The sequence below is a fragment of the Phascolarctos cinereus genome, unplaced genomic scaffold (assembly GCF_003287225.1).
Source record: "Phascolarctos cinereus isolate Bilbo 61053 unplaced genomic scaffold, phaCin_HiC Scaffold_2;HRSCAF=192, whole genome shotgun sequence".
Classification (NCBI taxonomy): Eukaryota; Metazoa; Chordata; class Mammalia; order Diprotodontia; family Phascolarctidae; genus Phascolarctos; species Phascolarctos cinereus.
In genome coordinates, this window is record NW_027555625.1 from 105,349,795 (window position 1) to 105,493,973 (window position 144,179).

The following is a 144,179-nucleotide window of genomic DNA, read 5'->3' on the forward strand; positions in this document are numbered from 1 at the left end:
CCCTGATAGTTTGGTGTATTGTTATATTATTATTATGATCATTATCATTATCATTATTATCATAATTATATTACAGATAAGCAAACTGAGTCAGAGGTTTAATAACTTGCTCAGTGTCACATAGCTGGTAATTGGGTTTTGGACCAGTTCTTCCCAACTCCAGGTATAACGTTTTACCACCTAGGTCTACTTGGTCTATAGATAGTGTTGATTACTGGCTGAAATTTCTTCTGCCCAGTTCTCTCCACTTTTATATTTTATATCAGTGCATTTCACATGATATCTCTGAAGACAATGAGTAACTACCATCTGTCACTACAATTTAAGTCAATTACATTTTTCAGGTATCCATTACATAAAGTAATGGGGGTATTCCCATGTAAAGGATAGCTAAATAGAAATTAAATTTGGTGCTTTAACCATCTGTCAATGATTACCAAGTTCCATCAGTCCTTACTGGAAATATGTAAGGTATTACAATCCATCTTGTTAATTGCTGGATGTGCTTTATACTCTATTAAAAAAGTTATGTTTCTGACACAATTTCATATAGTATCTTTGGCAGTCCTCATTCAAAAGTTTTTTGCTGTTTCCCTTATTGACTTTATGAGATTGATGACTCAGGAGGAATTGGTGTGATAAAGAGCAACATTCTTTAAAACAAAGAGGCTGAGTGGTCTTCCTGAGTATATGCTGGGGACTCAAGCCTATTAGGCATGTTGCTATATTTATATATTTATAAAATTGAAAGGGACTTTAGGAATAATCTTAGACCAGATCATTTCCATTTTACAAATAAGGATATTAAGACAAACAGTTTAAATAAGTTGCATGTAGTCACACAGCAAATTAGGGACAGCGCTGGGATTTGAATCTTGAATCTTTTGATTCTTGGTGTAGTATTCTTTCTACTACATCAGGCATTTTTGTCATAATGATTTTCTGGAATAAAAAAATACTTATGCCTTGAACTTGTATACAGATAAATTTTAGGTGTTTTGATCCACAGGTTAGATTCCAATATAAAGACCTTTTTATCAATATAGAATCCTAAAGGTGAAAATAGGGAAGAATTTGCTTTAATTAAATCTGACAGGATGGTCATGTTCCCATAATTGAATGAGTTACTATAACTTATAAAGGGAAAGGACTAGTTTTATTTAAGCAAAAAATGAAGAATGAGGGAAAATTGAAGCAATATAAAGTTTCACAGTCACAGAATTGTGAAATGTCAAAGATTTAAGGGAAACACAGATGCCATCAGGACTTCAAGTGAAGGTGTGAACCTCTACTTTTCTAGGTAGCCCATTCCATTTCTGAATACAGAAGTTAGAAAGTTTCTCCTTCTCCTAATCAGACTCTTTGTGTTTTCATGCCATTGCTCCTACTTGTGCCCTTTAGGCCTAGGTAGAAAAAACAAAAACAAACAAACAAAAAAAACCAAAAAGGAATCCCAAATCTACTTGTTTTGTTACATTTATCTGGTTACATGCAAGGAGACAAAGAGACAGAGACTCTAGAAATGTCCAATTAGGTCTATGTGAGTGAACTTAACCAGGGCTATAGATTTTTGAACAGTGTAATTTCAAATCTCTTTAAAATATTTAAATGACTTCTTTTAGTGCTCTGCCATTGGCCAGAATATAGAAAGTGTAGGGCAAGAAAAAAGTGATAATGACTTATACCTGAATTTTTCAAAACTTCCAAGGATCTTAAGGACCACAGACATACATACTTTCTATAGCACTCCTCCCATTACCAATCTATTCATCTTTCTGCCCCAGTGCATATACGTACATTATAAATTACATTATGAAAGTCAGAACTAATTAACACAACGGAGTACTACTGAGTAAAGAAGTCATTTGGCAATGTAAAATAATATCTTTCTTGCGTATTAGTGAATAACTCATTTTGGAACTAATATGTTTTAATGAAACGTATTTTTCAGTGAGTAGACTTTTTTTTTGAATAAATAAGATTAGCTGGCACTTAGAGGCTGAATATGGACTTCAAGTCTTAAAATATGTTACTTATTTTTACTTATTACTATCTCTCCTTATGTGGCATCTGATACTAGCCATTGCCTAGAATATAAAATTAAATATTGTAGTTTAAAAAGCATATCTGAGAGCGTGTGTTATAAGAGGTATAAGAAGGTACTGCACACAATGCCAACCCTAATATATCTAAGCTATAAGGCTAGGACTTGTTTTCTTCAGATATTTCCTTTGCCCACATGGGCAATAATCATAAAAGAAAGCAATATGCTATGAATTTATACATACATATAACTTCTGAAAACAGAATAAAAACCTATGATGTTCTTACCGAGCTGTAGCAAAATACATTTTACAGTGTATTACTATTTTTACAAATGACCTACATCTGGAGAGTATAGTTTATAGTAGGGAGAGCAAGGAATATTTCTAAATAACAGCCATGTGTTTCATTTGAACAAATAAGCAAACAAATAGATAAGCTGAAATGCCATGGGTTTAAGTTCTGAAGAGAAGGAAATTAATCAATAATGATATTTGTTCAAGGTTATTAGAAAGTAGAATGTGAAAATAAATAATTTTATTTTTTATACCTAGTGTGTCCATGTGTTTGTATATGTGTGTGTTTTTAGTTACTAATAGTTGATCTCAAAGAAGTTAATGTTGTCTCTAAACAAAATCAGTTAACCAACAAACGTTTTAATCAGTAACTAGTTCTATTATGTTCAAATTAACTGGGATAAAGTAACTTAAATTAAATCAAACAATAAACTTTAAATATATCTTTGGAAACTTTTTTTTTAAATTAATAAAAATATTTTTCTGTATTTATTCTGAAGGTTATAGTATTGAATTTATTTTTTTATTAATTAATTAATTTATTTTTGGTCTTCAACATTGCCTTCCATAAAATTTTGAGTTCTAAATTTTCTCTTCCTTTCTTCCTTCCTCCTCCCCAAGACAGCATGCAATCTGTTATAGACAGTACATATACATTTATATTAAACATTTTTCACATTAGTAATGTTGCAAAGAAGACATAGAACCAACGGGAGAAACCATGAGAAAGAGGAAAAAACAAAACAAAATAAAAGGGCAAATAGTATGCTTCGATCTGCATTCAGACTCCATAGTTCTTTCTCTGGATGTGGATAGCATTTTCCAACATGAGTCTTTTGGAATTGCAGTAGACCATTGCATTGCTGGGAAGAACTAAGTCTATCAAGGTTGGTGTTATTCAATGTTGCTGTTACTGTGAACAACGTTCTGGTTCTGCTCACTTCACTCAGCATCAGTTCATATAAGTCTTTCCAGGTTTTTCTGAAGTCCTCTTATTCATCATTTCTTATAGCCCAATAGTATTCCATTACATTCATATACTACAACTTGTTCAGCTGTTCCCTAATTGATGGACATCCTATGAATTTCCAATTCTTGGCCACCACAAAAAAAAAAGCTACTATGAATATTTTTGTACATGTGCGTCCTTTCCCCATTTTTATGATCTCTTTAGAATACAGACCTAGAAGTGATATTTCTGGGTCAAAGGGTATGCACAGTTTTATAGCCTTTTAGACATAGTTCCAAATTGCTCTCCTGAATGGTTGGATCAGTTCACAACTCCACTAACACTGCATTAGTGTTCCAATTTTCCCATATCTTCTCCAACATTTATCTTTTTCTTGTTTTTCATGTTAACTATTCTGATAGGTGTGATGTAGTACCTTAGAGTTGTTTTGGTTTGTATTTCTCTAATCAATAGTGATTTAGAGAATTTTTTTTTCAGATGAGTATAGATAGATTTAATTTCTTCAACTGAAAACTGTTCATATCCTTTGACCATTTATCAATTGCAGAATGACTTGTATTCTTATTAATTTGACTCAGTTCTCTATACATTTAGAAAGCAGACCTTTATCAGAGACACTGGCTGCAAAAATTGTGGAAACTTTTAATATTGATTATGACCCCTGTTTGTTGTAACCATTTTTTTTTCATGATTTGGTACTGATTACACAAATTTTTTGACATAGGGACCAGTGATGGAATAATTTATGTGAAGAACACGAAGGTGGAACTGAGGTACAAGAAAAGGAATAATGTGAAATAACAAGTTTGGAAAGTTATGTTTGAATCAAGTTGCAAAGACCTTTAAATTCTGAAAGGAGAGGATTGTTTTCTTTCATAGCAGTGATAATGGGAGGGAATGGTAGCTAGATGGCACAGTGGAGAATGCTGAATTAAAATCATGCTTCAGGAACTTACTAGCTGTGTGACCCTGGACAAGTCATTTAATCCCATTTGCCTCCATTTCTTCATCTGTAAAATGAGCTGGAAAAAGAAATGGCAAGCCACTCTAGTATATTTGCTAAGAAAACCCTAAATGAGGTGATGAAGAGTTAGATAAGACTGAAAATGACTCAACAATAACTAAAGTGGATGAATTATTTTTGTGCAGACAGATCATTGAAAAATCTAATTAGAAATACTCCCTGTTTTCTTCACTATAATATTTTTGCTTTGTTTTGTTTTATTCCTGATACCAAAATGATCTGAAGAAACATATTCACATAAACTCTGGAATCAGTTATCCTGTTTTTAGGGCACCAAATTAACATAAAAAAACTGAAAGAATTAATTTGAGAGTTAAACTGGTTTGATTATTTATTCTGATCTTTATTTCCCAACTCAGGATCCTATTTTGCTGCAATATGAGTTTGCATCTGAAATAGATAGGTGGAACAAATTAAAACCACATACAAGTTGTCTTCAGACACATTGTATAAATTTTATGCTGCTTTAAGAACAAAATGATTCAGTAGTCATTTAAATGTCCCTCTAATAAATACTATATTTATATAACTATAGCACGGCCCTGTGAAGAGAGAGAAAGACTTAGAGTCAAGAAAAAACTGAGGTCAAATACTACCTCTGATATCTACTAGCTATATGAACAGAGGTCACTGAACTCCTCCAAATCTCAGTTCCTTGTTTAGAAAGGAAAGACAACCATACTGTTTTGTAAAGCTCAAAGGAACTGTTATGTGCCAAGCATTTCACAAACATTGAATGTGGCTGTAAGCTTCCTCTGACACTCACTGCCTGAGACCAGGTGCATCAAATTTCACCTCTTCTTCAGGGTTCTTTGGAATCATAAGGGGCTTTGGTTGCCTTCATATGTATCATTTACTCAAACCTCCACTGATTGTTCCTTCAATTTAGGGGTTCAAACAACAGAGTTCTGTTTAATGACTGAAAGTTCAGATAAGCTTTTACAAAGGCATATTTACTTTAAAGATAGTAGCCAGAACAAACCTACAACCATTTCCCACAACATCTTGAGGATGTCACCCCACCTATACCATCTCAATATGTAGGGATCAGAGGTAGATTAAATTCATAGATTAGCTCAGTTTTTTACATAGAATTATTTTTACTGGTTTCAAAAACAAAATAATTTCCTTAGCTTGTATCTCAAAACCCTTGCTTCTCAGGGCTTTGTTCCATACATTCCACTGTATATTTTGGAATCCTGAATTCCAAAGTCCAAATAGTTTCAGCTCCACTTTCTGTACCTATAACTGGTAAGAACAAAATCAAATCAGACTAAATTCCATGCTCATTTCCTGAGGCCACATGGTATAAAGGAAGGGGAAGGTACTTCTGGGGCCCTTTCCCCTTAATGCACGATATCTATGTAGTGCCTGGTAGAATAAAGAAATCTTTCATCCTGGATGCCTCAGTCAAGATACTGATCTAGGCAAGTAGATCTAAAGACAAAAGCAGTTCAGGCCATGTAGACAATAGAAAGAGAATGTTCCCAATCACACAAAAAACCAGAATGTGTAAGCATGTGCCTGGTTCCTATATCAAAGAAGGTTTCTGGTATCTCCTATATGAGTGTTTTCATTTTAGGTGGTCGATTATGAACCAATTACCTGTTACATTATTTATAAGAATTTCCTTGGGACTATTCACTCAGAACCTCAAAGGAAAGAAAGGGCAGATTCATTTGTCTTTGACTTTAGGTATTTTGATAACTAAATTTGGGTGTTTTGAAAACTGAGTTGGGTGTTTTGCATGTTTATAAAACAGTTCATTTGTCCCTGAAAGTGTTTCTTGCTGTAGAGACAGTTTTTGACCAGAGTATTTTATTTGACAGCTCTGTAGGATGATCATAACATTTGATTTACTTAGTTTATAAATAAAGAGAACTTCTGCGGAAAAGAGCATGTATTAAAAGACCATGTCATTTGTGGTACATTTCAAAGATTCTTCTTCAGATTTTGACTCAAAGTGCACTTACTAACATGAGATGGAAAAAAAACCCAACAATAATAACAGGAAACTCTCAAAATTAAGAGAACTCTTTAGATTTATCAAGTAGAGTAACAGTTTGTTTCTTTCCAGAATTGAGAAAGAAAAAGGTCTTTCAAAAGCTCCTGGAAACTAAAAGGGCTCTCTACTGAAGCCATATAACTAAGGACAGGTAATTGAAGCTTCTTCCTATGGTAGTGGAATTTACAAAGTGCTAATAGCACTTTCATGTTTTAAAGAGATAGAAAACAACTGAATTCAGGACCAAGTTAGCAACAATACTAATAAAGGAACCTACCAGGTAGTGAGTTTAAAGACAGCCTGTTGCAGCTTACCCCCACCTTGTTCCCTGTGCTTTATGTGAATTACCTTAGTTACCAAAATTACAAGTTAAAATTCTCTGCCATAACGTTATACCACACTGAGCATTTCAGGAAGAAAGACTTTCTCTATAGAAAGTTAGTATTTTAAAACTTAGAGGGGTTTTCAGTTCATTTGGTATAATTCACTCAAGAAGTAGAAAAGTTACATAACACAGCTAGTTAGTGTCAGTATTAGGACAAACATAAAGGTGTACTCTCCCCACAATTAGGGGCTATTTCCATTACATGGCCTACTAATCTTCCTAGTCCCAATAAGTGTTGACTTTCTGGGAAATATTTGGATAGTTTATTTTTATTAATTATACCTTTTGTAGTTTTAAGTCAGTTTTCACACTAGTTTTATTCAGGCAAGTTGCCAGCTATCTACAAAGAAAATAGTAGTTTCTTGGGAATCCAAAAAACATAAAAGAGAAATAATAATGACGTGAGTTTCACTTGAGCAGCCCCCTCACACTCATACAAAAATATAGATATACATACATACACACTATATACTGTCTCCAAATTGTGTTTTAGTGTTTCTCAGGGAAATATTTCTTCACACTAGTGAGTAAAGGTTTTGCTGAATTAAAAAAAATTCATATTTTGAAGGTTAGTGGTAATGCATATGCTGTTGTGTACTTAATGTTAAAGAATCTATCTTTACATTTGAAGAATATTACTTCTATGCAATAACCAACTTTCTCCACAGAGAGGATTCTTTATTTAAGAAACTCAGAGGAATTTCAAAGGAATTAATTGGAAATATTTGGATGAAATGAAAATAGAAAGACATCTAGAGTCAGATGATCTGAAATTTGAATTTGGTTCTACTATTTTCTACCATGAACTTGGGCAGAAATTGAAGTCAAGTTCATTGGTACATTACTTATTTCCATTCTCTTCTTTTTTGAAATTCAGGAGACTATTAATTCTTCTCCAATCCTGAATCACCTCTTTTATTGTCACAAGTTCATCAGTCATGCCTACTAATATATACTTTTAGTACTCTAGGAAGTAATTAATTTGAACTAAATGATGAACTTATCAAGAAAAACAAAAGTTGTTCCCTTACGTTCTTCTTACTCATCAGCAGAGCTACTCAGTGGTGGTGGATGTAGGAGATTTGTATTCAGGAAGTCCTAACTTTGAATATGACTGAATATACTTATTAGCATTATGACACACAGCAAGTAACATAACCTCAGTTTGTCTCAGTTTCCTTATCTGTTGAATGGGGAAAATAATAGCACCTACCTCCTAGGATTGTTTTAAAGAGAAGATGAGATAATATTTGAAAGGCTCTTTGTAAGCCTTAAAACACTATAGAAAAGCTAGTGATGATGATGATGATGATTCTGGTTCAAGCTCTTACTACCTCTTGTCTGGATTATTCCAATAACTTTCTATTTGATTTGCCTACCTGAAGTGTCTCCCCACTCCTATCCACTTTCTGCATGAGTATCAAAGTGATTTTGTTACAGCAAAGTTGAGATCATGTTGCTCCCTTTCTCAATAAACTCATGTGTTTTCTTATTACATCTATGATTAAATACAAACTGCTCTGTTTTGCAGCTAAATCCTTTGCAATCTTGCCCCAAGCTACCTGCCTAGCCATATCATACAATATTCTACACAAAAACACACACACAAGCTATGATCAGATTGGACCTCTCTCCCATTCCTCATACATGACCCTCCATTTCTTTGATCCATGCCTTTGCAATGGCTAACCTCCCTGCTTAGAATGCGCTATGTCCTCACCTTTTGCCTCCTTAAGGCTCCAGTCAAATCAGTCGAAGCAAGTCAACAAACATTTAGTAAGCCCCTCCAACGTCTTAGGTACTGTACTGCCATGAGGGCTACAAAATGGCAAAAGACAGTCCCAAGGGACTCACAATATAATGGGGAAGTTAACATGCAAACAATTATGTACAAATAAGATATATACAGCATGTATTGGAAATAGTAATAAATGGAAGGCACTAACATTAAGGGGGATCAAGAAAATCTTCTCGCAGAATGTTATATTTTATCTGATACCTGAAGGAGGCTAGGAAAACTGGGAGAAAAAAAAAATGAGGAGAAAGAAAATACTAGACATATAGAACAACCAATAGTTTCAGGAGCTGAGAAATTGTATGTCTTCTATGAGGAACGGCAAGAAGACCAGTGGAACTAGATTGTAGAGAACATGTGGGAGGATAGGTATAAATTGGGGGCAATAAATGAAGAGTTTTAAGAACCAAGCAAAAGATTTTATATTTGATCCCAGAGGTAATAGAGAACCACTAGAGTTTATCCAATATGAAAACACATATGTATTCAGACTTGTACATTAAGAAGATATCTTTGACAGCTGAGTGGAGGATGGAGTAGAATGGCAAGAGTCCTAAAGTATGAAGACTGAGAAAGATTAAAATTGGTTCTATATGACTTATTTATTGATCCTAGTTGCAATTAATTGCTTTTGTCCTATAACTGCTTAAGTCATGGCTCTTTGCCTCTGAACTTCGTTTAGAATTTAGCTGATCTATAATGGGTTAAGTTTAAAAATCCACCTACTCTCATCATTCTACTCTTGCCTCAAGGAATTAACTTACCTTCAGGGATGCATGGTAACATAAGGGACTTGGGTCTAGTATTTTTACACTACTAAGCTATCATGCAAAGATGTCTGGTCTGCTGTTCAAAAAGTCTGGATGACTATCTTGCAGGTGGACCCAAACAATGAACACTTCTTGTTCTCAGGAGAGATGGAAGTCATTGCTAGCCCCTCATTACCAACTTTCAACTAATCTTTTATCGTTCCCTGAACCTCAGCTCTATAAGCAGGCATGTTGCCCTCAACCCCATGATGTCACCTGTCCTATTCTGTTCTTTATTTTGTACTCCCTTAAATAAATAAAAAGGGAGCTGTTGTTTTGCTTTGGGTCTTTGGCCAGAGGTAGATCTATTAACCCTTTTATTGGTAGGTGGCATGCCCCTCCTAGTAAACGTTATCTTGCATGGAGAAATATGTCTCAGTTTACATTTTTGTTAATTTTAATCTGTAGCAAGATCAGCTAGCAAGCTATTGAAATCGCTAATGTGAAGTTCAATTGAAAATTAATCACTACTCAGTTACAAAGGACTTATGAAGAAACATGCTATCTCTTTCCAGAGAGGCAACTGATGGAGTCTCAGTGCAGATTGAAGCATAACTTTTTTGCTCTCCTTATTTTTCTTCTTCTTCTTTTTTTTTTTAGTAATCGAATGTGGAAATGTTTTACATGCATTCACATGTATAATTGATATCACCTTTCTTGCCTTCTCAATGGGTGAGGGAGGGGCAAAAGGGAAGGAGAGAATTCAGAACTCAAGTTTTAAAAAGCTAATGATTTTATACACACACACACACACACACACACACACACACACACACATACATATATATGGCTAGGCAATGGGGTGATGTGACTTGCCCAGGGTCACACAGCTGTTAAGTGTCATATGTCTGAGACTGGATTTGAACTCAGGTCCTCCTGAATCCAAGGCCAGTGCTCTATCCACTGCACCACCTAGCTGCAAATGATAATTTTTTTTTAAGTTAGTCAACACATACTGAAGAAATAAAGGAAAATGTCTTGGAGGAGAAAGCATTTCAGTTGGGTTTCATAGTATCAATGGAATATAGGGAGAGTCAAGGTGGGATTCTAGATAGAGTAAGAAGTCAATTAATCAATAGTAATTTATTGTTTCTAGTATGTGCCAGGCACTCTGTTAAGTGCTACAGATACAAAAAGAAGCAAGAGAGTCCCTGCCCTCAAGAAGCTTACAATTTAATGGGTGACACAACACACAAACAAATATACACAAAGCAAACTATATATAGGAAGGCTTCCACTAAAAGATGAGATTTTATTTAAGATTTAAAAGAAGCCTGTATGAGCCAAGATGGTGGAGTAAAAGCAAGGACTTGCTTCAGCTTTCACCTAAACCCCTCCAAATACCTGTAAAAATGGCTCTAGACAAATTCTAAAGCAGAAGAACCCACAAAAAGACAGAGTGAAACAAATTTCCATCCCAAGACAACCTGGATGGTTGATTGGAAAGATATATCAGACCAGGCTGAGAAAGGAATGCAGTTTGGCATGGTCATGCAGGCCTCAGTGAACCTGGAGCAGGCCTCAGAGGACAGAATCACTGGCAGCTGTGATGGTTTCCAGACTTCTCAACCCACAAACACCAAAGACAACTTAGATGGTCAGTAGGAAAAGTCTGTGCCTGCAGTGAGAGAGATGCACGTGGTTCCATCCCAAGTCCACACGACCGACCCAGGGGCAGCAGCTGCTTCCAGAGCTTCTGGCTCACAGACTGAGGGGGAATTGAGTGGCTGATCAGAGGGGGATTGCAGGGATCTCTTTGCTGGTACAGAATTCTCTTTCTTTGCCCATGTTTGGATCTGGCTTACAGTTCTGGGTGGCAGTCCTGGGGTGAGGAGGAGTGCTGGTATGGAGGAGCTCGTTGTAATGGTAAGGAGGAAATTATCTTCACCACTCCAAGGCAGAAAAGAGTGCTTGTGGTCACTCATAGACCAGAGCACAGGCCAGGAAAGGAGTAAACACCTCACCCCTTATCATTCCACCTTGGAAGAAATGAAAATTTACAGGTCCCTAGAAGTGTCTCTGAAAACAACTACACAAAACCTCCGAAGCTTGGGACAGTAAATTCTCTACCTGGAAGCAGGACCCTACCTTAACAAAGAGTTTATAACTCAAGTAATTAACTGGGATCATGAGCAAGTAGTGCAAAAAGGGCTAGACCATAGAATCTTACTTTGGTGACAAATATCAAAACATACAACCAGAAGAACACAACAAAGTCAAACCTCCTACATCCAAAGCCTCCAAGAAAAATATTGGCCCCAGGCCATGGAAGAGCTCAAAAAAGATTTTGAGAAGCAAGTAAGAGAAGTAGAGGAAAAACTGAGAGGATGCAAGAAAATCATGAAAAACAAGCCAAGAGCTTGCTAAAGGAGACCCAAAAAATACTGAAGAAAATAACACCTTAAAAATAGCCTAACTCAAAGGGGAAAAGAGGTCCAAAAGCCAATGAGGAGAAGAATGCCTTGAAAAGCAAAATTGGCCAAATGGAAAAGGAAGTCTGAAAGCTTACTGAAGAAAATACTTCCTTAAAAATTAGAATGGAACAATTGGAAGCTAGTGACTTTATGAGAAATCAAGACACTTTAAAACAAATTCAAAAGAATGAAAAAAATAGAAAACAAACTGAAATATCTCATTGGAAAAACAACTGACCCAGGAGAGATAACTTTAAAATCATTGGACTACCTGAAAGCCATGGTCAAAAACAAAGCCTAGACATAATCTTTCAAGAAATTATCAAGGAAAGCTGTCCTGATATTTTAGAAGCAGAGGGCAAAATAGAAATTGATAGGATTCACCAATCACTTCCTGAGATCTCCAAAGGAAAACTCCTAGGAATATTGTAGCCAAATTCCAGAGTTCCCAGGTCAAGGAGAAAATATTGCAATTGGCCAGAAGAAACAATTCAAGTATTGTGGAAATGCAATCAGGATAACACAAGATTTAGCAGCTTCTACCTTAAGGGACCACAGAGCTTGGAATATAATATTCTGGAGGGCAAAGGAGATAGGATTACAACCAAGAATCACCTACCCAGCAAAACTGAGCATAATTCTTCAGGGGAGAAAAATGACATTCAGTGAAATAGAGGACTTTCTTGATGAAAAGACCAGAGCTGCATAGAAAATTTGACTTTCAGATACAAGACTCAAGAGAATCGTTAAGAGATAAACAGGAAAGAGAAAACATAAAAGACTTACCAAGATTGAACTGTTTATATTCTGCATGGAAAGATGATTTTGTAACTCATGAGTCCTTTGTCAGTATTAGAGCGGTTGGAGGGAAAAATTATATATATATATATATATATATATATATATATATATATATAATATATATATATACATATGTATGTATATATATACATACATATGTATATATATATAAATATTAATATATTATATGTTATGTATTATTATATAATTATGTTACAATATGAATGTATAATATCAATATTATATTATGTATAATATAAATATATTTTTATATATAGAGAATATATATATTACATTTACATATATGGAGAGAGAGAGAGATAAATAAGAGTGAGAGAGGATTATACAGAGAGAAGGAGAAAGGGAGAGGTAGAATGGGGTAAATTGTCTCACATAAAACATACAAGAAAAGGCTTTTACAGTGGAAGGGAAATGGAAGGTGAGAGGGAATGTTAGAATCTTATTCCTGTTGGGTTTGGCTTAAGGAGAGAATAACATATGCACTCAATTGGGTGTGGAAATCTATCTTACCTTAAAGAAAATAGGGGGTGAAGGGGACAAGAGAGCAGGAAGATGATAGAGAGGAGGGTAGATTGGGGGAGGGTGTAATCAGAACCAAACACTTCTAAGGAGGGACAGGTTCAAAAGAGAGAATAGAATGAATTGGGGGCAGGATAGGATTAAGGGAAATAGAGTTAGTTTTTCACAACATGGCTTCCATGAAAGTGTTTTGCATGACTACAGATGTATAACCTGTATCGAGTTGCTTACCTTATCAATGAGGGTAGGTGAGGAGGGAGGAAGGGAGAAAATTTGAAACCCAAAGTTTTAAAAACAAAAGTTTAAAAAAAAAGTTTTCTCATCCAACTGGGGAATAAGATATACAGGAAATGGCACATAGACATCTATTCTACCCTACAGAAAAATTGAAAGAGAAGTGGATAAGAGAAGGGGGGGAGAGATAAAAGGGAGCTCAGATTAGGAGGAGGGGTATTCAGAATGCATGCTTTCTTGGGGCGGGAGGAGGATGGAGAGAAAATTTGGAACTCAAAATCTTGTGGAAGTGAATGTTGAAAACTAAAAATAAATTAATTAATTAATAAACATAAAAGAAGCCAGGGAAGGTAATAGATGGAATTGGGGGGAGAATGTTCCAGGTCTTTGGGTTGGGCAGAGAAAATTTCTGGAGCAAGAGACTGACTGTCCTCTTCATGGAACTATCAGGAGGTCAGTGTCCCTGGGTAGAAGTGTATAAGTCAAGGAGTAAGGTGTAAGAAGATTGAAAAGGTGGGAGGGGACCATGTTGTGGATGGCTTTAAATGACAAACAGAACCTTTGTATTTGATCCTATAGATAATAAGGAGCCGCTGGAGTTTATTGAGTAATTGGGCTGACATGATTAGACATGTGCTTTAGTAGAATCACTTTACTGACTGAATGGAGAATGGATTGGGGAAGCAAAATATATGGAGTTTTATATGGAATAGTGACTTTTTAAATCTGTCAGGCTTGAAGGGTATATGTAGGATATTAATATAATAAAGAGTGGAAATGTAGCATGGTGCTAGGTTGTTAAGTTTTGAATACCAGATTGACTTTAATCTCTACTTTGTAGGCAATAGGAAATCATTGTCATATTCTTTCAGTAAAGAAGGAACATGGTCACATTTGTAAAACAGGGTGATTAATCTTGCTAATAGTAGTGTGGAAAATAGGTTTGAAGAGGAAACAAGTGGTGGTGAGTAGATGGTCTGAGGTTATTAAAACAATGTAGTAAGTGATGATGATGCCCCTCCTGAGGGTTTTGCTGGTTAAAAAAATAGATATGTAACTATTGAGTAGATAGAATTTATAGGATTTGTGAACTAGCTGTATATAAGAAATAAGAATAGAATGAGTAGAAGATAAAATTAAAGTTTTGCAGAATTACAATTGTAGGAGTGCCGCTGAATTCTTGTAAAAGTGAAATCAGAAGGAAAAGCAAGTTTTGGGGAAAAGACAAGAAGCCTACTTTGGGAAGTGTTGTTTTTAGTATATGGAAATATCAAGACAAAGATAATCAGATCTAGGATAAAGAACTCAAAGTAACTTTAGAGAACATATAGTCCAATCTTCTCATTTTACAGATGAGCAAATAATGTACAGGGAAGACTTACATAGGATCTTATAGCCAGTTTGTGTCAGAGGTAGGATTTGAACATATGTTATCTTGATTCTAACAGCAATTCTGTCTCTATTATGATGATGATCTGTGTTCACTTAGAAATGAGAATCTAGAAAACCATTTGGAGAGAGATCATGATTGGAAATATGCCTTTGACAGTCATTTACAGAGAAATCTTAGTTGAAATCATGAAATTGCTATCACTACTAATGAAGAGAAGTGTACACAGAAGAAATAATGGGCAAGGATAGAATCCAGGTAATCATGAAAAGGAAGAGTAACTAGTGAAGGAGATGAAGAAGGAATGCCTAAATTAAAAGATAATAGAATTTTGGAACCATGGTTGAAAGAAGGATCAAGGAAAAATATATGTAAAATGTTTTACAAACTTCAAAGAGTTATAAAAATGTTGTTGTTGTTAATACTATGGGGTAGTCCATAGTTTCAAATGTTAAGAATGGTAAAAAGTGAAGGTTGAAAAAAGTCACTGGATTTAGTGTTAAGCAAGTTATTAACATTTAAGAGAATCATTTAATTAGATTGGTGAGAGTAGAATTAGGACTTCAAGAAGTTGTAGAGAAAGTGGGTTTAGTGATGAAATGAAGGTATATGTTCATTTTTCAAGATGTTTGCTTGTAAAAGGGAGGGAAAAAAGGTAGGACAATAACTATGTGGTGTGTATCAGATTGGTTAATATGACAAGAAAGGGAAATTATAGATGTTGGAGAAGATATGGAAAAATTGGAACACTAATGCACTGTTGGTAAAGTTGTGAACTGATAAAAGCATTTTAGAGAACAATTTGGAACTATGCCCAAAGATGTATAAAAATGCATACTCTTTGATCTAGCAATATCATCATTAGGTCTGTATCCTGAAGAGATCATAAAAAAGGGTATAGGACCAACATATACAAAATTATTCATAGCAGCTCTTTTTGTGGTGAAAAAGAATTGGAAACTGAGAGGATGCCCATCAATTGGGGAATAGCTGAAAAAGTTGTGGTATATGAATGTAATGGAGTAATATTGTGCTATAAGAAATGATGAAGGGGCAGCTAGGTGGCACAGTGGATAGAGCACTGGCCCTGAAGTCAGGAGGACCTGAGTTCAAATCTGGCCTCAGACCAAACACTTCATACTTAATAGCTGTGTGACCCGGGCAAGTCACTTAACCCCAATTGCCTAAAAAAAAAAAAAATGATGAGCACGAAGATTTCAGAAAAACCTGGAAAGGCTTATATGAACTGATGCTGAGTGAAATGGGCAGAACCAGGAGAACATTTTACACAGTAAGAGCAACACTGATCAATGATCAACTTTGATAGACTTGGCTTTTCTCAGCAATACTATGATCTGAGACAGTTCCAAGAGACTCATGGTGGAAAATGCTATCCACATCTAACGAAAGAACTATGGAGCCTGAATGAAAATCAAAGTATATTTTTTTCTCCTTTAATTGTTTATTTTTTTCTTTCTCATTGTTTTCTCTTTTGTTCTGATTCTTCCTTCACAACATGACAAATGTGGAAATGTGTTAAATATGATTATACATGTATAGCCTGTATTACATTGTTTGCCATCTTAGGGAGAGGGGAGAGGAGAAAGGGGGAGAAGGAGGAGGGGAGAAAAAAATTTGGAACTCAAAATCTTATAAAAGTGAATGTTGAAAACTATCTTTACATGTAGTTGGAAAAAATAAAATACTAGTAAGTGGGAAAAAAAGAAAGCCCCAAATGGGGGTTTCATGACTGAAATGACTCAACAATAACAACATTGTTTTATTGAGTTCTATAAAGTATCCCTTTTATAGTTTGATATAGATTAAATAGTGCAAATTTAAAAAAAAATAAGTATGTGTTGTAGAAGTATCTGAGTTGATTTTTAAAAATTTGTTTTGCAATATGAGCACTTTTGCAGGTAATAATAATAAGAATAGTTAATATTCACATTATCTTGTTTGAGAAAATAACTTTGTAATATAGTTGCTATTTTCATGGCTATTTTAAAATGAGGAAATTGAGTCACTTAAAGTCTCATTTGAGGAAGATAAGGAAACTTGCACCAGATCACATAACTAGTTAGTATCTGAGGCAGGAATTGAATCCTTTTTTCACATTGGTACTTCCATAGGATACTGCCTTTGAGGAGAGATCATACGTGCATAAAAAGGGGGTTATGTTTGCCAGACCAAGGTTCTAAAATAGGTGGGAAGGGTTAGAATCAAAGGAAGATGTAGAATCATTAGACTTATGCAGGTATAAAGATGTCTCTTCCTCTGAGACAAGTGCGAAGAAAAGGAAAACAGGTCATCATAGAATCGTAGATTTAGAAATTGAAGGATTCTAAATAGATTTATAGCTGGTTTTAGGATATTAGGTTTAGGTAAGGAAATGATAGCATTTGCTATATTGAATCTACTACTTTCTGTTGATGTTGATGCATGAGAATTGTTTGACTTATAGAGCTATTTAATAAGATTTCATTTCTGTTCTTTTTCTAATTATACTTTATAGAGATTTTAAGGAAAACAAAAACAAGCTACCTTGCAATAAATATTATACCCATTTTATGCATATGACTGATACAATATTTTTAATATCCCTTTCTCTCAAATAAATTAGACATAAGTTAGGATTTAAGGAATTCAGATCTAGGAGACATGACTCTTTCGAAACACTTTAAAATAATTCCTTTTCTTTTTGAAACTTTCTCAAAATGAACAAGATTGACAGAACCTCTTGCGTTTTATTGCCCTTTTATTTTTTTTAATTCATTTTAGTCATGTCCAGAGACATAACTTGGGTTAACAATAAGATCCACCCACAAAACCCCAATATGGGAGATGGGAGTTCTTCCTCTAGTAAATCTCCCACTTACGCTCCTGATCTTACAGTCCTCTGAATGTCCCATACTATCTGAAAACAACTACCAGTGCTTTTCACTGGGCCTTTGGCCATTCCTCTGGGTAGCACTGAAATTCTAGGACTTACTCTTCTCAACTGTTTCTTCCCACACCTGCTGTCCTGGGGTCTGGCGTAGGTAACACCATGCCACTGGCCAAACTGTCTAAACAATAACCATTCCTCTTCAAGAATTTGCCTAGGGTAGAATTCTCACTCCCATGTCTGTCCCTATCCACTGAATTTACTCCAAAAGTATTTCTAGTTGCATTCTGATTATGGGAAGATACTTTTATATTCTAAACCAGATGTGTCAAAGACTGTTGTGCAACTCTTTACACAATGCTGAAATTCATTGCCCTAAATGTCCTCAATTTTTACAGCACTATACTTTTTTTATTTCTTTAACTCTATATAGGATAGACATTTTCCCCCTTTATAGCTAGCATGAGTGTTATCTAAACTGCTAAGAAGATTGTATAAGGGGAATTTTGTGAGCTTGAACATGGTTTCCATGGCTACACAAACCACTTTGCTGGTATGGCATCAACATAATCTCGAAATCTTTAATTTTTTTTCTCTGTCTGCCACATAGGCAACATATATTTTTCTTGAAGCTCTTGGGGAAAAGAAAAATATTTCATTTTTAAAGGCTGTGCGTGACAAAATTGAATACTGGTTTGGTCTGTAACCAAAACAAAAAGCTATTGGTCACTGTTTAGGGTACAAAAACATATCAATTTGTAGTATGTCTTGAAAAAATGGAAATATCATAGTATGATAACTCTACATGATTGTTGATTTAGATTTTGAAAGGATCTTTGATATCAATGCCCTAATTCTATACATAAGGAAACAAAGATCAAGACAAGCTATATGACTTGCTGAAAGTCCCATAGTTGGTAGGTGAAGAAGCCTCAGTTTAAACCCTTGGTGTCTGACTACAACACCCATGGCTGTGGAGTGATGTTTCAGAAGTCTAGCACTTGAACTTGTAGGATATACCTAGCAGTTATCCTCCACAAACTATGGTGCAGAGGTTTGTTCTGAATTCCATCAAACTAGAGGATAGAGAGCTGTGAGAGATGGCTTGAGTTCAAGTAGTCCAATTTAATCACAACATAGAGTATGCGAAGAGAGTGATAGGGATGAAAATGTAGGTTGGAGCTGTATTGCAATGCTTAAATACCAGGATGAAGAGTTCACATTTTACCCAAAATCAATCGACATTCTCTGAAGTCTTTTTAAAAGAGTAGTGAAATGGCCAGTCCTTAGTAAGATAACTTAGACATTGTGGAGGATTTATTGGAAAGGAGAGAAATGGGAGAAGAGAAGATCAATTAGAGGATCTGATAGTGGTCCAGATTAGACCAATGCTCTCATATCCCTTCCCTTGTCCTACTCTTCCCAATTCTGTAAATTTTATGTACTTCATCCACCAATAATATGATTTAACTTAGAGGAAAGGCTTTCTCAGGAAGGCAGCATATGGCTATCAGAAACCTAACCTTTTTTAATACCTTGGGCCAATTCAGAGAGCCCTTAGGGTGATGAGGACCCATGAAGGGAAGTGCCTTATCTATGCTCACATGGCAAGATATTGACGCAGAGAAGAAGAAATAATCCCTAGGTCACATTTGACTATGAAGGTTTCACATGAATGTTAAGAAAGCTTATAAAAAACTGCAGAGCCAGGACAAACCTTAGAGATCATCTAGTTCTATGTATATAGAAGCAGATGATATATACATACATACCTTTGTGTGTGTATATTAAATAAATGTTTATATTATATATGTATTATTGCATGTATACATATACATATGTACATCTATATACACACAAACATATAAATGTAACGATATATGCAAATAAATACATGCATATATACCTATAGGACATATATTTTTATATGTGTTATATGTGATGTTAATATATATGTCACTTAGATATACAAATACCTTTTAAAGGATGGAATAAAAGGAGAACTTTTACAAATTACATGCATTTTCCCCTCCTAAGAGTCCATTTCATCCTTCTTCGAGCCCAACAATACACCCTTTGTTCAGAATGGCCTCTGAAGCTTTTAGGGGGGTTTGCTGCTGGCTATCAAATGTCAGGCCCATGAATGTACTGATCAAAGTTCTGTATCCAAATGTTAGCTAGTATTTAAAGGGACCAATTCGCCTCCTTCTTATTACAAAGGATGTTCCTTCCACAGCATTTTTAATTTCTCTATTTCAACAATCCCATACACTGGATTATTCCTTTTTTAGCCCAGTTTCAAGAAGAAAAAAACCCACAATTGTCTACTCCCTTAAACTCTCATTCAGAGAGAGTATCATTAAAGTGTTTCTGCTAGGGGACTGTGTGGAATCCATGTAATTTATAAAACCTCCATATCTTTGGGACCAAAGTTTAACTTCTTTTTAGGACTGCAAGACTATGGAAATCTATGAGCAAGGGGAGATCATACCTGAGTCTATAGAGGGTCTAATGGTCACATATATAAGAATTTATTTTCCTGTCCTTTTAGAGAAATCATCAGTATGTTCCTGGCACAGGACAGATGACTGGATATTCATTTGACCTCTTCATATAGCTACTTTTTATACTTCAACATGAGAAAATTTTAAAGTTAATTCCTGACAGTCTTTTCACTTATTTCATTGAATGAATAACTAATGTTTACAAGTACATTAATGTTAATGAAGGGCTTAAATATATTATTAATTTGAGCCTCACATCAACCTATTGAGGTCACAGTTATTGTTATCCTCATTTTACAGATGAGGAAATTCAGTCTTAGGGAGGCTATGACTTAATCGTTCTGTCCTTCAGAGCAACTTCACTTCCCATAATCATTTAGTCCCTCTTCTGGCTAGAAAGAAGTTGCTTTCCCCACAGGCCTACAGGCTGATAAGAGGTTACATTAGAAATTTGTTGATAAATGCTATGGAACCATACAACATAGTCCACTTAAAAAATGAGAAAAAAGTATCTTGAAAATGAGTTTTATTTGTTTGTGCCTCTGGCTAAGAAGCTGGCAGTGACAAAGAACCTTGTCAGTATTAATAGGAGACAGTGTAGTAATGGAAGAAAGAACACAGGATCTACAATTGGAATCTTGGGATTCATATCTTCACTTGAGTAAGTTATCTAACCTCCCTGAGCCTCATTTTCCCAAATGACAAAATGAAGGGAGGTAGGTTTCTGAGTTTTTATCTAGTTCTAAACCTCTGATTCTATGACTAACATAGTCAGGCACTTTTAGAGCCCTTGGATAACAGATTGTGATGAAATAAAGCAGAATTAGGATTGTGCCATTAAGTCTCTCTGGGTTCTTGGAAAGAAGGATTTTGTATGAAAAACTCCCTTATTGCAAGAAATAATGTTATTGAAATAAACCTCTAGAATTTTACAAAGAGAAAAGAATAAAAGAAGAATAGATTTTTTAAAAATTATGTATTTAGCATTTATTTTCTCCAATTACATATAAAACAATTTTTACACTTGTTTTAAAATTTTGAGTTCCAAATTCTCTTTATCACTCCCCCCCCATTGAGAAGGCAAGGGATTTGACATAAGTTACACACACACACACACACACACACACACACACACACACACACACAGAGTCATATAAACATATTTCTATATTAATCATCTTGTAAAAGAAAACATAGAACAACAACAAAAAAAAGAAAAATAAAGAAAGTTTTAAAAAAGTATGCTTCAATCTGCATTCAGACTCCATTAGTTCTTTCTCTTGATAGGGATTGGATTTTTCATCATGTCCTTCAGAGTTATCTTGGATTATTGTATTATCATTGTATTGCTGAGGATAGCTAAGCTATTCATAGCTGATCATCTTACAGTCTTGCTATTACTGCGCACAATATTCACCTGGTCTTAATCCTTTCACTTTGCATCAGTTCATGCAAGTCTTTCTAGGCTTTTCTGAAAGCATCCTGCTCTTCATTTCTTATAGCACACTAATATTACATCACAATCATATGCCATAACTTGTTCAGCCATCTGCCAATTGATGGGCATCTCCTCAATTTCCAATTACTTGCCACTATAAAAGAAATGCTATAAATATTTTTGTATATATAGATGTTTTTCCTTTTTGATTTTTATCTCTTTTGGGGTAGAGACCTAGTAGTGTCAATGCTGGATCAAAGGGTGTGCACGCTTTTATAACCCTTTGGGGATAGTTCCAAATTGCTCTACATAATGGTTGAATCAATTCACAACTCCACTAACAGTGCGTTAGTGCCTCAACTTTCCCACAACCCGTCCAACATTTGTCATTTTCCTTTTCTATCCTATTAGCCAATCTAATAGAAGTCAGTCAATCAAGTGGAATTATCTTAATTTTCAATTCTCCAATGAATAGTAATTTATAGCAGTTTTTTTCATATGGCTATACATAGCTTTAATTACTTCTTGTGAAAACTGATGGTTCGTATCTGTTGACTTTTCATCAATTGGGGAATGGCTCTTACTTTTATAAATTTAATTAATTTCTCTATATATTTGAGAGATGAGGCCCTTATCAGAGAAACTTGCTTGAAAAATTTCTTCACCATCATAGTCGTTAACTTATTTCCCACCATCCTATTTCCTTCCAGTTTATTCTATTCTCTCTCTCTTTTCTTTTTTATATTTTAAGAATTAATTTAAATTTTCTATTTCTATTTTAAGCTTTTATTTAGCATTTAATTTTTCCCAAGTTTTATATATATATATGTATATATATACACACACATACATACATGCATATATATATATATATAATTAACATTCATTTTTAAAAATTTCACTTCCAAATTCTCTACCTTCCTCCCTCTCCAATCCCAACATTGAGAAAGCAAGCAATTATACATAGGTTATATATGTGTAGTCATGCAAAACATATCTATAATAGTCATGTTGTGAAAGAAAATAGACAAGAAAAAAACTCAAGAAAAAGAAAGTTTAAAAAATACGCTTCAATCTGCATTCAGACACCATCAGTTCTTTCTCTGGGGATGGATAGCATTTTTCATCATAAGTCCTTTAGAGTTCTCTTGGATTATTATATTGCTGAGGATAGCTAAGTCATTCATGGATGATCACATTACAATATCACTGTGACTTTGTACTAGATATGTTTCACTTTATATTAACCCATGCAAGTCCCTCCAGATTTTTCTGATAGCATCCTACTCATCATTTCTTATACTACAATAGTATTCCATTATAAGCCCATACCACAATTTGTTTAGCCATTCTCCAATTGAGGGGCATCCCCTCAACTTCTAATTTTTACCCCCTGAAAAGAGCTGCTTTAAATACTTTTGCTCATAAGGTCCTTTTCATTTTCTATTTTAAATATATTTTGGGATATAGACCTAGTAGTGATATTGCTAGGTCAAAAGGTGTTCATGATTTTATAGCTCTTTGGGCATAGTTCCAAATTGCTCTTATAGAATGGTTGAATCAGTTCACAACTCCAACAGTGCATTAAAGTTTCATTTTTCCCACACTCCCTCCAACATTTGTCATTTACTTTTTTCTGTCCTATTAGTCAATCTAATAGGTATGAGGCAGTACCTGAGAATTGTTTTAATTTGTATTTCTCCAGTCACTAGTGAATTAGAATGTTTTTTTGTTTGGCTGATTAATTCATCTGAAAACATCATTTTTCATCAAATTTGATCATTTATGAATTGGGAAATGGCTCTTATTTTTTACAAATTTGACTTGGTTCTCTATATATTTGAGAAATGAGGCCTTTATCAGAGAAACTTACTTCAAATGCTTTAAAATTTTTTTCAGTTTCTATTGCTATCCATATTTCCCTCCATCCTATTCCCCACAATTTATTCTATTCTATCTCTCCTTTCCATTTTTAATAGTGCTTTTCTTCCGACTACTCCTTCCTCAATCTGTTCTCCCTTCTGTCACCCTCCCCTTTTATCCTTTTCCTCTCCTACTTTCCTGTAGGGCAAGTAAGATAGATTTCTATACCCAATTCAGTTTGCATATTATTCCTTCTTTGAGGCAATTGTGATGAGAGTAAGGTTCCCTCACTCCCTCTCACTTCACCCCTCTTCCCTTCTATTGCAAAAGTTTTTTCTTGCCTCTTTTATTTGAAATAATTTACCCCATTCTACCTCTCCCTTTCCCTCTCTCCCAGTACCTTCCTCTCTCACCTCTTACCTTTGTTTTTAGATATAGTTCCTTCATATTCAACTCACATCTGTGCCCTCTGCCTATATATGTACCTTCTAAATACCCAAATAACTACAAATATTATTTTTCCTTGTAGGAATGTAAACAGTTTAACCTTACTAAGTCCCTTATAATTTCCCTTTCCTGTTTGCCTCTTTATATTTACCTTCAGTCTTGTATTTAAAAATCAAATTTTCTGTTCAGCTCTGATCTTTTCATCAAGAATGCTTGAAAGTCCTCTATGTCATTGAACTTCCTTTTTTTTCCCCTGAAGGATTATGCTCAGTTTTGTTGGGTACGTGATTTTTTGTTGTAATCCTAACTACCTTGCCCTCTGGAATATCGTATTCCAAGCCCTATGGACCCTAAATGTAGAAGCTGCTAAATTTTTTGTTATCCTGACTGTTGTTCTACCATACTTGAATTGTTTCTTTCTAGCTACTTGCCATATTTCCTTCTTGACCTGGAAACTGTGGAATTTGGCTAAATATTCTTAGCAGTTTTCATTTTGGGATTTCTTTGAGGAGGTGGTTGGTGAATTCTTTAAATTTCTATTTTACCCTCTGGTTCCATAATTTTAAGGCAGTTTTCCTTGATAATTTCTTGAAAGATGATTATATATTGGCTTTGTTGATCATGGCTTTCAGATAGTTCATAATTTTCATTCTCTCTCTTGGATCAATTTTCTAGGTCAGTTATTTTTCCGGTGAGATATTTCACATTGTCTTCTATTTTTTTTCATTCTTCTGGTTTTGTTTTATTGTTTCCTGATTTCTCATTAGCTTCCATGTATTCTTTTCTAACTTTTAAGGAATTATTTTCTTCAGTGAGCTTTTGAACCCCCTTTTCCACTTGGCCAGTTCTGCTTTTAAGACCTTCTTCTCTTCATTGGCTTTTTGGCTGACTTTTATCATTTGGCCTCATCTGTTTTTAAGGTGTTATTTTCTTTAGTATATTTTTTTTGCATATCCTTTACTAAGCTGTTGACTCATTTTTCATGATTGTCTTGCATCACTTTTGTTTCTTTTCCCAATTTTTCCTCTATCTCTCTTACTTGATTTTCAAAATCCTTTTTGAGCTCTTCCATGTCCTGAGACCAGTTCAGAATTTTTTTGGAGGCTTTGGATGTAGAAGCTTTGATTTTATTGTCTTCTCAGTGTGTTTTTACCTTCCCTGTCATCATAGTAACATTCAATAATCAGAGGGTTTTTTTCCCTGTTATTTGTTCATTTCCTCAGCCTATTAGTTGGGTTTTAACTATTCGTTAAAGAAGGGATTTGCTTCCAGGTTGGAAGGCACAGTGTCCCAAGCTTTGGAGGTTTTGTGCAGCTGTTTTCAGAGTTACTTCTAGTGATCTCTAAGTTTACAGTTTTTCCACGGTGGTATGATCTAAGGACAGGTGTTTACTACTTTCCTGGCCTGTGCTCTGGTCTCTGAGCAAACAGAAGCACTCTTTTCTGCCCTGGAACTATGATTTGGGTCCCCTCTCTGATGTGGCTGCAAGCACTCCTACACTAGCTCTCCTCCTCGCCCTGGGACTGCCACCCCAGACCTGGATCTGAGTATGGGCAAATAGAGTCCTCCCTGAAATCTCCTTCTGACCAGTTGTTTGACCTCCTGACCATCTGTGAACAGAGAACTCCAGAAGGAGTCACTGCTGCTGTTGATTCAGTCACTCCCAAGCCCTGTCTCTGCTTTGCTGTGGCCAGGGCTGTGCTGGTATTGCCTGGGCTAAACCGTGCTCCACCCTCACACAGGTGCAATGGGTCATTCCTGCTGATCTGTTTTCTTCAATATTTGAAGGCTGAGAGGTCTGGAAACCAATACTGCTGCCAGGTATTCAGTTGCCCTGAAGAATGCTGTGGCTTTGCTATGACACAATCTGTGCTGGAGTCTTATCTGAGCTGTCACCACCTACACTGGACTATGCTCCTTTCTCACCCTTGTGCAACAGACCTTTCCTGACGATCTTTTAAGTTGTCTCAAGTTGAAGATTTGTTTCACTATATCTTTTTATGGGTTCTGCTGCTCTAGAATTTGTTTAGAGTCATTTTTGAAGGTATTTGGAGGGGGTGGGGGAGAGTGCAGGTAAGCCCTTGCTTTTACCTTGCCACCTTGGCTCTGCCTCCTCTCTCTCTTTCTTTAACCTCTCCCTCCTCAAAAGGTTCTCCCACAATCTGCCCTCCCTGATACCCCATCCTCTTCCTTTATCCCCTTCTTCTCTTAATTTACTGTAGGGTAAAATAGATGTCTTTTTAAAAAAAAATTAATTAATTTATATTTTTAGTTTTCAACATTCACTTCCATAAGCTTTTAAGTTTTAAATTTTCTCCCCCTACCTCCTCACCTCCCTCCCCAAAATGGCATGCTATCTGATATTGATTCTACATATGAATACCTTTTAAACATTTTCACAGTTGTCATGTTGTAAAGAAGAATTAGAACCAATAGAGGGAACCACAAGAAAGAAGAAACAAAATAAAACAGAAAAAAAAAGGCAAATAGTATGCTTCGATCTGCATTCAGACTCCATAGTTCTTTCTCTGGTTGTGGATAGCACTTTCCATCAAGACTTTTGGAGATGTCTTAGATCCTTGCACTGCTGAGAAGAACTAAGTCTATCAAAGGTAGTCATTGTACAACCTGGCTGTTACTGTATACAAAGTTCTCCTGGTTCTGCTCACTTAACTCAGCATCAGTCCATACAGGTCTTTCCAGGTTTTTCTGAAGTCCTCTTGGTCACTATTTTTAGTTGCATGTCCAATTCATTAATCTCCTCTTTCTTTATTTTACTCATATAAATTTTTAGAGCTATGAAACTTCCCCTGAGAACTGCTTTTGTTGCACCTATAGTTTTGGTATGTTGTCTCATTATTGTCATTCTCTTGGATGAAGTTATTGATTGTTTCTAATATTTGTTTTTTGACCGACTCATTTTTTTAGGATTAGATTATTTAGTTTCCAAATAATTTTTAGTCTATCTTTCCATGACCCTTTATTACAGATAATTTTTATTGTGTCATGATCTGAAAAGCATGCATTTAATATTTCTGCCTTTCTGCATTGGATTATGAGGTTTTTATGCCATAGTACATGGTCAATTTTTGTGTAAATGCCATGTACCACTGAGAAAAAAAATATATATATTCCTTTCTATCCCCATTAAATTTTGTCCAGAGGTCTACCTTACCTAACTTTTCTAAAATTCTATTCACCTGCTTAACTTCTTGCTTATTTTGTGGTTAGATTTATCTGGTTCAGAGAGGGGGAATTTGAGTTTCCTCCACTGGTACAGTTTTGCTGTCTATTTTTTCCTGTAACTCCCCGAATTTCTCCTCTAACAATTTGGATGCTATACCATTTACTGCTATATGTTTGGTAATGATATTACTTCATTGTCTATGTTTAGCAGGATGTAGTTTCCTTCCTCATCTGTTTTAATAGGATCTATTTTTGCTTTTGCTTTGCCTGAGATCAGGATTGCTACCCCTGCTTTTTTACTTCAGCTGAAGCATAACATATTCCACTCTAGCCTTTTACCTTTACCCTGTATGTGTCTCTCTGTTTCAAATATTTTTCTTGTAAACAACCTATTGTAGTGTGATGGTTTTTAATCCATTATGCTATCTGTTTCCATTTTATGGGAAAGTTCATCCAATTCCCATTCACAGTTACGATTACATATCTGTGTCTTTTTTTCCATCCTATTATCCACTCCCCAATTCATGCTTTTCTTTCTCCTTTTCTCCCTTTCCCTCCTCAATAGAGTTTTGCTTTGGACCATTGCTTCCCTCAATATGCCCTCCCTTCTATCAGCTCCCTCCATTTTCTTTCTTTTTTCCCTTACTACTTGTTCCCTCCCTTCTATCCCCCTTCCTTTTTCTTTCCCTTTTTCCCTCCTACTGCTTATAGGGCAAGTTAGATTTCCATACTTAACTGATTATGTTATTCCCTCCTTGAGCCAAATCCAATGAGAGTAAGGCTCAAACAAAGCTCATCTCTCTCCCTTCTTTCCCTCTAGTATAATACATTTTTTGTGCCTTTTCCTGCAACTTGATTTACCTTTGTTGTCTCCTTTCCTTTTCTCCCAGTGAAATCCCTTAATTAGATCCACTTGATCCACTTAGATCCATTTAACCCACTTAATTTGATTTTTTTTTTTATCATTACATGAAAGTCAACTTCTACCCAACCCTTCTGTCTATGTATACCTCTTTTTTGGGGGTGGGTAGGTAGGCAATGGGGTTAAGTGACTTACTCAGGATCACACAGCTAGTAAGTGTTATGTGTCTGAGGCCGGATTTGAACTCAGTTCCTCTGGAATTCAGGGCCAGTGCTCTATCCACTGTGCCACCAGCTGCCCCCTATGTATAACTCTTTAAAAGGTATAATATACAATTCTCAAGAGTTACAAGTGTCATCTTCCCCTGTAGGGATGTAAACAGTTTGCCCTTATTAATAATGTATTGTTTTTTTTTCTGTCCTGTTTACCATTATAAGTCTCTCTTGAGTCTTGTATTTGAAGGTCAATTTTTCTATTGAGCTCTGGTCTTTTTATCAGGAAAATTTGGAAGTCCCCTATTTCATTGTATATCCATCTTTTTTCCTGAAAGACCATGCTCATTTTCACTGGGTAGTTGATCCTTGGTTCTAATCCCATCTCCTTTGCCTTATAGAATATCTTGTTCCATAACCAACAGTCTTTTAATGTAGAAGCTGCAAGGTCCTGGGCAATCCTGACTGTGGTTACATGATATTTAAATTGTTTCTTTCTGTCTGCTTGCAGTGTTTTCTCTTTGACCTGGTAGTAGTTTTGGAATTCAGCTACTATATTACTTGGTGTTTTCATTTGGGGATCTCTTTCAGGAGGTGATCTGTGGATTCTTTCTATGGCTATTTTACCCTCTGGTTCTAGGACCTCAGGGCAGTTTTCCTTAATGATTTCCTGAAAGATACTGCCCAGGCTCTTTTTTTCATTATGATTTTTAAATTGTCTCTCCTGGATCAATTTTCCAGGTCAGTTGTTTTACCAATGAAGTATTTTACATTTTCATCTATTTTTTTCATATTTTTGTTTCTGTTTGACTGATTCTTGTTCTCTCAGAGTCATTAGCTTCCATTTGCCCAATTCTAATTGTTAACAAATTGTTTTCTTCTATTAGATTGTGTACCTCCTTACCCATTTGGCCAACTGTATTTTTTAGGGACTTGTTTTCTTCAGGATACTTTTTTGCCAGTTGGCCAATTGTATTTTTTAGGGGCTTACCTACCTCTCTCATTAGACTTTTAAAATCCTTCTTGAGCTCTTCTAAAAAGGCTGTTTAAGGCTTCAGACTAGTTCGTATTCCCTTTTGAGGTTCCAGATGTGGGTTTGTTGGCAATGCTGTCCTCTTCAGAATTTCTGCCTTGATCTTCACTGTTCTCATAATATGAATCTATAGCACATTTCTTTTTACTCAAAAGTTTTCTTATCTTCTGGAATTTAAAGAGATTGAGCTCTCCTGCTAGGGAGCATAGGGCACTGATCTAAGGTTCTTGTCTTGGGAGCCTTGGGCCTGGTCACTGGCTTTGTGTGCTGGGGCCTCTGATGTTGGCAGGGGGAGGCTGTATAGTTCTGGCAGTTTACCTGGTATTGGGTTGGAATCAGCAATACTGTAACTATTGGGGTAGGCAGTCTGGCCCTTGTATGTTGCCTGCTTTTCCTTTCCTTTCACTTTCTTCAGCTCCTTTTAGATGGATGTTGCAGGATATTTATCTGCCAGAGACCTCTTGGAGGGCTTCACAGATTTTTTTTTTCCTGAGGCACTAGGAGACTACTGTAGCATACTCAGTCACCTGGTGGTTTTCTGAGCTGGTTTCCACTGGTTCCCCTGCCCTCACTGAGGCACTTGGGGGTTCAGGTGTTTGTGTTTATCTGCTCTACCACTTGGGTTTCAGGATCTCCTCCTGGTATGCTAAAGCTAGTCTTTCCACTAGCTGGCTGGGACACCTCCCTTTCTGTACTGCTCCCTTTCCCCAGGGCAAGAGGGACCTTTCCCATTAATCCCACAAGCCACCTGGGCTATTGGACTGCTGCACCCCATCTTTGTTCTGGTTCAGCTGTTCCAGGGTTTTTCCTAGGGTGATATTTTCTGGGCTTTCAGAGGTTGATAATGGAGAGTAAGAGCAACTTACATCTTACTCTGCCATCTTGGCTCCAGGAAGTAGAAGTCTCTCCATTATTTTTTGAAAGATAATGTCTAAGCTATTTATTTTTTTTTGTCTTGGCTTTCAGGAAGTCCAATAATTTTAAAATGATTTCTCCTGCATCTTTTTCCCAGATCAGTTGTTTTTTTTTTTCCAATGAGATATTTCAAATTTTCTTTTTTTTCCATTCTTTTGATTTTACTTTATTTCTTGATCTCTCATAAAGCTAGCTTCCACTTGCCCAATTCCAATTTTTAAGGAATTATTTTCTTCAGTGAGCTTTTGTACCTCCTTTTCCATTTGGCCATTTCTATGTTTTAAGGAGTTCTTTTCTTCAGTGAAGTTTTGTATATATTTTTTCTTTAACCAATTTGGTTTTTTAAGGCTTTCTTCTCTTCATTGTATTTTGAACTCCTTTTACCATTTGTCCTAGTCTATTTTTAAGTTGTCATTTTCTTCAATATTTTTGTGCTTACCTCATCAAGCTGTTAACTCTTTTTTCATGCTTTTCTTGTATCAATCTCATTTCTCTTTCCAATTTTTCCTGTACCTGTTTAATTGATTTTTTAAAATCCTTTTTTAGCTATTCCATGGCCTGAGACAAATTCATAGTTTTTCTTTGAGATTTTGGATGTGGGAGTTATAACTTTATTTTCTTCTGAGTGCATATTTTATCTTCTTACTAGAGTAACATTCTATAGTCAGAACTTTTTTTTCAGTTGTTTGCTCTTCTTTCAGCCTATTTCTTTGATTTTTACTCTTTGATAAAGTTGGGCTCTGCTTCCAGGGTGTCCCAAGCTCCAGGGGTTTTGTGCAGCTGTTTTTAGAGCTAGTTCTGTGCATCTGTGAGCTTTCATTTCCCAAGGTGGTATGATCTGAGGAGACGTGTGTTTACCACTCTCCTGGTCTGTGCACTGATCTGTGAGTGACCAAAACCACTCTTTACCACCTTGGGACTGTAACCATGGTCCCTGCACTTCTGTGGCTGCAAACTCTACTGTGAATAGTGCTCTCCCTTGACCTGGGACTGAAATCCAGATCCAAGCATGGGCAAAGCAACAGAGCTCTGCCCCCAGTGTCAGCAAAGAAACCGCTGTAATCCCCTGATCAGTTTTTCAACCACCATCAAGTCCTGTGAGCTGAGAGCTCCAGAAGCAGCCACTACTGCTGCTGATTTAGGCACTCCCAAGGCCTGTTCCTCATTAGTTGTGTCCCAGTTTGCACTGTTACAGCTTGTGCCGGACTGTGTGCCACTCTCACCCTAGTGCGACAGACCTTTCCTGTTGACCTTCTAAGTTGTCTTGGGCTGGAAAATTGTTTTACCCCATCATCTTGTGGTTTCTGAGGCTCTAGAATTTGTTTTAGGACACTACTTAAAAGTGTTTGGAAAGATTTTGAGGAGAGCTCAGGGGAGCCCCTGTCTTTTCCCCACCATATTGGCACTAAGAGCATTACTTCTTGATAATGGCAACTATATGCATATTTCCCTTTGGACTTCTCATTCAACATTGACTTGCTGTTTTGTAGATGTATAGACACAGAATGTGACTGTTTCTACAGGCGAATGTGATTTTTTGTTTTTGTTTTTCACTCATTTTTGTTGTGTCTGACTCTTCATGACTCTCTTTGGGGTTTTCCTGGCACAGATACTAGAATGATTTGCCCTTTCCTTCTCCAGCTCATTTCATAGGTAAGAAAACTGGGGAAAGAGGGTTAAGTGACTTGCCAATGGTCGCACACCTAGCATCAAAGGCTTGATTTTAATTAAAAAAAGAGGAATCTTGTGATCTAGCTCTACAAAAATTCTCAGTGTAACCATTGTGGGGTTTGGGTAAAAACAAAAGGGTTGATTATCTCTGACATCATTTCTAGCTCTAAATCTAAAAGATCCTGGACTCTCCTGAAGCTAGAAATTCTGGAAAGATAATTGTCTAGAACTTGTTCTTTGAAAGGAAAACACTAGAATCCTTAACTGAAATAATATTAGGTACAATGTTAAATATATTTGAAAGTAAAAGATGCAACAATTAATGTTGAATTATGGATTTTTATAACAGTATTATTTTATTAATAAAGTTTTAAGAGCAACTCCTAAATAAAATTATTCTTTACCAGGGACCTCCCCTTTTTAGGTGTTTCACTATTTACCATATATTTTGCAAAAATGGGGAAAATTATTCTCCCCATGGGTTTATTTTGCTGAGATGGAAATCAGGTGTTAGTACAAGCCATTTTTAATTAAATACATTTCCTAGACAATTAAAAGAGTAAATAGTTATTGAAGGATATCAAAGTTGTTATTTGAGCTAAAACCCTAAAAAACCACTTAGCATACATTTAGATTTGCAATTCATTTGATTAGATGAATATGGAGTTCACAAATTTCTTCAAACACAGTGGAAGGTGTAAGTTGGTTGTGTAGTTCCACTTAGTGGGTTTGAATGACCAACTCTATTAGAAAATATTTTATTAGTTATATTAAACATTTGTTTGGAAGATGGTTGTTCAATAAAGAGATATCTATCAATTAAATGTCTTAATTTGGCCGAAAAATTGTTGATCTTACATACTTTTCTAGAGGAACAGAAAATTCTATAAATTATTTCATAACATAGCATTTACATGAAAGTTATAAATGAAGGACTGAAGTATTAATATATATATATAGAAAGAGAAAATAACTAAAAAAAGAATTTGTGATATTAGAGGATTACAATCCACATCCTATAACTTCAAGGATATCCTGGATGATGGAAAATATCACAAATTACAAAATTTCAAAAAATAGTTAGTGAAACAGATTCAGTATTTCTTCCTAGTAACATCAATGTTATCATATTCTGATATATTATAATACATGTTAAAACTATCATATAGGCCATGTGTTTCAATAAATGACTAGTTTATAAAATGTACAGTTCAAATGAATTTTACCTAAGGCTTATGCTTGAAGTTCAATTTTCAATAAATTTAGAGCACCAATATTTGATTCCACAGGGATAGGAGGGAGAAAATAGGTGTAACTTTTCAATGTAAGAAGTTAGAGTCTGATCATTTTGTTAGTTTAGCTCTTCTCTGGAGGAACAAGATCCCCAAGGTAACTCTTGGACATCAATGAATGTGATTCAGTGGCTTTGATGAGGTAGACAAGTTCTATTGTGACTGTCTCTAGGAGATTATAAATCTAATGATGAGATGAGAGCTCTTAAATACCCATAGAACTGTGGCATTTAGTCAATTCCATTCAGATAGATGGGAGAAGCTATTACTCTTGAAAGCACATATTTCCCTCTCAGCAAAACACAGCATGTCAACTCCTTATCAATCACATGAATCAATTACCTTAAGGGTGGCAGGGTGTGTGTGTGTGTACATTTTCCTTATGTTTGTCATACAGTTAAGAAAATATCTTTCAAAATGTCTCTAAAAAGCCTTCTAATTTGAGATTTTTATTTAAATAAAATCACTCGAGATATTTTACATTGTTAATACATTAGTAATTCCCCGAATTCTGGGGATAGGATCAATGATGATATTCTGTAGTTATATAACATCTTGAACAGACCTAAGAAATTATTTTCCTACATTAATTCTCACTAAGTATGAGCTATTTAATACAGTATTATAGTATTTAATACAGTATACACATACAAACTGAAATGAGAACTGAGAAAACAACTCACACAATTAAACAATTAAAAGCACTTTCATCATCAAGATAATTGAGACTGGAAAGTCATTTTGATCAGAATTATCTAGATAACTGCAGTAATTCACTGCTTCCCTTATAGATGCTTGCCTATATATCTGTGAGGTGAGGAGGAGGCAGTCATTTTGTGAATGAAAATGAGACTATGAAAGAAATTGCAGCAAGTATAGTGGTTAAGTGCATTTCTTCTACAGAAAACATGTGTGTTTTATATATGCATGTACAAAATAGGGTCATGTACAATTATAATAGAATGCAACATTGTCATAATATTTTAACACCTTATTTTATCTAAATATATATAATACATAATTATTTAATTAGTATAACTTATACTAATTATAATATATATCTATGTATCTTTTGATATATGCACAATAATTATAATATATACGTATATATCTTTTGATGTATGCACAATACATACCTACTTATGTAGTACATAGCAACACATATACATACAGCTATATGCATACATAACAATAAACACATATTAAATAAAAATAAACATACAAACATATACATAAATACACACACATGTTTATTTCCCACCTGCCTGCTCCCCTGAACTTCATGATCACCAGAAACTAATCATCCTGCAATATTATACCAACTCTGTAACTCCCATTTCCTAAGTCCTTTAAAGTTAAATGGAGGAGTTCATATTGTATCTTTAGAGGCATTAGGGAATAATTAGAGTTTATTTGGTAGGAGAGTGACATAGACCTCTGCTTAAGAAAAATCACTTAGATGGATCCAGGGAGTGGGTGAATTTCTAGGCAGGGAGGCCACTTACAAGGCTGATACAATCACATAGGCACAAGGGTTTAAACTAAAGTAGTGGCTGTGTGAGTAGATAAGTTGTCAAATGTGAGAGAGATAGTGGAGGAAGAAATGGCAAGATTTGGCAACTGATTGCTTATATGGGTTGAGGGAGAATAATAAGATAAAGATAATTCTGAGGTTTTGCACATACAAAAATAGAAGAATGAGGTTGCCTTCAGTAGAGTTAGGGAAATTTGGAAGAAGCATGAGTTGGAGAGAAAAATAATAAGTTCTATTTTAGACATATTGAGTTTAAGATGGCTTTCTGGCATCCTATGTGAAATTCTCAAGCAGGAATAATGGTCAGGGGAGCTGCTGGGATATGTATGCATTTATGTAATTATGTAATAGGTGCATTCATGCATGTTCATGAATGTGCAGACATGCGTGCATATGCCTTGTGTGTTTATGTATACACAAAATGAATATATTAGTATATGCAATATTTTATATGTGCATATATACATGTCTGCACACACATGTATACATGCATTCTATTTATCTATCTTAGAGAGAAATTAAACATTCATTGATAGACAGTATAGAAGGCATTTCCTTTCCTGGGAATTCCCTATACCAATAAAATCACAGGTCTAGTTCATGTATCTGTACTTATATCTATATTTATCAATCCATAGATGCATATTTACATAAATATATGTGTATAGACATTAATATTTAATCATATACAGAAATAATGTATATATGTACACATGTGTGTATATTACACACATTATTAAAATATCTGAGGTTGGCATTAAAAAGGATATAAATCCTTTTAAATTTGTATTTACCTAAACCTCCTCCTAAATGATTGATTCTCCATTTTCTCAGAGTGGCTGTGATACATAGAAAAACATTCCTTAAGTTATCATTCATGTACCTGTAAGAACAGATTCAGGAAAGAAGCCTGCTTTCCTATAAGTTGATAGTATTATTTCTTTAGAATGTTTTCCTCTAAACATGAAGTATTACTGCAGCAGTCACCATTAAGCAGCTGCTTCAATAAAGCCAATCTCTAGGGTTCCTACTGGTTGCCACCAAGCCCAAAGCAACTAGAGCACAAGAAAGAAAATCACCAAAAAAAAATGAGTTTTTAAGAATCACCCATTTTTTGCTATTGTTTTCCTTCCTACTTCAAGGGCATGTTTGAACTGCTCTCAAACTAATATAATTCTAACAAGCTGACTCTACATGTCTACTGGTCATGCTGTTTGTGGGTTACAGTGGGAAGAGTTATTAATCTATAGTCTGAGGACAGGGGTTAAAATGGCAGCTTAGCAACTCACTACTTGTGTGATTTTTACCAATTCACCCAAATCTTTAGTTTCAGGTTTCTTTTACATAAAATTTGAGGTTTGAATTATACAACCAGTAAGTTTCCTTCTGCCTTTAAGTATATAATCCTATTATCTAACTCAACAAATGCAATTCCCTTATCACAGAAAGCAAAGTATAGGGATAAAGTTTTCTTTTTCTTTTATTTTGGGATAGTAGAATAGTAATTCTAGGAATTCTGTAGACATAGTATTCCTGGATTTCAGCAATGTATTTGACAAAATTTGTCAATAAATCCTTGAGGACCAAATAGAGAAATGTGGGCCTGATGATAGTACTTAAGTTTGATTGAAACTGCTTGAAAGACACAAATAAAAAATGCTAATTGAAATATCAGTGTACCTGGAGGAAGATCTCTAATAGTTTTCTCCTGTGCCCTGTATTTTTGAAACCAAATCTTTGGCTTCAGTTTTCTTTCATATAAAATTTGGGGTTTGGATTATACAACCAGTAAGCTTCCTTCTATCTTTAACTGTTACAACCAAGAATCAGCTATCCAGCAAAACTGAATATAATTTTTCAGGGGAAAAGATGGGCATTCAGTGATTCTGAATTAATTCTTTAGGCACAAGACTCAAGAGAAGAATAAAAATTTAAACATGAAAGAAAAAGAAAGATGTTATTCAATAAAGTTAAACTCTTTGCATTCCTAAACAGGAAGATGATACTTATAACTCTTGAGAATTGTATCTTTATTATGGCTTTTAGAAGGGGTGTATGTAGACAGAGGGTGTGGGAATAAGTTGAATTTGATTCAATGATTAAAAATAATAATAGCCAATAATAATCAATAAACTAATAAAAATAACTAATAATAACTAACTACTAATAAAAAGGATTGTACTGGAGAAGAGAAAAAGGGGAGGTAGAATAGGGTAAACTATATCACAGGAAGAGGCAAATACACCTATTGCAGTAGAAGGAATAAAGGGCAGGCATTGTTTGAACTTTACTGTCATCAGATTTGTCTCAAAGAGGAAATAACACACACATTCAGTTATTATGGAAATTTGTCACACTCTATAAGGAAGTAGGTGGGGAAAGGGGAAAGAAAAGGTGAGAGGGCTGAGAGAAGGGGGCGGAGATTGGTGCAGAAGTAAAACACTGGTGAAGAAGGAAAGGGAGAAAAAAGAGAGAAAAGCATGAACGGGGTGAAAAGGATGGAGAGAAAGACATGGCTAGTAATGATACCTATGAATGTGAATGGGATAAACTGTCCCATAAAACTGAAGCAGATAGCAGAGTGTATTAAAAATGAGAATCCTACAAGATATTGTTTACTAGAAACACATTTGAAGCAGAGAGATACTCACAGAGTAAAAGTAAAAGGCTGGAATAATATGTTATGCATCAGTTGGAGTACAAAAAAGGAGGGCTAGCAATCCTGATCTCAGACAAAGTAAAAGCAAAAATAGATCTAATTAAAAGAGATAAAGAAGGAAACTATATCTTGATAAAAGGCACCAAAGACAAGGAAGTAATATCTTTATTAAACATATCTGCACCAAGTGATATAGTATCCAAATCCTCAGAGGGTAAGTTAAGTGAAGTTACAGGAAGAAATAGGGAGCAAAACTATACTATACTATACTAAGGGGACATCAACCTCCACCCCTCAGAACTAGATAAATATAACTATGAAATAAATAAGAAAGAAGTTAAGGAAATGAATAGAATTTTAGAAAAGTTAGATATGGTAGACCTCTGGAGAAAATTCAATGTGAACAGAAAGGAATATAGATTTTTCTCAGTGGTACATGGCACCTACACAAAAATTGACCATGTATGGACATAAAAACCTCACAATACAACACAGAAAGGCAGGAATATTAAATACATCCTTTTAGATAGTGATGCGATACCAGTTACATGTATAAAGGGCCATTGAAAGATAGAGCAAAAATTACTTGGAAACAAAATAATATGATATTAAAGAATGAGTGGGTTGAACTATGAATCATAGAAACAAATAACTTTACCCAAGAGAATGACAGTAATGATACAACATACCATAACTTATAGGATGCAGCCAAAGTAGTTTTGAAAGTCCCCTATATCACTGAATGCCCATCTTTTCACCTGAAAGATTATACTTGAAATAATTAACAACTTTAGGAAAATATTTATAAAATAAATCCACATGAACCATCAACATTTATGTATGTTGCTAAGAAAAGACAGAAAGAGAAATTCTATTTAAAATAACTTGACAAAATAAAATATTTGGCAGTGTACCTGCTAAGACAAACCCAGGAACTATATGAATAAAATTACAAAATATTTTTCACAAAAATAAAGTGGATCTAAATGCTTAGAAATACATCAGTAGGCCAAGCTAATATAATAAAAATGACAATTCTACCTAAGTTAATTTACTTATTCAGTGCCAAACCAATCAAATTACCAAAAATTATTTTATGGAGCTAGAAAAAATTCATTTGGAAGAATTAAAGTTCTAGAATATCAAGGGAATTAATGAAAAGAAATGCAATGGAACTTTGCCTAGCCTTACCAGATATAAAACAGTATTATAAAGCTGCAATCAAAACTACTTGGTACTGGCTAAGAAATAGAGTGGTGGATCAGTGGAATAGGTTAGTTACACAAGAAGCACTAGTCAGTGACTATAGTAACTTATTGTTAAACCCAAAGACTCCAGAATCTGAGATAAGAACTTACTATCTGACAAAAACTGCTGGGAAAACTGGAAAAGAGTATGGCAGAAATTAGGCATAGACCAATAGCTTAAACTGTATGCCAAGATAAGGTCAAAATGGGTAAACGATTTAGACAGAAAGGGTGAAACTATAGGTAAACTGGGAGAGCAAGGAATAGTTTACATGTCAGATCTATGGAGAATGGAAGAATTTATGACTAAACAAGAGATAAAACACATTACAAAATTCAAAATGGATAATTTTGATTGCATTAAATTAAAAAGGTTTTGCACAGAGAAAGCCAATACAACCAAGATTAGAAAGAAAGCAAAAATCTGGGAAACAACTTTTACACCCAGTGTCTCTGATAAAGACCTAATTTCTAAAATATCTAGAGAACTGAGTCAAAATTATAAGAATACAGTGGTCAGAGGATATGAATAGTCAGTTTTCAGATGGAGCAATTAAAGCTATCTATAGTTATATGAAAAAAATGCTCTAAATCACTATTGATTAGAGGAATGCAAATAAAGACAACTCTTAGGTACCACATCACACCTATCAGATTAACTAGAATGACAAAATGGAAAATAATGAGTGTTGGAGAAGATGTGGGAAAATTGGAACAATAATGAATTATTGGAGGAGTTGTGACCTGGGAAGATATTGTCTTCCACTTTTTTTCTTTCTTTTGACTTTGTTTTATTATTCCTTGATGTCTCATGGAGTCATTAGCTTCCACTTGCCCACTTTTAAATTTTAAGGAATTATTTTCTTCAGTGAGATTTTCTACTCCTTTTTTCATTTGGCCATTTCTGCTTTTTTATAAGTTCTTACTTTAGAGTTTTTATGTCTATTTTTACCAATTTGTTAATTATCTTTTCATAGTTTTTTTGTCTTGCTCTCATTTCTTTCTCCAAGTCTCTTCTACCAGTGTTATTTATTTTTAATATAATTTTTTTTTGTTCTTTCTTTAGTTCTTTTAAGGATTCTTGTTGGACATGTGCCCAACTTGCAATTTTCTTTGAGGGTTTGCTTGTAGCTCTTTTCATATCATTATCATCTTCTGAGTTTATTCTTGATCTTTTCTTGTCATAATAGCCTTTTATGATCATATTCCTTTGTTTTTCTTTGTTAATTATTCCAGGCTATTTCTTGACTTTGAACGTTATGTTAAATTTGGGTTATGCTCACCTTGGGGGTGTGGCATTGCCCCAAATGTTATGTTTTATTTTCAAATAGTGTTTTCACAGCTTAGTCTAGGGGGTTGTAAGTTTTCAGTGCTTCCCTAGTGGTGTGATATCAGAAGCAATATCAGAGTATGGTCTCTTCTCTTCTGGTCTGTACTCTGTTTCTTACCTAGGAAGGACCCCTGATCTCTTGTTGCCACAAGCAGTAGTCCTCCTCTCTTCTCTGAAACTGTCACCTGGATCCTACTTTATTGAAATCAGAAGGACTCATCTCTACTCTAGAACTGTAATCTGTGTTATATATGGGCAATAGAGTTGTCAAATAATTGCTGGTCCTGTACCTAGTGCTAACTCAGTACTAAGTCCTAACTTAGGCATCCCTTTTAATTCCTTTTTGATTAGTTGCCCAATAATTTTTCTGCTTCTGAGCTGAGAGCTCCTGAAACTGCTTCTCCTATTGATGTCATAGCTACCTTCCAGGCTCACAACTGTTGTTGCCTCTGCTAGCACTCAACACCAGTTCCCAGTCTACTGTCACAAATCTCCCCTTCCCACCTCTTAACTTGTCTTGATATAGAAAAAAAAAAGTCTCACCCACATCTTTAGTTGGCGCTGCCACTCCTGAGTTTGATTTGAGGCATAATTTAAAGTTATTTGGCTGGGGATGTTGGGAGATCTTACCTGTGATGTACTTTCTACTCCATCATCTTGGCTCCAGACCTCCCTGTCCTTTTTGATATTTATTCTACCAGCCTTTCCACTCTCCTATACTACTTCTAAATATAATCTGTAATATACATTCTTGTTTTGTAAACTTCTCGGCAAAAGGACGGTGTCTCATTCATTTTAATATTTCCCTTAACTTATAACATAGTGTTTTACATAGAGAAGGAATATAATAAGTATTTGTTGACTTTATTAACTGGTATAAACAAACTAGCAGAATAGTGACAAAGAAGCATAGAAAAAATACTATTGAACTAATTTACTCTTTCCCTTCATTTCACCCTGTCCAGAACCTTTCAGTCAATCAGTCCATTTGCATTTGTTACTGTCTTCCTATGTCCCATGTACTATGCTAAACTCTAATGGTATAAGTAAGGGTACTTCAAGATATTTTGTATCAGCATTTATAACAGAATCGATAATTTTGGCTAAGTATACTTTAAATAAGAATAAAATCTAATTATTTTTTGCCAACAGGGAAATTATAAATAAGTGAGTCTCTGGCTCGGTAACTCAGTTTAGGTTTCTCAAAATGGTGTTTATAATTACTTTAAGTAAATATCCTTTTTGTTTTCATTGGCAATAATTGAACAGTAAGTACAGTGTTAACACTTTCTTTTGGAAAATCTAAACTCAAGGGAAAGATTAAAAGAATTACTTGGAAAAAAATCTAGAGATCATTGCAATCTTGAATAAATATATGTCAAAGTTTAACTCAAATGACACATTTTTTCTGATGGTAGCCAGATGGTAGTCATCTTATTACATGAAGAGTCACACATACATTAATTGGATAAATTTCACTGTTCATTCATGCCAAGGTACCATCAAATTTGTAATGCTAACAATCTGTTTACAAAATACATTCCCGTAAAAATGATTGTGATGCATCTTGTTTCTTTTCAGCTTCTAGTGAGATGGATCATTGCTGAAGGCAGGAAATTTTTATTACGGATGGGAAAGTGAGCAAGAAAACTCAGTGGTTCAGACTCAATTATGACTGAATCGGTACCACATTTGAGCCTAAAACCATATTTTTATTTTATTTTTTATGAAAAAACTACATTGCTTCATTTTTATTTTACGTCTCAGTTATGTCATTTTTAAAAGTTTGGTTGGGATCTCCCTCTCACCATCACATCAAAATTGCACCCTCAAAGTAAACGAAGGAAAGCACTTAAGAATACCGACCACATCTGACAGTATTTTTAACATCCCACACTTATAGTTTCTCACCTCTCTCTTGATTTTAGGGCAGAATATTTCATTATCTTTCTTCCAAATCTATGAATGGCCACTAAATTTACTCAAATTTTATATTCCTTTTGATGTTGTGTTGTTTGATTGCTAATAATTAGCAGTTATAAAGCATATGATGAATTACAAAACACTTTACATACACTATTAGATTTTATCTTCACAATAATATATATTGTAGAACATATAAGTGATATTATTGCCTCCCTTTAACAGATGGAGAAGTGGAAACTGATAAAGGTTAAATGATTTTCCAAACTCATACGATCAGTAAATGGTTGAGGCAGGATTTGAACTCAGGTCTTCCTGGCTTCAAATCCAGCACTCTATCCACTATACCACCCAGATCCCTAGTAGTTTTGGACCTGAGTTCAAATGTGTTCTCAGACATTTACTAGCTGTGTGACCCTGGACAAGTCACTTAACCTCAATTGCCTCACAAATATATATGTATAAAATACACACACACACACACACACACACACACACACACACACACACACACATATATATATACACACACATAGTGGGGAGCAAGTGTCTTCCATACATGGTGGAGTGACCTGTTCTTTGTTACCACAAAAAGCATTACAGTGCATTTTGAAAGACCAAATGCTTTCGGTCTTTAAGATTGTTTGTGACCAGTAATAGGATGTCTGGTTTTAGTTTCCTATTTTTTTCTTAATTGTTTTCAAGAATGGCTGGGCTAATTTACACCCACTCTGAATGTGTATAAGTGATTGTCATCCAAAAAATTCTACAACATTAAACACTAACATTTTTGTTATCATTCTTAATTTAAAGGTAAGGTAAAAGCTTAAAGACTTTTAAAAAAAATAATTATCTCAGTATTAATGACAGTGCATTTTAATATAATTGTTGATAGTTTGGTATTCTTTTGAGAATCATTCATGTCTTTTGTCCAGTAACTTTAGTTGCATATTTTAGGGTAAATTTCCTTGTACATAAGACTTTCATCACCATGTAGAATCTATAATGGTTGCATAGATTCTTATCACTAATTTCTCCTTTTATCTTAGTTGCATTAATTTTTGCATGTTTTATTAGGTGAAAGCATCTAATTGTTTAATTTTTGTGATCCCTATATATTTTATTATTCTACTATAAGGCATTGTCATCAAAAGTCTTATATTCCCCTATTTTGCCCTAGTATTGTGCACTTTTATATTTAGGTCATTTATTCATTTGGAGCTTGTTGTGGTATGTATTACAAGTGGCTGGTTGAAATCTATTTTTATACCAATGTGCTTTCCACTTTTCCCAGCCATTTTCCTATAAAGAAACTTTCCTTGAATATTGTTGTTTGGTATATTGAACACTGGGCCATGACTGATTACTTCTTTGTCAGCCCTTCTAGTCTATTCAAATATCTAATTGAACTTTGTTATACCAATATGCAATAGGTTTAATGATTATTACTTTTTAGTAGGGATTTTTAAATTTTTCTTTCCTCCTTTATGTTTTTCTATTATTTTCCCTTGAAGTTATGGGATTTCAAATTAATCTGCATTTTTTTCTGTAGATTATTCTTTTATAAATTTGGGTGGTATATAATAAAATTTAATGTTTGTGTACATAGTCAACAATAATTTATTAAATATTTGCTATGTACCAGTAACTGTGTAATTTCTGTCAAGATAAAGAAAGCAAAAAAAAAAGTTCTCCTCAATGAGATCATTTTTTAATGGGGAAAATGAGTAGAAAAGTAAAAAAAAATTACATATAAAATACAAGGGTTGTAAATGAAAGGCAATCCAAGAGAAAAGAAAGCATCAACTGAAGAGACCAGGGAAAGCCTCATGGTAAGTGTCTGCAGAGGCAAGCTTTGCAATTAGCCCTTTATTTTCATTCAGGGACTATCACAATGCTTTTCCAGGATGTCCCAATAAAATTGAGCATTCCAAGTCCCTTATTTTATGCATACATATATATGTTGGCATTAATATATTTTAATTATCTCAGTGTGAATCAATTATGAATACTGCATGTATCGTATGTGTGCAAGCAGAGAGTGTCTTGATATTCTAATTTCCAAATACTTTGTTTTAAGGATTTCCCCCCCAAAATTATTTTACTGTTGTTCATTTTATTTATTAATTTTTTGAGATTCATAAATTCATGTATTTTTAGTTTTCAACATTCACTTCCACAAGATTTTGAGTTCCAAATTTTCTCCCCATCTCATCCCTCCCCCAACCCCAAGATAGCATGCATTCTGAATACCCTTTCTCTTAATCTGCCCTCCCTTCTATCACTCCCCCTTCTCTTATCCCCTTCCTCTTCTATTTTCCTGTAGAGTAGGATAGATTTCTATACCCCATTGCCTGTATATCTTATTTCCAGTTGCATGTGAAAACAATTTTTAAACATTTGTGTCTAAAACTTTGAGTTTTAAATTTTCTCCCTTCCTCCCCCTCTACCCTCATTGAGAAGCCAAGTAACTCTGATACAGGTTATACTTGTGTAATCATGCAAAACACTTCCGTAGTAGTCATGCTGTGGAAAACTAACTATATTTCCCTTCATCCTATCCTGCCTCCCAATTATTCTATTCTCTCTTTTGATCCTGTCCCTCCTCATAAGTGTTTGCTTCTGATTACCCGCTCCCCTAATCTGCTCCCCTCTATCATCTCCTACTCTCATATCCCCTTCCCCCCTCTTTTCCTGTAGGGGAAGATAGCTTTTCATACCCAATTGAGTATGTATGTTATTCCCTTCTTAAGCCAAATCTTATTAGAATAAGATTCATTCATTTTCTCTCATCTTCTACCACTTCCCCTCCATTGTAAAAACCTTTAATTGTCTGTTTTATGTGAGATAATTTACCCCCTTCTACCTCTCCCTTTCTTCTCCCAGTATAATCCTCTCTTACCCCTTAATTTTCTCGAGATATCACCCATTTTCTTTAACTTACCCTGTGCCTCTATCTATCAATCTATCTATATATATAATTTTCCCCCCCTCAACTACCCTAATACTGACAAAGGTCTCATGAGTTACAAATATCATTTTTCCATGTAGGAATGTAAACAGTTTAACTTTAATAAGTCCCTTATGATTTCTCTCTTCTGTTTACCTATTCATGCTTCTCTTCAGTCTTGTATTTGAATGCTGAATTTTCTATTCAGCCCTGTTCTTTTCATCAAGAATGCTTGAAAGTCCTCTATTTCATTGAATATCCATTTTTTCTCCTGAAGGATTATACTCAGTTTTGCTAGGTAGCTTATTCTTGGCTGTAATCTATCTCCTTTACCCTCTGGAATATCATATTCTAAGCCCTCCAATCCCTTAATATAGAAGATACTAAATCTTGTGTTATTCTGATAGTGTTTCCACAATACTTGAATTGTTTCTTTCACTAATATCATATCTCTCAATTAAATTCAACATTTGCTGAATTTCTACACTGAGCAAGGCACTGTGCAGTAAGGTTTGCAACAGTGCGTGTTATAAACGTTTCTGTGTGCCTTTTCCTCCTATTGGATTATAAGCTCCGGGAGTACCAGATCTTATCTAAATTTTGTATCTCCCTCACTGCTTAACACAATACTCTGCACACAGGGGTCACTTAATAAATGTTACTATAGTTTAGGGAATAGAGATAAATAAGGAACAGTTTGTGTTCTAGAGGAGTTTAAAATTGAACAGTAAAGATAAGGTGTGGGCAACAACTGTAAAATAATTCAAAAAGGTAAGGATCGCAAAAAAGCAAAAAATGCCCAAAATACTTTGAGGAAAGGAGAGAGAGGGAAGGAGGGAGGGAGGGAGGGAGAGAGAGAAAGAGAGGGAGAGAGAGAGAGAGGGAAAGAGAGAGAGAGAGAGAGAGAGAGAGAGAGAGAGAGAGAGAGAGAGAGAGAGACTTTGATTAAGAGACAAAGAGGGAGAAGAAATAAAGGAAGAAAGTGAAAGGGAGAGACAGAAAGACACAAGCATAGAGACAGACATGGAGACAAAAAGAGAGACAAAGAGAAGCAGAGAGATACATCACTTCATTTTATCTTGCCTTTGAATTACAAAGACAGGAATTATGTGAATTATGTTAGGAGGATAAATGGATAGAGGGAACAAAGACAATGAGATGGAAAAGTCTATATTTTGATCCAATTTATCTAAATTATTGTGTGTAGTAACAGAAGTGGAGGGAGATGTATTTGGAAAATGAGGTTTGGGACAAAGTTTTAAGACCTTGAATATAATACCTGAGAGTATAAACTCTTCTATAGACAGTGGGAACCACCAGTGTCTTTTGAACAAAAAGTTATTTGCTAAGTTGTGCTCTAGGAAGAACAATATAGTGTGTGTGGGTAGAATGAGTATATAGTAGAGGTTGAAATGAGTCAGGCCATTTGTGATTCTACTAGTCCAGGTAAAAGGAATTGAGATACTGAAGAAAGATGATGTAAGTAGAAAAATACTACGTTTGGGGGAGCAAGAGGCTCAGAGATGACAATGAGATTCAGGTCTTAGATGTTTGTTTGTTTTTTTATTAACAGAAGCAGAGAAGTCAAGAATAAGAATTGGTTTAGAAGTGGAGGGGTGTGCTAAATTTTAAATATACTCAGTTTGATTATACTGAGAATCCAAATTGGTTTAGTTAGTAAGAATCAGTAGTAGAATCAATTGTCTCAGCTATCTGACTTCCCAAAGCAACTCAGCTGCCTGGGAGAGGAGAAAAGGAGGAGGTGATTGTGAAAATTAACCAGGATTAGGAATTGTCAAGGTAGATATGATAGTTTTATGTTCTAATACCCTAGAACACATAAATATGCATCAGTACTCATCATTTTGGTACTGTTACTAAAAATAAAATGGCTATAAAAATGCAAATGAATTTGATATGACATCAAGTAAATCAGTGAAATATTCTGAATCACTCAAACAAAAAAGAAATTGTTCTTACTACCATTAAGATTTTTTGATATTTGACTTCATTCATCATTAACTTTTTACTCTGGAATATTGAACTAGTTAGGGAAAGTTTCCCCTTCAAGTTAATCTAAGGGTATTTTTCTCTTTAGAATGAGGGTAGATAAACAAATATATGGGTTCCTGTCAATAGCATTAGACATAATTTTTGTGGCACTCTCCCACACTTTACCAGGCAAAAAAAAATTATTGTATTATTATTGAATAGGAGCATGATTGCATTTATAATATGTAATAATATGTCATGTTGTTGTAGCATCTATGGCACAATGCAATAAATACTGAGCCTGGAGCCAAGAATACCTGAGGTCAAATCCAGTCTTAGGCAGTTACTTATTGTGGGACCCCAGGCAAGTCAGTTTATCTATATTTGACTTTGTTTCCTCAACTACAAAATAGGGATAATAATAGTACCTATCTCTCAGTTGTTATGAGGATATAATAAGGTAATATTTGTAAAGTTCTTTGTCTGGTGTATAGTAGGTGCTTATTACATTTTTGTCCCTGCCCTTCCCCTCTTGTATTTCATGCTGAAATCACAAAACTGTGTAAAATTTGTATGACAAGTGTGACTGGAAATATAAAGAAATTGTGACTAAAAGAATTTGGGTAGTATACTGAAGATCGTGGCTTTTTTATTCTAACCCTTTCTTTTCCAATACTTCCTTTTTTCTGTTAATATAATCGTCTTCCTTGTTATTCAGGAGTCAAACTCCACTACTATCTCTGATACCTTTCTGTCTCCCAGATACATGTTCCTTCCCCACTCACATCATCTATCTTTCTTTTTCTCTTTTAGTCGATAAGTCATGTCTGACAATTCATGACTGCATTTGAGGTTTTCTTGGCAAATATTCTGGAGTGGTTTGCCATTTCCCTCTCTAGCTCATGTTATAGATGAAGAAGTTGAATCAAACAGGGTCAAGTCGCTAGTTAGTGTTGAAGGCTGGATTTGAATTAAAATCTTCCTGACTTTAGGGTTGGCACTGTATCCACTATATCATCTTGTTACCTCCAATCTCTCTGTCTCCCTCGCATAAACCCTTACAATAATAGTATCATAAATGGTCTGATAAAATCTGGCTTCTACTCTTATAAACCCATCCTTCCCAGAACTACCAGATTGTTTTTCTTAGAGTACAACTCTGAGCATTTCACTCCTTCTCCAAAAAACATTTGTGGCTCCTCGTTTATAAACTGTAGTTGACACTTTTAGGTTTAGTACTTTAGGCCTTAAAATTTGTCATTAACCTACCTTTCCATGAATTTCTTCCTCTAGTCACTTTCTCACATACAACAATCTAGCTCAAAGGTGTCAAACAGAAGGCACATGGGCCACAACTCAAAACACTCCCAAGTGCATCCTGAACCAGATTAAAATGAAATAGGGAAATATTTAAAAAACAAAGAATACAAATAGATAATATTACATTTAAAAACTAAGGCAATATGTGGTCCACTGAGATTTTTATATATGGTTTAGTGGTTGACGTTTCTACTTGAGTTTGACACCACTGATCTAGCCAATTTGGACTGAAATCATAGACTCATCATTGATGTAGCTATTTCCTCTATTAGGGGCAGAATGCAGTTAATTCATGTTTTTTTTTTCCAGTTTATATTCATGCCTATTTACTTCCATAAGGGCTCCAAAGAAGATTTATTTATGATATGGATGCCTTCTTAGAAATCTTTCTGAAATTCTATGAGTACCATTGCAACACACAAATTGCTTACTTGTTATTCTTCATATCTAACTGACCCATTTTTTTTTCCAATCATACACTTACTAAGTAACATCCTTCTGCCATTTCTTGCTTGAAAATCATAATGCTAAGACATCGCAGCCTACTTATTACCACCCCATTTTCCTCTATGGGTTATTCATTGTTCTGATTATCAAGATACTATATCATTCTATGATCTATAGCCATATAACATCATTGAGATAATATTGGTCTTAAAAAGAAGGGGATTTGTATTATAAAGAAGCTTTAGAAATCATATAAAGCAGTTAATAATTTTCCGCATGTATTCCTCTTCTTATTTAATTATGGGCCAGCTCAATTTCTATTTCTAGTATCCATCTAAGATTAATTGAAGGACTAACTCATTGGGATGATCACTCAACTTTCTGTTATAGTTAAGAGAATAAAATGTCTATTTTTTCTAATATTGATTATTAGTCTTATTTCTTCCAAGTAGTTGTGCTCATTGAGGACACTCTCTGATATTGAAGGAAGTTAATATTATCAGCCCAATGTCATCTGCAAACACAAGTCTCTGGAGCATCTCTTCATATATAGAGGAAATCCTTTGCCATTTGAACAATTCAGGGACCTCCTCTCAGAGAGTAGTGAACAATTGTAGCAAACATTTGTGTGTGTTTCATTTTTCACTGGAGGTTGAAAATCAGAAGATAATTGAGCATAGCTGTCTGTCTGGTTGCATCTCTGAAGAATTTCACATGAATCACAGAATTTAAAAGTTGGAAGTGGGGGCAGAGCCAAGATGGTGGAGTAAAAGCAGTGACTTGCTTGAGCTCTGCCCCAAACCCCTCAAAATGCCTGTAAATAAAAACAACTCTAAACTAATTCAAAAGCAATAGAAACCACAAAAAGAAAGAGTGAAACAAATTTCCAGTCCAAGACAACCTGGATGGTTGATCAGAAAGATAGTTATATCATGCCAGGAGGGGAGAAGAACCCAGTTTGGTGTGGGTGCACAGGCAAAACAGTCCTCAGTGAACCTGGAACAGGCCTCAGAGGACTGAATCCCAGGCAGCTGTGACAGTTTCCAGACTTCTCAACCCGTGAACACCAAAGACAACTTAGAAAATCAGTAGGAAAAGCATGGGAGTACAGTGAGAGAGAAGCTTGGTCCCAGCCCCAGTCCCTGTGAGCAGCTTCAGGGTGGTGGCTGCTTCCTGAGCTTCCAGCCCACAGACTGAGGGGGAATGAAGTGGCTGATCAGAGGGGATTTGCAGGGATCTCTTTGCTGGTTCAGGATTTTCTTTCTTTGCCTGTGCTCAGATCTGGGTCACAGTTATGGGTGGTGGTCCTGGGGTGAGAAGAAGTGCTGATGTGGTGGAGCTTGTAGTGGTTATGGAGAAGAAATTCTCCACACAGTTCCAAGGCAGAAAAGAGTCCTTGTGGTAACTCATCATCTCCTGAAAGAGATCCTCAAAAGAAAACTGCTAGGAATATTATAGCCAAATTCCAGAGTTCCCAGGTCAAGGAGAAAATATTGCAAGCAGCCAGAAAGAAACAACTCAATCATTGTGGAAATACAATCAGGATAACACAAGGTTTAGCAGCTTCTACATTAAGGGACCAGAGTGCTTGGAATATGATATTCTGGAGGTCAAAGGAGGTAGGATTACAATCAAGAATCACCTACCCAGCAAAACTGAGTATAATCCTTCAGGGGGAAAATGGATATTCAGTGAAATAGAGGACTTTCAAGCATTCTTGAGGAAAAGACCAGAGCTGAATAGAAAATTTGACTTTCAAATACAAGACTCAATAGAAACATGAAGAGGTAAACAGGAAAGAGAAATCATAAGTGAGTTGTTAAGGTTGAACTGTTTACATTCCTGCATAGAAACATGATATTTGTAACTCATGAGAGTTTTGTCAGTATTGAAAGGGAAAGAGAGAAGAGAAGGTGAGGAGAGAGAGAAGGGAGGGAAGATTAGGGGAAGGAGTAATCAGAATGCAGGCCGTTCTCAGGTGGGGTGAGGGATGAGAAGGGGAAAAATATTGGAACTCAGAATCTTGTGGAAATGAATGTTGAAAACTAAAAATAAATAAATAAGTTTAAAAAAAAGAAGTTGGAAGCTATCTTACAATAAGGTATGTATTATTGTCAATTTTCTCCAAGTAATACACAAATGCAAGCTCCAATAGAGCATATACGACAAGTGATCTTCCAGTTATTTGTTGAATTTTTCATAGGAGGAAAGACCCTGAATGGGGGGAAACAGAATCGAAAGCCTTTGAGGAAGCCAAAATAGCTATTCAAACTGCCCTGGATCTTTGGCCTGTACAGTCAGGGCCGATGGAATTGCAAGTTACAGTTTTGCATGGATATGCTGATTGGAGTTTATGGCAAAAACAACAGGGCAGGAATGTTCCTTTAGGATTTTGGTCGCGGAAACTGCCACCTGCTGGCCAAAATTATACTCCTTTTGAACAACAATTATTGGCTGCATATTGGGCCCTGGTAGAGACAGAACATTTAACTTTAAACCATGAAGTTGTATTGAGGCCAGCCATACCCATTATGAGTTGGATTATGGGGACCCCCGCCTCACATAAAATAGGACATGCCCAAGAATCATCAATTATTAAATGGAAATGGTATTTGCAAAATAGAGTCAAGACAGGCAGATCGGGTGTTTCCACCTTGCATGAAAAGGTATTAGAATTACCAAAACATTCAAATGATATTGATATACCACCAAAGTCTTATGATCAATCACCTGTTTCTTGGAATAATGGATATGATTCTCTAACCCCCGAGCAGAAGAAGCATGCTTGGTTTACTGATGGCTCGGCTAAATATATAGGATCTAAGCGATGTTGGAAAGCTGTAGCCTATAACCTTCATGCAATACTATTTTGGAAAGCTCTGGTGAAGGCCAGAGTAGCCAATGGGCCGAATTAGTGGCTGTCTATCAAGTAATTCAAAAGGAACAAGGTGGCCAATGTCATATATATATATATACTGATTCCTGGGCCGTAGCCAATGGCCTAGCAGTTTGGATGCCAATTTGGAAGAAACACGAATGGAAAATTAGAGACAAAGATGTGTGGGGAAAAGAATTATGGGAACAAATATGGGAATGGTGTCAATGTACTAATGTATCTGTATTTCATGTAGATGCCCATGTGAATCAAGATTCTGTGGAACGTGAGTATAATGCCCGTGCTGATGAATTATCCAAACTTCAAGGAAAAGCTTTAAAGGTCACCCCCAGAGAGGAAAATGAAACACAATTAGGAAAATGGGTCCATATCACCGCAGGACATCTTGGCGCTCTTGCATCTTACAGGTGGGCATTAGACAGAGGGATTAACATACCTCTGGATCTATTTAAGCAAATAGTACAAAATGCATACAATGTCAATTATTTGCTCATCGGCCTGTGCCGAAGAAAATCACTGGAGAATTGGCTAGAGGGTCTTTACCTGCTCAAATTTGGCAAATAGACTATATTGGACCATTACCTGTTAGGTCAGGGGTGTCAATATGCCTGCACTTGTGTGGACACCTACTCTGGGGTATTAGTTGCCTGCCCCTATAAACAGGCTACCCAGAAAAACACTTGTAAAACCCTAGATATTATTTCTCTTTATTATGGGACCCCCCTACAAATACAGAGTGATAATGGTACTAAAGTTTGGATAAAGAAGCATCAATCTGATAGACCAAGGCCAGCTGAGCTTATAGCACAAGGAAACACTAATACTGCCATAGTAGTATACCCTGGTGATGATAAATGGTATCATGTCCCACTAACCCAAATGTTTTTACGATATTAAGTGTTTTACAGTGTTTGCCTGCTATACGCTAACTATGGCATGAACTCCAGGTATTCCAGTGGGGAATCCTCAGCAAGGACCGCGTACTGATTCCATCTACGTTGGTGAAAACAACACCCACATCATGAATTGGTCATACCCATTCAACGTAGAAGTTTGGGACGCCCCTCTATTTCCCCTAATGAGAATCAATTTAACTAGTTTTAATCTAACTGTTACTGCAGCAAACGGTACCAATATATCCTGTTCGTGACGCCAATTTTGTATTAGTAGGATTTAGTGAGGTTCGGATTCGCTCCTATAAATGACACTCTCCAATGCACCAGAAAATAATAGGAAATAGATAATTTATTTAGAAGAAGCAAAGCACAGATAGTTTGAATTTGCATAGAAAGCATAAATAATAAGAACAATCAATAATATAGCACCGATCAAGAGAGTCGGTAATGGAAGAGAATACATCACCAATTCAAGGGAACCTCCAAAATCAATCAACGGCTGGGAGCCTCACCCGCGGGAAGGACACTTCGCCCGGGAAAATCTTTACACAATTCAAGTTTGTACTGGCTGCAACGGGGCTCCCAGCCGTTGATTGACTTTGGAGGTTCCCTTGAATTGGTGATGTATTCTCTTCCATTACCGACTCTCTTGATCGGTGCTATATTATTGATTGTTCTTATTATTTATGCTTTCTATGCAAATTCAAACTATCTGTGCTTTGCTTCTTCTAAATAAATTATCTATTTCCTATTATTTTCTGGTGCATTGGAGAGTGTCATTTATAGGAGCGAATCCGAACCTCACTAAATCCTACTAATACAGACCCATTGCTTTTCATGGCAAATCATGCCATTTTTAAAGTGAGCTCTAATTGGAAATTTCAAATTGAAATTTGCCTCTTTGCTATTTGTAGCTATGATCCTGGTTCAGCCCCCTGAGCAAAACAAAACAATTCTAATATTTCATGCCATGTGGCAGCTCTTCACATACTTGAAGAGAATTATAATGTTCCTGCTAAGACTTTTATTTCTCCAACCTATACATAAGATTATGAGATCATACATTTGGAATTGGAGGAGACCTTAGAAAGCTTTGAATAGGTGGAGCTATGAAGGTAGAGTAAGGTGGAAACTCCCAGAACTGACCCAAATTCACCCCTGAATAACCACAAAATAATGCCTCAAAATTAATTCTGGATTGGTGAAAGTAATGAACGGACAGGGTGAAACAATTTTCTAGTCCAAGAAAATTTAGAAGGTTGGCAGAAAGGTCTGTCACACTGAGGTAAAATGGCAATGCAGTCCAGCACAGGGTGTTTACCTGGGATAGGCCAACAGTGAAGCCTCCAGGCCCTTGGTGCAGCTCAGAAAGGAGGTAAGGCCCCTTGGCCCTAGATCTCCACCATAGACAAGCAGAGAAATGCTGCAATCATCAGTATAGCCCAGAGGTGAGGCCCCACACCACCACTGCAGCATAGTGGTGAGGCAAGTCCCCACAGCCCTCAGCCCTCAGCCCTAGCACAGTCCAGGTGTTAGCCCCCCCAACCCTAACCCCCTCCAATGCAGCCCAGCAGTGAGGCCAATCCCTTGTAAAAGAAGCTTGGAACAATGCCTCCAAGAACACAGGAATAGAGTCAGCTAAACTTCAATTTTAAAAAAATCATGAAATAGCCTGGGAAAAATGAGTAAACAACAATGACGAAAAGAAAAAAGAAAAAGAAACCTGACCATAGAAAATTACTGTGTGATGGGGAAGATCAACACACAAATTCAGAAAAGGATAATATCAAAATGCCTATATGTGAAACCTCAAAAAGTGTAAAAAAAAAATGGTCTCAGACAAAAAAATAACTTTTAGAAGAACTTGAAAAGCATTTTAAAAATCAAGCAAGAGAGGTAGAAGAAAAATTGGGGAAAGTAATAAAGGTGATGCAAGAGAATCACAAAAAGAAAAAGAGCTAACAGCTTGGTAAAAAAAAAGCACAAAAATGGGGGAAAAGATATATAAAAATTCACTGAAGAAAACAACTCATTAAAAAGTAGAATTGGCCAAAAACAAAAGGAGATAAAAATGTTCATTGAATAATATACTTCCTTGAAAATTACAATTGGACAAGTGAAAGTTAATAACTTCATGAAACATCAAGAAACAATAAAAGAAAATCAATAGAATTAAAAAAAACAGAAGAAAATTTGAAATATCTCATCAGAAAACAAAACAAAACAAAACAAAACAACTAACCTGGAAAATAGATCTAGGAGTGAGAATTTAAGAACGATTAGGCTACCTGAAAGTCATGATTAAAAAAAAGCCTGGACATAATAGCTCAAAAAAAAAAAACCTCTCCTGATATCCTAGTACTAGAGGGCTAAATAGATGTTGAAAGACTCCACAAATCACTTCTTGAAAGAGATCTTAAAATAAAAATTCCCAGCAATATTATAGCCAAATTCCAAAGCTTCCAGGTCAAGTAAAATATTGCAAGCAGCTAGTAATAAACAATTCAAATATCATGGAGCCAAAGTCAGGATGCCACAGGATTTAGCAGCTTGAACCACAATGGATAAGAGGGCTTGGGATATTATATTACAGATGGAAAAGGAATTAAGACAAATAAGAATAACCTAATAAACAAACCTGAGTATTATCGTTCAGGGGAAAATGGATATTCAATGAAATAAAGGACTTTCAAGCATTCCTAAGGAAAAGACCAGAGCTGAAAAGAAAATTTGATTTTCAAATACAAGACTCAAGAGAAGGATAAAATAGTAAATGACAAAAAGAAAACTTGAGGAATTCAATAAGGTTAAACTGTTTATATTCCTACACAGGAAAATAATACTTGTAATCCTTAACAACTGTCTTTTTATTAGGGAAGTTGGAGTATAGACAGAGGACAGTGGTGTCAGTTCACTATGATGGGATGATATCCAAACCAAAATTTGTGTGTGAGGAAAAAAAAAAATTGAACTGGGAGAAGATGGAAGGGGAGGTAGACTGGTATAAATTATCTTACATGAAGAAACAGAAGAGATATTATAGTGGAGGAAAAGAAGGGTAGGGGTAAAGGCAATGTTCCAACCGTAATCTCTTTGGAATTGGATCAAAGAGGTAATAACACACACATTTAGTTGGATATAGAGGGAAGCAGATAACAGAGTGGATTAAAAACCAGAATCCTACAATATGTTGATTACAAGAAATACATTTAAAGCATAGAGACACACAGAGTAAAAGTAAGGAAATAGAGCAGAATCTATTATGCTTCAGGTGAAGTGAAAAAAAAAAGAAGGAATAAAACTAGGAGCAGTAATCATGATCTCAGACAAAGCAAAAGTTCTCTTTAAAAAGTTCTAATTAAAAGACATAAGGAAGGGAACTACATTTTGCTAAAAAGTGACATAGACAATGAAGTAAAATGAATATAAAACATATATACCCAAAATGGTATAGCATCCAATTAAAAAAAAAGTTGGATGAGTTACAGGAGGAAATAGCAACACTATACAATAAAGGAATCAAATTTCCCCTTTCAGAACTAGCTAAATATCATAAAGAAGAAGAAGAAGAAAATAATGAAGCAAATAGAATTCTCAAAAATTTAGATATGATAGACCTCCGAAGAAAATTGAATGGGAATAGACAGGAATATGCCTTTTTTTCTGTAGTACATGGCACCTACATAGCAATTGACCATGTGTTGAGGCATAAAAACCACAATCAAATGCAGAAAAGCATAAACATTGAATGAATCTTTTTCAGATCACAATGCAATGAAAATTCCATTCATAAAAGGCTATGGAAATATAGATTAAAATTGATCAGAAACTAAATAATCTAATCCTAAAGAATTAGTAGGTAAAAAAAAAAATCATAGAACAATCAATAATTTCATTAAAGGGAATGACAACAATGAGACAAGAAACCAAAATTTATGCACTGCAACCAAAACAGTATTTAGGTGAAAACTTATATATCTAAGTGCTCACATCAATAAAATAAAGATAAGATCAACAAATTGTGTATAAAATTTTAAAAAATACTATCGAAAGAACAAATTAAAAACCCACAGTTACACATCAAACTGGAATACCTGAAAATCAAAGAAGAGATTAATGAAATTGAAAGTAAGAAAAACTCTTGACCTAATGAAAAAAACTAGTAGCTGGTTTTATGAAAAATGATAGACAAACCATTTGTTAACTTGGTTTAAAAAAAGGAAACCAAACCAACTTACCGTTATCAAAAAATAGAAAGTGTGAATTTTCCACCAATGAAGAGAAAATTAAAGCAATAACTAGGAGCTATTTTGCCCATTTATACACAAATAAATCTAACAATTTAAGCAAAATGGATGAATATTTACAAAAAAATAAATTTTCTAGATTAACAGAAGAGGAAAAAAATACTTAAACAGCCCTATCTTAGGGAAAAAAACTGAAGAAGCCATCACTAAACTCCCTAAGAAAAAATCCCCAGGATCAGATAAATTCACAAGTGAATTCTACCAGATATTTAAAGAACAATTAATTCCAACACAACACAAACCATTTGGAAAAATAGGTAAAGAAAGAGTCATACCAAACTTCTTTCAGAACACAAATATTGTGTTGATGCCTAAATCAGTAAGAGGAAAAACATAGAAAACTATAGACTAATTTCCCTAATGAATATATATGCAGGAATTTTAAATAAAATACCAGCAAAAAGTTTACAGTAATACATCACAAGAATCATGCCCTATGACCAAGTGAGGCTTTTACCAGAAAGGTAAGGCTGGTTCAATATTAGGAAAACTATTAGCATAATTGACTATATCAATAACAAAACTAACAGAAATTGTATGACTATCTCAACAGATTAAGAAAAAAGCTTTTGAAAAAATACAAATACCCATTCCTATTAAAAACACTAAAGAGACTCAGATTCTTAAAATCTAGCCACTGCTCAGATTCTTATAATCTATCCAAGAGCTAACTAATGTTCAGACTCCTTAAGTCTGCCCAATATGACAGATGTTCTAATAAACCTTGTCTTTGGCTGTAAAATAAAACAAAATGCTAAATAGCATAGGAATAAATTGAGTTTCCCTTAAATTTATATGTAATATCTATCTAAAACCATAAGCAAGCATCATATGTAAAGGGGGAGAAGCTAGGAGCCTTTCTAATAAGATAAGGGATGAAGCAAGAACAGCCATTATCACCACTATTATTCAATGTTTTACTAGACATGTTAGCTATAGCAACAATGGAAGAAAAAGAAATGGACATAAATCAAAATATTAAATAAGGAAATAAAACTATCAATCTTTGCACATGATATGATTGAATACATAGAGAATCCTAGAGAATCAACTTTAAAAAAAACTAGTGGAAATAATTAATAACTTTAGCAAAGTTGCAGGATATAAAATAAACCCACATAAATCATCAGCATTTCTATATATTACCAACAAAGTCTATCAGGAAGAGATAGAAAGAGAAATTCAATTTAAAAAAATTGTAAGTAATGTAAAATACATGTGAGTCTAACTGCCAAAACAAGGCACTATATGACCACAATTACAAAACACTTTTCACAGAAATAGTTATAGCTAAAGAATTGAAAACATTAATTGCCCATGTGTAGGCTGTCATTATAATAAAAATTACAATTCTGCCTAAATTCATTTACTTATTCAGTGCCATACCAATCAAACTACCAAAAATATTTTGTAGAACTAGGGAAAATATCAAAATTCATCTGGAAGAACAAAAGTTCAAGAACATAAAAGGAACTAATGAAAAAAAATGTAAAGGAAGGTAGCCTAGTTCTACCAAATCTCAAACTTTATTATCAAGTGGTAATCATCAAAACAATCTGATACTGGCTAAGGAATGGAGTGGTGGATCAGTGGGATAGATTAGTTAAACAATGCACAGTAGCAAATACCATAGTAATCTCATATTTAATAAACCCAAAGACCCCAGTTTTTAGGACAAGGACTCTCTATTTAACTAAAACTGCTGGGAAAACTGGAAAACAGCATGGCATAAACTAGGGATAGATCAACGTCTTACAATGCATACCAGATAAGGTCAAAATGACTATAAGATTTAGGCATAGTGATACCATGGGCAAATTAGGTGAGCATGGAATAGTTTACCTGTCAGTTCTATGGATAAGGAAAGAATTTATGACCAAACAATAGATAGCTTTATGAGCTGAAAATGGATAATTTTGATTATATTAAATTAAAAAGTTTTTGCACAAACAAAACCAATGCAACTAAGATTAGAAGGAAAGTAGAAATCTGGGAATTTTTTTTCTGCCAAATGTTTCTGATAAAAACCTTATTTCTGAAATATATAGATAAGTGAGTCAAATTTATAAGGACACAAATCATTCCCCAATTGATAAATGGTCAGAAGATATGTGCAGGTAGTTGTCCAATAAAGAAATCAATGCTATTTATAGCAATACGAAAAATGTTCCAAATCACTGCTGATTAGAGAAGTGTGAATTAAAACAACTCTAAGATACCACCTCACAACTATCAGATTAACTAATTTAAGAGAAAAGGAAAATGATAAATGTTGGAAGGGAAATGGGAAAATTGGGACACTAATGTATGGTTGGTGGAGATGTGAACTTATCCAATCATTCTGGAGAACAATTTGGAACTATGCCCTAAGGGAAATAAAATTGTGCATATTGTTTGATCGAGCTATACTACTGTTAGGTCTGTGTCCTAAAGAGATCACAAAAAAAAAAGGATAAGTGCAAAAATATTTATAGCAGTTCTTTTTGTGGTAGTAAAGATTAAGAACATGAGGGGATGTCCATCAATTCAGGAATGGCTTAAATAAGTTGTATTATGCGATTGTAATGGAATGCTGTTGTGATATGAGTACTGATGACCAGGATGCTTTCAAAAAAACCTGGACTTCCATGAACTGATTTAGAGTGCAGTGAATAGAACCAGGAGAACATTGTGCACAGGAACAGCAATATTGTATGGTGACCAACTGTGAATGACTTAGCTATTCTTAGCAATACAATTACCTAAAAAAATGCTGAAGGATTCATGATGAAAAATGCTATCCACCTCTAAAGAAAGAACTTATGGAATCTGAATGCACATTGAAGCATTCTATTTTTCACTTTATTTTGTGGTGCTTTTTTTTTTGTCTGTGTTTTCTTTCACAACATGACTAATATGGAAATGTTTTATATGATTTCACCTGTATAACCAATATCAAATTGCTTACCATCTTAGGGTAGGGGAGGGGAAGGAGGGAGAGAATTTGGAACTCAAAATCTGAAAAAAAAAAAAGAATGTCAAAATTGTTTTGACATGTAATTGGAAAAAAAATATTCCAAAAAAAGAAAAAAAACTTTGAGTACAACCCCCTCATTTTGTATATGAGACAACTGAGGCTTAAAGAGTTAATTGATTTATCCAAAGCTTTATATCTGGTTAAGCCTGAGGTCAGATTTGTGTCCTGGTCTCTCTGATTCCCAGAGACTTTTCCACAATTCTGTGAACACGCACAGTTCTTTCAACTCAAACATGGTAGACTCAAGGTCCTTCACTACCCTGTTTTTTTTTTTCCTTTGTAATGCTCCATTTAATTTGTAGTGCTTAGAACTGAAGCCAGTGCTCAAGAAAAGGCAAAATACAATGGAGCTATAACCTTCCTGAAAACTCTTTCTTAAGACAGAAAATAATATTAGCTTTTATTTTTGAATGCCACACCATATTACTAACTCATATGGATTTAAATGCATGAGATAAAACTTTTTGGATGTGACCCTTTAATGTTGATTTTTATTCTATTTAGTTGCATGGGGTTTTTTTGGTAAACAAAAAACATTAAAAAAGTAAGGATCTTTTTTTCTGTAGTTTACTCTAGCTAATCAATCATGTAATGTGACTGTGGGACATATATACTTTAGTAATTGAATTTTAAAAGATTGACATTTGTGTTCTCATAGTTTCATCAGTCATAATCATTTATGGATTGATAATTATTACATTTTTACAAAAATGTGTCATTATGTATGAATAATTTCTGATTTTCTCTTATTTGCTTTTTTTTGTACAAATACAATCCTACCAATCTAGAAAGGCTGAGTATATCACAGCCTTAATAATTCATTATATGTCTATATCCAAGAGCCAATCCAGCTAAGCCAAAATAAGGTCATCATTACATTAGCCAGATGTTATGCTTAATAACATTGAAATGAAAATGAAATTCTGGGTCACAAAAACTCTTAAAGATCATAGAGGGGTTATAATCTTTTTTTCTATTAGTAGAAAGAACAGTAATGTATCCTTGCAGTGTTGAAGTAATTCTCTCTTATTCACCTAACCATCAGTCATTTATTGTTTTCCCTCTTTCAGTATATTAAGAATCTAATTTTGTAATTCTTTCAAAATTGTTTTGGGAATGTAAGCTTTTTGAGAACAGACACTATTTAATTTTTGTCTTTTTTTCCCTAATGCCTAGCATGGTGACTGACACATAGCTGCCATTTCATATTTGCTTTTAGGTTGATTGTACTTAATTTTGTCTAGTACTTTTTCCTGATTCCATCATTTAAATGTGCACTTTCACTATAGCAGAACAGGTATGGTGGTTTTAGCTTTCAAATATGGATATTTCCCTGACGTTAATGATGAAAGCTATCATGATAGAAATGATAGAAAATCTAATCAATTTTGATCTACTTACTCTCCCTACTTTAGTTTTATATGTAAATGCACCAAAGATGATCTGTGTTATTGAATTATTCCCTCCCCCCACTAATGTTTATTCTTTTATGAGGTAAAACCATTCATTATATTTCATTACTTTCTTCTGTAAAATATTGCAAATGAGTTAATATTGTAAACTGGTCTTGCTTTTGTCTGCTAAATCTTACTGTTTTGTGAGTAGTTGAAGTGCCTTCTTGATGGAAAAATAAAAATTTGGTGTCTTTTGGTCTTATCGTTGTGGTGATTGATTTATACTGGAAGAATCTCTGTAGTAGATGAAAAAACTAAACATCAATGTATTTTTTATTTATTTTCTGATTTTACATGTTAGTAGATGGTTTGAATAGGTCAGATTGAAACTATTTTAATTATGTTACCTTTTCATCTTTTGGAAGGGTCTCCTCTCTTTGTCTAGCCTACCCTTTCACTGATAACATTGAATGTGAAACTAGTGTGGAATATCTCATAAAATTTTTCTACCTCTTCACTGCTTGCCACAGATGTTGGCTCTTAAGTTGCAATTACCTTCATAACATTCCTTTTGGTTTTATTCATCATGAACACTTAAAAAACCATATCCCCATGTTCCCCACAAAAATGTTTGTTATTGCCTTTAGACATGTGATGAAACTAATTCTGCCAATTCCTTTATTTGCCTCTGTAAAGAGATTGAGAGAATCATTCTCTCATTTATTCAAAATTTTCTTATGCCTGGTGGTATAATTTGTAATGAGTATATCAATGTTGATCGACTTCTATTTCTGCAGTAATAAGTCCACTTCTTAATCATCAGACAGCTGTCTCACATGTAAAGTACCAATTACTAAAATAACGTATGTAGACAGTTTAGGAGCTGTGTGGTTCTTAGCATCATTCTTCTGATGACATTTCAAAATCTCATGGAAGATTTTTTCTCCATGGTAGCTTAATGTAATGCTCACTTAGTCGCAGGTATTCCAGAGCATGTCCCAGGAAAGCACTGTTATCTGGAGCTAATTCAAAGGATGAATTGAAATGGGGCTAGAAGAAATGAGTAGTGGTAATGCTACTGGATCATTGATATTCTCTGGACTCCAGTTTGAAAAGGTAATGCAATTCCATATTCTCTAAAGCCTAGGGAATCAGTGTGAGATTCAGTTGTGTCCTATGACAAAGATTCGAGAGTCAAGATACAGATATCTTAAAAAATAACATTAATTATAAGAATTATTTAATGGAGATGATTTCAAGTAGACAGTATGATAATTAATTGTTCTCAGAATATTCTAGAACATTTATCCAGATTATTGAAGGAGAAAGATCTGCCTCTGACTAATGAGCAGAGAAATTAGTGTAGGGAGGTATGTACTCAATTGAATTCTGAAAGCACAGTCAGCAAGGTTTTGATTTAATTCCCCCTCCTTTCACATTCATGGCCTCTGCAATCATGGGTAAGTCATTACCTCTCTGAGCTCAATTTTCCTTATTGGTGAAATGGGAATAATAATATCTGTAGTTTTTATCTTGTTGTAAAGATCAAATGAGGTGAGGATAATGATTATGGTAATAGTAATACTTTATGTTTCTCTAGTGCTTCTATCATTTGAAAATCTAAATTGAAGTTCACAAAAATTCTATAATATATAAGTATACATACACACACACACACTTACCCATCCACCTATTTCCACCTCCCACATATGAATGTCATATATATATAGAAGTATGTAAAAAGAACTTTGCAAACCTTAAAGTGCTAAAAAAAAAAGGGTCAGGTATTAATACTATTATTTGGATAGTATCCAATTCCCTAGTTAATAACTAATTAAATTTTAAGTTAAATCTTGTCCTTTTTCTCACTTTCCATCTTTTTACAGTCACTGAGATCTGATTCCTTTCAGTGACAGTTTCCCTGGCTCCTCTTCTCAGCATTGTTTGAACTTTCAATCCAAAACAGTATCACTCCTTTTTTTTTTTAACTTATTCACATGCTGTTTAAAAACTGTGATTAATGAATTCACTACAAATTTACACTGAATCATCTAATTTGGGTCCTCACTGATATAAGGCAACATTATTAACTTTTTCTAACTAATTTGCTGTCTTAACCAGTATAGTATCTATTCCAAGCATTTTCATCCTTCCTCAATTATACTTTCCATCCCCACACTCTTATTTGAAGGCTTCCTCTCATATTTCTTAAAATTTTTCCAAGAAAATTATTTTCCAAGGAAATTCCTACAGAGACTTTATGGAAACCATGGCAACGATGTCTACTTTATTTCAAGTTCCTGCTTGGATTGACATACAATGAATTCAAGCAAGAACAAAAGTAAAAAAGAGAAGCAAAAGGCAAAGTCACCTTCTTCTTCTCTCCTGGACCGCACTCCTGCTTTTATTATGCATTTCTGACTAACCAAAACAAACAAACAAACAAAAAAAAACCAAACCCAAAATTCTGGCTTTTGTTCTATGTTCTGGTCAGTGGAAAATCTAATTACCTCCTTACACACATTATTTTATGCTTCAATTGACGTGATTTTAATTTTTTTTTTTTTTTTGCCAAATCTAATGGTCTTTTCTCAATCTTTATTCTCCTTGTTCTCTCCACAGACTGTGACACTACTGATTAGTGTTTTTGGGACACCACTCTCTATTAGTTCTCTTCCTACCTATCTGACTTCTCCTTCTCATTCTCTTTTGCTGGATTCTCATCCAGATCATGCCCTCTGACTATAGATACCTATAGTTCTGTCCTGGGCCCTTTTTCTGTGTCTTTACACTACATCATCTGAGGATGTCATCAGTTCCCATAGATTTAATTACCATCTCTATAAGCATGATTCTCAAATCTACCTTTCCTGCCCCAGACTCTCTCCTGGCTTCCAAATTTGCATCTCCAAATGTCTTTCAAACCATCTCAGCAGAAATCTTGCCATCATCACCAGCAAAATTCTTAAACCAAACATGTCCAAAATAGAACTATTATTGTTCCCCCAGATCTCCCCCTCCTCATGCCTCCCCAATTTCTGAATAGGGCAAAACCATGCTCTCACTTCCTTTGACTCATAATATAGGAGTTATCCTTGACACCTTGTTATATATTAATTACTATATCAAAGCTATTTTAAAGCCAGTGGGTTTCACCTTTGCAATATCTTTCTAATATGTCCCCTTCTTTCCTCTGACACAACCACCAATGTATGGTAGACCGTTGTCACCTCATGCCTAGATTATTGCAATAGTTTGCCAGTCAGTCTTACTGCCTCATCTTCCTCCACTCCAATCCATCCTCTTTTTAACAACCAAAGTAATTTTCCTAAGGCACATGTTACTCTCCTCCTCAATAAACCACAGTGGCTCCCTGTCCCCTCAAGAATAAAATACAAAATCTTTAGTTTAGTATTCAAAGCCCTTTATCATCTTGCCTTCTATTAACTTTCCAGTCTTTTCATATTTTGTTCCTCAACAATTGCTGTTTAAATCAGCAACACTGATGAGGCCAGTAGATGTTTCATAAACAAGATATTCTATATCTTCTATCTCTCAGATCCTGGTTTTTCTTCTTGGTTGTCCCCCATGCCTGGAATGGTCTTCCTCCTCAACTCTACCTACTCATTTATCTGGCTTCCTTTAAGTCCCAACTAAAATTTCATCTTTTATAAGGAAGCCTTTTATAGGAATCTCTCTTAATTCTATTGCTTCCCTTCAGTTAATCATTATATCTGTGTGTATGTATATTATATATAACTTTACCTTGTATACAATGCATTTATTTATATGTTGTCTCCATCATTAGACTGTAAACTCCATGAGGGCAGGGACTGTTTTTTGCCTTTCTTGTGCGTCTCTAGCATTTAGCACAGTGGCTTGCATATGGTAGTTACTTAATAAACATTGATTGATGGATGATTTGACCTATTTTCCTTAATCAGTACAATAAGAATTTTATAATGGAATCCTCATTTCTATTATAACATCTCAGATATAAATTCCTCTAATGTAAGGAAATGGTAGGATATTTACTAGGTTCATATATATATATATATATATATTTCATTTTTAAAGCATTCTCATACAATTTGAAACCTGTGACTATATCTGGAATATAACCATTGCTAGTAACCTACTTTAATATTAAATGTTCATAGATTAGTTGTCCTTAAAAGTTCAATAGAATTTTAGACAGCTATGATTTCTCTGTGAACAACTTTAGTCATTGAGGAATTGCAAAGTGATGAGATCTGGAGAAATGGGAAAGTATAAAAGCATCAAAGGGAGAGGAATAAATACAATGGGGAGAAATGCATCACATAACATTAAGGAACATAGCAGCAGAAATTATGCATAGAGGATGAAGCCATCTCAGAAGAGAGTGGAGTGTGTACCTCATGTTCAAAGTGAATATAAAAATGCTAATACTGCCTTCCTTTCCCACACACATACCTTTGAAAATATGCAAGGTAAACTCATGCAGGCACCTGTTTGTTGGTTATTAAAGAAGAGGATTAAGGATCATGAATATTGGGCTAATACAGCTGTCCCCATAGCAATAGAATGACTGTAATAAATGTGCCTCTTTCTGGAATGTGGTGGGAAACAAGAAACCAGCACATACAAAGCTCTAGGTTCCTTTAGGGAAAGGCAAAATCACAGTAGACATTTAAATTGAGCAAAATCATTTCCTCTAACACAGATTGTAGAATATAAGACCAGCTGGCAGAGAGTATGACTTATGGGAACTTTTGTCCCTAGCCAAATAAAAGCTCCCCCCACCCAACTCAACTCCATTTGGCTTTTTTTTTTATAAACTTCATTTCCCCAACTCCCTCCTCTTCCAGAATAGTCCTAGAAATGTTCAAATGTTCTGTCAATCAACAAATATTTTACTGAGTACCTTAGACATGCAACATATTGCAAAATGCTTTTAACACTCCTGACTGATAAAGTCTATTAAAAATGTAAAAGTGTTTACGTTGGTGTGCCTAACAACCATCAGAACTGAGGCATCCCTTATGTCACTTTTCTTCTCACCAAGATTTAAAGTGGGGCTAATGATTGCACAATGCAGCTGCTTTTACTGGGAAACAACATATAAGAAACAATATGTGTTTTGTTTTACAGGTAGAATTAAAATCACATTTGAACAATAAAGTTCTAATTTAAATTCCCTTAAAGAACCTGGATTCAAATCCCCCATTTATTGCTGACTTCCTGCATAACTTTGAATTAATCTCTTCACTTCTTGGGGCCTCAGTATCTCTACCTGGAGAATTGGTGTGGTGAAAAGTGTGCTGAATTTAAAATCAGAGGACCTGGGTTTGAATTTCAACCTGACACTTAGGACTCCTACCTGCATGGCTTTGGGGATGTCACAATGTCTCTGAGCCAGTTACTACCTCTTAAAAATATAATAGTTGATTCAGATAATCACTACAGTCTCCTCTCTTTCTAAAGCTATGGTTTTATAATTAGATCATGTATAAAGACCCTTCCAAGCCTAACACCATGATTCTAAAATCCTGTGAACAGATAAATAACCAAGATATTCCTTGATAACTTTTCCCCTTTTCTGGGGGGAAGCTTAAACTCAGTTAAGATTTTTTTTCCCTCATCAATTGGAGGATCACTGTCCTGCTTTGTTTTTAAGATTGAGTGTTGTTCCACTGTCCACTTACCAAATTAGGGAAAGTAAATTACCATTGATTCCCCTAGCTGAAATGGCATGACTGCAACTTAATAGCAATTCCAAATCAATAAAACATTTTTGGCTGAAAATAAAATATTAGAAATCTTATACTGCTTACTGTCCTGAAATTGCTGGGTAGTGATTCTGTTATACTTCATTATTGAAACAGTGTTTTCATGGTTAATGTATTCAATAAAGAATCAAAATACCTTCGGGGTGATCTCTGATCAGTTATTTGGCTCCCATGTCTTTTTTCTGTAAAATAAATATACCACTTATTATCTCATAACTCTTGGCAATATTTTCTTAGATAACTATGGATTTGTCACACTAAATGCATTCCTATAAAAACTGCTAAATTTTGCTGTATACATAGTTCCCCAACACAACCCAACATTGTCTACAAATATTTATACATACAGTATGCTAAAATATCTGTTACATTCAGGCATGAAGTGCCCAAGGAAATTTTCTTGCCTTTTGTAATAGCCTTTCCCTTCCACTCTGAGAATGATATTTCATTTCAATCTCTTCTTATGTGTGTAGATTTTATTTTCATTGCCTCAAAAATACATATCTAGTCTAGTGATAAGCTGGTAAAAAAACCCTGAAATCATTAAATTCTCACTTGCATCAATCAAATGTGAAGTTCTTGCTGAAAGTCTCTTAGGTCCATTATTGCATGGTAAGAAGAGTGTTGCATTTGAAATCAGGATTTTGACTTTACATACTTTTTCTGATGCTTATTTTCTTTGTATCCATGAGAAAATCACAACCTCTCTGAGACCTAGTTTCTTCAGCGGTAAATTGGTGATTACCATATTTATACCACCATTATCTAATGTGAAGGTGACACTTTATTAAGCTTCAAGGGACAGAGAAGATGAGGATGGCTCTTCTTTGAGGAAATCCCTTCTACAGACTTAGTTTAGTGTCTTCTCAGTAGCCTGAGAGAGATGACTATAACATTGAGTGGTTCACTGCCTTGTTCTGTATCACACAGCCACAACCAATATATATCAGAGGCAGGACTTGAATCCATGTATTCCTGGATTTGTGGCCAGCTCTCTATCCTTTATATTATGTTGCTTTTAACAATCATAATAATAACAATAAAGATTTATGTAGTGCTTTAAGATTTGGAATTTGTTGTTATCAGTTGTGTCCAACTTCATGATCTCATTTGAGGTTTTCTTGGCAAAGAAAGTGAAATGGTTTGCCATTTCCTTCCCTAGCTCATTTTACAGACTAGGAAATTGAGGCAAACAGGGTAAGTGACTTGCCTAGGATTACACAGCTCTTAAGAGTCTGAGGCCAGATTTGACTGGTGAGTCTATCCACTGTGCCACCTAGCTGCCTTAAGATTTGAAAAGTGTTTTTACAAATGTTTTATTTTATCCTCAAGCAACCATGAAGGGTAGGTAGTGTTATTATTCTTATTTTACAGATGAGGTAGCTGAAGCAAGGGGTGTAGTGGGTATTGAAAGAGGACTAGTTCAAACTCTGTTCAAAATCCCAACTCTCATTCAAAAAGACAGCTTAGATCAAGGTGAGTGTTTAACTACATGTCCCCTCTGATTCCTAAAGGTTGAACCCTAAGAGGTTGAGATTGCTCTAGTTCTGTTGCTTATGAGTCGTCATTTGGTATAGTACTCATATTGATTACCAATTAACCAGCCAGAATTAATTAGCTTTAAAAAAAAACCCATGTAATTAATGTATGATTAAAGGGGTAGCAATAAACATTCTCCTCTTTGGATATGCAAGGTCCTTGAGGGCGGTGGCTCAAGATTATATAGTAGATGTGTCAAAGTGATAATTTATTGCTTCTTTATCTCTTTGAGTATTCCTTGTGGAGTTCTCTTTTGGAATGTGTGGAGAGCTCTGTTGAGCTCTGAATGTCAATGTCCTCGTAAAGTTCTAAGGCTGCGTGTTTTTGGGGTGTATCTTGTGCTTAGTTTCCAATGCAGATGTTACCTTTAGCCGTAACTGTTAAAGGGACATTGCTGCCAATATTAATAGGAAATAGAATTTTCTGACTTTTAGAACTTCATAAGGTCATCCTTTGGTCAAGAGAGTAAAGGGCTTCCCATCCCTCACTTCCAAGTCTTATTCCATCTCAAAGGCTGAGATAGAGTTGCCCACTACAAGCTTGTCCCACTCTTGGATTCTGAACTGGCTTTTTCTTTTACCCAAGCCCCAGATGGCAAGATTACTTCTCATCAACTAACTATGAGTTATTTTCAAAATGGCATCATTTGCTTTCATTGAATTTGGACCTAAAATAATACTTTAATTCATAGATTGGCTCAATAGAGGCCATTAGGATTGGTTTGCACTCAAATTATACCTTTGATTGATTCTCCAACTCAATCAAAGGCATTCTCATATGATAGATGTATCAGGAAGGAGGATATCCTGTTAGTTACATTAAAGCAGAGGAGACACCCTTCTTTTACATAATTCAATCCAACAAGTATTTATTTAGTACCTACTATGTACAAAATACAATAGTAAGTGCTGAGGATTCAACAAAACAAAACACTTTCTCTATAAGGGTCATGTGTTTTACTGTCGTATAAAGATTAAAAGTAAATCAAGCCGTTCTCTTCTTATATTTCTGCCAGCCTCCAGAATTCATCTTAACCTGGTGTACAATCCTTGGCAGAGTCCAGTACATTAGTGTGGTTCTTTACCAGAGCCTCATCTCCAGCCCAATTCCCAGTTCTGGATAATCAAATGAGATGGTGTGAGGTTTTCTAATGAAACACATATTCATCTGACTTCAATCTTTTATATACAGGAATCTCATTTATATGGGATTTTGTCTTCCTCTATGGAATATAAGTGAAGAAAAGGGAGAAGAGGGAAATAGGGGGGATTTTCCTGAAACTAACCTCTTTAGACCTCAACCATGCCAGACTTTTTGCAACAGGCCTTGAGATCCAACATCGGTTTGTTGGAGCTGGGGAAATTTGAATGGACTGAGAGAAAAAGGAGACCCTACCTTCCATCCAACTAAATTGGAATGTACTTTATTTTGGGAACATAGTCATCCATGGCAGTTCTGTTCTGCTTATCCAGCCACTACATCCATAAGAAAACAATCAAGCAATTGAACAATCAATGCATACTTATTAAGTCCTTATTGCCTATGTGCCAATGACTGAGGATATCAAAACAAAAGTGAAGGTATTTCTTGACCTCTAGGAGTTTATATTGTACTAAAGTGGGTAGGTGGACATGTAGCATAACAGGTAGATAGATACAGAAGTATATAGAAAATAGTTCTGATATATGAGGTTAATTGTGTGTGTATGTGTGTGTGTGTGTGTGTGTGTGTGTGTGTGTGTGTGTGTGTGTGTGTGTGTGTGTGTGTGTAGAACCAGGATATTCCTCATGTAAAGTGCACTTGAGATCTGTGAAGAAAACAAGAGGCAGAGGAAATGAGAGATGACATTCCAGAATTCAGGGTAAACCTTTTCTAGGATACAGAGATGGGAAATGGTAATATAATACCAAGGAGGAGAGCAAGGAGGAGAGCAGCTATACTATAGAAGAGTAGTGTCAAACTCGAACAGAAATGGGGCCCACTACATGAGAATCCCTATACTTGTATATTGACTTAGAAAACCATGTATTAACATTACTATGTTCTGTTGCATTTGTATTTTGTTAAATATTTTCCAATTATAATTTAATCTTGTTTGGAGCACTCAGAAGTGTTGTGGTCATGTGTGGCCTGTAAGGTCTATGTTTGACACCTCTACCATAGAGTACATGCAAGGCAGTTATCCATGATAAGCCTGGAAACTTAAGATCCAAATTGTGAAGGGTATTAAAAGCCAAATGAAGAAGTCTGTAGGCAATAGGGAGTCAACGGACCATATTTAATAGTGGGATGACCTGCTTAGACATGAGCTTTTAGTAGCTGTGAGGTAGATAAATTAGAAAGAAAAGAGAATCAATGTTGGGAGACAAAATGAATAGACTTTTTTGAGCTGAGCTAGGGAACTAGCCACGATCTATGAAATCATATATCACAGAATTTTAAAATTTCTTGAAAAGACCTTAGAAATCATCACATTCAAAATCTGTTTGTTTCACCAAAAAAGATACTGGACAAGAGAGAGATTAATTCCTTGTTGAAGGGCACACACTTACAACTTTCTTGAAAAATTGTACCCAATGTCTCAAACTATAGATTTATAAAATATTTCTGAAATCCAATTAATTTGCAATTTAGGAGTGGTTTATATTGACTTGACAAAGTGTGAGGCAAATCTGGACCAGCATAATAAATAAGACTGTGCCGCTTGGTAGCTGCATATCAAGGACAGATGAAATTCTGTCCATCTTATCCTACTAAAAGTAGTTGTTATTATCATGTAGTGTGTACCTCAGTCTGAGGAAAGTAAAATTGCCTGTGTGGAAATTTGAAATATGCCTATAGAGATGCTTAGTCATCTTACCAAATGAAAAGTACTTTCATGACTCAGATGCCACAACGTAAGAAATTCCACCATTGGAAATAATTTCCTTGGAGATACATTTCAAGTTGATCCCTCTTTAAAAAGCAAACAATCCTGGGAAGAGTTGCATCAGTTAAAAAAATAAACCCTATGTGTCCAATGCCTATTATATCAGATTTGTAACTATGAGAGCAGGAATACTATATATAAAACAAAAGGAAAAGAGAGAAGAGGAACATGAAAGACAAATTTTCACTACCCTGCTGATAGGGATTCTATGCCACTTACTACCAGAGACTTTGGGAAAGTCACTTAATGCTCATGAGTCAGTGCATACTTCTATAAAATAAAGAGGCTGAACAAAGTGATTTTTACTGTGTCTTTCAGCTTTGGATTTAGGGCTTAATGATCTTATCAATAAACATGTATCTATTGCATATTAGTCACTATGCTAACTATGAGAATACAGAGAAAAAGTGAATTAACACCTGCAATAAAAATGGTTATAATCTATATGAAGGGAACAATAAGTACATATATAAATATATTCAAAATAGATGCAAGGAAATTTTTTGAAGGAAGGGCAGGAGTTAAGGAGCAAATGACAGTTACAATTAGACTTAAAAGATGTATCACACATAAGATGACCTCTGAGATCTCTTCCAGCTCTGAAATTCTGGGCTTGTATTGGAAAAATTTCTTGCCTCACTGAAGTAGAATGAACAGCTTAGCTTCTTTTTATTTCTCATTTGGGAATCCTTGTAGACGGATTGTGTCATGGTCATACTTTTTCTACTTCATATTTATTGGATTTGTGATATTTCTCTCTCTCATAAAATGCTCATTTCTAATCAAAGTTTCAAGTATGTCATAAGGTTTAAGGAAAAGAGCTTAGTAAATACTAAAACATAATGTAAATGTGACATCTTATTGTTTGTTATAATAGGCCTGTGATCAGAACTTTCCAGACAAGGATGAAACATAATTATCATCTTTGCAGATCATAGGATGATTTATTTAGAGTAACCTAGAAAGTCAACTAAAAAGCTAATTGAAACAATTAAAAACTTCAGCAAAGTTGCAAGATATAAAGGAAACACATATAAATCATTAGCATTTCTGTATATTATCAACAAAACTCATCAGGAAGGAATAGAAAGAGAATCTCCATTTAAAATTAATATAGATAGCATAAAACACTTGGTAGTCTATTTGCCAAGATGTATAAGGAACTACATGAACACAATTAAACACATTCTTTACACAAATAAAGACATCTAAATAATTAGAAAAAATAATAATTGCTCATAGGTAGGCTAAACCAATATAGTACAAACTATATTATTACCTAAATTCATATATTATTCAGTACTTTTCCAATAAATCTACTAAAACTTGACTTCATAGAGCTAGAAAAAGGAATGATATAATTTATGTAAAGTAACAAAAAGTCAACAATACCAAAGTAATTAATTTTTAAAAAGTGGAAAGAGGAGGCTTGCTTTACCATATTTCAAATTCTATTACAAAACCATAATCATCTAAATAATTTGGTACTACCTAAGAAATAGAGAGGTTGGCAAGTAAAACAGATAGGTATACAATATAAAGAAGTAATGTGTGCAGTAATCTAATTCTTGATAAACCCAAATGTCCTCTTTATTGAGGCAAGTACTCAGTAATAAGTAAAAACTTATGGGGAAAACTGGAAAGTATTCTTGCAAAAATTAGGTATATAATAACATCCCACATTATATATCAAGGCAAGCTCCAAGTGACCACATGATTAGGCATAAAGGGTTATAAATCACAGAAGCAAGGAAGAAATAGATGTAGATCTATGGGAAAATGAGGACTTCATGTAAGCACAGAGCCTGGAATACAGTAGACACTTAATAATTTTTTTCTCTTTCACCTTCTTCCCAAGCAAGAGATAGAGAAGGTCACAGGAAGTAAAATTGACAATTTTAAATACACAAAATTAAAATTTTTATTTAAAATTAAAACTAACAGAAAGATAAAACCAATTTATATAAAATTGGAAGAGAAGCAAAAAATTGAGGAAAGGATCTTTACAGTAATTTTTGTGATATAAGTCTTATATATATATATATATACATACATATGTATATATATATGCATACATGTATGTGTATATATATGTGTGTGTGTGTGTGTGTGTGTGTGTGTGTGTGTGTGTGAAACTGATTCAAATTTAAAGGAATAAGACCCTTCTCCAATTGATAAATGCTCAAGGGATATGAATACATAGTTTTCAAAGGAAAAAAATCCAAGCTATCAACACTTATATAAAAAAATGTTCAGAATTGCTAATATTTAGGGCAAGTAGAACTGCTTCACACTCATTAGAGTGACAGAGATAACCAAAAAATGACAAATGCTGCAGGGACTGTGGGAAACACATACTTTTGCCATGAACTTGTCTAGACATTCTGTGAAGCAGATTTGAATAGCCTAGAATGCCAGTAAACTATGCATACTCTGATCCAGCAACACAGCTATGTCTTTATCCCAAAGAGATCACAGAAAGATGGAAAGGGCCCATAGAAACAAAATATAGGCATGGCAACTCTTTGTGGAAGTAAAGACTTGAAAACTGACAGATTGTCCAGGAAATGGAGAAGAATTGGACAACTTCTGTCATGTGAATGGGTGGAATATTACTGTGTTCCAAAAATGATGAAAGGGATGGTTTCAGAGACACCTGGGAGGTCTTGTATGAACTGATATACAGCAAAGTAAACAGAACCAGGGAAACAACTTACACAATAGCAAAAATATTATGACAAAGAAAAATAGCTCCAAAAGATTAGGAAATCTAATAAACACAATGGACAAACACAATTCCAGAGAACTCATCATGAAACATGTTACCCACTGTCATATAGAGAAGCAATGGACTCAGAATGCAGATTGATGCCTATTATTGCTCTTATTCTTGGAAGCAAACTTCCTCATAGCTTGATAGATTTAGAGTTCAAAAGAACCTTTGAGGTTATCTAGTCAATACCCTCTTTTTTACAAAAAAAAAAAAAGGAAATGAGACCCAATGAGAATAATGATTTATCCAAGGTCACATAAGTGGTAAGTGGCACAGGCGTTATTTGAATATCTTTCACATGACCCCAAATTCATGTTGTTATTAGATGGCAGGCTTCATCCCCTGCTCTCAGTCTACCTCTTCCATCCACTCCTGTTCACCTATGGTGGGATATCCATTTCCTCCATCATAGGGCAGTGTTTTAGAACTTCTCTATCTAAATTGAAATTCTCAAGTTGCCCAAATAGCTAATTATGGTCTTAATCATGCTACTTTAGAATACCTTCAGGTGTCTAATATATCTATCCAATGTCACATGTTATAATTATCTCAGCTTTTATCTTACCCTGTACTATGTCACAAACTTTCATGTTGGGATTATGTTTTTGTTTTTATATTTTGTATCCTTAATTGTGTGAGTGCTGTCTGCCCCAGTCATATTAGACTATATGTCAGTCATATTAGTCTATGAGCTCTGATCCCTTGATAGCGGGGACTTGTTTTTATTGTTGATGGTAATAATGATGATGATGATGATGATGATAGTGTTGTTGAGTTTTCTTATTTTTGTTTATTTTTTTCTTTTTATTTTTGCCTTTCTTTGTGTCCCTAGTCCTTAGCACAGTATTAGACACAATGTTTGGTGCTTGATAAATGTGTGTTGATTGGTATTGACTGAGCTCAAAATGGCCTCATCTGCTTATTACATTTGCACAAGTCACCCCCCTGTTGGAGTACATGTCTTCATCTCCCTTTTGGAATCTTCCTCTTTTTTCAAGCCTTAATTTAAGCGACAACTCATCTATGAAGCCTTCCCTAAAACTGTCAGTTGTTAGTATTAAATAACTTCTTACTTACTTAGTACTTTTCTTACTAAAATTGCCTTGCATTTTCTTATCTAATTTTGCATTGGATACATCAGTGGAACACAAGATTGAAGGACAGGATCTTTTCATTTTTGTCTTTATATTCCCAGCACCTAGAAACATACTTTGAATAGAATAGATGCTGAATAAGGGCCTATTGGACTTACATAGGTTCCCAAAGGGGGCAATATCACCCCTGGAATACCAGCATGCCCTTGGGGGATGCTGTAATGATCCAGGGGGGCAGTAGTAGCTTGATAAGAAGCAAATTCCAAAAAAAAAAATAAAGAGTTAAAGAAAGTAGATTTCCAAGAGGGCACTAAATAATTTTTTTAAAGGGTTCAGTAGGCCAAAAAATTTGGAAACCTCTGGATCAGAGTTGGAACTATTAGGTGAAGTTGCATTTGTTCTCTAACTAGGGGTAAATGAAAGTAAAAATCATACAGAAGAATCAAGATCTAGCACATTTTGCCAAAATGATGTCAGAAAGAGTTGTGAACCAAATACTGGATAGTGGCAATTATAGAAGTTAAAATAAAGTGAATGAAATTAAAAAATCTTTTGCAGGAATAAAAACAAGGCAACAAAGAAATGGTAGATTAGGAAAAAAAACAACTTTGCATCAATTATCTCTGGAAAAGATCTGATATCTAAAATACGTAGGTAATTAACTCAAGTATGTAAGAGTCATTCCTCATTGGAAATGAACAAATAATACTCAAATGAAGAATGAATGGATGAAAATGAAAGAAAGCAGAACTAATAGAGGTATAGAACACTACCTATCCATAATCTCATAGTTCTGCAAATAAAGAAAAGAAGCACATTTTCACAGATCTTTTATGGGTACAAACTTGGCAATTATAATTATATGACATACAGTTTTGATTCTTTTTTAAAAAACTTTTACTGTTTTTCTTTCCATTTACATTGCTATCATTATTTGCACACTTTGTTTCCAGTTCTGCTTATTTTAATTTTCATCCATTCATTCATCATCTTCCTTTTTTTCCCCTTTTGTTTTTAATTCTTTATCAAAGGTGATGGGTCTGTGAGTGAGGGAAGGAGAAGGAGAAACTGGGAAATTATGTCGAGGTAAAATATATCAAAAAAAGTTAAAAAACAAAGTAAATCTTAGAAGAGGAAAAAGAGCTCAAAAGAGTTGGTGAGGTGAATGTATGTACCTTGATAGCAAACAAAGCAAAAAAGAAAATAATTTTCTGCCTGCTTTGATTCAATCTTCTTCAGAGACCATAATCCTTCAGAATATTTCAATACATCCTTAGGTGTAATGCTGAAGAATTACATTTGCATTTTAAATTCATGTCCTTTTTGGAGGAAAAAGTAATACACATTTGTCCTAGAATGTCTTTATGAAACCTATAAAATCCTATGAAGATTTATATTTTAATATTTTGGGAAGACAAATTTACTTCCCAAAATAAATATGAGACAAGAATGAGATAAGAAGCCCAATGTAGAAGTCCTATTTCTTGTTTGTTGATATTGATATCAGCCTGAGTTGTAAGGAAAAACAAACAGGAGCTAGATAGCTGGTGTAGAATGAAGCTACTTTCACCATGACCCCCAGCAACACAGTACATTTGCAGATAACTAAGCACACGCCCATATTCCTTGCTTCCTTCCTTTCAAGTTTTTTCTTTCTTTCTTTCTTTCTTTCTTTCTTTCTTTCTTTCTTTCTTTCTTTCTTTCTTTCTTTCTTTCTTTCTCTCTCTCTCTCTCTCTCTCTCTCTCTCTCTCTCTCTCTTTCTTTCTTTTTCTTTCTTTCTTTCTGTTACTTTAGTGTTCCTATACTATGAAGAGTCATCCTATTATGCTAGAATTACTTATGTAATAATATATTTAATCATGGCCTAGCCATGGCTGGCTGTTATTGCTAATTATGAATGGTGAAGCATTTTTTACTTTAAATTTCAGATCCTTTGCCAGGTAACATATTCATAATAGAAAAGGAAGTAGACAAAGGGTTGTGAAAAAGGAGCAGAAGAGAAATATTCATCAATTAAGCAAATTAACAACTAGGGAATATAGAGATGATGCATGGTGGGGACGCCCTTTAAAGAAGTTATGACCAGCCAAGCCATTGTTGTGTTCATTGCTTAATTTAAGCTGTCTGCTTTTTATACACACCCTGCACAAGTAGTCCTTCTTTCTAATGAATGTCAACCAATTTGAGCAACTATAGCTCCTCCAGCATTTTTAGAGCAGGGATGAAAGCTTTAAGAGGGAAAAGGAGTATTAGGAAATAGAGGTAGAATCTCATCTAATTGTACCCATCTTTCTTGGCTCAGATCAAATCTTATTTCTTTTATAAAACTTCCCAGATTGTTCTAGTCCTTACTGATCTTTCTCTCCCCCACACTACTATAACCATTACAGTCAGAAACACTCATTTCAGCTCTTAATTTTATATGTTTCATATTCTTTTCATTTGTTCCCTCACATATTAGCCTTGACATCACAGCTACATTTTATAATCCTTGTTAACACACTAAGAAAGGCAGAGCAATGTTCTGTGGGGACAAGAAAGCTGAAAATGCTGCCAGTAGCTGTAGGAAGAGCTGTAACTAACTGTTTTGGCATACTCAGAAAGCAGCATGCCCTCAAATCAACAGAGTAATTCATGATGTGAAAATAATACAAGAAGTAATTAAGATAAATTCAGTTGTATAGAAAGGGAATTAGTTGCCATAGTGGCTCACAGATGTATATTATTAACTGGCACCTTTCTATTTTAACTAATTAGTCTTTCTAATTCTGTGTTAAAATTGCTTAAAGTACTGGGAGAATGTGAACATTTAATTTTTACAGTCTCTAAGTTCTGTGCATTTGGGCACAATACAAGTTACCCTACCTAGTTATGGCTCCAATCTTAAGCGCAGCAGTCAGTAAGTCAATAAGCCATTATTAAGTACTTATTATATGCCAAGGGGTATATGGGGTGTTCAGGAAGGATTAGGCCTCTGCAGTGAGGGCTTACTAAGTCCTTTTCAGTGCTACTCATCCACATTTTATGTCCACCTTCATCCAACTGTTGTCTATAGCATGTGCAGTAGCCGTACTTGAGTAAATTATCTCAGCAGACATGCTAAACCAGGTTGAGGTAGGCCTCAAACCTATTGGTGAGTTAGAGGAAGGTCTACCCTTAGCATTTGAAATTCCATAGGAATTTCATCCAGTAGCCACAAAAGGAGACTCAGAGCTTAGTCAGACATCAAAGACACCAAGGCCATCCACTGCATCCTAGGCCATCACCAGTCACCTTGACTGGCCACTGAACTTCAATGAATTAGGAAGACAGAGTGAGGCTGATGACTCTGTGCCTCACTTAAATTCAATTTCAACCCATGATTTCATTGGTCCTCTTTGAAAGAGAATGGCAAACAACAACATCACATGCCAAACATTGAACTAAGTACTAGGGTCACAAAGAATCTTTCTCTTTTATTCTGGATCTACTTGAACCTATCAAATAAAAGACAAAATATATAAGGCTGTTTACAAAGGTTGTCTAAGCTGCTGGTGCAGAGATCACTTTATTATAAGTTCTTACTGTTTTGATGGTGGTGTGGGAGGTCATGAACCCATTTGGAATTCTTATAAAATGTAGAGACTCTTTAGATTAATGGTTCTAAATACATAAGACAAAATAAATAAGAGTACAAAGGAAATCAATTATATTGAAATACACTTATCAACATATTTCTAAAGATTCAGGGACTCCTGGTTAGGAACTCCTTCCCTAGAAGGAAAGAGAGCTTGGATCAGATTAGATTTCTTTGTAAACAAACAGTCCACTGCAGGGATCTTGTGTTTCTAGGTGACTATTTCTGGAAACATATATAGGTGTTTATATATTATGTATTATATGATACAGATTCTATATGTGTAAATTCACCTACTTGCTAAAATTTATTTGTAACAAGAAAATCCTCAAAGAACTTTACAAGTTATCTCTAAATTGTAGCAAGTAGATGAATTTGCAAATATGTAATCTATGAATAATGAGGATTAAATATATACATGTATAATATTTCTATGCTTATTTATATTGATTTATGTTTAAAGTCAAATATTTAAAAATATTATGTTGAAAAAGGGTCCATAGTCTTTACCAAACTGCCTTTCTTTTAATCTATAAAATGGGGATAATGATAATACAATGCTTAGGGCTTGGGGAAGGATAAAATGAGGTAATATTTGGGGGAGAAGATTATGGGAAGATGGCAGAGTAAGTAAAAAAATTCCAAGCTGTCAAGATGTCCCCCCACAAAAGAGGTGAAATAGTACTTCAGGGTAAACATGGAACAGTAAAAATAAATAAGAGTAGGGGAAGAAAAGGATCCTACTAGGACCTTAAGAGAAGATCTGAAGGAAAGTCTCAGGATGAAGTTGGTCCTTGTGAAGAGTAAACACCTCAAGACTAGGTCCTAGATCCACTTAAACAGCAAGCAGGAAGCCCTTGGGTTAGCTGTATTAGAAGGCTGCCTTGGCCCCAGCCTCAAGAACTTTTATCACTGGGACAGCGAGGAGTATTGGGTGTCTGAGCCGGGGATGATCCAGGGAATGTCTGCTGACAAGGAATGCCAGACCCTGCTGTGCTGTGGAGATGGGTGGGGCAAGCAGGAATGGACACATGCTCTCTGAGAAGCAGTGGGGTGGGGACACCACTGGCTGTGTGCACTTATAAGAGGCTGGAGGTCTTGCTTTCAGTTCCAGGACAGAGGGGAGAAATGAAGGAGTGTCTGAGGACAGAGACACCATCCTTCATACCCCAGGACTAAAGGTGAATATAAAAATTGAGCTATTACAAATAAAAAAAAATGCACAGGCAAAAGAGAAAGAATTCAACCATAGAGAGTTATTATGCTAATAGAGAAGATCAGACTCCATCTTCAGAGGAAGATAGTGAAGTAAATAAACCCTCTTCTAACCCCAAAGAGTAATGTCAAATAATAACCTGCTTTAAAAGTATTCATAGAACTTTAAAAAGACTTTAATAATTAAATGAGAAAGATTGAGGAAAAACTAAAAAAAAAGGTAAGAACCATCCAAGAAATACAAGAAGATTATGAAAAGAAAGATAACCATTTAGAAAAGAAGATCCAGAATCTTAAGGAAGAAAATGACTACTTGAAAATCAGTATTGGGCTCAGGGAAGCCACCCAAGTTACAGGAATTCAAGAAACAATAAAACAAAATATAAAGAATGAAAAAATAGAAGACCATGTGAAACATCTCATAAGAAAAATGACTGATCTGGTGAACAGATGAAGAAGAGAAAACATAAGAATAATAAGACTACCTGAAAACTGAAAATAAAAAAGAATATTGATACAATAATACAAGAAATAATTAAAGAAAATTGTCCTGAAGCATTAGAACAAGAGGGGAAATTAGAAATAGAAAAAAATCCACTGATCACCACCTGAAAGAGAGCCTATGAGGAGAAGCCATAGGAATATTACAGACAAATTCTGAAATCCCCAGCTCACGGATAAAATATTATGAGCAACAAGAAAAAAAAATAATTATGGTGTTTCCACTGTTAAAATCACACAAGACGTAGCAGCAGTAACCTTAAAAGACTGCAGGTCTTTGAACACTATATACCAAAGAGCAAACGAACTGAGGCTACGGCCAAAAATATCATACTCAGGAAAGCTAAGCATAATCCTGAATTTTAAAAAAATGGACATTTAATGAGCTGTCAGATTTTCAGGACTTTGTTTAAAAAAATCCTCAACTTAATTGAAGATTTGACACAGAAGAGCCAAGAGAAATACAGGGTACATACCAAAGACCAATTACAAGGGACCCAATAAGGACAGACTGTTTACATTTTATGTATGTAAAAGGTAAAATATGTGTCTAAGATTATTATTAATAATTCGGTAGTTTGTAAGAAAGATTGGGGTAGACCTGAGTATGATATAACTTTACCAATGAAACCATTTAGGAAGAGGTAAAAAGAGGAATTATTTTATACAAATGAGGTGTGAGAGGAAGAATTGACAAAGAGGAATTAAATGGGAGAAGAAGGCTGTTAGTTTTGGAAACTTACTTTCATCAAGAATGAGTTCAAGAGGGAACAATACATATATATCTGGAAGAATATGAACATTTTCTACATTCAGAAAGAAATAAAATGTTAAAGGGATGGAGGGGACAGGAAAAGGGAGGAATCTCTAGAGGGGAGGGTGAGGAAATAGATCAAGGGGAGGTATAGAAGAGTGTTTAGATTTATGGGAATGGGAGGATAAGGGAGGGATCCTTGGGTGAGGTAGGTTAAGTAATAGGAGGGCAGGGTAGTGGGTAGAAGTAAAGTAGAGGAATTAGGAGGGATATAAAATAAGACATACACACAAACATAAAAACAAAGATCAGAAGTAGAATTTGTTAGGGAAAGTATATGTCTATGTATGTATGTGTGTATGTGTGTATGTATGTATGCATGCATGTATATATTTATGTATGTATGGGTGTATGTATGTATACACACATGTATATATGTGTGTATGTATATATATGTATAAGTGTATCTATATATCTATACATAAATATATCCACCCCTCATTTTAGCCTTCTGGGAGGGCAGATGAAGAGGGGAAAAAAACAAAGTAAAAAGTGCACAGTAGTGCACAAAAGAAAACTAACAAAGAGAAGAATATATGGACACCTCTCAACACAACATAGTATTTATTATACAGGCTTTCTTGAAATGGAAATTTATTGCTATATATTTTGAATCCTCTAGTATGTTCTGCTATGCACATAGCATGCTTTTTTCTTTTCTTATTTTGTATTTGTTTCAGTATTTAAGTTTATAATATTTCTTTTTCTTTTCTTGTGTATTTAAGTTTCAATAATAAAAAATGAGAATGAAAAATGAGATAACATTTGTAAAATGTTTGAAATCTTAAAGCACTATAGAAACAGCAGCTATAATTAACTATTACTGTTGTTGTTGTTTTTAGAGTTGCTCATTCATTATATGTTGTAGCCTCCTTAGAGTCACTATCCATTTGTCATTGCCTCTTGTATCATGCTCATCTATAATTATTTGGAGGCACTAGTATTCCAGTTATCACCACAAAGCATCAATGATAAAATATTTGTATTGAAAGGATAGGCTTTTACTGCCATAGGAAGTTGTAGTCTAAAATGTTTTGCAATTTCCTGAAACAATCCAGACTCTCCACTTTTCATTTCTGGTCCCAAGTAAATGTTTATTTATATCACCTGTATAAGATACATATAACTGTATAATTCCTATAGGATCTTTAGGATGTGTGTGTGTGTGTATCTATATCTATATATTATATAGATATAGATATAGATATATACACACACATATATACACATATATATATACACACATATATATATACACATATACACATATACACACATACATATATACACATATATGGGTAAAAGGGAATAATGGAAAGAAGGAAGGAAGAAGGAAAGGAAGGAAGGAAGGAAGGAAGGAAGGAAGGAAGGAAGGAAGGAAGGAAGGAAGGAAGGAAGGAAGGAAGGAAGGAAAGAAAGAAGGAAGGAAGGAAGGAGGAAGGAAGGTAGATATGTTTTTGATTATATTGCTTTACTTAGTTTTACTGGGGGTCATGTGGAAAGTAGCTTTCTTCTTCCTGGACCTTCTAGTTCTTAAAGGGTTGTTCTTCTTATGACTCATAGTGATGTCAACATCAACCAACAAGAAATAGGAGTGCTACTTTGGCCTTCTAATCTTATTCTTGTTTCCTACTTATTTTGGGAATCACAAGACTTTGGACTATAAGGCTCCTGTTGTCTCATCTAGCTCTAAATCTATGATTTTATCATTCCACATATAAATGCTAACTATGTGCAAAACACACTGGGTTGAAAAGAGATCTGAACTCAAGATAAATTTTCAATATCAGAACAGTTATATTAGCATGAAACATCATTAAGAAGAGTATGTATCTTACCTATCTATGTAACACCAGGACACATCACCATCAGCTTTATGTGTGTGTGTTTACACATTTGAATATACACATACATGAAAATTGAAAAAATTATATACATATATACGTGTGTAATATGTGTATATCTATAACTCTATCTATATTGATATAGATACTAGATAGATATTCAAATTTCATCATTCTCAGTGATCATGTTCTTCTATAAATCACAGCCAAACACTAAAATTGTGAGTACCGAACCATTACTCTTAGGGGAAATGCAGGATTAGTTTCCTGACAGCTTCTGGTCATAGCATTTACTTTTGTGTTTTCTGGAGTGGCCTGAAGTACAAATCAGCAAATGCCTTCTTTTTTTCTACATGTACCGTATTGTTGGATCATTAGCATTGAATTCATGACTAACATCACTGTACTTCAAGGTTATCTAATACAGGTATTTTCTTCACTAGGCACACCAGAACCTTTTTTGCACTTAGAAACACTAAAAAATCCTATCACTATCCTTGGGGGACATTTTAAACAGAAATATCACCAACAAAAAGCACTAAAAAGGGGAAAAATGTGGCACTAAATCTACCACAAAGAGGAAAATTGTTAACATTATAACAGTTGAAACAAGAAGGCTAAGTGTTGCCTTATTCAACAGCTAGGAACCTGGGCACTGGGAAATTCAAAATTTTTGTCCCATTGAGAGGCAAGTGTGATCATTATCTTCATTTTTCAAATAAAGAAAGAGGAGGAGATTAAGTGATTTGTTCAGGGACACATAGTAGGAATTGTCTGAGAAATGAACTCAGGAATTTCTGACTCTAGGTCCAGAATGCTGTTTACTGTATGACCTAATCAATATCTATATAATGGGATTAGGAAGTAGGAAGGAAATAAGCATTTATTAAGCTCCAGGCTCTGTGCTAACCACTTTACAAATATTTTCTCTTTGGATCCTTGCCACCCTGGAAGTAGATAGTGTTATTATCCCTTATTTTCAGTTGAAGAAACTGAGCCTGGGAAGCTAATTTGCTCAGGATCCTACATGAGTTGATGTCTAGGGCTGAATTTGATTTAGGTCTTCTTGACTCTAGGTCCAGTGCTCTATCCATTGACTACTTAGAACAACAACAAAAAACTAAAACAACCACCACTATAGTAAAAACAGACTGATTATAAATTAGTTGGCCTCTCTTCTACACTCTACTGCCTCTCCATGGCATTTTAATGTGGGAACAAAGAGCTAATATATTTTCAGTCTCATTAACATTTCCTGATATGATCGTGGCAGCTAGAATATGCACTCTGCTAAATAATTGTGAGGCAAATATAACTTATGGCATGCTGTAAGCACCGCTATTTTCCATGAATATTTCATCTCTGTATCCTGTTTTCCTGGCACAATTAATTAGAACCATTGTACAGTGGTTTTAATCATTCAATTTTCTCTTGATAACACACTATACAACACAAGTACAAATATATCAAGTTAAAAGATCCTACTGGAATTAAAATCCCAAGCATGGATTAGATAAGAAAAAACAAAAGAGCTAACTGGTGCCTTTTACTGTATTGGGTCTTACACAAAGGAAGGATCCTCTCCAACTCTCCACATAGGCAATGTAGTAAGCACCTTGCAAATAATAGGCATTCAATAAATGCTTGCTCAGTTGAACTGACAATTTTGGAAATTCAGGAAACAATATAAAGATTTTACCTGTGTATGTGACAGAGTATGTGTGAATGTATGTGTGTATATGTATGTAGATAGATAGATAGATAGATAGATAGATAGATAGATAGATAGATAGATAGATATGTAATAGATGTTTGAATTGGTATTGTTGAGGTTCCACACATATTTATATATGTATATACATGTGTATATACTGCATATGTGTAACATACACACATACATATGTGTAGTGCCTTGATAATACCAGTTTAAGAATCTCTACAACAGCAGAGGTGAACAGTATCAGCAGGAAATTCAGGGAGATTTTTGAGGATCCAGGTGCCATCAATGAGTATCAACAAAATTCAAAATGCTAACATTAATTATTCACTCCAAAAACTTGGGAGGGTGTATATGTGTGTTTGTGTGAGAGAGACACACAGACGAGAGAGAGAGAGAGAGAGAGAGAGAGAGAGAGAAGAGAGAGAGGAAAGAAATTAAATTATAGCCCAAGTTTGATACTTGGAAGGAGGGTGACACCATTTTGCAAAAAACAAACAAACAAACAAACAAACCTAGATGACCAACTCATGAGTAAAAAAAAAATCATGATTGCTCAATCTATGTTATTTATGTGAACAAGAAATGTAAATAAACAATGAGGGAAAACTTATATAAAATATGGCCATGTAGATACAAGTAGCTAGGTGTCACAACACCTGGACAGGTCAAATGCAGCCTCAGACACTTAGCTTTGTGGCTACTGGCAAATAACCTTTGCCTCCTCGAGTGTAAAATAAACATAATAACAGCATTTGACTGGGTTGTTTTGAGAATTAGACAAGCTAATACTTGTAAAATGTTTAGCACAGTCCCTGGCACATAGTAAGCTTCTGACAAATACTTCCCTTCTTCCTTCCTTTTTTTCTTTCATTTGTCTTCCCTCTCCCTTCCCTGTCCTCCCTCTGCTTAAAATCTCCCCACATACATGCCACTATTATTATCAATTACATTTCTCAGAAGTAAGTTTTTGTGTTATTTGAAGAAGTGATGTATCATAGTTGAGAGAATACAGGACTTGGAATCAAGAAGACTTGGTACAAATACTGCTTCTGACACTAACTGTGTGATCCAAGATAAATCATTTAATTTCTCTGACCTTCCATTGTACCATCTAGAAAATAGTGAGCACCCATATCAAGGGGTTGTTTTGAGATAATATGACATTCTTCAATATTAAAATATGTTATAATGAAGAGTTTTAATTTGGTTTGCTAACACATTTAGGTATACCCATTAAAGAGAGTCTTAGATGACCGTGTCAAATATTTTTATCAGATAAGTGGATAAATGCATAGAAATTATACTCAGGTTTGTGGATGACACTAAGTACTAAGGGCCATTGGCATCCAGGAGAATATAACATGAAATCACGTGGTTAAGCAATCTTTAAAATCAAATTGCAATTAAGAAAAATAAAATAAATGCATTAAATTTCACTAGAGACAAAACCATGTCGATATCATAATTTATCACAAATACACAATGGAAAGACTGTTTCCTAGAACTATAAGTGTGCATAGAGTATGGGATTGCTTTGTTAGGCCAAATGGTCATCTTCCCTATGTTATTTTGATACATTTGGCCTATACTATCTGAATACTTTTTCCTAGAACTTAATTTAGCCGAAGTTTCTCTGTGGTAATAAGACATGAAAGCCATAGTTCAAGATTTTAGTATCCCAGACTGTAATAGGGAAGGCTGGAACATTTCACCAGGGAAAACCTGGCCAGAAGAGATTCTTTTTACCAACAGAACATAGGAATATTAAATTTAGATCCAGAATGAACCTTTGGCATCATCTAATCCAACTCCCTTATTTTACAGATGAATAACTGTGATCTAAAGAGGATAAATACAGAGCAGAGACACGGGCAAGAGTAAAGGCAGCTATTCTCCTGAATTCCCCTCCAAAAATGTTAAAATAATACCTTAAAATAAATTCTGGAGCAAATGAACCAACAAAAAATGGGTAAAAAAATTTGAAAACAAAGACAATTTAGAAGGTTATTAGCAAAGGGCTGCCTTCACACAGACCTCTGCAGTACGGGCCTCACTTGGGTAGGCCTCAACTGGAAAACAAGCAGTGAACTTTGGGAGCAACTGAATCAGTGGTGACAGCAGCTTCTGAAGATTTCAGTCCACATATCGTGAGGGGGTAAGACAACTGCTCAGAAGGAGATTACAGAAGATACTTTACTGGCTCTGGAGAGGGGACTCTGTTACATTGGTCACATGCTGTTCTGGGTCATAGTGCCACTGCAAGAAGGAGCACTAGCAGGAGGGAGGTCCCTGGTCACATTTCTTTTATTTTTTTATTAGCTTTTATTTAGTATTATCTTCCCCAGTTATGAGTTACACTAGTTTTTAAAACTTTGAGTTCCAAATTCTCTCCCTTCCTCCCTCCCCACTCCCACCCCCATCACTGAGAAGGCAAGCAATTCGATATAGATTATACATGTGTAGTCATGTAAAACATATCTATACTAGTCATACTGTGGAAGAAAACAGACAAAAAGTACTCAGGAAAAATAAAGTAAAAAATATGTTTCAATATGTATTCAAACAACATCAATTATTTCTTTGGGGATGGATAGCATTTTTCATCATACATACTTCAGACTTCTCTTGGATCATTGTATTTCTGAGAATATCTAAGACATTCACAGTTGAAAATCTTGCAACATTGCTGTGACTTTGTGCACAGTACATTTCATTTTACATCAGCCCATGCAAGTCTTTCCAGACTTTTCTGAGGGCATTGTGCTCATCATTTCTTATAGTACAATAGTATTCTTTCATAATCAGATACCACAATTGTTCAGCCATTCTCCAATTGATGGGCTTGCCATCAGCTTCTGACTCTTTACCCCCCAAAAAAGATCTGCTATACATATTTTTGTACATACAGGTCCTTTTTCCTTTTTTAATCTCTTTTGGGATATGGACCTAACAGTGGTATTGCCACATCAAAGTGCATGCAAGGTTTTATAGCCCTTTAAACATCATTCCAAGTTGTTCTATAGAATGGCTGAATAAGTTCACAACTCAACCAAGAGTACATTAAAGTCTCATTTTTCTCACATCCCCTCCAATAGTTATGATTTACCTTTTCTGTCCTATTAGCCAATCTAATAGACATGATGTAATGCCTCAGAACTGTTTTAATTTAAATTTCTCCAATCAGTAGTGAATTAGAGTATTCTCCCCCTATGGCTATAGATAGCTTTAGTTACTTCATCTGAAAACTGATTATATCTTTTAATCGTTTATCAATTGAGGATTGGCTCTTATTTTTATAAATTTGACTCAGTTCTCTATATGTTTGAGAAATGAGACTTTTATCAGACAAACTAGCTTCAATTTTTTTTGCAGTTACCATTGCTAACTGTATCTCTCTCCATACTATTCTCCCGCTGTTTATTCTATTCTCTCTCTCCTTTCACCCTATTTGTCCTCAAAAATGTTTTGCTTCTGGCTACCCACTCCCCCAATTTGCCTTCCCTTCTATCATTCCCCCTTGTCTTATGCCCTTCCTCTCCTACTTACCTGTAGGGTAAGGTAGATTTCTATGCCCAACTGAGTGTGTATGTTATTCCATCTTTGACCCAATTCAGATTACAGTAAGGTTCACTCATCCTTCTTCATCCCCCTATCTTTACCACCACTATAAAAGCTTTATCTTATCTCTTGTATTTGACATAATTTACCCCATTCTATCTCTCCCTTTCTCTTTCTCTCAGTACATTCCTCTCTCTCACCCTTAATTTTATTTTTAGTTATAACCTCTTCATATTCAATTTGTACCTGTGTCCTCTGATCTCTCTCTCTCTCTTTCTCTCTCTCTCTCTCTCTCTCTCTCTCTCACACACACACACACACACACACACACACACACACACACACACACACACATATTCCTTCTGACTACCCTAATAATGAGAAAGGTCTTATGAGTTACAAATATCTTCTTCTCATGTAGGAGTGTAAACAATCTCAACTTATTAAGTCCCTTATAATTTCCCTTTCCTGCTTACCTTTTTATGCTTCTCTTGAGTCTTGTAATTGAAAGTCAAATTTTCTATTCAGCTCTCATCTTTTCATGAAGAATGCTTGAAATTCCTCTATCTCATTAAATATCTTTTTTCCCACTAAAGGATTATACTCAGTTTTGCTAGACAGATGATTCTTGGCTGTTATCCTGGCTCCTTTGCTCTGTAGAATATCATATTCCAAGCCCTCTGATCCTTTATCTGGTCACATTTTTAGGGAAGAAAATGTTGCATATACTCACAGATCAGAGTATATACCAGTAGAACAGCAAACACACTGTTCCTTTGATCATACCTCTTTGGAAGAACTGAATTTAAAAAGACCCCTAGAATTAGACTGGAAAACATCAGCATGAAATACCTAAGCTTGAGACAGTGTCCCTCCACCTCCAGAAACAGAGGCCAAATTTAACATAAAATTAAAAGTCAAGAAATAGTTTGGAAAAACAAGCAAATATATGAAAAAGGAATCTGATTACAGAAAGTTACTATGGTGACAAGGAAGATCAAAACACAAACTCAGGAAAAGACAACAAAATAATAGGAATTATATGCAAAGCCTCAAAGGGAAATCTGAATTGATCTCAGGACCTGGAAGAGTTGAAAAAGTATTTTAAAGATGAAATAAGAGAGATTGAGGAAAAATGGGAAAAGAAATGAGAGAGGTGGGGAAAAAAACTCAAGAGTTTGGTAAAGGAGGCAAAAGAATACTAAATAAAATTACACTTTAAAAGATGAAGTAAGCCAAACAGTAAATCTTTCTTTAAACAGAATGACAACAATGAAAGCAATATTTAGGGAAAAAATTATATCTCTTGTTGCTTAAATCAGTAAAATAGAGAAAGAGCAGATCAATGAATTGGGCATACAGATAAATAAAAACTAGGAAAAAAAACAAATTAAAAATCCCCAGTGAAACAAACACTTGGAAATCCTGAATATCAAAGAAGAGAAAAATAAAATGGAAAGTAAGAAAATCATAGTTAATGAATGAAACTAGGAGCTAACTTCATGTAAAAAAAATAAAATATATAAATCATTGATTAATTTGACTGAAGAAAAGAAGAAAATGAAATTACCATGATCAAAAAATTAAAGGAGTGAGTTCACCATCAGTGAAGACGAAACTAAAAGTGATTTCTGAAAGTTATTTGGCCCAATTATGTAGAAACAAATCTAGTAATCCAAGTCAAATGTATGGATATTTATGAGAAGAAAAATTTCCAAAATTAACATGATAGGAAAAAGCATACTTAAATAACCCTATATTAGAAAAAAAAATTAACAAGTCATCAATGAACTTTCTAAGAAAAAAGCACCAGGATCAGATGGATTCACAAGTGGGTTACACCAAATATTTAAAGAACAATTAATTCTAATACTATATATACTACTTTGAAAAATAGGCAAAAAAGAGAGTCACCAAAATTCCTTTCAGAACCCAAATATGGTGCTGATACCTAAACAAAGAAAAGCAAAAAGAGAAAGAAAACTATAGACCAATATCCTTAATGACTATTGATGCAAAATATTAGCAAGGAGATTACAGAAATCTGTCATAGAGATCATACACTGTGAAAAGGTAGGATTTGTATTAGGACTGCAGGGCTAGGTCAATATTAGGAAAACTATCGACAGAATTGACCACATCAATAACAAAACTAATAGATACCATATGATTATCCCAATAAATGTAGAAAAAAGTTTTGACAAAATACAACACCCATTCTCATTAAAAACACTACAAAGCATAGGAATAAATGGAGCTTTCCTTAAAATGATAAGTAGTATCTATCTTAAACCATCAGCAAGCACTATGTATAGTGAGGATAAGCTAGAATGCTTTCCGATAGGATCAAGGATGAAGCAAGGATGCCCATTATCACCACTATTTTTTTTAATATAATAAAAATACTAGCTATAGCAATAAGAGAAGAAAAAAAAATTGAAGGAATTAGAATAGGGAATGAGGAAAATGAAACTATCACTATTTTCAAATGGGATGATAGTATATTGTAGAATTGTAGAGAATCAATTAAAAAACAAGTTGAAACAAATGTAAAATTTCAGTAAAGTTGCAAGATATAATAAAAAGCCATATAAATCCCTGGCATTTCTTTATATTACCAATAAAGTCCAACAGTAATAAATGGAAAGATAAATTCCTTTTAAAGTTATTGAAGACAATATAAAATACTTGGAAGTCTACCTACCAAGACAAATCCAGGAACTATATGAATACAGTTACAAAACATTGTTCACATAAAGTTAAATATAGACAATTGGAGAAATATTAATTTCTCATGTGTAGGCTGAGCCAATGTGATATAAGTAACAATTCTACCTAAATTAATTTACTTATTCAGTGCCATACAAATCAAACTACCAAAAATTATTTTATAGAGCTAGAAAATATAAAACTAAAATTAATCTGGAATAACTAAAGGCCCAAATAGAATATCAAATAAATCAATGAACAAAATGTGTAGGAAGCTAACTCAGACATACCAATTATTAAAAATATTACACTATGGTAATCATCAAAACAATCTGATACTGGCTAAGAAATAAAATGGTGGATCAGTGGAATGGATTAGTTACACAATAGACACTACTAAATGACAACAGCAGTTTAATATTTGATAAACCCAAAGAGCTAAATGTTTGGGACAAGAAATCAATATTTGACAAAAACTGTTGGGAAAATTGCAAAAAGTTTGGCAGAAAATAGATACAGACTAAAATCTTACATGATATACCAAAATAAAGTAAAAATGGGTACATGATTTAGACATAGTGATAATATAAGCAAATTATGGGAACAAGAGATAGTTTACCTTTTAGATCTGTGGATAAGAGAAGTATTTATGACAAAACCAGAGACAGAGAGCATTACTAAATGTGAAATGGATAGTTTTAATTATTTAATTTTTAAAAGTTTTTGCATAAACAAACAAAAACAATGCAACCAAGATTAGAAAGAAAGCAGAAAACTGAAAAAAATAGAGCTATTCCTCTAAAAAAGGTCTCATTTCTCAAATAGAAAGACAAGTGATTCCCAAATGAGAAATGGCCAAAGGCTGTGAACATTCAGTTTTCAGGCAAAGAAATCAAAGCTATCTATGGTAGTATGAAAAAAAATTTCCAAATTACTATTGATGAGAGAAATGCAAACCAAAACACCTCTTTGGTTACACTTCCCACTTACCATATTGGCTAATATGACAGAAAAGGAAAATCATAAATGTTGGAAAGAGATTGTGGAAATCAGAACTCTAATGAACTTTGGTGGAGCTGTGAACTGATTCAATTACTCCGGAGAGAAATTTGGAAATGTGCCCTCAAAGGTATACAACTTTACATGCTTTTTGACCTGGCAATAGCACTACTAGTTCTGTTTACCAAAAAGACAAAAAGAAGAAAAAGAAAAATGACCTATCTGTACAAAAATATTTATAGCAAGTCTTTTAGAGGTAGCAAAGAATTGGAAATTGAAGGGATGCCCATCTTTTAAGTTATGGCTGAACAAGTTGCAGTATAAGATTGTGATAGAATACTATTGTCCTCTAAGAAATGATGACCAGGATACTTTCAGATAATCCTGGAAAGATTTACATGAATTGATGCAAAGTGAAGCAAGGAAAACCTATGGAACACGATGTAGTAACAGTAATACTGTATTATGATCAACTTGGAACAACTTAGTCATTCTCAGCCAAGGGACAATTCTTAATGACTCATGATAAACATGCTATCCACCTCCAGATAAAGAACTGATTGAGTCTGAATGCAGATCAAAGCATAGCCTTATTCCTTTTTTTTTTTTCTTTTTGGTCTGTGTCTTTTTTCATAGGAAGACAAATATGTAAATATTTTTTTTGCTTGACCAGACGTATCAAATTGCTTACCTTCTCAAGAAAGGGGAGGTAAGGGAGAGAATTTAGATTTCAAAATATTCAAAAAGAACATTAAAACATTTTATATGTAATGAGAGCATATTTTAAATAAAGAGGATAAATAATATTCTTAAGGCCACATGAGTAATGTAAATGTTGGAATAAGGTTTTAACTGGGAAAAATTTATATTATACTATTACATCAATAACTGATTATTAATTTGTGATCTACCCTTATCCTTCTATTTCTGGTAAAGCCCAACTCATTAAAAAGCCATTCAGTCATTTAAAGGCATGGCTCTGTGATGTGATTGGTCCTAGCCTCCATAGCATATGCTCATTAACTAGGATGGGTAGAACCCCACCCAAATGGAAAACCTAATTTCTGTTTAAAGTATAAACAGAATATAGTCTTAAAGAGTCCCACCCCCACCACCGAATAAAATCATAAATCCATCATAAAGATGATGGATTAAACATGGAGAATGAAAAGAACAACATTTTTTTATATGGTCAATATGGGAATTGGTTTTGCTTGACTAAATTTGTCACAAATGGCAGAAAAGAGAGAAAATAATTGATCATTATTGAAAATTATTTTAAAAATTAAAAATCATTGTCTTTAAAAAAAAAGTTCCCTAAACCCATGGTCCTCTGTGTTGGATAATGTGCTGTAGTGTGTAGTGTTCTGAAATTAGACTAATAGTATTATAAATTTCATAATAGATTTGGAGCCTTTGAGTCCAATCTCATCATTTTCCAGAGAAGGATGCTGAGAAAAAGGGAGGTTGAGTGATTTGCCTAGGTCATAGATGGCAGTAAGTGTCTGAGGAAAAATCTGAACTCGGGTTTTCCTGACATCAAGACCAGAGCTCTATCCACTATGCCAACTATTTGGCTCAGAAATATCCAGTTTTGAATTCTAACACAGAAACTTACTAGGTATGTGACACTCCCTATGCTCCTTAACCTTACAGGATCTCATTTTCTTCATATGTAAAGTAAGGGTATGGGATTTTTCAAGGGACATTTAAGTCCCTTTCACCTCTAAATCCATGAATCTATAACTGTATGATATTATGAAATAATAGGGAGAAAAGGGATAATTATGCCAGATGTGGGAGATTATTGTGGGAGGTTTGACTGAGAATATCCAGAGAATAAAAAGAGGGAAGGAGACCATTTTCCAATGGTGTCAGTGGAATCTTTCAGGCCTAGGTGAATAAAAAAGTAAAGAAAAAAAGCCTGTAGTGCTAGAGTAATGACAGATGGCAACACATTTAAATGGAATACTGAAGAATATCCTGCAACCCAATGACCACCTTGATTAAGATCACACTTTATATTAATCAGGTACATGGTCATTTTGGGGGGATTGTTAACTTACATTTGTGCCTAGAATTAGGTGACACTACGTGTTTGCATTGCCTTACTTATTCATTTTTTTTTCTTCTACCCAGGGTTATCAAAATTAAAACTGAAAAATAAAGTTCAGACCATAACACAGTATATCCATTAAAAATGGACTTCTGTGAATTTTCTTCTCCATAAAGTGATGGTTTTAAACTAAATGATCTCCAAGGTTCATTTAAGATCCAAATTCAATGACTGTGACAGTAGACTCCCAGCCAAGCTTCTCAAATACTAACCAATTGGCAGCCTTTTCTCTACCTAGTAAATCTTGTTATCTGTACTTGTTATGGGATGTATTTGGGCTATTAAGTTTTTCATTGATCAAGGAAAAAAATAATAAAAAAACCCATTGTTTTTCTTAACTGTATGGAATGCCTTCTAAGCAAATAATAATAATTAAAGTTATTTTATGCTTAAAAAGTGCACTGCCTTAAAACAAAGATAGTCTGCTGAGAATGTTTAGGTTGATGATTTTTTTTTAATAGCAAGAAAAAAATTCCAGGTGAAAGTAAAATTTAAAGGTACCCAGCAACTTTCCTGACACTTGACACTCAAAGTAAAATGCGATTTTTTTCTGTAGGTAAACTGTAATTGACTTCTGGTTAAGACAAACAAATGTTAAAAAAATTGTTTTCACATGCAAATGGGAAATAAGATATACAGGAAATGGGATATAGAAATATATACTTCCCTACAGGAAAATTGAAGGAGAAGGGAATAAGACAAGGATGGAGAGAAATAAAAGGTAGGATAGATTAGGGGAAGGGGTATTCAGAATTCATGCAATCTTGGGGTGTGGGGAGGATTGAGATGGGGAGAAAATATGGAACTCAAAATCTTCTGGAAGTGAATGTTGAAAACTAAAAATAAATAAACTAATAAAAAAAAAGGAGCATTAGTAAGCCAGAGCTTGCAGCCACAGTGAAGAGGGAAGCCTCCTCATAGATCCAGGGCAGAAAAGAGTGCTTATGGTTGATCTTATGCCAGAGACAAGCAAAGAGAATAGTAAACACTTGTCCTTAAATCTTGCCATCTTGGAAGAACTGAAAACTTAAGGTCCTTAGAAATGTCTCTGAAAAAAGCTGAACAGACTTTAGCTTCCAGGAGCCAAGATGGCAGAGTAAAAAGGTAGTCACTCTCACCCTCTACTAGACACCTCAGAAAACCCAAAAAATATCACCCCAGAAAAGAACCCAGAACAGCTGAACCAGAAAAAAGATGGGGATCAGCAGAGCAGTAGCCCAGCCTCACTTTAGCACACAAGGAGGAGATCCTGGTGACTTGGCATTCTACAACAAACAGGTCTCCCAGTGCCTTACTAAAAATAAGGGAAGCAGTACTACAGAGGGCCCCAGTTGGATAAGAACCCTGCACCATTCATCTGAAAGGAGCTGAAGAAAGTAATCTAGAGTCCTACTAAAGTTCCAGCCTTGCTGATTCCAGCCCAACATCAGGTAAGCTGTCAGAACCCTATAACCTCCAACTGCCAACCTGAAGGTGATCTTGAGGCCCAGGTGGTAGGGCAGGCAAACACCAACACCTAGACCTCCGAGTGCCTCACTGAGGATAGGGGAACCAGTGGAAACCAGCTCAGAAAACCACCAGGTGCCTCAGCATCTACACAAAGGAATCTCCAGTGCATTAGCAGAACAAGGGAGACACACTGCAGGGGCAGTAGGCAGATAAACACCCTGCAGCCCATCTAAAAGGAATGGGGAAGAAAGCTAAAGGAAAGGAAAAGCAGGCAACCTAGAATTGCCTGAAAGTTCCAGCCTTACTGATTCCAGCCCAACACAAGGTAGCTGCCAAAACCCTACAGCTTCCAATTCCCAGCATAAGAGGCCCCAGCACAAAGCCAGTGACCAAGACCTAGGCTCCCAACACAAGAAGCTTGGGTCACTACCTTCTGTGCCCCAGCAGGAGAGCTCAATCTCTTTAAAGGCCAGGGAATAAAGAAACACCATGAGTAAAAAGAAACATACCATAGACTCATATTACGAGAAGAGTGAAGATCAAGACAGAAATTCTGAAGAGGACAACATTGTCAACAAACCCACATCTGCAACAGCAAAAGGGAATATGAACTGGTCTGAAGCCCAAAAAGCCTTCTTAGAAGAGCTCAAGAAGGATTTTAATAGTCAAATGAGAGAGGTAAAAGAGTCCTTCAAAAATACAATTGGCCAATTGGAAAAAAAATACACTGAAGAAAACAAGTCCCTAAAAAACACAATTGGCCAATTGAAGAAGGAAGGACAAAAACTAACAGAAGAGTACACTGAAAAACAAGTCCCTAAAAAACACAATTGGCCAGTTGAAGAAGGAAGTACAAAAACTAACAGAACAAAACAATCTGTTAAAAACTAGAATTGGACAAATGGAAACTAATGTCTCTATGAGAGAGCAAGAATCAGTCAAACAGAAACAAAAAAATGAAAAAATAGATGAAAATGTAAAATACCTCATCACTAAAACAATCGACCTGGAAAATTGACTCAGGAGAGACAATTAAAAAATTATTGGACTACCTGAAAATCATGATGAAAAAAAGAGCCTGGACAGTATCTTTCAGGAAATCATAAAGGAAAACTGCCCAGAAGTCCTAGAACCAGAAGGGAAAATAACCATAGAAAGAATCCACCGATCACCACCTGAAAGAGATCCCAAATTGACAACACCAAGAAATATAATAGCAAAATTCCAAAATTACCAGATGAAAGAGAAGGTGCTGCAAGCAGCCAGAAAGAAAACAATTTAAATATCATGGAACCACAGTCAGGATTACACAGGACCTTGCAGCTTCTACATTAAAAGACCGCAGGGCGTGGAACATGATATTCCATAAGGCAAAGGAGCTTGGAATGCAGCCAAGGATCAATTACCCAGCAAAAATGAGCATCATTTTTCAAGGGAGGAGGTGGATATTCAACGAAATAGGAGACTTCCAAACTTTCCTGATAAAAAGACCAGAGCTCAACAAAAAATTTGATCTTCAAGTACAGGACTCAAGAAGGACTTAAAAAGGTAAATGGGACAGAAGGATACAATATGTTGTTAATAAGGGGGGGGCTGTTTAAACCCCTACAAGGGAATATGAGACTTGCAACCCTTGAGAACTGTATTGTTATTACACCTTGTTAAAGAAGTATACATAAAGAGGGTGGATATTAGTTGACTTTGATGTAATGATAAAAAAAAATCTAATCAAGTGGGTTAAATGGATCCAAATAAGTGGATCAATCTGATCTTAGAAAATGTACTGAGAAAGGAGGAGGCAGACAAGGGTAAATTACATTACAGGAAAAGACACAAAATCCTATTACAGCAGAGGGAAAGGGCGGGGGAGCATTGTTTGAACCTTCCTCTCATCAGATTTGGCTCAAGAAGGGCATAATATAATCAGTTAGGTATAGAAATCTAACTTGCCCTATAGGCAGTGGGAAGGGAAAGAAAAGGAGGAAAGAAAAGGGAGGGGGAAAGAAGGGAGGGAAGAAGCAGTAAGACTAAAGGGGAAGAAAAGGGAAAGGGATAATAAAAGGGGAAGGGACTGAAGGAGGTGGTGTCAAAAGCAAAACACTAGTGAAGGGGGAAAGGAAAAAGGAGAAAGAAAAGCATAAATGGGGGAAAAGGATGGAGAAAAAGACACAGATAGTAATCATAACTGTGAATGTGAATGGGATGAACTCTCCCATAAAACGGAAATGGATTGCAGAATGGATTAAAAACCATAATCCTACAATATGTTGTTTACAGGAAACACATTTGAAAAAGAGTGACACATACAGGGTAAAGGTAAAAGGCTGGAGCAGAATATATTATGTGTCAGCTGAAGTAAAAAAAGCAGGGGTAGCAATCCTGATCTCAGACAAAGCAAAAGCAAAAATAGATCTAATCAAAAGAGATAAGGAAGGAAACTACATCCTGCTAAAAGGCACCATAGACAATGAAGTAATATCATTACTAAATATATATGCACCAAATGGTATAGCATCCAAATTCTTACAGGAGAAGTTCAGGGAGTTACAGGAAGAAATAGACAGCAAAACTATACTAGTGGGGGACCTGAACCTCCCCCTCTCAGCACTAGATAAGTCTAACCACAAAATAAACAAGAAAGAAGTTAAGGAGGTGAATAGAACATTAGAAAAGTTAGGTATGATAGACCTCTGGAGAAAACTGAATGGGGATAGAAAGGAATATACTTTTTTCTCATCAGTACATGGCACATACACAAAAATTGACCATGTACTAGGGCATAAAAACCTCACAATCCAATGCAGAAAGGCAGAAATATTAAATGCATCCTTTTCAGATCATGATGCAATAAAAATTATATGTAATAAAGGGCCATGGAAAGATAGACTAAAAAATAATTGGAAACTAAATAATCTAATCCTAAAAAATGATTGGGTCAAACAACAAATCATAGGAAACAATCAATAATTTCATTCAGAGGAATGACAACATAATTGAGACCAAAACATATACCAAACCTATGGGATGCAGTGAAAGCAGTTCTTAGGGGAAGTTTTATATCTCTAAATGCTTACATAAATAAAATAGAAAAAGAGGAGATTAATGAATTGGGCATACAACTAAAAAAACTAGAAAAAGAACAAATTAAAAATCCTCAACTAAACACCAAATTAGAAATATTGAAAACCAAAGGAAAAATTAATAAAATTGAAATTAAGAAAACTATTGAACTAATAAATAAAACTAAGAGCTGGTTTTATGAAAACAATAAATAATAATAAGCCTTTGGTTAATTTAATTAAAAAAAAGAAAGAAGAAAACCAAATTACTAGTATCAAGAATGAAAAGGGTGAAGCTACCACCAAGGAAGAGGAAATTAAAACAATAATTAGGAATTATTTTGCCCAACTATATGCCAACAAATTTGACAATCTTAGTGAAATGGATACATATTTACAAAAATATAAATTGCCCAGATTAACCGAAGAGGAAGTAAAATACTTAAATAACCCCATCTCAGAAAAAGAAATTGAACAAGCCATTGATGAACTCCCTAGGAAAAAATCTCCAGGGCCAGATGGATTTACATGCGAATTCTATCAAACATTTAAAGAACAATTAATTCCAATACTATATAGACTATTTGGGAAAATAGGTGAAGAAGGAGTCTTACCAAATTCTTTTATGATACAAATATGGTGTTGATACCTAAACCAGGAAGAGTCAAAATAGAGAAAGAAAATTATAGACCAATTTCTCTAATGAATATAGATGCAAAAATTTTAAACAAAATACTAGCAAGTAGATTACAGCAACTTATCACAAGAATAATACACTATGACCAGGTAGGATTTATACCAGGAATGCAGGGTTGGTTCAATATTAGGAAAACTATCAGCATCATTGAGCATATCAACAACAAAACCAACAGAAACCACATGATCATCTCAATAGATGCAGAAAAAGCTTTTGATAAAATACAACACCCATTCCTATTAAAAACACTAGAAAGCATAGGTATAAATGGAGTCTTCCTTAAAATAATAAATAGCATATATCTAAAACCTTCAGCAAGCATTATATGTAATGGGGACAGGCTAGAAGCATTTCCAATAAGATCGGGGGTGAAACAAGGATGTCCATTATCACCACTGTTATTCAATATTGTACTGGAAACCTTAGCTTTAGCAATAAGAGAAGAAAAAGAAATTGAAGGCATTAGAATAGGCAAAGAAGAAACAAAGCTATCACTCTTTGCAGATGACATGATGATATACTTAGAGAATCCTAGAGAATCAAGTAAAAAACTACTTGAAATAATAAACAACTTTAGCAAAGTTGCAGGCTATAAAATAAACCCACATAAATCATCAGCATTTCTATATATTACCAACAAAGCCCAACAGCAAGAGATAGAAAGAGAAATCCCATTTAAACTTACTGTAGACATTATAAAATATTTAGGAGTCTACCTCCTGAAACAAACCCAGGAACTCTATGAACACAATTACAAAACACTTTTCACACAAATAAAATCAGATCTAAATAATTGGAAAAACATCAGTTGCTCATGGGTAGGCCGAGCTAATATAATAAAAATGACAATCCTACCTAAGCTAATTTACTTATTCAGTGCCATACCAATCAAACTACCAAAAAATTATTTTATAGAGTTAGAAAAAATAATAACAAGATTCATTTGGAAAAACAAAAGGTCCAGAATATCAAAGGAACTAATGAAAAGAAATGCAGGGGAAGGTGGCCTAGCAATTCCAGATCTTAAATTGTATTATAAAGCAGCAATCATCAAAACTGCTTGGTACTGGGCTAAGAAATAGGGAGGTGGATCAGTGGAATAGGTTAAATATGCAAGACACAGTAGTCAATGACTATAGTAATCTATTATTTGATAAACCCAAAGACCCCAGCTTCTGGGATAAGAACCCACTCTTTGAAAAAAACTGCTGGGAAAACTGGAAAAGAGTATGGCAGAAACTAGGCATAGACCCAAATCTCACACCATATACCAAAATAAAGTCAAAATGGGTTCAGGACTTAGATATAAAGGCTGATACCTAAGTAAACTGGGAGAACAAGGAATAGTTTACCTATCAGATCTATGGAGAACAGAAGAATTCATGACCAAACAGGAGATAGAGAACATTATGAAAAGCAAAATGGATAATTTTGATTACATTAAATTGAAAAGTTTTTGCACAAACAAAGCCAATGCAACTAAGATTAGAAGGAAGGTAGAAAATTGGGAAAGAATTTTTACAACCAGTCTTTCTGATAAAGGCCTCATTTCTAAAATATATAGAGAATTAAGACAAATTTATAAGAACACAAGCCATTCCCCAATTGATAAATGGTCAAAGGATATGAAGACAGTTCTCAGATGAAGAAATTAAAGCCATCTATAGTCATATGAAAAAATGTTCTAAATCATTATTGATTAGAGAAATGCAAATCAAAACAACTCTGAGGTACCACATCACACCTATCAGATTGGCCAACATGACAAAACAGGAAAATGATAAATGTTGGAGAGGATGTGGGAAAATTGGAACGCTAATACATTGTTGGTGGAGTTGTGAAATGATCCAACCATTTTGGAGTTGCAATTTGGAACTATGCCCAAAGGGCTACAAAAATGTGCATACCCTTTGATCCAGCAATAGCACTTCTAGGGCTATATCCCAAAGAGATCAAACAAATGGGAAAAGGACCCACATGTACAACAATATTCATAGCAACTCTTTTTGTGGTGGCAAAGAATTGGAAATTGAGAGGATGCCCATCAATTGGGGAATGTCTGAGCAAGTTGTGGTATATGAATGTAATGGAATACTATTGTTCTATAAGAAATGATGAACAGGCTGACTTCAGAAAAACCTGGGAAGACTTGTATGGTCTGATGCTGAGTGAAGTGAGCAGACCCCCCGAGGACTTTGTATACAATAGCAGCCATGTTATTCAATGACTAAGAATGTTAAACTGAACCCTTCTCAGCATTATGAGGATCTAAGACATCTCAAGAGGACTCGGGATGGAAAATGCTGTCCACATCCAAAGAAAGAACTATGGAAGTCGAATCGCTCTCACTTATTTTTACCTTAAGTTGAATTTTGTTTCATCTTTCTGATGGTTCCTCCTATTGTTTTAATTTTTACTTACAACTTCACTAATGTGAAAATATGTTTAATGGGTATGTAAATGTAAAGCCTATGTCAGATTGTGTGCCGTGTTGTGGAGGGTTGGGGGGGGAGAAAAAGGGAGAAAAAATTTTCAACTCAAAAGCATATGGAAAAAAAAATTAAAAAATAAAATAAAATAAAAAAGGAAAAAAAAATTTCTCTTTAAAAAAAAAGAGCCTGGACAATTTCTTTCATGAAATCATAAAGGAAAACTGCCCTGAAGTCCTGGAACAAGAAGGTAAAATAAACATAGAAAGAATCCACCACTTAACTCCTGAAAGAAATCCAAAATTGAAAAAGGCAAGAAATATAATAGCTAAATTCTAAAATTACCAGATGAAAGAGAAAATATTGCAAGCAGCCAGAAAAAAGCAATTTAAATATCATGGAACCACACTCAGGATTACACAGGACCTTGCAGCTTCTACATTAAAAGACATAGGGCATTGAACATGATATTCCATAAGGCAAAGGAGCTTGGATTGCAGCCAAGGATCAACTACCCAGTGAAAATGAGAGTGATATTTCAAGGGAGGAGATGGATAATCAACAAAATAAGGGACTTCCAAACCTTCCTGATAAAAAGACCAGAGCTCAACAAAGAATTTGATATTCAAGTACAAGATTCAAGAAAGACATAAAAAGGTAAATGGGACAGAAAGATACAATATGTTGTTAAAAGGGGGAACTGTCTACATCCCTACAAGGAAGATGAGAAGATGACACTTCCAACTCTAGAGAACTATATTGTTATTACACCATATTAAAGGAGTATACATAAAGGGGGTGGACATAAATTGACTTTGATGTAATGATAAAAAAAATCTAATCAAGCGGGATCCAATAAGGATTATCTGATCAGAAAATGTACTGAGAAAGGAGGAGGCAGACAAGGGTAAATTACATACAGGAAAAGACACAAAATCCTATTACAGCAGAGGGAAAGAAGGGAGGGGGAGCATTGTTTGAACCTTACTCTCATCAGATTTGGCTCAAGAAGGGAATAACATAATCAGTTAGGTATAACAATCTAACTTGCCCTACAGGCAGTAGGAGGGAAAAAGGGAAAGAAAAGGGACGGGGGATAAAAGGGAGGGAAGAAGCAGTAAGGGTCAAGGGGAAGAAGAGGGAAAGGCTAATAGAAGTAAGGAGGGACTGAAGGAGGAGGTGGTCAAAAGCAAATCTCTAGTGAAGGGGCAAAGGAGAAATAAAAGCACAAACAGGGGGGGAAAAGGATGGAGAAAAAGACACAAATAGTAATCATAACTATGAATGTGAATGGGATGAACTCTCCCATAAAACTGAAATGGATAGCAGAATGGATTAAAAATCATAGTCCTACAATATGTTGTTTACAGGAAACACATTTGAAAAAGATTGACACAGGGTAAAAGTAAAAGGCTGGAGCAGAATATATTATGTTTCAGCTGAAGTAAAAAAAAGCAGGGGTAATCCTGATCTCAGACAAAGCAAAAGCAAAAATAGATCTAATCAAAAGAGATAAGGAAGGAAACTACATCCTGCTAAAAGGCACCATAGACAATGAAGTAATATCATTACTAAACATATATGCACCAAATGGTATATATCCAATTCTTAGAGAAGTTCAGGGAGTTACAGGAAGGAATAGACAGCAAAACTATACTAGTGGGGGACCTCAACCTCCCCCTCTCTGAATTAGATAAATCTAACAAAAAAATAAACAAAAAAGAAGTTGAAGAGATGAACATTAGAAAAGTTAGATATGATAGACATCTGGAGAAAACTGAATGGGGATAGAAAGGAATATACTTTTTTTCTGAGTGGTACATGGAACATACACAAAAATTGACCATATACTAAGGCATAAAAACCTCACAATCCAATGCAGAAAGGCAGAAATATTAAATGCATCCTTTTCAGATCATGATGCAATAAAAATTATATGTAATAAAGGGCCATGGAAAGATAGACTAAAAAATAATTGGAAACTAAATAATCTAATCCTAAAAAATGATTGGGTCAAACAACAAATCATAGAAACAATCAATAATTTCATTCAAGAGAATGACAATAATGAGACAACATACCAAAACTTATGGGATGCAGTGAAAGCAGTTCTTAGGGGAAGTTTTATATCTCTAAATACTTACATAAATAAAATATAAAAAGAGGAGATCAATGAATTAGGCATGCAGCTAAAAAAATAGAAAAAGAAGAAATTAAAAATCCTCAATTAAACATCAAATTAGAAATATTGAAAACCAAAGGAAAAATTAATAAAATTGAAATTAAGAAAACTATTGAACTAATAAATAAAACTAAGAGCTGGTTTTATGAAAAAAACCAATAAAATAGATAAACCTTTGGTTAATTTAATTAAAAAAAAGAAAGAAGAAAACCAAATTACTAGTATCAAGAATGAAAAGGTGAAGCTACCACCAAGGAAGAAAATTAAAAAATAATTAGGAATTATCTTGCCCAACTATATGCCAACAAATTTGACAATCTTAGTGAAATGGATACATATTTACAAAAATATAAATTGTCCAGATTAACAAAAGAGGAAGCAAAATGCTTAAATAACCCCATCTCAGAAAAAGAAATTTAACTAGCCATTGATGAACTCTCTAGGAAAAAATCTCCAGTGCCAAATGGATTTACATGTGAATTCTATGATGAACTCTCTAGGAAAAAATCTCCAGTTCCAAATGGATTTACATGTAAATTCTATCAAACATTTAAAGAACAATTAATTCCAATAATATGTAGACTATTTAGAAAAATAGGTGAAGGAGTCTTACCAAATTCTTTTTATGATACAAATGTGGTGCTGATACCTAAACCAGAAGAGTCAAAACAGAGGAAGAAAATTATAGACCAATTTCTTTAATGAATATAGATTCAGAAATTTTAAACAAAATACTAGCAAATAGATTACAGCAACTTATCACAAGAATAATACACCATTACGAAGAGAAACCATATAATCATTTCAATAGATGCAGAAAAAGCTTTTGACAGAATATAGCACCCATTCCTATTAAAAACACTAGAAAGCATAGTATAAATGGAGTCTTCCTTAAAATAAGAAATAGCATCTATCTAAAACCTTCAGCAAACATAATATGTAATGGGGAAAACCTGGAAGCATTTCCAGTAAGATTGGGGGTGAAACAAGGATGTCCATTATCACCACTGTTATACAGTATCATACTGGAAACATTAGCTTTAGCAATAAGAGAAGAAAAAGTAATTGAAAGTATTAGAAGAGGCAAAGAAGAAACAAAGCTATCACTCTTTACAGAAGACATGATGATATACTTAGAGAGTCCTAGACAATCAAGTAAAAAACTACTTGAAATAATGAGCAACTTTAGCAAAGTTGCAGGGTATAAAATAAACCCACATAAATCATTAGCATTTCTATATATTACCAACAAAGCCCAACAGCAAGAGATGGAAAGAGAAATTCCATTTAAACTTACTGTAAACATTATAAAATATTTGGCAGTCTACCTCCCAAAACAAACCCAGGAACTCTATGAACACAATTGGAAAACACTTTTCACACAAATAAAGTCAGGTATAAATAATTGGAAAAACACCAGTTGCTCATGGGTAAGCCGAGCTAATATAAAAAAAAGTGACAATTCTACCTAAGCTAATTTACTTATTGAATGCCATATCAAACTACCAAAAAAATTATTTTATAGAGTTAGAAAAAATATTAACAAGATTCATTTGGAAGAACAAAAGGTCCAGAATATCAAGGGAACTAATGAAAAGAAATGCAGGGGAAGGTGGCCTAGCAATTCCAGATGTTAAATTGTATTATAAAGCAGCAATCATCAAAACTTCCTGGCACTGGCTAAGAAATAGAGTAGTGCATCATTGGAATAGGTTAAATATGCAAGACACAGTAGTCAATGACTATGGTTATCTATTACTTGATAAACCCAAAGACCCCAGCTTTTGGGATAAGAACCCACTCTTTGGAAAAAAACTGCTGGGAAAACTGGAAAAGAGTATGGCGGAAACTAGGCATATGCCCCCAATCTGACACCATATACCAAAATAAAGTCAAAATGGGTTCATGATTTAGATATAAAGGCTAATACTATAAGGAAACTGGGAGAACAAGAAATGGTTTACCTATCAGATGTATGGAGAAGAGAAGAATTCATGACCAAACAGGAGATAGAAAACATTATGAAAAGTAAAATGGATAATTTTGATTACATTAAATTGAAAAGTTTTTGCAGAAACAGAACCAATACAACTAAAATTAGAAGGAAGGTAGAAAATTGGGAAAGAATTTTTACAACCAATCTCTCTGATAAGGGCCTCATTTCTAAAATACATAGAGAATTAAGTCAAATTTGTAAGAACACAAGCCATTCCCCAATTAATAAATGGTCAAAGGATATGAACAGACAGTTCTTAGTTGAAGAAATTAAAGCCATCTATGGTCAATGAAAAAATGCTCTACATCATTATTGATTAGAGAAATGCAAATCAAAACAACTCTGAGGTACCACATCACACCTATCAGACTGGGCAACATGACAAACAAGTAAAATGAGAAATGTTGGAAAAGATGTGGGAAAATTGGAACACTAATGCATTATTGGTGTAGTTGTGAAATGATCCAACCATTTTGGAGAGCAATTTGGAACTATGCCCAAAGGGCTATAAAAATGTGCATACCCTTTGACCCAGAAATACCACTTCTAGGGCTATATCCCAAAGAGATCACACAATTGGGAAAAAGACCCACACATACAAAAAATATTCATAGCAGCTCTTTTTGCGCTGGCAAAGAATTGGAAATTGAGAGGATTCCCATCAATTGGGGAATGGTTGAGCAAGTTGTGGTGTATGAATGTAATGGAATACTATTGTGCTGTAAGGAATGGTGAACAGGCTGACTTCAGAAAAACCTGGGAAGACTTGTATGGTCTGATGCTGAGTGAAGTGAGCAGAACCAAGAGAACGTTGTACAGAGTAACAGCCATGTTATGTCATGACTAATATTGATAAACTTAAACCTTCCCAGCAATACAAGGATCTATGACATCTCCAGAGACTTTTTGATGGAAAATGCTATCCATGTCCAAAGAAAGAACTATGAAAGTTGAATTGCTTTTTTTCTCTTCTGTTGAGTTTTGTGTCCTCTTTCTGATGGTTCCTCCTATTGGTTTTAATTTTTACTTACAACTTAACTAATTTGAAAATATGTTTAATAGGAATGTAAATGTATAGCCTGTATCAGATTGTGCGCTCTCTTGGGGAGGGTGGTGGGGAGGAAAGGGGGAGAAAAAATTTTAACTCGCTTCTTCCGCCGTCATCCTTCGAAGCCAGGAGTCTCCTTTAGCTCCTCATGAGCTCTCGCCGAGGGATCCCAGTGGCCTGGACATCAGAGAAGCCCAGTTGGGAGTGTAGCGCTGCCCTTCGGTGAACGTCCCTAAAAGCCGCAGAACTTTCTGCAAGAAAGTGGGGCAAGCACCAGTCTCACAAAGTGACGCAGTACAAGAAAGGCAAAGATTCCAGGCAGGCTGAGGGGAAAAGGCGGTAGGATCAGAAGCAGAGTGGCTATGGTGGTTAAACAAAACCAATTTTCCTGAAAAAGACAAAGATTACAAAACAGATTGTACTGAGGCTTGAATGTATGGAACCCCAATTGCAGGTCTAAGAGGATGCTTGCCATTAAGAGTTGTAAGCATTTTGAACCGGGAGGAGACAAGAAGAGAAAGGGCCAAGTGATCCAGTTCTGAATTTCATTGTTTTCGTCTTAATAGAAAAAAAGCATTCTATTTCATTTCTTGGTTTTGTGTTTTCTGTCTAGGAGAGGAAGAGGCTTGAGTAAAACCAAGTCTCATGGTATGTGAAGCTTTTCCCCTCTCGTAGGAAAAGTTCTTGAGGATGTGGCTGAGTGTTGTAACTTTAATCATCTATTTAAGGGGATTTGTGTGTCATGGAGAGAAAGCCCAGCTGGATATTTTTGGGGACCTAGGGTCTTTGGTTATTAGTACTATGGCTAAAATAGTTACTGATAGCCTGGATTTCCAGGTAAATTAGGGATACAAAGTAATAAAGGTAGGAATACCTAGCCCCAGTTTTATAGGCTTTTAGCAAATCCAATTCATCACCTTCAGGGATTGCCCTGTTTTCAAAACATTAATGAAGTGGTTTCTGGTATCTATTTGGGTTGTTAGGGTGCTTTGTGGAGAACAAATGATTGAATTGCCTGGTCATTAAAGGGATAACCTATTAATTGAAAACTCATTTGTGCCTTGTTTTCAAAGTATTAATCAAGTGACTTCCCATATCTATTTGGGTTGAATTAATCCTCTGTGGAGAACTAATAGTGAATGAAATAATCTGATCATTAAATGGATGGCTTGTTAATTGAGAACTGATGTTAATTATGTGTAGGGGTGGATGGGAATGACAGCTGGTCAAGTCTTGGAACAGTAAAGAATGGAGGTCATTGTTCCTTGATTTTACATTGTTTTTTGTATTACATAAATCCATATTAGGCTTTAAGCTCTCTTGAGGGCAGAATGTTTGTCTATGTCAATCTTTGCCTTTCACACTAAAGGTGCTTAATAAATGTTGAGTCTTCATAAAAAAAATTAAACTTGAAAGTATATGGAAGTGATTATTGATAAATCAAAATAATTAATTAAAAAAAAAGAAAAAAGCTGAAGAAAGCCCCTGAAGCTTGCAATAATGAGCTCTCCACCATTGAAGCACAACCCTAAATTAACAAACTGTTAAAGGGCAAGTAATAGGCTGGGAAATGAGTGAAGAGCAGGAAAAAAACAAACAAAACAAGCAAACAAACAAAAAAAAACCTCTGTAGAAAGTTACTATGGTGACAAGGAAGATCAAAGCACACAATGAGAAGATAAATAAATCAAAGCTCCTACCTCCAAAGCCTCCAAGAAAAATATGAATTTGTCTCAGGCCATGTCAGAGCTCAAAAAGGATTTTAAAAAGCAAGAAATAGAGTTAGAGGAAAAATTAGGAAGAGAAATGATAATGATGCAAGAAAATCATGAAAAACAAATCAACAGTTTGGTAAAGGGGACACAAAAAAATACTGAAGAAAATAATGCCTTTAAAAAAAACTAGGCCAAATGGTAAAAGAGATCCAAAAAGCCAATGCTTTATAAAGCAGAATCTGCAAATTGGAATAAGAGGCCCAAAGGCTCACTGAAGAAAATAATTCTTTAAAAATTAGAGTTGAGGAAATGGAGGCTAATGACTCTATGAAAAATCAAGAATCAATTAAACCAACCAAAAGAATGAAAATATGGGAGAAAATGTGAAATATCTCAGTGTAAAAACAACTGAGCTGGACAATAGATTCAGAAGAGAGAATTTATAAATTAGTGGAGTACCTGAAAGCCATAATCCCCCCCCAAAAAAAAAGAGCCTAGACATCAACTTTCAAGAAATTATCAAGGAACATTGCCCTGATATTCTGGAGCCAGAATCCACTTGAAAGAATCCATTGACCACCTCCTGAAAGATATCTGAAAATGAAAATTTCCAAGAATATTGTAGCCAAATTCCAGAGTTCCCAGGTCAAGGAGAATATACTACAAGCCATAAAGAAATGATTGAAGTATGGTGGAGCCACAGTGAGGATAACACAAAATTTAGCACCTTCTATGTTAAAAGTTCAGAGGGCTTGGAATATGTTATTCCAGAGGGCAAAGGAGATAGGATTAAAATCAAGAACCACCTACACAGCAAAATTGAATATAATCCTTCAGGGGAAAAAATGGACATTAAAATATAAGAATCAAGAAAATCATAAAAAGTAAACAGGAAAGGGAAATCTTAAAAATAAATTTTTAAATTCAACTGTTTACATTCCTATGTGGGAAGATGATAATTTGCAGCTCATAAGACCTTTATCATTATTAAGGTAGTTGGAAGGAATATACATATACTACCCTAATAATGAGAAAGGTATAGATAGATAGATACGTACATACATATATATGTGTATATATGAACGTGTGTGTGTGTGTGTGTGTGTATATATATATATGTATATATATATATATATATATATATTCACACATATATCTATATAGAGAGAGTACAGGTGTGAGTTGAATATGAAGGGATGATAACTAAAAATAAAATTGAGGGATGAGAGGAATGTTCTTGGGAGAAAGAAAAATGGAGAGGCAGAATGGGATAAATTGTATGACATAAAAGAGGCAAGAGAAAGCTTTTACAGTGGAGGAGAAGAGGAAGGAGGTGAGTGTGAGTGGGTGATCCTCAGCCTTATCACAATTGGCTCAATTGGTTATAGAAGTCTATCTTACCATACAAGAAAGGAGGTATTAGAGAAGGGGGGGTGTGATAGAAGGGAGGGCAGAATATGGAATGAGTAGTCAGAAGAAAACACTTATGAGGAAAGAGAGAGTGAAAGGAGAACAGAATCAAATGAATAGAGGAGAATAAGAGAAGGAAATACAGTTAGCACTAGTAAATGTGAAAAATAATTTTTGAAATAAATTTCTCTGATAAAAGCCTCATTTCTAAAACATGTGGAGAACTGAGTCAAATTTATAAAAGTATGAGTCATTTCCCAATTGATAAATGATTAAAAGACGTAGATGGTTTTCAGATGAAGTAATTGAAGCTATCTATAGCCGTATGAAAAAAATGATCGAACTCACTGTTGATTGGAGAAATGCAAACTAAACAACTCTGAAGTACTACCTTATACCTATTAGATTAGCTAATAAGACAGAAAAGATAAATTACAAATATTGCTGGGGCTATGGGGAAAATAAGACATTAATGTACTGTTGGTGGGGTTGTGAACTGATTCAACAATTCTGCAGAGCAATTTGGAACTATGCTCAAGGGTCTATGAAATCATGTATACCCTCTGAACTAGCAATACCACTACTTGGTTTGTATCCCAAAAGAGATTTAAAAAGGAAAAAAAGGACCCATATTTACAAAAAATATTTATAGCAGCTCATTTCTGGTGGCAAAAAAAAAAATAGAAATTGAGGGGATGTCCATCCATTAGGGAATGGCTGAACAAATTGTGGTATGTGATTATTATGGAGTGTTATTGTGCAATAAGAAAAGATAAGCAGGATGCTCTCAGAAAAACCTGGAAAGACCTATATGAGCTGATGGAAAGTGAAGTGTACAATATACAAAGTAATAGCAATATTATAAGATGATCAGCTGTGAATGACTTAGGTATTCTAAGCAATACAAAGATCCAAGACAACTCTAAAGGACTTATGATGAAAAATGCTCTCCATCCCCAGAGAAAGAACTGATGGTATCTGAATACAAATTGAAGCATTCTTTTTTTTTACTTTTAAATTTTTCTTGATGTATTTTTTAAAATTTCTTTCACAACATAATTAATTTGGAAGTGGTTTGCACGAGTACACATTCATAATATATGTTAAGTTGCTTACCTTCCAATGAGGGGAGTTGTAAAGATAGGAAAGAAGAGATTTGGAACTCAAAATTTTAAAAACAAATGTTAAAAATTGTTTTACATATAAATGGAGAAAAACAAAATACTAAATAAACAGGGTGACCTGAATTCAGATCTATTTCTTATGGCTTTTAAAGTGGAGATACTCTGAGTGAGAACTGTGCCAAGAGGGTAAGAAGTCAACACAGGTTATGGTTAGAAACAGTGAGATACAGGTTTTGACCTTTTGGATCAGAGGCAGGGACAAGCAGAGCAAGGTCCCATATGTAACTGCTCTGGGAGACAGGGAAATTTATTCTTTGGAGCAATTGGAGACACAGAAAGAGAAAAGATCAGGTTGTTGATTGAGTACACATGTTATAGCATCCTTGCTGAGACCAGCATGATCACTAACATCTTGGAATCAGGACCGTAGCAAAGAACAGAAATAAATCCAGGAAGAGCATTGCACAAGGAAAAGGCTGCAGGAGAACCAAGATCAATATTTGCATAAGGCCATCAGGAGAGGAGACAGAAGTCAGGTATACTGGTAGAAAGTGAGGCCTAGTCTGATCTAACCCATGGGGAACTCCATCTGCATCCATAATATAAAAGAAACAGGACCAAATGGGAACTACTCATTCCTGGTCCTAGCACAGATTACTAATTAAGAAATTTGGGTTGGGTATATGAGCATGCTGAAAAAATGGGATGAAATTAAGAAATATTTTGGGTTAAGCTAGAAAAGGAGAACAACTTGGAAAATGTAAGTATAACTTCAGAGGAAGAAAAATCCCCTGGCCATAAGGACTCAAAGAGATTAAAAGAGATAAAGCAAGAAATTTCATGACAAAACAAAATTACATTAGAACTCTTGAGGGAAAAAAATGAAGACTAAATATCTTAAATTAGATGGTTAAAAAATATGGTCCTAATAGTGAATTCCCTGAAAAATTTACTAAACAAACTGAATTTAATGATTCTTTGAATTCACAAGAAATATTTTCACAATGTCTAAAACTTGCAGAAAATCTTCTATAAAAAAGGTGACCTACAAACCATGATAAAGAGAGAAGAGCAATCTTTTTACATCTGTGTAACCAATTCACTATCCCAGTCATCTTAGCAGGCTTTTCCAAACCTTTTCATCACTCCTTACCTTCCCCCACCCTGAATAAGTAATCTTCACTCTATCATCTCAGCTGAGAACTGTGGGGATTATAATTGCCCAGTCTGCAAGAAAAACCACTGAGGCAGAGCTCTGAACCAATGGCACTTTATTAAAGGGTCCATTGTCCCCTCTAATGAAGTGGACTCCAGATCTTCCTTATGATCTGAGGTGCCCCTTCTTTCACAGCCTTATTTTTATAAGTTTTGATACCAGTTTTGGTACTTGAACACTCTAGAGGGACTACGCAAAATATAGAATCCCATTGGTTATAGACCTTATTTCAAGGGCCAAAAATGATGTATCATTCAAAAAAATGGCATGGTGGCAAGGTTGCCTCAGGTTGAGTGAAGCAGGGACATCTCCACTGACTAAGTGGTCATAAGATGGTCACCTGGTTATGTTGGACAAGAGAGAGTTGTTTGGAGGTACAAAAATAAGTTATGAAACTTTCTGAAGTATGAAGGCATCCCACCTGCCCTAGGTTTAGACATGGAATTTGAACAAAACAGTATAGAGATATCTTTGTCAGCATTCTTGTGGTTGTGCAAATGAGCTTCAAAACTGGTAAACAAGTAGTGAAGATTACTTTAAAGTTTTAGGCCTACTATAAGAACTTATCTTATCTAATTATCCCTATATGATTTATATAAAATATCAAACTGATTAATACTAATTGGAATAGAGTAGGAATCCTAATGAATCATATCTCACAGAACCTTGCCTCATAATTTTTTTTTAGGCAATTGGGGTTAATTGACTTGCCCAAGGTCACACAGCTAGTAAGTGTCAAGTGTTTGGTCTGAGGCCAGATTTGAACTCAGGTCTCCTGACTCCAGGGCCAATGCTCTATCCACTGTGCCACTTAGCTGCCCCTCTCTTTTTCACTGGAAAAAAAAAATTAAGCTCTCTCTTTTCTCCTCCTCTCCCCTCCACTTCATCTGACATGACTCAGATGACTTCTGCCACTACCTGCTTCTTTATCCCTATCTCACATAGTAAAGTAGTCCCTATCCTTTGCCAAAGCTTTTTACAGCTTAAGTGATCCTATTCTGAATTTGTTACCTCCGAAGTTACCAATAATTTTTTTTTATTGTAAAACCTAATGGCCTCTTCTCAATTTTCTTCTATCTTAAACTCTATAGTCTTTAGCACTTTAAATCATTCTCTTTTCCTTGATACTTTTTTTACCTGAGCTTTTCTCCTCCTACTGGTCAAACCTCTCCTCTTAGACTCCTTAGCTAGAAATTATTTAGGTCACCATTCCTTACTCCTTACACCTGCCCATCCCAGCTCTCATCTTCCTACCACATACTTTGAGATCCAGTGACATTGATATCCATGCTATTCCTTTCACAAGACACTGTATCTATTGATTCTGGGAGATTTCACTGACTTCCTCCATTACCTAGAACTTTCTCCTTATATCAAACTTTTGGCTTCCTTCAAGTCTGAGCTAAAGCTGCACCTTCTTCAAGAAGCCTTTCACAATCCTCCTTAAATTGAATCCCTTTCTTCTGAGACTATCCCAAATTTCTGTACTTTTCTTTTTAAAAACAATATTTTAGTGAGTTCTCTGTGCATCCATAATAATCACTTTAGACAAATTCCATTTTTTCTCTTGGAATTGCTTCCCTTTCTGTCTTCAGATTTTTTTTTTCATTTTTTAATCTCCCTTGCCTCCTGGGATGACTTGCTCACTTTTTCCAGGACATTTTACTCCATGAGATCCTATCTATTTTGTCCTCTGTAGCATTTGAAATCTGATTTGGCAAAATCTAGGGTGCATAACAGACTATTCTCAAGTTTCCCTTCCGTATTAAAAACTATAGGTTGTATATAATCAGTATCATATTGCTTGCCTTCTCAAGGGTTAAGGGATGGGTGGCAGGGTGGAGAATTTGGAATTTAAAATTTAAAAAAAGAATGTTAATTTTTAAAATGTAATTGGGAAATATTTATTGCAATAAATATGAAACTATTAAAATAAACTATATTTTGGAATAGTTACCTCCCCTCAAGATTCCCATCATTTTCTACCTAGCAACCAAATCTTCTTGGCTAAGTAAAAATTGGATACAAAATATAATTTCTTTTTTTGGTTTTTCCATCACTTGAAGATGGAATTGTTTCAAAGTCAAGGGATTGTTTCCTTATCTATTTTTGACAGAGAAAGCTAGTCTGCGTATTTGAAATCCCTCTGAGATTATCTCCAATTTATCCTACATAAGTCTTGTTTCTACATAGTAGTTTCTATGTTACCTCTTTCATTAGATTATGACTTCCTTGAAAGTATAGACACTTACAAATGTTTTTGTTTTTGCATTTTTCTGTTTCTCTAGTGCTAAGCACAGTAACTGGCACATGGTAGGCACTCAATAAATGATAGTTGACTGATAAATAATTAGAAATCTTTGGTTTCCCTAACAGAGATGAACACATTTCAAAATATGGATACTCTTTTTCTAGAAATCATAAAATAAACCTGCATAGGTCTATGGGTCTATGTGATAACATAGGCACAGTGATAACATAAATAATTTTTTTTGGTTTTGCTTTTGAAACTCCAGAATTTGAACTCTCTCTCTCTCTCTCTCTCTCTCTCTCTCTCTCTCTCTCTCTCTCTCTCTCTCTCTCTCTCTCTCTATCATTTAATGAAGTAATGTTTTAGACCTCACAGGGAAATAAGTAGGGACAGAAAGCATGAGAAGGAACTTTAAGAAGACAGGAGGTAGATTCAGGTAGGGAATAGTCATAAGAAAAAGAAACTTCAATTATTGAGGGTTGGTTATAAAGGAGAAATGAAAAGGAAAGAAAGATAGTGCAAAAACCAGGGATCAACATCTGGCACAGATGCAAAGAGGAGGCATAGAAGAATAGGAGTTGACTACTTCAATAAAAGGTTTCTAATTTTGATCAATTCCTTCTAGCATTGGCTCTTTCCTTATTTTGTAAAAAGGGGATAAAAGCAGGGGACAAAGAGAGGAAAAAGCTAAAGGATGCCTATTAAATATAAAAAGTCATGCAATATATATATATATATATATTTTTAGTTAGAGAAGAATGTTCCACAACTTTGGAAAGAAGAAAAATTCTTCACCAGAAAATGGATAGAAATTAGTTAAGGAAATTAATTATAGCATCATGGTGTCATAGTTTTGTGCTAAGAGAAAACTCAGAAGTCATATACTGAAACTCTCATTTTAAATGAGAAACCTGAGATTCAGGTAAGATATTTAAATTGTCCAAAGTCACACTAGTAAGGAATGTTAGAAGCAGGATTTGAACCCCTTTCCTCTTATATCAGGGTCATTGATTTTTTTCAATGTACCATAAAAAGAAAAAAAAATATTATATAAGGTTGTAAAGTTTTTCAAAACAAAAAAGAAGGAAAATATTTAAATGGAAAAATATTTTCAGCAGATGGCATCCAAAATATATCATTTATTGATATAAATGTATACCTACAAAAGTTATTCTACAATATATTTATACTTATATTTATACTAGGGATAAAGTTTACAAATAGGCATTTCTCAGAAGATTTGAATACTATCAGCAATCATAAGAAAAAATTTTCCAAATCATTACCACTACTAATAATGGAGTAAATTACTATAAATCTAAGGTTCTATGACATATTAATTTGGTGAAAATGAAAATTGTTAGAGGAACTATGAGGAAAATAGACACACTAATGCACTGGGAATTAGTTAAACATTATGGACTGTCTCACAAAACTATATATTTTAGTGTAACTAAAAATTCATTCATTGTGACTACCCCTTGAAAAAACTATTAGGCACATACTCTTTAGACATCAAAGAAAGAAGGAAAAGAAATATATGTATATATATATGTGTATGTATATGTTTGTGTGTATAAGTATATACTTCCCTTGAACTCTAGAAATCACATGCCTAATAGTTGTATCAAAGTGTAGGCAGAGCTGAATAAATTTACAATTATACTAAAACATTTTATACATACATGTGTGTATTTATTCATACATACCTATATATGTTATAGTAAAAAATTGGAAATACAGCACTTACCTTTACAAAATGACTAAATTACCTGTATGAATAAATTAACTATAAGAATATAAATTAGATATAAGAATGTAATGAAATATGGCAGGAAATGATGAAAGGGAAAGATTCTGAGAAATTTGAGATTTGTATAAAATGATGCAGGATGGAGGGAGCAGAAAAAGGATATAAATTTGATTGATGAATACACCATTTTATTTTTTATTAGGTGTTTTTTTTTGGTTGGGCAATGGGGGTTAAGTGAATTGCCCAGGGTCACAGAGCTAATAAGTGTTATGTGTCTCAGGCCATGTTTGAACTCAGGTTCTCCTGAATCCAGGGTCGGTGCTTTATACACTGTGCCACCTAGCTGCCCAGAATATACCATTTTAAAGGAAAATAACTTTGACTTCAAAATTTCCTGATCAATGCAGTGTTGCAATAAAATATGCAATAAAGAGAAACTGAGGCACAAAGTTCCACACATGGAAAGAGAGCTAGAGAAAGAAAAAAAGAAGAAAATTAAAAAAACACATGAAGGAAATAATTTTCAAAATACACAGAAGAGACCAGAACAAAGTTCTTTTATTGTTGTTTTGTCTACAGACATGTTCATTTTTGTTTTTAAAGTTTATAATAAGAAACAAAAAGTGTGGGGCAGCTGGATGGTGCAGTAGATAGAGCACCAGCCCTGAATTCAGGAGGACCTGAGTTCAAATTCAGCCTCAGACACATAATACTAACTGTGTGTCCCTGGGCAAGTCACTTAACCCCATTACCTAACCCAAAAAATTAAAACAAAAACAAAAACAAAAAGTGTCATTAAGTAGTTTTAAAGTGAGTACACCAACCCAATGTGGATAAAGAGATAAGCTTCTTTAAAAAAAATAAATGCATGGATTTATGTCTTCCAGACCATAGACCATTCACCTACAGTTGGTAGCAAACAGTGGGTACCAGCCAATGTCCTCCCATCATCCCTTGGATGCAGCCTGTACTTAGTTCTAGTCATCCTCCTCTTTGGGACCCCCTTGAGGCAGAGACAGTTTTATGTCACTTGACAGCAGGAAAGCAGTTTCAGAAGTCAAGCCCTTCACCCCTTATCCCAAAAGAATTTGTATCCCATTTATTTCAGGAAGGAATGATGGAGATGGGATCTGAACCCCTAAAAGGAAAAGACCAAGTCTTTGGCATCTAGACCCAAAAAAGGAAAAGCCCTGGACTTTCCCACATGGACAATTCTCTGGCTTTTGCCTGAGGCTGTAATCCACTCAACTGGCCTTTATCCAATCTCCCAATTCTGTTCTGTAACCTCCTTATTGCCCCTGTCCACTTCCCACCCTTACTCTATTTAGGCTCCATTCTCCCTTGGCCACATGATCCAGGTCCCAGCTGTTCACCCCAGTCTACTTGGCCACTCCTAGATCCCTCCCACAGTCTTAAGATCTGGCCTGCTTGTATTAGCAATACAAATGCTTAGATTCCTTAACAGTGTGGACAATATGGCTGATTCTTTAAATCTCACCCACTCCCATTTGATGTTCTAATAAACCTCATCTCTGGCTAAAAAAAATTAAAAACTAAAGTAAATTTAGCAAGTGTATTTCTTTTTTTGGCATAGATGGAGAGGTTGGCGACAGTATTTGATTTCATTAATATGATTGGACTCCTGTTCTTTACCACATGACCACTGAGGGGCCCAATGACTTGTTCATTGTCATACAGCTAGCATTTTTTTTTGGTTTTTGATATTTGATATTTTAAGAATTAATTTATTTATTTTTAGTTTTCAACATTCTCTTCCACAATATTTTGAGTTCCAATTTTTCTCCCCATCTCATCCCTCCCCCCACCCTAAGATGGCATGCATTCTGAATACCCCTTCCCCTAATTTGCCCTCATTTCTATCTCTAACCCCCTTTTCTTATCCCCTTTTTCCTTCAATTTTCCTGTAGGGCAGGAGAGATTTCTATACTCCATTTCCTGTATATCTTATTTCCCAGTTGTATGTGAAAACAATTTTAAAAATTTTTTTAAACTTTGGTTTCCAAATTTTCTCTCTTCCTCCTCACCCACCCTCATTAAGAAGGCAAGCAAGTGGATACAGGTTGGACATCTGTATTCATGCAAAACACTTCCATGGTAGTCATGTTGTGAAAAACTAAGTATATTTCCCTTAATCCTATCCCCCCCATTTATTCTATTCACTTCTTGGACCCTGTCCCTCCTTCGAAGTGTTTGCTTCTAATTAGTCCCTCCCCCAATGTGCCCTCTTTTCTATCATTTCCTTGCTCTCTTGTCCCCTTCCAACCCCTCCCCCCACATTTACCTGTAGGGTAAGATAGATTTTCATACCCAATTGATTGTTTATGTTATTCCCTCCTTAAACCAAATCCCATGAGAGTAAGATTCACTCATTCCCTCTCACCTTCCCCCATTTCCCCTCCACTGTAAAAGGCTTTTCTTGTCTGTTTTGCATGAGATAATATACCCCTTCCTACCTCTCCCTTTCTCCTTCTCCCACTATACTCCTCTCTTACCCCTTAATTTTATTCTCCAGATACCACCCCTTCATCTTCAACTCACCCTGTGCCCTCTATCTATCTATCTATCTATCTATCTATCTATCTATCTATCTATCTATCTATCTATCTATCTATCTATTTTTCTATCTATCCACCTATCTATCTATCTACATACATGTAATTTTTCCTCCAGCTACCCTAATACTGACAAAGGTCTCATGAGTTACAAATATCATCTTTCTATGTAGGAATGTAAACAGTTCAACCTTAATAAGTACCTTATGATTTCTCCTTCCTGTTTACCTCTTCATGTTTCTCTTGAGTCTTGTATTTGAAAGTCAAATTTTCTCTTCAGCTCTGGTCTTTGCATAAAGAATGCTTAAAAGTCCTCTATTTCACTGAATTTCCATTTTTTTCCCGAGTTTTTTCTCAGTTTTGGTGGGTAAGTGATTCTTGGTTTTAATCCTATCTCCTTTGCCCTCTGGAATATTATATTTCATGCCCTCTAGTCACTTAATGTAGAAGCTGCTAAATCTTGTGTTATCCTGATTGTGTTTCCACAATACTTGAATTGTTTCTTTCTGTCTGCTTGCAATATTTTCTCCTTGACCTGGGAACTCTGGAATTTGGCTACAATATTCCTAGGAATTTTCCTTTGGGGATCTCTTTCAGGAGGTGATTGGTGGATTCTTTCCATTTCTATTTTGCCCTCTGATTCTAAAATATCAGGGCAGTTTTCCTTGATAATTTCTTGAAAGATGATGTCTGAGCTCTTTTTCTTTTTTTTGTTTTTGATCATGGCTTTCAGATACTCCAGTAATTTTTAAATTCTCTCTCCTGGATCTATTTTCCAGATCATTTGTTTTTTCCAATGAGATATTTCACATTGTTTTCTCTTTTTTCATTCTTTTGGATTTGTTTTACAGTATCTTGATTTCTCATAAAATCACTAAAATTTCTGCATTTTAATTTTTAAGGAAGTATTTTCTTCAGTAAGCTTTTGGACTTCCTTTTCCATTTGGCCAATTCTGCTTTTTAAGGCATTTTTCTCCTCATTAGCTTTTGGGACCTCTTTTACCATTTGGGTTAGGCTATTTTTAAGGTGTTATTTTCTTCAACATCTTTTGGGGTCTCCTTTAGCAATGTGTTGACTTGTTTTTCATGAATTTTCTTGCATCACTCTCACTTCTCTTCCCAATTTTTCTTCTACTTCTCTTAGTTGCTTCTCAAAATCATTTTTGAACTCTTCCATAGCCTGGTACCAATTCATATTTTTCTTGGAGGCTTTGGATGTAGGAGTTTTGACTTTGTTATCTTCTTCTGGTTGTATGTTTTGATCTTCTTTGTTACGAAAGAAGAATTCTGTGGTCTGATTCTTTTTGTACTGCTTACTCATGATCCCAGTGAATTACTTGAGTTATAAACTCTTCGTTAAGGTAGGAGTATGCTTCCAGTGTGGACAATGTACTGTCCCAAGTTTTGGGGATTTTGTGTAGCTGTTTTCAGAGATACTTCTAGGGACCTGAAATTTTTCAGTTCTTCCAAGGTGCTATGAGGTGTTTACTCCTTTCCTGGCCTATGCTCTGGTTTATGAGTGACCATAAGTACTCTCTTCTGCCTTGGAACTGTGAGGAGACTTCCTTTCCATCACTACTACAAGCTGTGCCACACCAGCACTGTTCCTCACCCCAGGACCACAACCTGGAACTGTGACCCAGATCCAAGCGCAGGCAAAGCAAGTGAATCCTGCACCAGCAGAGAGATCCCTGCAATCCCGCTCTGATCAGACACTCTATTCCCCCTCTGTCTGTGGGCCAGAAGCTCTGGAAGCAACCACAACCCTGGCGCCATGTCCTGGGACTGGAGCTGGGACCAAACTTCTCTTTCACTGTAGTCACAGACTTTTCCTACTGACTTTCTAAGTTGTCTTTGCCTTTCATAGGTTGAGAAGTCAGGAAACCACCACAGCTGCCCATGATTCAGTACTTTGAGGGCTGCTCCTGGTTCACTGAGGCCTATTTTGCCTGTGGGCCCACACCTAACTGCGTTCCTCTCCCTGCCCGGCGCAATATATCTTTCCAATCTATCATCCAGGTTGTCTTGGGCTGGACATTTGTTTCACTCTGTCTTTTATTGAGTTCTGCTGCTTTGGAATTTGTTTAGAGCTGTTTTTTACAGGTATTTGGAGGGGTTTGGGGGAGAGCTCAAGCAAGTCACTACTTTTACTCTACCATCTTGGCTCCACCCCCAGGTAGCATTTTTCAGATACAAAATTTGGAACCAGGTCTTTCCGACTTCATGGGCTGCCCTGCATCTACTGTGACATACTGTCACACAATGAATGGGTCTTTAGCACATTGATTTTTTAGTAAAATGCAAGTAACAAAAAAAAAAATTAATCATTCTACTCTTGCTATTTTTTTCTGTTGCACTTTAAAATAGAGTCTGTCAATCAACAGACAAATACATTTGTTGTAAAGTAGAATGTAGTTTTAATGTTGGCCAAATAAAATATTAATTCGTTTGCCTTTTCTGATCTTTTAGTTCACATATTGTCATTGCTTACATTCAGAAAGAAGCCAATCAAAAATAATTTTTTAAATGTTTGTAAGGTGCTAAAATAAAAGTCCCTGCCCTCAAGGACCTTACCTTTTAATAAGGGAAGGAAACACATAGAAGGAAGATGAAAAGCAAGAAGGTTGAGGAGAAGAGAAGCATCAAAAGTGGGGTCAAGGGAGGAATGAAAGCATAGCTGGACTGAGAGTTTTTCTTAAAATCAAGATTTTGAGAGGAACTAATTAATCTGAAGAAGTCAGAATATATTTCTAGTGTGAGAAGCCCGGGAGGGGGGTGAACTTCCCAGGATGAAGGGCCTTCTATGGCATAGTGGAGAAAGTTGAGAGATTCAAGAATAGCATCTGTAGAGGAAACTAATAAAATAGCAAGCTGCACATGCTTCCAGATGATCCATTGTCAGTTTAAATACATATGCTTAACAAAACATTATGATATTATGCAACAAAATTACTATACTCTGTTCAATGCACCAGTAATTATCCCTGTAAACTTTTTAATAGTTCTTGGAGTTTTCTTTATGTTTTTAATGCTTATTCTATAGTATTATTAAAAGAACACTCTTGAGAAGTATTCAGTCTGTAAGTTTTGGGTAAACCAATGAGTGTACATCCCAGTGAGGCCAAGAATTTCAGGTCTTTGTTAATCTGCTCTTTAGGTTAACTGAAAGTTATAGCTGAATAGGTTCTTATTACCTCTCCACCACTTGGAGAGTCTACATAGTTTAACTCTTTTACTACTGAATTTAGCTGGTTTAATAGAGTACTTCATATTCTTTGGTGTCAGGAACTCTGTCTTCTACTTTTCTATTCCCTGTAGGATATTCTGCCTATAAATAAAGCATATACTTAACGGATTATAAAATCTTGAAGGCAAGAAAGGCATTTTTACATTGTATCCTCAGGACATAGCCTAGTATCTTTACATGTAGTAGGCACTTAATATATATGCTAAATTATATTTGTTGAATGGCTGTTGTTTCAATATGCACTTTCAAGGATATGTATTTACAAGAAAAGACTTTCAAAAATCTGGTAATATTTCCAGTAAATGTAGCTTTTCTTCTGAATATTTGCTGGATGGCTCTGTAGATAGAGTGCTGGGACTGGAGTAGGAAGACCTAAGTTTACATGTGGCCTCAGACACTCACTAGCTGTGTGACCTTGAGCAAGTCACTTACCCCCTGTTTGCCTTAATCCAATAGAAAATACAATGGCAATCCACTCCAGTATCTTTGCCAAAAAAAACCCATGGGCAGTATTAGTATGCTGTGGTCCATGGGTTTATGAAGAGTCAGACATGACTGAATAACACCAAGCAACTTTCTAAAGGTTTGTTTTTCTTTTTATCTTGTTGCGCTCCAAAATGTTCAGAAGAAACATATTCTATGAATGACTATCGTTGGAGGCCTTGAAGAATGTTTCTTATTCTCAGCCCCTGGTATGCTAAGGGGAGGTCTGACTAGCTCTTGCTTCTTCCAAACTAGTATTTTATACTACTGTTTATCCCAATCCCTTAGCCCTTTCAATTTACCCTCATTAATTTTCAACAAGCTCAACATGAATATAAACCTCTTCTTCCATAATACATGACTTCTGTCCCATTTAACTTCAGTATCTGGATTGATTTTTTGCTAGCAAGAAGACCTTCAAAAGCAACAATAGCCTGATTATTCCCCACTCCCTAGCTCTTACAGCGATCATGCAGATTCCTCTGGTCACATGCTGAGAAAACCCAATAATTACAAATATATTTATGATAGTACTGCTACTGTTTCAAGGAACTGCTCTATAGTTCATGCTAAAAATAAAAAGGCAAGACACTTTACATGCTGGTAACTGGTTCCACTTGATAGATGTACTTGCTTTTTCTCAGATTTCCATTTATCTCTCAACATCTCTGTTCCTTAGGTATTATAGGAAATACATTATTATGTTCAGAATTCATTTGAAGATTGGCTATTTATCTTTTTTTTTTGTGTACCCTTCAGTTTAGTTGACTAATATGCATACAAATGCTTAGAATTGTGGAAGTTCAAGTGCTCCTCTTATTTAGTTCATATGGAATGACAGAGGGAACAGCCGAACTTGATCTACATAACAAACATCAGTTCATTTAGTTAAAGTGTGAAACGTTAGGGTTGGGAGGGGAAGGAGAGAGAGGAGAGAGAAAAACAGAAGAACAGAAACAGAGGCAGAAACAGAAATAGCAACAATGGGTTGGAAAGGGTGGAGTGGAGAGAGAAAGAGATAGAGACACAGAGTGACATACAGAGAGAGACAGAGACAGAGAAAGAGGAAGACAGAGACAGAAAGAAATTAAGGGATTTAGGAAGAAAATGAATCTCAGAGGTAGCTCATCTATTATCATCTATAAGGAAACTAAAGCCCACAGATCCTAAATAACTTGCCTGTGGTCAGACAAATAATAAGTGTTAGGGACATGATGGGAAACTCCAACATCAAATCCAACCCTCTTTAACTACACAATGACTTTTCTCATTTCTCTCTTGAACACTTTTTCTGGGCAAGGAAAAAAAATAGTCAGAAAATGGGGCTGCTTAGTAGATAAATTTTGAGGTCATTGGAAGACTCCTTTACCAATCCCCACCACCTTGTACATGTCTTCAACTTTCTTTCATGATAGTCAGCAAAACTTGACAGGCCTGAAACTATTGTGCTCTGAGGTCTTGGGTTAAGAGTTTACCTACAGACCCCTAAGCCAAGATGGTGGAGAAAAGGCAGTGACTCATCTGAGCTCTCTCCAAAACCCTTCAAAAAATCATTAAATAATAACCTAAAACAAATTTTCAGGTGACAGAATCCACAAAAGGATTAGGTGAAACAATTTTCAAGTCCAAGACAACTTAGAAGATTGGCAGGAAAAGACTGTCTCACCAGGTGAAAGTGAAGCACAGTCCAGTGCAAGACATGCCAGTGTAGACCGGACCCCAGCAAACCAGTGGTAGGCCTTGGGAGTTACTGAGCCAACAGTGGCATGGGCCATTTCCAGACCTCTCATCCCACAGATGGTTAAAAGTCGAGAAATAGGCTAGAAAAATGAGCAAACAACAGAAAAAAAAATTCTGACTACAGAAAAATTACTATGGTGACAAGGAAGATCAAAACACAAAACACACACCCAGAAGAAGACAAAAAAAAAAGTCAAGGCTCCTACTCCAAAGCCTCTAAGAAAAATATGAATTGGTCTCAGGCCATGGAAGAGGTCAAAAAGAATTTAAAAATCAGGTAAAAGAGGTAGAAGAAAAATTGGGAAAGAAAAGAGAGTGAGGAAAGAAAATCATGAAAAATGAGCCAACAGCTTGGTAAAGAAGGCACAAAACAAAATACTGAAAGAAATAACAACTTAAAAACAGACTAGGCAAAATGGTAAAAGAGGTTCAAAATTTTAATAAAGAAAACAATGTCATGAAAAGCTGATTTGGCCAAATGGAGGAAAAATGCACAAAAATTCACCAAAGAAAAAAAACTATTTAAATAGCAGAAATAGCTAAATAGAAAAAATATTTACAAAATCTCACTGAAGAAAATAATTCCTTAAAAATGAGAATTGAGCAAGTGGAAGCTAATGACTTTATGAGAAATGAAGAAACAATAAAACAAAACAAAAAGGAAAAAAAAGAAGACAATATGAAATCTCATTTGACCAAAAATTGCCTCAGAAAATAGATTCAGGAGACCTGAGTTAAAAATTACTGAACATCCTAAAAGCCCAATAAAAGAACCTAGACATCATCTTTCAAGAAATTATCAAAGAAAACTGTCCTGATATTCTGGAACCAGAGGGTAAAATAGAAATTGAAAGAATCCACAGATCACTTCCTGAAAGAGATCCCAAAAGGAAAACTCCCAGTCATATTACAGTCAAATTCCAGAACTTCCAGGTCAAGGAGAAAATACTAAAAGCATTCAGAAAGAAACAATTCAATTATTGTGGAGGCAGTATCAGGATAACACAAGATTTAGAAACTTGTACATTAAAGGATCAGAGTGCTTGGAATATGATATTCTGGGGGTCAAAGGAGCTAGGATTGCAACCAAGATTCACCTACTCAGCAAAACTGAGCCTAATTTTCAGGGGGAAAATAAGCATTCAATAAAATAGAGTAATCTCAAGTATTCTTGAGGAAAAGATCAGAGTTCAATAAAAATTTTGACTTTGAAATACAAGACTCAAGAGAAACATAAATAAGGTAAACAATAAAGGGAAAACATAAAAAAAAACTTAATAATGTTAAACTTTTCACATTCCTACATGGGAAGGTGATACTTTTAACTCATAACAACTTTCTCATTATTAGGGCAATTAGAAGAAGTGTATAAAGACAGAGGTGAGTTGAACATGAAGGGATGATATCTAAAAATAAAATTAAGGGATGAGAAAGAGGAATGTCTGGGGAAAAAGGTAAAAGGAGAGGTAGAAGTGAGTAAGTTGTATACATAAAAGAGGCAAGAAAAAGCTTTTATAATGGAGAGGAAGCTGAAGGAACTAGCGGGGAATGTCTGAATCTCACTCTCTTTGGAATTGGCTCAAAGAGGGAATAACATACACACTCACTTAAATATATTAATCTATCTCATCCTACAGAAAAGTAGGAATGGAAGGATAGAAGAGAAAATGGAGTGATAGAAGAGAGGGTAGATTCAGGAAGCAGGTAGTCAGAAGCAAAATACTTTTGAGGAGAGACAAGGTGAAAGGAGAGACAGTATAGAACAAACAGAGGCAGAATAGGATGGAGAGAAATACAGTTAGCAGTCATCACTGGGAAAACATTTTGGAAGTAAGTTTCTCTGATAAAGGCCTCATTTCTCAAATATATAGAGAACTGCATCAAATTTATAAAAAAAAATAAGCCATTCTTCAATTTATAAATGATTAAAAGATATAATTGCTTTTCAGATGAAGTAATCAAAGCTATCTATAGCCAAAAAATGTTCTAAATCACTATTGATTGGAGAAATATAAATTGAAACAACTCTGAGATACTATTTCACATGTCTCAGCAAATAGGACGGAAAAGGAAAATGACAAATGTTGGAGGAAATGTAGGAAAATGAAAACATTAATACACTGTTATTACTGTCTGTAGGTAATTCACTGTTGTGAACTGATTCAATCACTCTGGAGAGCAATTTGGAACTATCCAAAACCAGCTATAAAACCATGCATACCTTATTACTTAGCAATACCACTACTAGGTCTATATCTATCCCAAAAGAGATAAAAAAAAAAAAAGAGGAAAAGAGACCTCTTACATGTACAGAAATATTTGTAGCAGCTTTTTTTTTTCTGGGTGCAAAGAATTGGAAATCAGGAGGATGTCTATCAATTAGGTAATGGCAGGACAAATTCTAGTTTATAATTGTGATGGAATACTATTGCTCTATAAGAAATGATGAGCAGGATGCTCTCAGAAACAAAAAAAAAACTGGAAAAAATTCTATGAACTGATCCAAAATGAAATGAGTAGAAATGAGAAAAAAGAGGAAAATATTGTGCACAATTACAACAATAATGTGTGATGATCAATTGTGAATGACTTAGCTATTCTCACCAATACAACCATTCAAGACAACTCTGAATGACTTACGATGAAAAATGCTACAATCACCAGAGAAAGAATTGATGTGTGTCTGAACACAGATCAAAGCATACTTTAAAAAAATTTAATTATTTTTCTTTGGGTTTTTCATCTATGTTTTCTTTTACAACATGACTAATACGAAAATATGGTTTGCATGATAATACAGTATAAGCTATATCAAATTGTTCGCCTTTTCAATGAGGGGTATGGGGAAGGAGGGGGAGAATTTGGAACTCAAACTTTTTAAAATGAATGTTAAAATTTTTATATGTGATTGGGGGAAAATAAAATACTAAATAAATATAACATTTGAAAATATTTTAAATAAAGAGTGTGTCTACTCATCCATGAAATAGTGAGCATGATATTTGGGAACACTAATCCTCCTCAGCAAGGGGAATAAGTTAAAAAGCCTGCCTGATTAGCTTCCCTTTTTAGTATTGTTATTTATAACTGAAATTCAAGAAACTTCAAGCTCTTTGGAGTGGAGTGGGAGAAAGGCCTAGTATCTCACACTTTCTTAGTAATAGGATAAAAAAAAATACTTTCAGTTCACATATTCCAACTCTCTCATTTTACTGATGAGGAAACTGACCCAGGAAGTGGGCCAAAAGTCACATGGGTAACGAATTAAAGAGCTGGGATTTGGAGGCTTCTGACTCCAAATATGTTGTTCTTTCCTTTTGCAATATGATTCCCTGACTTCATTCACAACAGTGGATCTAGGAAAGAGTTGTCCATGATATCTTAGATTAACTAGATAGAGAGCATTGCTGGCTTTCTATGTATAAATATGGCAAAAGTCCTCCCCCACCTCCATCATTCTAATTTGATTCCCAATAAATTATGTCAAATTGATTGAAGAGGGGCTTTCTTTTATATACATAAGCCAGTGACCTCTTGATTCAAAACTGACCCGAAACAGTGGTCTCTCCATTTTATTTTAGATATGACAAATCTTGGAATGCAGAAAAAGTAACTCAATGTCTCTCAAGCAGACAAGAGTCAGGCAGTCCTAGATTATATTATATGACCCACATGTATCAGAAATAACATTACAGAGTGAGAATATCATGGAATCTTACCAACAGAAGGAAATTAAGATGCTGCCAAGCTAAAGGCATGCTAAAGAACAATTCCCATCACAATATCTTAATGAATTAGCCCACTAGCCTTTATGTGAAGATTTCATGTTGGAAAGTAACACACTATCTCCTAAGATTGTAGTAGGCACAGTGTTTTTCATGGGAAGGAATGCCTGGTGATATTGGTTTTCTAAAGTCAACTTGGTTCACTTTCTTCTCTTCCTGGGTAGAAAGGAGAATAAAAGCTTTTAGATTCTGCTTTTTCATTAGAAAGCTAATCTTATGGCAGGCAAAGTTGCTGTCAGCAGCATTTTTCTATCATCTTCTCTCTTTTTTCCACCACTAGGAGTTGGGGGGATTTTATGGCCTTAGGTCAGAGTATACTCAACTGATCCCAGAAAAAAAAATTTGTAGCTATCTACTCCTAAGCACCTTCATGACTTCATTCATCCTATAGTTCATCATCCCAATGTTTCAATTTTTCTTCCTTTGTCTTTTAAAAATAATTTTATTATATTTTATTTCATTTCACATATACTTTTGATTATATTATTAAACAATTTCATGCATTTTTCAAGACACATGTAAGCTATTATTTTTGATAATTATTTTGAAATATGACACTCCAAAATGGAAATATCTAAAAATGTATAAGGAATTCTGTCCCTGTAGTGACATCCATTTCTTCCAGGAGAAAGACTTACATTTCTCTATTGTTGTTCAGCATTATTGTTGATTTGACAAGTACCAGCTTCCTTGTACTACTTTTTCAATAGCATTGTTGTAGCAATTGTTTAAAATATTTATTTGGTTCTGCAATTTTAATTTTTATTACTTTGTACAAATTACATTTTTTCCCCTTTTTTAGCCTATTCTCTGAGGCATAACTCCTGATTGCTAGCCACAGTATAGTTATTACATACTTCTTAAAATTCTAGAGCTATCTATGAGTTGTTGGATGTCTTTTCAAAAGTTATATTGTTAATGAGCCCCTACCAGTATTCTTCAAACAATGAATATAGGTAGATTATCACATAGCCATATTGAAATAACTTTTAGGAAAGGTATATTAATTAATGGGGCACAGTAAAAAAATAAAGGTGAATATAATACATTTTCCCAGAGTCTGTGACCCATTTTCTCCAAAGTATATACAGAGAAGAAAATAAAGTGGATTCAAGCTTAGAGAACTAAAAAAAAAAGGGGTTACTTCATAGTTCCTGGTGGCTAGAAATCATATTTTCCTATTTGTAATGTGCACAAAATATTAGATATAGTTTAACTTCTTTACTGGACTTGTAGAATTTTTAGGCTTTATACCCATCTCTATTTTGACCCTGATGTTGGCATTGCCAGTAGCTTCTCTTGCCCTATGGATGATGCTAGGTCAACAATGGAAAAAAAGTTAATTTCAAAATCCTATGAATGCTTCAAAGCTTCCAAGGTCCTTCTCTGTGTTAGTCTGGTGGAGAACAAGGCTGAGGTCTTATTATTTTCTTCCCAACTCCCTACACTTCAAGCAACTCCTTTGAAATTTAGATGGAATACTTTCCCCTTATTCATTGATTTTAGAACATGAATCTGTCAAGGCCTCCAAATACTTTCAATCCTAACACTTTTTCTGCTCAATATGATATATCTAGTTCATATCTAGTTCATCCAGGGACTTTTGACACTTAGTTGAAGCCTTTGATTGATTTAATTCAATCAAGACAAATTCCCACTTAGCTAAAGTTCCAGGGCATAATATTTTAGCATTTTTGTTAGGTGGGGTAGATTAATTTGATTGATTTGCCCAATTGACCACATGATCACATCTGAATTCCTCATTCATAATTTCTTACACATGCCAATTATTTTTAGTCTTTTATTCATGTAAAACAATGCTTACCACTCTGGGAGAAAGGTTTTCCTTTAACGAATTTTTAATGTGTAGTTATCAGCAATACTTTTATTCTATAGCTTGCTTTTGCAGGAATGTAAGCTAGTCTTGTTAAAATGGTAATTTCTAAGAGCTTGAACCAAATACGTGAAAGAAAAGCCTAAAAACAACATGTGTGAAAGTCAGATTTGGCTCAGTGCAATCCAAAGGTCATCAGTATTAATAATTAGAATTCAGCATTTTTCACTTTTCCCCTATGACCAGGCATATGTTTGGGAGTCATTTAAAATTTCTCATGCCCTTATATTTCAATATCAGAGAAGCTGATTGTAATGGGATACTACTGAATGGGTGATTAATGCTTTGATAAATGATTCAGAAATTACCCTTTTCTAACTTCCTACAGTGGGCTCATTGGTGAAACCATGGTAAACCTGTCATAACCTACTTTATAAACTCAAACAGCTGAGGGAGACTTTCCCATACACTTACCCCTTGCTAGGATGAATGCCAAAGTAATATATTAGGATCAAAGAGATGAATGAATGCTTCTGAATTTCCTTTAAGAGAGAAGATTGTGGCAGCAGTTCTAGCTAGTCTAAAACAAATCACATTTTCCTTTGAACCCTTAGGAATATTAAAAGACAGAGCTATTTAAAGCATGTTCCTAAATACATTGATAAATTTTATGTTCTTGAAATGCTTGTTTGTAAGAATAGGTATTATGGAAACATTCTAGTGATGGAATATGAGTTTTCAGATTCTTTGTATTCTCCCAGAAAATAAAGCATTTTCTCAGATATTTGAAGTTGAAAAGTGTCTGTTGAATGAATGAATGAATGATAATATTTCTATAAGTTGACACAGTTGACTTTCCATAATTTTTAAGCTTTTTATTTTCTTTCAGAGCATAATTCAAATTTTCAGTCATTAAAATGCATGGCACTTGCATAAAGTGTCCTGAGAGCATGAAAACTAATGAGAAGGTCTTTATGTTGGAATTAGCATAGGATAATCTGCATAGACGTTTAAAGCAATATTGCCCTTGAGGACTGCATTCTATAATTGGTGACATTTAATTTTGGAAACAATATACTATGGAATTGTTTTTGCAAAATATTTCGAACTTAGTAGATCCTTCTATTTCATTAAGCTATATGTAGAAGCTTGATATAATTTAAAACATTATAATTCACAATGTACAAAATACACTGTTTCAAGTTTATACTAAGAACTATTTTCAACTATATCTAGAAATGATAGGCGGATTAGACAATCCCTTTTGGTGTCAAAGTTATCTCTTCCTGTGTCTCACTACTTGGGAAAGGAAGGAAAGGAAGGAAGGAAGGAAGGAAGGAAGGAAGGAAGGAAGGAGAAGGAAGGAAGGAAGGAAGGAAGGAAGGAAGGAAGGAAAGAAGGAAGGAGGAAGGAGAAGAAAGGAAGGAAGGAAGGAAGGAGTGAACAAATGAAGGAAGCAAAAGAGAGAGGGAAGGAGTGCTTATTGGGTGTCAAACACCATGCTAAGTGCTTACAAAATATTATTTCATTTTATCCTCACAAAAACTCTTTAAGGTAGGACAATGCTATGAAGTAGATGTTATTATTCCCATTTTACAATTGAGGAAACTGAGGCAGAGGTTGAGTAATTTTCTCAGGATCACACAGCTAGTATATGTAGGGCTCAATTTGAAATTAGGATTCCTCCACTCTAGGCACAGCACTCTATTGACTGTGCCACCTCTTTTTTTATGACAGTAGATTTCCATTCCCCAAAAGAGCAGAACCATTAGATTATCACAAGATAGCTATTAGGAGAAACAGTAATCAAGACCATCATTTAATTTAGTAATCTATTAGAAATGAAGAACCAAGAAAAAATCTACATGTAAATATTGGAATACATGTTTTTAAAATAGAATACAAATTGGCAGTATTTATTTTTTCCTGACTCATTGGAAGAAAAAAAATGTTGATTGATTCCAAAAGTTTGGGGAGAAGATCATTTGCTAAGCATCTTGTCCTGGGGCTCAAGGAAGAAAGAAATGATGATATTTTAGTTCCCATGACAAATCATTCTCTAAAACTATCAAAATCTTTAAGTAACAGGGTGAAAAGAAAGACAAGGTGAGAGGTAAATAAGATTATTTAATTTAGAAAATAAAGAAAAAAGAAATAAGAATAACTATCAGAATGTACTACTAAGTGTTATGTGCAAAGAAAAAATAAATTTAAAGGAAATGTGTTAGTGTCTATTAAAGGCCAAGTGCTCAAGTTGAAAAAAAAACATGAAATAGTTATCCTAACTCATTCTCAGAAAATAAAACTGAATAGGTCACAAAGGAATTATCAAAGCAAAAAAAAATACAACTTGGTCCCAATGGGTTCTCAGGTTAATTCTTTCAAATGTTTAAACAGCACTTAATTTGTATACCACTCAAATAATTCACAAGAAGTAAGGCAGAATGTATACCACCAAATTCATTTTATGAAACATTCTCCTAATACCTAAACAAAGGGGGTAGGAGAAAGCAAAGAAAAGGAACTGTAGACTAATATCACTGCTGAATGCGAGAAAATTTTTGAAGAAAATCCTAATAAAAAGAATAGGGAGATGCAACAATGGTTCAGGATTAGGGAAACAAAAAAAAATAATAATCTTATTAAAAGGAAAGCTAAACAAAATTACGTGGTTAGAGGAATAGATGCAGAAAATCCTTTGGAAATGCATGCTAAAAAATCCCTAAAACACAAACTTAGGAAGGGTCCCCCTCCAGTGGATCCTGGTTGATAAAACTTCAAAAAGTATTTTGCAAATGAGAAACTGGAAAATATGCCAGTTCATATAGAGGTAAAGCAAAGATATTCTATTTCCTCCTTATCCTTTATCATAGTTCTAAAAATACTAATGATAGTAGCAAGATTAGAAGAAGAAAGTAAAGGTACAAATATTAACAGAGAGGCAACAAAATCATGCCTTCATTTATAAACTCCAAGATTTCAGTAAGGTAATAGATGACAAAATAAAGCTTTAATACTCATGTAATTTCTGCATATTAGTAATAAGTTCTTGAAAAATATAATACAATGGGCAATCCCATTCAAATAACTTAAAATACATAAAATATAGTTGATCTACAAAGATAAATTTGAGACATTTAAGTACAATGGTTAAAAAAAAACCTTAATGACATATAATTAGAGATATGGCCCAAGTTGAACTATGTTTTTAAACTGAAAATTATCACCATACAAAATTGGTGCTAAATAAATCAAACTGCAAAGAGGTTCCTTTAAAAAGCTAGATGAAATAACAGAACATGTATAAGAAAATATCCAGAATCCCAAGGAAAATTGAAAACATATAAGAAAGAATGTACAAATACTATTTCCAGACCTCAAATTATATAGGAGGTAGGCATCAAAGTTATAAAGAACTGCCTAAAATTAGAAAATAATTAAGTGGAACTGAGTAGATAAGCAATATTTGGAAGCAAAGTCAATAGAACTTGAATAACCCCCATAATTTATGTGGAAGAGGACCACTTATTTGACAAAATCTGTTAAGGAAACTCAAAGCAGTTTGAAAAATATGTTATACAAGCACCTTACAACTTAAACTATAATAAATTCCTCTTCCATATGCAACCTAAGCATAAAGGATCAAATGGTTTAAAATTATTGAAAAAAAGAGATATCTTTCACAGTTATGACCTGTCAAGGTATTGTCTTTTGTACCTGAAGAAGACCAAAATGACATCACAATGTTGGAGTCAAAGTACAATGTGTCCAACTGTAGTGGATCAGATCAAAAAGTTCTCAGAATGCTCTACCACAGGTGTGGCATAAATAGTTCTTTTGAACATTTGAGATGAAATTTCTCAATTTATACATTTCATGTTTCTTTTGAGCTACTGCAATTCTGCTTTGCTAATATAGCACAATGCCTTCTTTGAAGATGTTGTATAATGCTCCATGGTCCTATCATAGCTTCTCACATGCCTCAATATTAATTCCAAAGGAAGATGACAGAATAAAAAGGCAGTTGCTCTCACTCTCCCCTATCAACCTCTCAAAACCCAGAAAATATCACCCCAGAAAAAAACCCTGGAACAACTGAACTAGAAGAAAGATGAGGAGCAGCAGTGCAGCAGCCCAGCAAATGGGTCTCCCAGTGTCTTAGCAAAAATAAGGGAAGCAGCACTTAAAAAGGCCCCAGGCACATAAGCACCCTGCAGCATTCATCTGAAAGGAGCTGAAGAAAACAACCTAAAGTCTTCCTAAAGTCCCAGCCTTGGTGATTCCAACCCAACACCAGGTAAGCTGTCAGAACCCTACAGCCTCCAACTGTCAACCAGGAAGAGATCCTGAAGCCTGGGTGGTAGAGCAGGCAAAAACCAACACCTAGACCTCTGAGTGCCTCAGTGAGGGCAGGGGGGAACCAGTGGAAACCAGATCAGAAAACCACCAGATGCCTCAGCACGCTACTGGAAAGGAATCTCCTGGTGCATTAGCAGAAACAAGGGAGGCAGCACTGCAACGGGCCACAGGCAGATAAACACCCTGCAGAACCCATCTAAAAGGAACCAAAGAAAGCTAAAGGAAAGGAAAAGCAGGCAACCTAGAAATGCCTGAATGTTCCAGCCTTGTTGATTCCAGACCAGGACAAGGTAAGCTGTTAGAACCTACGCCTCCAACTTCCAACATAAGAGGCCCCAGCACACAAAGCCAGTGACCAAGACCTAGGCTCCCAACATAAGAAGCTTGGGCAGTGTCCTCTGTTCCCCAGCAGGAGAGTTCAATCTTTTTAAAGGCCAGGGAATAAAAAAACACCATGAGTAAAAAGAAATATACCACAGATTCATATTATGAGAAGATTGAAGAGTAAGACAGAAATTCTGAAGAGGACAACATTGTCACCAAACCCACATCTGCAACATCAAAAGGGAATATGAACTGGTCTAAAGCCCAAAAAGCCTTCTTACAGGAGCTCAAGAAGAATTTTAACAGTCAAATGAGAGAGGTAGATGAGTACTTAAAAAATACAATTGGCCAATTGGAAAAAAAGTACACTGAAGGAAACAAGCCCTTAAAAAACAAAATTGACCAATTGAAGAAGGAAGTACAAAAACTAGAAGAAAACAATCTGTTAAAAACTAGAATTGGACAAATGGAAACTAATGACACTATGAGAGAGCAAGAATCAGTCAAACAGAAACAAAAAAATGAAAAAATAGATGAAAATAAAATACCTCATCAGTAAAACAATGGAAAATCAATTCAGGAGAGACAATTTAAAAATTATTGGACTACCTGAAAATCATGATGAAAAAGAGCCTGGACAGTATCTTTCAGGAAATCATAAAGGAAAACTGCCCTGAAGTCCTAGAACCAGAAGAAAATAACCATAGAAAGAATACACCTCACCTGAAAGAGATCCCAAATTGACAACGCCAAGGAATATAATAGCAAAATTCCAAAATTACCAGATGAAAGAGAAGGTGCTGCAAGCAGCCAGAAAGAAACAATTTAAATATCATGAAACCACAGTAAGGATTACACAGGACCTTGCAGCTTCTACATTAAAAGACCGCAGGGGTGGAACATGATATTCCATAAGGCAAAGGAGCTTGGATTGCAGCCAAGGATCAACTACCCAGCAAAAATGAGCATATTTTTCAAGGGAGGAGATGGATATTCAAAAATAGGGACTTCCAAACTTCCTGATAAAAAGACCAGAGCTCAACAAAAAATTTGATCTTCAAGTACAAGATCAAGAAAGACATAAAAAGGTAAATGGGACAGAAAGATACAATATGTTGTTAATAAGGGGGGACTGTTTAATCCCTACAAGGGAAGATGACACTTGCAACTCTTGAGAACTGTATTGTTATTACACCATGTTAAAGGAGTATACATAAAGAGGGTGGATATTAGTTGACTTTGATGTAATGATAAAAAAAAATCTAATCAAGTGGGTTAAATGGATCCAAATAAGTGGATTAATCTGATCTTAGAAAATGTACTGAGAAAGGAGGAGGCAGACAAGGGTAAATTACATTACAGGAAAAGACACAAAATCCTATTACAGCAGAGGGAAAGAAGGGGGGGAGCATTGTTTGAACCTTACTCTCATCAGATTTGGCTCAAGAAGGGCATAACATAATCAGTTAGGTATAGAAATCTAACTTGCCCTATAGGCAGTAGGAGGGAAAAGGGGAAAGAAAAGGGAGGGGGATAGAAGGGAGGGAAGAAGCAGTAAGGGTAAAGGGGAAGAAAAAGGAAAGGGATAATAGAAGGGGAGGGACTGAAAGAGGAGGTGGTCAAAAGCAAAACACTAGTGGGGGGGAAGGAGAAAAAAGAAAAAAAGCATAAATGAGGAAAAAAGGATGGAGAAAAAGACACAGATAGTAATCATAACTGTGAATGTGAATGGGATGAACTCTCCCATAAAATGGAAAGATAGCAGAATGGATTAAAAACCATAATCCTACAATATGTTGTTTACAGGAAACACATTTGAAAAAGAGTGACACATACAGGGTAAAGGTAAAAGGCTGGAGCAGAATATATTATGCTTCAGCTGAAGTAAAAAAAGCAGGGGTAGCAATCCTGATCTCAGACAAAGCAAAAGCAAAAATAGATCTAATCAAAAGAGATAAGGAAGGAAACTACATCCTGCTAAAAGGCACCATAGACAATGAAGTAATATCATTACTAAACATATATGCACCAAATGGTATAGCATCCAATTCTTAGAGGAGAAGTTCAGGGAGTTACAGGAAGAAATAGACAGCAAAACTATACTAGTGGGGGACCTCAACCTCTCTCTGTACTAGATAAATCTAACCACAAAATAAACAAGAAAGAAGTTAAGGAGGTGAATAGAACATTAGAAAAGTTAGGTATGATAGACCTCTGGAGAAAACTGAATGGGGATAGAAAGGAATGTACTTTTTTCTCAGCCGTACATGGCAACATACACAAAAATTGACTTGGGCATAAAAACCTCACAATCCAATGAAGAAAGGCAGAAATATTAAATGCATCATTTTGAGAACATGATGCAATAAAAATTATATGTAATAAAGGGTCATGGAAAGTTAGACTAAAAATAATTGGAAACTAAATCTAATCCTAAAAATGATTGGGTCAAACAACAAATCATAGAAACAATCAATAATTTCATTCAAGAGAATTACAATAATGAGACAACATACCAAAACTTATGGGATGCAGCAAAGACAGTTCTTAGGGGAAGTTTTATATCTCTAAATGTTTACATAAATAAAATAGAAAATGAGGAGATAAATGAATTGGACATACAACTAAAAAACTAGAAAAAGAACAAATAAAAAATCCTCAATAAACACTAAATTAGAAATATTGAAAACCAAAAGAAAAATTAAGAAAATTGAAATTAAGAAAATTATTGAACTAATAAATAAAACTAAGAGCTGGTTTTATGAAAAAAACAATAAATAGATAAACCTTTGGTTAATTTAATTAAAAAAAGAAAGAAAACCAAATTACTAGTATCAAGAATGAAAAGGGTGAAGCTACCACCAAGGAAGAGGAAATTAAAAATAATTTAGGAATTATTTTGCCCAACTATATGCCAACAAATTTGACAATCTTAGTGAAATGGATACATATTTACAAAAATAAATTGCCCAGATTAACAGAAGAGGAAGTAAAATACTTAAATAACCCCATCTCAGAAAAAGAAATTGAACAAGCCATTGATGAACTCCCTAGGAAAAAATCTCCAGGGCCAGATGGATTTACATGTAATTCTATCAAACATTTAAAGAACAATTAATTCCAATACTATATACTTTTGGGAAAATAGGTGAAGAAGGAGTCTTACCAAATTCTTTTTATGATACAAATATGGTGCTGATACCTAAACCAGGAAGAGTCAAAACAGAGAAAAAAATTATAGACCAATTTCTCTAATGAATATAGATGCAAAAATTTTAAACAAAATACTAGCAAATAGATTACAGAGACTTATCACAAGAATAATACACTATGACCAGGTAGGAATTTACCAGGAATGCAGGGTGGTTCAAATTAGGAAAACTATCAGCATAATTGAGCATATCAACACCAAAAAAAAAACCACACGATCATCTCAATAGATGCAGAAAAAGCTTTTACAAAATATACAACCCATTCCTATTAAAAACACTAGAAAGCATGTAGGTATAAATGGAGTCTTCCTTAAAATAATAAATAGCATCTATCTAAAACCTTCAGCAAGCATATATTAATGGGGACAGCTAGAAGCATTTCCATAATCGGGGTGAAACAATGATGTCCAATATCACCATTGTTATTCAATATTGTCCTGGAAAAGTTGGCTTTAGCAATGAGAGAAGAAAAAGAAATTGAAGGCATTAGAATAGGCAAAGAAGAAACAACTATCACTCTTTGCAGATGACATGATGGTGATATACTTAGAGAATTAGAGAATCAAGTAAAAAACTACTTGAAATAATAAACAACTTTAGCAAAGTTGCAGGCTATAAAATAAACCCACATAAATCATCAGCATTTCTATATATTACCAACAAAGCCCAACAGCAAGAGATAGAAAGAGAAATTATTTAAACTTACTCTAGACATTATAAAATATTTAGGAGTCTACCTCCAAAAAAACCCAGGAACTCTATGACACAATTAAAAAACTTTTCACACAAATAAAAGCAGATCTAAATAACTGGAAAAACATTAGTTGCTCAAGGGTAGGCCGAGCTAATGTAATAAAAATGACAATCCTACCTAAGCTAATTTACCTATTCAGTGCCATACCAATCAAACTACCAAAAAAAAATTTTATAGAGTTAAAAAAAATAATAACAGGATTCATTTGGAAGAACAAAAGGTCCAGAATACCAAAGGAACTAATGAAAAGAAATGCAGGGGAAGGGGGCCTAGCAATTCCAGAACTTAAATTGTATTATAAAGCAACAGTCATCAAAACTGCTTGGTACTGGCTAAGAAGTAGGGAGATGGATCAGTGGAATAGGTTAAATATGCAAGACACAGTAGTCAATGACTATAGTAATCTATTATTTGGTAAACCCAAAGACTCCATTTTCTGAGGTAAAAACCCACTCTTTGAAAAAAACTGCTGGGAAAAGTGGAAAAGAGTATGGCAGAAACTAGGCATAGACCCAAATCTCACACCATATACCAAAGTAAAGTCAAAATGGATTTGTGACTTATAGATACAGGCTGATACTATAAGCAAATTGGGAGAACAAGGAATAGTTTACCTATCAGATCTATGGAGAACAGAAGAATTCATGACCAAACAGGAGATAGAGAACATTATGAAAAGCGAAATGGATAATTTTAATTACATTAAATTGAAAAGTTTTTGCACAAACAAAAGCAATGCAACGAAGATTAGAAGGAAGGTAGAAAATTGGCAAATAAATTTTATAACGAGTCTCCCTGATAAGGGCTTCATTTCTAAAATATATAGAGAATTAAGACAAATTTATAAGAATATAAGCCATTCCCTAATTGATAAATGGTCAAAGGATATGAATAGACAGTTCTCAGATGAAGAAATTAAAGCCATCTATAGTCATATGAAAAAATGCTCTAAATCATTCTTGATTAGAGAAATGCAAATCAAAACAACTCTGAGGTACCACATCACACCTATCAGATTGGCCAACATGACAAAACAGGAAAACGATAAATGCTGGAGAAGATGTGGGAAAAATTGGAACACTAATGCAGTTTTGGTGGAGTTGTTAAATGATCCAACCATTTTGGAGAGCAATTTGGAACTATGCCCAAAGGGCTACAAAAATGTGCACACCTTTTGTTCCAGCACTAACACTTCTAGGGCTATATCCCAAAGAGATCATACAAATGGGACAAGGATCCACATACAAAAATATTCATAGCAGCTCTTTTAGTGGTGGCACAGAATTGGAAATTGAGAGGATGCCCATCAACTGGCGAATGGCTGAGCAAGTTGTGGTATATGAATGTAATGGAATACTATTGTGCTATAAGGAACGATAAACAGGTGACATCAGAAAAACCTGAAAAGACTTGTATGGTCTGATGCTGAGTGAAATGAGCAGAACCAAGAGAACTTTGTACACAGTGACAGCCATGTTGTGTGGTGACTAATATTGATAAACTTGACCCTCCTCAGCATTACAAGGATCTAAGATATCTTCAGAAGCCTTCTGATGGAAAATGCTACCCACATCCAAAGAAAAAGTATAGATGTTGATTCACTATTATTTTTTTCCTCTTCTGTTGGGCTTCATTTCCTCTTTCTGATGATTTCTCCTATTGGTTTTAATTTTTACTTACAACTTCACTAATGTGGAAGTATGTTTAATAGGAATGTAAAAGTATAGCCTATATCAGATTGTGTGCTCTCTTGGGGCGGGTGGTGGGGAGGAAGGGGGAGAAACATTGTAAACTCAAGAGCACATGGAATTGATTGTTGATAAATCAAAATTAATAAAATTAAAAAACGTGTTAATACCAAAGTACTTCAGAGAGATCTTTGGAGTATGTTTATATCACTTCTTCTAACATCTGTGTGAGCATTTTCCTTGCATAGTTCTCTATAAACATGGGTTGTTGGTGTGTTTTTTTTTTCTTCCGGCAAATGTATGTTTGACATTCAAAGAACGTGCCAGTCCTTTGGAATCACACTGTGTACTATAGAGTTTAAATGCTGGGCAGCTCAGTTTAAGAGGGAACCTCATTGTCTGGTACCTTATTTTTCCATGTGATCTTTAGAATCTTCCTAAGACAATTCAATTGGAAATTATTTAAATTTCTGACATGGCACTAATTTATTATCCAGGTTTCACAGGCATACAACAATGAGGTTAGCACAACAGCTTTGTAGACCTGGGAAGATAATCCTTAATGAAATAAGATTTGCAATATATCACAAAAGACAAGGTGATAAATTGAATTATGGAAACTGAAATTTTGAAGAACAAAATCAATGCATTTAGATATGAAGAGAAACTGACAATAGGTTATAAATATATATCCCTCTGACAAAAATGTCTGTTGTCCAAATTGTATAAGAAGTTAACACAAAAAAATTTAAAAAAAGAAGTTAACATGAATAATATATCTAATACCAAGACCCATTCTCCAATGTGAAAAAACAACAACAACATTTAATTATACATACAGGGGCAGAGCCAAGATGGTTGAAGAGAGGCAACAACACAGCTGTACTCTTCCAACATTTCCTTTCAAATAACATGCATCAAATAGAATACCAGAGTGGCATAGCCAACAAAAGTTCAAGTCAAGTCATTTTTTAGCCTGAGATAACTTTGGAGGCAAGAAGGAAAGGGTTGCAATGCCAGGATTGGGGCCAGCCTAGAGTGCCTGTGGCAATAAGACCAGCCATGGGCCTTGGAACTGGCTGCTATAACAACAGAAGCAACAGTTTCAGGAGCTCTCAGCCCAGGTATGGAAAGGGAATTGGGACAACTGGTCAGAAAGAGATAACAGGAGATGCTGAGCTGACACTGGGCACAGGACTGGGTGCTGTTTAGTAACTCCATTGACCATAGATAATTCTGAGTCACAGTTCTAGGGTAGAGAAGAAAACTTGTTGTTAGTTCCAAGGAAGCAGGGTCCTGGTCACAATTCCAGGGCAGATATGAGCACTAGCCCTTGTGGCTGCAGGGTAGCAGGGCACCTGGTCATAGTTCAAAGGTAGAGAAGACTGCTACCACTTGGAACTTCAGGAGAACAAAGGGCCCTTCCTGGGAAAGACTAGAACACAGAGTAGAAGAGCAGTGACCAAACTTTTCCCAGTATAATACAACTATGGAAGCACCAAAAACATACAGACCCCTGAACTAATTCTGAAAACAGCAGCATGGGAAAAGCCTGAAGCTTGAGACAGTGCCTCTCCATCCCTAGAACTCAACTTTAACATAAAGTTCAGTTAAGGAATAAGCTTGAAAAATGAGCAAACACAACAACAACAAGAACAACAACAAACCTGACTATAGTAAGCTACTATGATGACGGGGAAGACTAAGAAACAAAGAAGAAGACAACAACATGAAAACAGCTTTAAAGAAAGACTCAAAAATGTAAAATGGACTCAAACTCCCCCCAAAAAATAATCTGAGAAGAGCTAAAGAGGTAAGAATGGTAGCAGGAAAATTGGGAGAAATAAGAAAATAATGATACGTGATAGAAGAAGATGATGAAAAGGAAATTAACAACTTGGTAAAAAGAGGCATAAATTATACAAAGTCTTAAAAGAAAAATTACAAACTATTAAAAACAACAACAGAAAGGATTGTTACAATAACATATAATAAAGGATACACAAATTAAAATGGATTTGAAATTTTACCTTGCCCCCAGTACATTTACAAAGATAGCAAAAGATGGATATTGTTAATGCTATAGGCACAGGTAAAGACACTTGCACTAACATTTTTGGAGGAATGATTAGTGGATTAACCATTCTGGAAATCAATCTGAAAAAAATACCAATGTAAATATATTTATAGTGGCTTTTGCTGTGATTACAGAAGATTCTAGAAACTAAGGCACTACTCAATTGACTAAAGGTTGAACAAATTTTGGAATCTGAATCTAAGGCAATACAATTGTATTGTAAGAAATAATGACAGGGACAGTTTCAGAAAAATACCTGTGGAAATTATATGAACTCATTTAGAGTGATATAAACAGAACCAGGAAAACAATTAATGACTCACAATATTATAAAGACAAAAATTTTTGAAAGAATTAAGAACTCTAATAGACACTAATAACCAACCACAATTCCGGAGGACTCCTCATAAAATATTTTCTCCACCTCTTTACAGTGAGGTGAAGGACTCAAGGTTTAAAATGAGATTTTGTTTTTGGACCTAAGTGAAGACAGAAATTGTTTTGGTTGACTGCATATTTATTACCAGGGTTTCGTATTTCTGGTTTTTTTTTATTTATTTGGGAAGTGGGGGGTAGATGACTTTTTGTTAATTGAAAAAATAAATGAAATTAAAAATAAATTGGGACGAGTGCTAAAACATGCCCTTTAACCAGAGATCCTACTGCATTTTATAAATCTTGAGAACATCAAAAAAGGAAAGGTCCCACACAGGCCAAAATAAAAATTGTAGAACTTTTGGTGATAACAAAGAACAAGAAAGAATATGGAAAATCAATATGAACTGATAAATGAATGGCTAAACAAATAGTGCTATATGAATGGAATGAAATATTACTATTCCACGAGAAATGAAATATATTGATTATCTAGAAAAAATGTAGCCAATTTTCCTGGTAGAGTTGTTTAATAAGATGTTCTGCATAATTGAATTTTTCAAAAACTGAAGCTTCCTCCTGCCCTTTGTCTCTTTTAATGTCTTGATCTTTTCCAATCTATGCTCATATACACATGAAACCTTTCATAATTCAACCACCCTCAGCTGCTAGCACTTACTCACACTTACTTTGCATTTATTTTGTAAATATTTTGTATATATTTATGAATGTAAATATGTGCTTGTTGTCTTTTCCAATAGAATGTAAGCTCCTTGAGGACAGGAACTTTATTTTTCTTTGTTTCTTTGTATCCCTAGCAGTTGCAGAATGTATGAGACTTACAATCCTTTAATAAAGGTGTGGTGATTGACTAAATCATTATATTAACAAAGATCACAAAGTTATCAATTACAGGATATGAGATTTGAACCCAAGTCTCCTGAATTTTTGTTCAATGTTCTTTCAACTATGCCATGATATCTTTAAGATTTTAGTCTGTGAAATTTGGGACAATCAACCTGACTGTCCAGATATATTTCTTTCTCTTTTTTTTTTCTATTTTCTGCATTTCACTTGTGCTTTATAATTGATATTTTCAGAAATGTGATTTTTGTATAAATGATTTTTGTGTATATACATATGCACATGTATATATGGGTGCACATACCCACACATATACACAACACACACACACATTTTCCCCTTACAATATGAGTGTAGATTTTGAGGACTGTGTGAAGTTATGCATTAAATACATTTTTGATCATTTCTG

The 144,179-nt window shown here is 34.9% G+C and overlaps 1 long non-coding RNA gene and 1 pseudogene across 1 annotated transcript; both read left to right on the forward strand.

Moving 5' to 3' along the window:
- Positions 1–50,639: 50,639 nt before the first annotated feature.
- Positions 50,640–52,269, forward strand: LOC144455794 (uncharacterized). Its single transcript, XR_013484561.1, has 2 exons — positions 50,640–51,721; positions 52,213–52,269. It is a non-coding gene; the product is annotated as an uncharacterized LOC144455794 (long non-coding RNA).
- A 9,702-nt stretch (positions 52,270–61,971) lies between these two features.
- Positions 61,972–107,549, forward strand: LOC110215084 (large ribosomal subunit protein eL42-like; annotated as a pseudogene).
- Positions 107,550–144,179: the final 36,630 nt, after the last annotated feature.